General features: G+C 30.0%; 7 protein-coding genes across 9 annotated transcripts; 3 read left to right on the forward strand and 4 right to left on the reverse strand.

Moving 5' to 3' along the window:
• The first annotated feature begins 402 nt into the window (after positions 1-402).
• On the forward strand, positions 403-1,763 carry LOC132939867 (uncharacterized). Of its 2 annotated transcripts, XM_061007272.1 has the most exons (3): positions 403-727; positions 979-1,332; positions 1,396-1,763. In XM_061007272.1, the coding sequence occupies exons 1-3, from the start codon at positions 613-615 to the stop codon at positions 1,470-1,472; spliced, it is 546 nt and encodes a 181-aa protein (XP_060863255.1). In that variant the 5' UTR covers positions 403-612; the 3' UTR covers positions 1,473-1,763. The 2 variants fall into 2 exon arrangements, with proteins under 2 accessions (XP_060863255.1, XP_060863254.1); XM_061007271.1 differs by having other exon boundaries at positions 979-1,763.
• A 24,599-nt stretch (positions 1,764-26,362) lies between these two features.
• On the reverse strand, positions 26,363-27,409 carry LOC132939361 (cofilin/actin-depolymerizing factor homolog). The gene has a single exon (XM_061006472.1). It carries the CDS (start codon positions 27,171-27,173, stop codon positions 26,727-26,729), a length of 447 nt encoding a protein of 148 aa, XP_060862455.1. The 5' UTR covers positions 27,174-27,409; the 3' UTR covers positions 26,363-26,726.
• Positions 27,410-29,444: 2,035 nt separating this feature from the next.
• LOC132939552 (translocon-associated protein subunit gamma) lies at positions 29,445-33,145 on the forward strand. The gene is made up of 5 exons (XM_061006782.1): positions 29,445-29,737; positions 29,836-29,963; positions 30,026-30,117; positions 32,140-32,271; positions 32,737-33,145. The coding sequence occupies exons 1-5, from the start codon at positions 29,599-29,601 to the stop codon at positions 32,801-32,803; spliced, it is 558 nt and encodes a 185-aa protein (XP_060862765.1). The 5' UTR covers positions 29,445-29,598; the 3' UTR covers positions 32,804-33,145.
• Positions 33,146-34,634: 1,489 nt separating this feature from the next.
• LOC132938281 (F-box/LRR-repeat protein 4) lies at positions 34,635-39,942 on the forward strand. Its single transcript, XM_061005028.1, has 12 exons — positions 34,635-35,179; positions 35,543-35,636; positions 35,704-35,917; positions 35,990-36,209; positions 36,272-36,382; positions 36,468-36,593; positions 36,659-36,783; positions 36,862-36,971; positions 37,033-37,194; positions 37,308-37,473; positions 37,556-37,907; positions 39,802-39,942. Exons 1-11 carry the CDS (start codon positions 34,901-34,903, stop codon positions 37,896-37,898), a joined length of 1,950 nt encoding a protein of 649 aa, XP_060861011.1. The 5' UTR covers positions 34,635-34,900; the 3' UTR covers positions 37,899-37,907; positions 39,802-39,942.
• LOC132938280 (protein white) lies at positions 38,728-65,065 on the reverse strand. Its single transcript, XM_061005027.1, has 13 exons — positions 64,707-65,065; positions 49,481-49,658; positions 48,790-49,028; positions 47,188-47,259; positions 46,994-47,092; positions 46,252-46,490; positions 43,785-43,968; positions 43,212-43,370; positions 43,011-43,142; positions 41,593-41,821; positions 40,177-40,282; positions 39,796-39,967; positions 38,728-39,618 (listed from the first exon to the last, which is right to left on the reverse strand). Exons 1-13 carry the CDS (start codon positions 64,797-64,799, stop codon positions 39,520-39,522), a joined length of 2,001 nt encoding a protein of 666 aa, XP_060861010.1. The 5' UTR covers positions 64,800-65,065; the 3' UTR covers positions 38,728-39,519.
• Positions 65,066-73,431: 8,366 nt separating this feature from the next.
• LOC132938642 (probable chitinase 10) lies at positions 73,432-89,863 on the reverse strand. Of its 2 annotated transcripts, none has more exons than XM_061005587.1 (37): positions 89,784-89,863; positions 85,876-86,038; positions 85,460-85,551; positions 85,229-85,393; positions 84,969-85,157; positions 84,635-84,912; positions 84,258-84,563; positions 84,075-84,201; positions 83,951-84,004; positions 83,705-83,887; positions 83,510-83,639; positions 83,312-83,453; positions 83,023-83,250; positions 82,758-82,956; positions 82,242-82,354; positions 81,930-82,152; positions 80,915-81,376; positions 80,660-80,850; positions 80,377-80,581; positions 80,156-80,292; positions 79,702-80,095; positions 79,460-79,639; positions 79,185-79,396; positions 78,966-79,101; positions 78,761-78,903; positions 78,499-78,684; positions 78,309-78,434; positions 78,107-78,242; positions 76,908-77,211; positions 76,706-76,839; positions 76,397-76,608; positions 76,125-76,260; positions 75,894-76,036; positions 75,339-75,524; positions 75,057-75,250; positions 74,187-74,469; positions 73,432-74,131 (listed from the first exon to the last, which is right to left on the reverse strand). In XM_061005587.1, exons 1-37 carry the CDS (start codon positions 89,839-89,841, stop codon positions 74,039-74,041), a joined length of 6,843 nt encoding a protein of 2,280 aa, XP_060861570.1. In that variant the 5' UTR covers positions 89,842-89,863; the 3' UTR covers positions 73,432-74,038. The 2 variants fall into 2 exon arrangements, with proteins under 2 accessions (XP_060861570.1, XP_060861571.1); XM_061005588.1 differs by lacking the exon at positions 89,784-89,863 and adding an exon at positions 88,908-89,306.
• A 31,710-nt stretch (positions 89,864-121,573) lies between these two features.
• Positions 121,574-122,853, reverse strand: LOC132939500 (acyl-CoA-binding protein). The gene is made up of 3 exons (XM_061006692.1): positions 122,663-122,853; positions 122,132-122,246; positions 121,574-122,063 (listed from the first exon to the last, which is right to left on the reverse strand). The coding sequence occupies exons 1-3, from the start codon at positions 122,663-122,665 to the stop codon at positions 121,921-121,923; spliced, it is 261 nt and encodes an 86-aa protein (XP_060862675.1). The 5' UTR covers positions 122,666-122,853; the 3' UTR covers positions 121,574-121,920.
• Positions 122,854-124,202: the final 1,349 nt, after the last annotated feature.

Here is a 124,202-nt window from a genome sequence, read left to right on the forward strand (position 1 = left end):
CATACGTGGCATATATATATATACAGTGTATGTATATTATAGGTTTTGATAAGTGAAACAAATTATTGTAATAAATGAGGACACGACAAAAAGGTATTGTCCGAGTTGCGGTCGCAATAGACGAATTGCGGTCTTAATAATATTGAAGGTAAAATTAACGTCTTAATTGCGGTCAGTATCCGGTTATCGATTATCCGATGAACTCTTATCCAATTTTCGATAATATGGAATGTTGCCAAAATTTTGTAATTTATTATTTTCACATATTATTACACCAATTATTATGATACGAGACGCGAGCTTTATCGACAATGTTATCGTACGTCAACGTAAGTCAACGTTATATCATTTAGTCTATTGCAAGACGTTTTTGTATCAACACGTCAAAATGTCACAACTATCTGTAATGTATAGTGAAAAAGGGAAAATTTTGCTTGTATTAAATAATTTTAAATTTAGAGAGTACCGTCTGCTTAAGACAGGAGAAATGTCTTGGAGTTGCACTAATAAAAATTGCAATGCAAAACTCTACACTATCGGGGAAAAACACTTATTTTCAAGAACGCAAAATGACCATAAAAAGACAGACAGAAGATAAACAACTCGGTAAAAATGAAGGCTGATGAATTATCATTTTCGGAAAGGCCAAGGAAAATAATTCGTCAAGAGGTGGAGAAAGATGTCAATATTTTGAATACATTCACAGACAGAGACATGATTCGCATAGGTAAATAAATTAAATTAATAATATAGGTGAAATACCTAAAATTTTAAAATGTAATACAAAATTTCTCATAAATTATAATAGTTATTTTTAATTAATCTTTATTGTTCTTAATATTTAAATTTTAAATCATAATTATAATTTTTATAAAAATTAGAAAATTCAAAATTTCTGATTTCAAATTAACAACGTTTTTTTGTTTATTTTCGTTTTCATTTTTCTACCTATTTAAATTCCAAACTATTGATTTTTAGGGAAAAATATTAATCGTGCAAAATTACAACGATTACCAAAGTTACCAAAATGTATGGACGATGTACATGACTATTTGGATATGGACGAAGTGATATGTACGAAAAGAGAAAATTTAGTAATATTCAACGATAAATCATGCAATATAATAATATTTTCATGCGAAAGTAATTTGAAATTCATGTGCAGTGTTGAAACTATTTTAGTGGATGCCACTTTTAACTATTGTACAAAATTATTTCAGCAGATGTTTACAGTTATTGGTTTCAAAAATAACAAATATGTTCCTGTTGCACTAAGTTTATTAAAAGATAAAAAAGATTTATCGTACACAACTGTTATGTCTACGCTGAAAAGTAAATGTTTGGAAATTAATTTAATATTTAAACCACAACATATAGTTTCTGATTTTGAAAAAGGAATTCTTCAAGCTCCAAGAAAAGAATTCCCGGACACCACTTTGATTGGATGCAGATTTCATCTCAGTCAAGCCTGATGGAGAAAAATAATGGGATTAGGACTGACTTTAGAGTACAAGAATAAGAACTCGGAAATTGGAAAATGGTTACACTACTTTTTTGGATTGACTTTTCTCCCTCCAGATGAAGTGGGAAATGTGTTTTTAGTTTTGGAAACTAATAAAAAAAGCGAGAGCATAAATCAGAAATGTATTAAAAATAAAATACAACAGTATTTGAAAAAACAAATTGACTCGCTGACATTTGTGAAATGTGTATCATACAAATATGAACCGGTTTAATATTATAAATGTATTAATTTTATTCGTTGAATGTGTGTTTTGTATTTTAAAATGTGACTTTATTATAATTTAATAAACTAAATAAACTAACTATAAATTTGTATTTTGACGTAACGTATTTTGACCGTTTCATTTTTGTATTTAGCATAATAATATGCAACTATGTCAATATTAAAAACATAATAATTATTAATCATATTTTTTTACCACAACTAGGATTTTTACCTATTTTGATATTTAACCTGTTTTGATCCCGACCGCAACTCGGATTTTTTTTTTACCTGTTATAATCTCGACCGCAACTCGGTATCAACCGACAAAAATGACCCAAACAGATATTTTTGTTCAATAATAATTCGGTACAACGTCGAAACAATACATGTATAGTTTAGGCTTTTCGTTTCAAAACGAATTTTCATGCTAAATGATATTTTGCCCTCGGCCATTTAAAAACCATATTATACGACAAAAATTAAAATAAATTTATGTTTTGGTTGGATTAATTAAAATAAAGTCGTTAGTAGAGAAAAAATTGGTAAAATTATTAATCAAGTTAAAATATGTCTTCAAAATTTAAGAAATATGCACTAAAAACGAAAAAAACTCGAAATATGCATTTACCTATATTCAAAATGAAATTTCTAAACTAGCTTTGTGAAAGCATAAAAAAGATTTGTTTCGCACTGTGCTATTCTTGTGACTATGCAAAACAAATATGCAAATGCCACAAGTCCTCTGCCCTACGAGTAATAAAAATAAAAAAAAACAAATATTGAATGGTGGGTCATCATTGGCCAGCTGTGTCAATTTACGGAAAGGATTATTTTTAAATGACGTGTAGGACATTAGGACTATCTAATAGGATTAATAGGCATTTAAATGGAATAGCAACTGCAAAAGTTCCAAAGAGGCCAAAAGGACAGGTAAATTCACTCCAAACATTCACACCTGCACTTATTATGATATGTCGACATTACATCCTTCTTTATATTTATTGTCCCTAGCTACGTATGTAGAGTGTAGATGGCTTAAGTAAAAGTAGTAAAAATAATGGAAACACATAACCATAATATATCACGATTCATGTTTTATCATAGTCTAGAATTATTCTTGAGATGACGTCTCACCTACATGTGTTGTCTCCGTCTTACACGTACGGCATAGACAAAACGCGTCTACGCAGTCTGAGTGAAACTCGCTCAATTTTGGATCTAGAGTAAAAATACCTATTATGTGACAATATTTCTCAGGGCAAATCGTTGCGTTTTTTCCATTATACCCAATATTATAACGTTCATTATATCGTTTAGAAATAGCAAAAATGTCAACATTTTAAAAATAAATTAAGGTATACCTACCTTTAACTTTTCAATTTTTAAAATTTTTAAAAAAACTCTACGTCTTGCCCTCCAAAATATTGTCATAGTTTAGTTTTGTAATAGGTGCTTTTAAGTTTTATTCTAACACCATAATTGAGCGAGTTTTACTCAGACTCAAAACGCGTTTTGTCTATGTCGTACGTGTGTAAGACGGAGACAACACATGCGGGTGTGACGTCCTCTTAAACATACAAATTTTAAATGTACTAATTACAATTCCTTCGTGTGGAAGTTTTTCGACATCCAGAATATAAATTTGTTCACGTCTCGATTTAAGAAATTCTATTGACTTATTATTATAATTTCTTAACAATTATTATGTCACAAGGATCTTTTATAAAATCCCGAACAAAGCCACAATACGAGTATGTTGGCAGCTGAAGTAACTACATAGGTATAGACTACGCCCTATTGTCAAGTTTCACTAAATAAAAACGTTGTAGGTATTCAATTAACCAAGTGACTATGTAAATAATTATAATATTCAATGTACCTATACAGTATTTCATAAAGATTAAGCTTTTAATTTATTTGTAATTTGTATAATAATGTGGTATGAAATTTTATAGAAAATAATGATTAAAATTCATTGATATTTACATTTTTTTAAAACTATTTTAAAATCATACACAATCTATACATTGGCTGGACAATAACCATGAGTGCTAAACGAATAATAAAAGGACTTGTACATTTGTTGAATAAACCATCCAGTGACAGCACTTCGGCAGGTGTTTGTATTATTTATATTTTATATTTAGCACATTTCCTATGTTAACTGAGAAAATGTCTTAGTCACTGGCACTTGAGTCTTCTTATTGGGTTTCCAGGAAGTGAGTGACATGATAGATTTTATATAAATGGGTTGGAAACTTGGAGTGGTTGTGTGTGACTTTTTACACAACTTACTTAACATGAATATAAGGAATTTAATATATTATTAATATATATTATATAGTAAGAGTCTCGTGTATATTAAACATATTATTAATTCCGGTCATCGCATCGTAGTATATTGTGTGGCAAGGGCGGAAATTGCCTTCCCGCACAATCCACACATACCATTTTTTGTCACGCCTCTGCATTCATCGATCACGGCAAAGGTAATGCAGGAATCTATACAACAACAATATTTCATGAAAGAAACGATTTGGTTATATTTATTTTAAGCGTCACGCATGGAGGTTATAATATGATTATAAGATGTAACCAAAAGTTTATGTTTTGTAAGGACCGACGACCGTGGTATAGATTTTAGTGTCTATTTGTGCAGGGTATACGCGCGTGAAATGTGCGCGCAGAATTTTTGGGGATTCCCCAAAAGGACGCTTTCCAATAACGCTTCAACCGCTATCGAAAACCAAACTTTCGGTGCAGGCGTTACAAAAAAATATTTTCATAATTGTTCATGAATTGCCATTTATACAAATATATACATATATTTATGTTTTTTTTTTGTTTACAAATAAGCACTTGACTCTGCAGTTTAATTATATAGTAGGTATTCAATAAGCAAAGTTAATAGCAAAATATTTACAATAGTCATTATAACCATCTATTGCCTATTATCTATTGTTATGCAAACATATTACAAATAATTACTATTATATCTGTTAACTCATTTGGGAATGAGAATTACTTTAATTATGAACCGTCAAGCTAACTGTAAAAATGTACAATATGTTCATACAATAACCATTAGGTACGCAAATATTAAAGTAAATATAAGATTCAAAAATCTCTATTTTGGTTTTTATCAATTTATTATTACTCGTATAAATGTATAATAATTAGTAAGTAATTTTTAGATTCTGAGCGGAGCGAGGAATGTTATGGTTTTACAATGATGTTTATTTCTTTTTTATTCTGTAAACACTTTTTCTCCCTCTAAACTTGCTCAAAAGTATCAAATATAGAATCTTTTATTTTTTGTTGTATTTAGGAATTAGGATTTTGTTCCTTACGGTTTAAAGTTCGGAAAATTTTTGAGCTATTTATAGAGATTTTAATTTTGGGAGTTTTTTGTTGTTTTTTGGTTTAAAACATTCGTAAAAACTTGAAATTTGAGTTGTTTACTTATATTAGCCTTACCTAGACATGGTAAAATTTTCAAAACATTTGAGCAACTTATGAGCTTTTTCTTTTATTTTATATTTTTTTTCATTTTTATGATATTTCCTAATTATAAATTATAGTTATAATTATATAAATTACCTATTTATATAAATCGTTCTTAAGCTGTTCTTATAACGCTTTGTTTATCACCATAGAAACGAATAAAATTAAATAAAAAAGATTCCCTCGTCCGCTCAGAATCGTTTTTTTATCGAATGCAATCATTGCATTCAAATCGAATACAGTGAAATTACACTATCCTGTCCGAGGCCCGAAGGAGACGATGGACAAACATCCACCACTGAATTGCGCTGACCTACTTTTTTTTAGTGTGATACTATACCAGGCATCAGCTAACTTTTTATTTGCTTTGTTCTTATTAATATATAATATATATTACGTATATATTATTATTATTTATAACATCATAATTATTTATAGCAAATCTCCAATATCTAATTACTATTTATAACTTACTACAAATTATCTTACCCAATTTCACCAAAGAGTAAAATAATTAGATGACTTAACTTAATTAATTAAACATAAACCACTAACCAGAGGTATTATGAAAAGAAGGTTTTGGCAGTTCAAAGTTCAAACAATCCCCAAAGAGATTATATCTTAAAAAGAGATTTTTAGAAAAAAAAATTAATTTTATGAAAGTATAAAATTTGAATATCATTTATAATATTAAATTTTTTACTGAGTTTTAGGTAGACAAATTATTTTAAGCGGATCTAACATCGTAAATCTAATAATTTGAGTCTTACCTAAAACCGGTGCTGTCGTATGGATAATTCTAAATATAGGAGATCGGCAAGCAAATACATTTCTATGTAACTATTCATCATCTATAGCGACAAAGACACAATTTGCTATCATATATTTAGCAAACCGACATGTCATGGTATGACAATATTTAGAAAGTCTTTTCCGCTGTAAAAACTAAAATCGAAACAAATTCAAGTAAAAAAACAGGCGAATGCAAGTATACTATAGTCTATGTATAATAATATGGACTTCGGGGCAGTTGAGGCATACAAAATAATTAATTATTGAATAAGACACTCCGGAGTTAAGCCCGCCGTAGTCGTCGGACTATAGGCAAACAATCGTGCATGGGTGCAAAACCCACCGAAGAATAATCGAAGTAGGGCACGCGAAATGTAGTATGAAATGTGACAAGAGTTGTTGTCTTTAAGTACCTAGTCAATTTTATTATTGTCGATGTCAAGAAATAAACCGAGAACAATCGCTACGTTAATATTGTACAGGATTAAACGTGAAACGGCAATGATGTATCGGTCCGGATGATTCGTCGTCCGGAACCATTATCGTCATTAAATATTATTATTTGTATTAAGTTTATATATATATAGTTAGTATAAAACCACGGTCTGAATTCCCCCCACTTGAAATTACTCAAATATTAAAATCTACGGCCCGCAGAGCTTAACGGTCGAGATACGATATCATTATACCTACACTATTTTTTACTCGTCTTTTAGATTTGAATGTCCTGTTACATTTTACGCCGCTATAACTTATAAGATCATATACGACAACGTTATGGGCTGAAATGTCGATTCTACGGCGGTGCGTTCGATTTTCAGTGGCCGTGAAAACTATAATGGTTGACTTATAGGTATGGGAAATATGGAATCATCCCTCACAACCTGTTTTGGTCAAAATATTTGTTTTGAACTGAGTATACTGAAGTCCAGCCTCGTTGACTGAAAAAAAACCCAAATGTAGATTCAAAAGTCTACAATGTTGGTAGGATTAATTTAGTAGGATATATTTTTATCCTGGGCCTTTCTGTATTCAGCGAGGCTCAGTAATATTTTTGATATACTAAATAAATAAAAATATATGAAATATTATAACATTTAAAAATCGTATGGGCTAAAGCCTGCAATTTGGAAATATAATCGCACTTCGCAAATATAGTGGATTAAAGAGTATACAGACCTACAGTAATTTAGTAAGAAATGTGATTTAGTGTAGTGTGAATTTTATTAAGCGTGTACTGTGTATAATGTTTTTAATATATAATAGTTCGATTGAATTATGGTCAATGGTCACGAATAAAATAAAAAAAGACATAGTTATGATAAACCTAAAGACATAGTTGCATATCTTGATTCATGATTTAGTTTGATAAAAAAAAATACCAATTCAAAATTTTATTTTTAATATTTAATTTACAAGCAGTATACGATACTATGGCCACAGAATAGATTAAATTAAATCTATTCTGTGCTACATCATTACTATAATTGAACCCAAGATATAAGAATGGTTCCATAGCTTCCTCCCTAATTCTGATTAAGGTCGATAATCGATATACAGTAAATATAATAAATGAATAATAATTGGCTTTTAATTAAAAATTATTCAAATATGTTAACGATTACCATTGAAAGTGGATCATATAGACTGAGATTTCGACAATCTATATAGTTCAGGGGTTCCCAAACTTTTTGGTTTGCGGTGCTCTATTTGAAGCAAGGTTTTCTTAGGACACCCTTTCCCAAGTCATCTCATGACTAATCATAAAAAATAGAAAAATTAAATAAAAATCAGTAAAGATTGTGATGGGTAATATGACAATATTTATATCATTTAATTTATACATTTTTATTTACATAATCGTAATTATTTTCATCACCGCCATGGTTGGGTTTTCAAATTTATTTTTGGATCATATAAAATTCTACGGCAGAGCTGCGCCCCTGTAAAGACATAGTGGCGCTCACTTTGGGAACCGCTAATATAGTCAATAATTAACTCTTAGCTATTATTCTATTAAAGTGATAAAACGGTTTGGAAAACAAGTGTTATTTTATATTTTTTAAAATTAAGTATATTACTTCTGCAATAAATTCGATATTATTGTATGATTAAGCGTTGTACAACAATTTATTGTAAAACCGTTTAAGACTGCATATTTTGGTAATAAGGACAGAGCTCTTCCCAAGTTAAGTTTGGGTATTTTCAAAGTATAATATTATGGTGATTCGTGTGTGGTACGACATGTTTGTGCTGTATTATAATTTAACCTTTTAGGTACTGTATGCCGTACGGGTCCTAGCCTTTGAGTGCCTCGTTAGCACCGTAAAAATGCCGTTTTTTCGTCGCCAGGCGCGCACCGCACGAGGAGAGGACGGCGCGGCGGCGACTCTATCGCGTCCCATGGACGTCCGGTCCAGCCGCCCGACGTCCGTTTACGCGCGTGCGAAACCCAAGGCCGTCCGACGACAGAAATAATGCACACGACTACACAGCCCGACGCATATTGGACGCGAGAACGCGTGACAAGGACGCGATTTATTTCCAATTACTTACAATGCAACGACGTTTCCGTTCGAATAAGGAGAAGAAGAAATATCGACTATATATAGTTACGTACGTCGACTCTTTCGGCCGCCGCCGTTCACTTTGTGTGTCGACCAAATACCTGGGATAACGATGTCATACTATAATATGACACTCGAAAGAAAATTGATGATCGATATAATCGGAATCGGAGCGAGTCTGACTTATTTAGCTCATGTATTACGGATATGACATTACCGGCTTAACATAGTAACATATTGATATTACGTATCGCGTGACGTGTAATATATGGTATAGGAAGTTAAATCAGAGGCGTATTTAGGGGGAGGTCGGGGCCTCGGGGGGGTGAAATTACCCTGGGCTCCAAATTCTAAGTCCCGTAAAGTGGCACCGTGCCTGGGCTTCAAAGTATATCATACCAATGAAAAATTATTATTTTTACTATATAGGTGCGTTACAATTAGCGTAATAAGAAATTGGTAGCCACCCAATATTTTGAGGAGCTTAAGTTTTATAAACGAATTTATGATAAAACTCGTTTTGGGGCGTAAAGATTTGACAAGCTATTGGAGAGTTATTTATAGACTTATAGTATTGTAGGAGACTATGTCACTTATCGAGCACTTTATAAGTTATAAGTCTATGCTATTTTACTATGGTAATGTAAATGAATCGATACTTTATTGTGTACCTAGGGTGCCCTATTATGGTGTATAATATGTGCATTGTTTATACACCATATTGTGGTCACAAACGTTGAACTGTAGGCCAAGTAGGTAAAGGGGTCTACTTAGGTAGGTATCATAATATCCACTACGAAAAGAAAAATCGGAAACTTCCATTTTGGCACCCACCTCATCATCACTCGTGCAAAGTATATTATAATTTATATGTTAATATTGTAAAACCGAGCCAAGTACAGTAAAGTACTCAATAGTTAGTACCTATATATGCTAGCCAACGACACAAAAGGAACAAATTGGATTAAGACACTTAAATTACGTGTGATAATAAACAAACGTCGATTTATATTCTAATCGGTCGATTAAAAATACAATAAATATTAATGAATATCACGATTAATATTAGTATTTGAATATTTATTTGATAATATCTCATAATTAATATTCTTAATCGAGACTCGCGTTGTTATAATAATATCGTAGTGTATAATAAAATAAATAATATTATGACAAATTAATTCGGTTCCACGAAATGTAATAATAAATAACACTCGTACAGTGTGCGTCACGCAAAATGTAAGAAATAACGTTCGAATATATGTAACGCATATATGCGTGATTTACTCGATATTCCGTATAACGCGTCCAAATATGAAAAAAGTCTCAGTAGGGGTTCAGTCACCTAATTTTTTTAAAAAGTTTAGCCCTGTAAGAGAAAGACAATAATACTGTATTAAGTATGGTATATCGCTCGTATATTGTTAGTGGGGGCTTGTTTGATTTTGGAAGGATTAGTCCACCAAAGCCCCCTTTATTTGTGTCATAAAACGTAACATCCAATTATTTAAATTGAACGTACGTGTGTATACACGCGGGACGTATGACGCATGATTTGTGATATTAATTTGACTTTAGTCTGCAGACTATGAAGATAATTATTAGAGTCTTAATGTCGACGATCAAGACGATGTAGCACGTAGTTGTTACCTAAATATACTCAAACTGCGCTTAAAATAGACGGTAATATAGACAATTTACATGAATTACGCTCGAAATAATTTTCAATTAAAAATTAGGAGTTGTAAGTTTTAATAAAAGTAAAAAGGTAGAATATAGTTGCCCTGAAACAGTGGAACAATTTAACAAAACCAACATTACTTTAAAAATTAAGAATGTTTATATTTATTATCATTCACTGCAGTGCCAGTTAGTTTTTATTAACATATCACTTTTTCAGAGCGAAAATAAATTGATTACCTTTTAAAAAGTCTAACAATTTATAAATCAATAGATATTTAAAGTGTATACACTATACACACTATACAGAAATTTATTATATTTTATACGTTATAGTACGGAGCGAATACGTTGACAGATTGTATTTTCAAAACATTTTAATTATTCAACTTTTTAATTTAATTATAATCATAGTATTCACTTAGGTATTTGTTTTCGTGGATCGTAGTGTTCGTATTTGACTACAACTTCTTATTAAAATGGTAGTTTCTGTTTGGATGTATCCATAAAACCTTGTTCAATATGTTATATTATAAAATTATTTTTCTGAATTTATGTAATCCGATCAAAAATTGAACGATATTAGTTTACATATTTAAATATGGCCTTTTACGACATTCTTTCTTTTTTTTTGGGGGGGGGGGGGGGGGGTAGGCTCAACCCCAGCAGTGTGCTCCTTATTAATAATATTAATAATTGTTAGCTTATATTAATGCGTCTACAAACGCCGTGTCGTCGAGTCGTGGAAAGAGCGCTTTTGACCGGTCGCGGACAAAACGAACGAAATACAAACACCGTCCACCGAATCCGGATATAAATAAACGCGGACTCAAGGAGGACTCGAGGGTTCTTTTTTCGCACGAACACCGCGCCGCCGTCGTAGAATCACATTTTATTTATTATTTTTAGTCAACACTCGACGCGAACCGCGGCATTATAAACGTCGAATTATTCACGTTTGTTTGTCGAACACGTCATTATTATTACGTTATAATAATATATATATGTACCTATAGTAGGTATTATCATGTTTGCGCGAATAATGCGAATAATCATCGCGGACGCACCACTCGACGGCGGCGGCGGCGGCGGCGGTTTCACGACTTTTTCCGTGACTCAGCACAGGCTGACGTACGCGTATAGTTTATATACTATTATACTATAACGGTGTTCAAAAATAAACCGATACGTCCGTCGTTTTTACACACAATTCCATCTCAGTACAACATTATATTGTATTATGTCATATAATATTAGGTATATGCGTGCAGTGACTGACGACTGAAAACAGTGAAAACCATCAGAGCATATCGTTATTAATATTGTTATAACTTATAATAAACACCTACAACGCGTATCGTATAATATGCGCATATTATTATTATATAATAATAATATTATGTAGCAGATCCGATGCTCGAGGTGCACGTGGACTTGGGTTATAATAATTTTATGTACCCAGTGAAATGCCACCGTCTGTCTTATCTCCGGCCTCGCAAACAATAATTATTCGCGGTCACCGGAAAAGTATTTTTACTGCGTTTTGACATACATTATAATATATTATATTTGATAATATGGGACACTATACTATTTTTTGGCGGCGAACTGTTCTCGTTCACTCGTTGCCCTCCTGACCAGCGGCGTATTTAGGAATTGCTAAAGGGAGGGGATGAGGCGGCACTGAATGACATATGTAATAGTGGGGGGGCTTTTCCCCCCACACCCCCTTTGAGGTTTCCTATACTTACTCACTACATACTGTACAATTTACACAACATTTAATACCAATAATTATTAATCATTAATTTTAGTGAATAACAATAACATATTGATTATTTTTCATTAGATTTGAAATAAATTTCAATCTTTAATTTACACTCAAAAAATATTCTTAGAGAATTAACTCTTTAACAATTACCAGATACAATTATCTAAGACAAATTATAACATAATATACCTACAATATACATATTCATAAAACATTAATATACTATGGTGGCATGGTATTATATTATATTCTATAATGCATTCATTTATATTAGTTCTTAATTCTTAATATCTGCGGTTGTGGGGTTGTCACTGATTTGTTTTCAAGTGTTTTTTCCACTGGTACCTAATTGATTGTTCAAATTTCAAAAATATATAATATAATAATAGATACGTTTTAATAACGAGATAATTTATAATTATAATTAATTAATTATTATTGAATTTCTTTTACTTACATCTTCGATTTCCACATAAATATTCGATTTCTTTACTTGTGGCTTAAAAAAGTAGTCCAGCGTAGTTCTCTTAATTTTAAATTTTAACACCGAAGGGCGAAGACCGAAATGGTGAAATTACAACACAATTTTACACACAACAAAATTTAGTGTAAATGATTATAAAATAAACACAACATTTGACAAAATGATTATGGTTAAGATAGTACTATAGTAGGTAGATTTTAATGTTCTACGTTTAAATGTAAATAATATGTTACATTAATATGTTATACAAATAAAATTACTATCAGCACATTCAAATAATTTTTCGTCTAAAAATACCAATGTCGTTTTTCCACACAAATAATATAAGAATGCCGATTTCCGATACTCAATAAAGTGATTATTTTTTTTTTATAGTGATTACATGTAATATACTATTATAAGACAATACCATAATTTAATATATTGATTTTGGTATTTTAGTTTTAATATATCTTGTTTTAATTTTACAAATTTACAACTGTACAGTACTAGTGTACTACAGCCGTGTCTAGCTGGTACGTCGAGTGCAACCCGCATATTATACAGAAAACGCCTCATTTATGACATTGCGGAGTTTCAGTGTCGTAAATCGTAATAATAACAGTCTATTAATAACCTTATAATTGATTTTTTTCTTGCTGTATGTACAAAAATTAAAAATTAAAAATACATAGTAAATACTAAAACGGTTGACGATTCAGTGTCTATATATGTATACTTGAATCCTTTAATAATAGGAAAAAAAAATACCAAGGGGGGGATTGATCCCCCAAATCCCCCCCGTAAATACGCCACTGCTCCTGACCAAAATATTGCGGGTGCGACACTCTGTTCAATATTATTATTTTTGATACTATTTTTTTTTATTTATATAATATTATATATGACATTATGACGTATAATATGTATCTTAATTTTAAACGTGTCCAATATACACAATAAGGGCTACAACAAAGCGTTTGACATACATTGATCGTTTGATCATTAACTGGACAGACTCAGTACATGTACGGAATGATTCACCAATCAGGGTCTCCTACATTTTTTCTTAAACAATCAAATGTTGACTTTTAGACATTTTTATTATATTTAAGTACCATATTTTCAATTATTTAGATTTTTAATACCATTTAAGGAGGGTCCTGTGGTGACACAAACTTATTTTTTTCTAATGTAAGCCGACATTTTTTCTGTAAACTATCAAGCAGATTATATCTTTTTTAATGAAAATGTACCAGGTACCTATTGAAATTAATATTCAAATGAGTAGATTCTAAGTTATTAAAATGTAGGTACATACTATGTACAAAGGATAATAATCCTTAAAAAAGATTTTACAAACATATAAAATAGATTATAGATGTAAATACTATTTATTGTACTCGGACAATTTGAACAAATTATAATATCGTTAGATCAATATTGATTACTAAAATTTTCAAATCATAGCCGCCTTATCTTTCAAATCCATTATCGCGTGAACTTATTATTCTTGGTACCCAGTACCTACTCAAAGTTAAATAACTCAATAACTACTGGTTCAAATTTCGAATTAAATACACAATAATTTTCAAAAATGTCATCCAATTACCTAATAATTTAAATAAAAAGAGGGTGCGAGGTGATTTTTATTAGAAAAAAATAATTATTAGTAAAGCCACAGGAAAATTCTTAAATGTTATAAGTCAATTTAAGTATTTGCATTTATGGCTGTGACTCTATAAGTATATTTCAAATTTCCAAAAATCAAAATTTAAATTAATTCATTATTAAAGGAAGACATGAGCTGAGCATGCTCGGTGAATTGTCCACATATGATATTTTTTTTTTTTTTTTTATAATTTTTATTTACAATCTGTTACAATAAAATGAACAATAAGTAAAATAGATAATAGAATAAGTGGCTTGAGGAAAGGACGGATTTAAGAAGCCTTCCAGTGAAGACACTTTGTCAGCTGTTTATGTACATTTCAATAAGTTAACAATAAAGTTATGAATAGAAATAAAGATTAGGTAGTTAACTAAATAACTAAATTAATAGGTCCCGACACCACCGCCTTTTTAGTCTTTTCCTAGGGTTGTCGGGTATGTTTGCCGACGCAAGTCCTTTGATTAGGGGATTATCATGATTTTTAACAGATAAGTTAAATCGTCTATAAAAAGTTCTAGCTACATCACAGACGGGTGAGATGGCGAGATCGTCACATATGATATAAATTGATAATATTATGCCTACTATGTACTTCGTGCGTGTTTAAAGCGCACGATTATTAATTTTTTTACTTATTTTATTATTATTATAAAGGGTATGACGCGGCTGTAGGTACCGTTGACTTATTGATATTATTTTTACACAGATACTTTTACAATAAATGAAAATTATTTACAGTATAACACACAGGCATAAGGACATGAGGCATGGGGCACCCAGAACATTTCGAAATGTTTCGATCATTGACTATTTAGTTATGGTTTTGATATTTTGAACATTATAACAGACATACATAAATGATTTAAGCTAAATGCATAGAACACCGGCTTACCGAAATAACAGAACTATAAGGAAAGTCGTTACTATATTATATTAGACGAATCATAATTTTATTGTATAATATATTAATATTATGATTGTCTTGCAATATCAAACAATTTCAGATGGACGTCACTCAATGAAGAAGTATTTTGAGCTTGTGTCGCACGAATACACGATTTACGAGACAAAAACTGGGATTCCGTCCAAAATTATATTATCGGTCAGTCGAAAGATCGAGCGTTTTACAGCGACCGCAAAGAGAAAACGCCGGAAAAGAAACGTATTGTATATAGGTATTGTATATATTGTAAAAAATAATATAATACATCACGGGTACCAGTGCCTATTGTAATTTATTGTTCGCAACAGTAAGCAAAAAAAAGTAACCTGAATTGTCTTTCGTTTAAATTCATCTGTAGAAAAACGGTAAGTACCTATAATATTATGTACATAAGCATAATCTGTTTTTTTCGGGATTATTATTTAATATTAACGTTACAATGTTTATTGTTTAAAAACACCGTATCGTTAATTAACTTAATGATTATTTAATTATTTAGGTTAATAAATATAATATATATATATATATGATATACCATATTTGATATTTCCGTAATAATTATCCATAGAAAATAATCGCGTTTATAATTTATAAAAGTGCAGTCTATGACCTTCGACTTAATGACATAACTGATAGTATAGCATAATAAATGTATTTCCCGTTGGCCGTTAGTTACATTACCTACGAATTGTATGTATAAGGTAATATTATATCGCAAATCGCAATACAAAATTAAAATATAAGAGCGTTGTTTCGATTATTTTGTTGAATTATTATTCATGTTTTAAGCTTAAATTTCTTATCAAGCTTGATTTATTTTTTCACCAATAGTATTTAATTAAATAAGATGATGAGCATAATTATAGGCGAAGCATTTATAAGAATGTATGATATTATGATAATTTTGTCAATTGTAAATATATACCTACCTATAATATTGACATATTGTTTGACAACTCCAAATCTTAATTTTTTTGAATAAATCAATTAAATATTTACAGTTATTAACCACATCCGCGTGTAAACAGGATATCGCTGAATACGTTCATGCCTATAATATATAATATAATATAATAATATAATATATAATATACCTACATATCAATATTATAAACGTAGGTATATAATAAAAAATAATACTATAAAAATATAATTTGATTACTGTTTAATTTTGTATAGTAGGTATATATGTGGATATGTAGGTAATATTAATATACTATACCTAAAAATTGATGACTGTACAGGTCTGTGAGAATGGTACAATCTTATGTAACAGAATTTTACACTACTATAATAAACATCTATCCAACTTTGATTTTTTCTTTGATGATAGTTGTAAGTTAAAAAAATTGTTGATTGTTCATTATACTATTCATTACTATATACTGCTATCCCAATAACCTATGTTGTATATACCTATCATCTGTACTCTTTGACCTAGCGGGGCTTACTAAAAAATAAAATAAATAACATATAAGTATATTATATATACTATATATTATAGTTATTGATACAATTTAGTATATTAACAATGGTTGGGCCGTATAAACAGAGATTTAATTGTTACCTGCCAAAGAAAAATTTTTAAAATTGTAAATATGATTCAAAGTAAATAAATCGAACTTTAAAAAATGTTGATAAAATTGAAGATCCTATAATGACGTTTTTTTTTTATTGCTGTTTATCGCATATTTCAAGGTTTAGTAACAAATATTTACTATACATAAACATATATTATATATATTTTCAGTCTTTCCGATTAATCATCGATCGCTCTTTGTTTAATCTCAAACAATTTCTTTGTAAATTCGAAGCGATTATTATAGGAGATGAACGATTTAACGATGATGATACAACGTACAACGAGCAGTGAGCACCGTATATGAGAAAATTTAAAAATATTTATTTCAAGTATCTTTATTGTGTGTCTCACATTTATAATAATATTGATACAGAATAAAAACTAAATATTTTCTAGTTTAACGTAGGTATATTATAATATAGGTACACAGCCCCGGATCCCCATAGACCTTATACTATAAGGTATATGTGACTATGCGGATCCCACACAGGTTATCGGACATTGGTTAAAGTAAATAGTTGTAAACTTGTAATAAGTAATAGTGTAATACACACAGACGATACAATTATACTTACATGAAGATGGTTTGGACGCTCATCGTATTACCCATAAATTAGTTTTACAACACAATAATTCTATTAATCATCTTGGAAATTAGCAAATAAAGCACGTACGTTTAAGCAATTTATAAATGTAGGTAGGTACCTATATATACGAAAAAAGCGAGAAAAAAATATTGGTATTCGCGCATTCCTTGTAATCTATTGCGGCAAGTCTACCATATTCTGGTGATCTCTTTTTATTCATACATTTAAATGTATTTAATAACTTTGGTTTGTTACTTAAAATATAGACCGTAATCACAATATAATAATATGATTCCACAACTACAGAATTCTTAAGTTAATATTTATTTTTTGATTCTTAAAATGCATTTACCTGTGGGTGCCGCGTAGACCTCTTCTGATTTTTTTAAGCTTCCAGAAGTAAATGCATTTTAAGAAAAATAAAAAAAATTTAACTTTAAAATTGTGCAGTTATAAGTTATAACCATGGTTACAAACATAAATAACAATTTTAGTGTTGATAACTTATATAACCATGGTTACAAACGTTATAACTATGGTTAATGGGTATGATTTATAACCATGGTTACAAACGTTGATAACTATGCATAACTAAATAATGTAGGTAGTAAGTACTACAAATATTTTTCATCGCCTAAAGAGTTAATATTATTAATTCTAATATGCATATTTGATCATTTTTCACTAATAGTCATAAATGCTTATCTGGCTAGTTTTAAATTATTATGAGTGTATTGTGTTTATGTAAAAATTTTACAAAATATGTCAAACACTTTTACTATAAACAAAAGTTATAAACATTTATTCGTCAATAAAACCATAGTCTAATAATAATAATCATATTTTTGTTTTTTAAATAATTTAAAAAAATTATTAATACCTACTATAAAATAGTATCCTCGATACATTTGGATGAAAAATCTATAGATATAGTATGTCAATGAACAAATGCTTAACAATCTATCATTATTCATAAGTATATAGTTACTAATTACTATGTTAATTTAAATAAATGTGTAGGTACATTAACAAAATACTTATTTAAAAACATATTATATTTATAGATTAACACAGTCGAGACAAAACGTATTTCCTATCAGGTCTATAGGTACAACTAGGGTTAAAATTCTGGGGGGGGGGGGCTTCAGCCCACCTAACAAAACTATTAATTGAAATAATTCATATAGACGACTATATCTAAATTAATAAGGAATATTTTTTGGGGGGCTAAATCTTAGTCAGGATGGCTAAGCCTCCCCCTAGTTGCGCCACTGATAAGGTCTAGGGTTACTATAAAAATAAAATATAAATAACAATTTTAATGCATTTTAATGGAATTTATTTAGGGCAATAGGGCATTTAGTGCGTTTTTTAGGGTACAAAGTCGCTAGATATTTATCAATTAATATTGTCTGTATACAGATATAACTTATAACAAAATGCAATTAATATTAAATAACAACCAATATCACTATTTTGCGAAAAGGATCACGCTATATCCAAATGAGTGCTCCCCTGTAAACCCATTTCAAGTTTTCGTATAATTGTTTGTACGCTTTTTTTTATGGATGGGTATTTTTCTTTTAAATTCTCGTTTGTCTAATCACGGCTTTCTTTATACAGTTATACATAGATGGGCTCAACATGATATATAATTTTTAATTATCATGTGTTACAAAATTATTATATCTTAATAGGTACACAATTTAAGCAAAATAAGTATATCTATTTTAAAAACAAAAACATCGCAGTAAATTTAAAAGTAACAGCTGTCGAGTGTGTCGACCTAACTATATAATCATCATAACATATAGGTTATAATAATAAATAATAAAACGTTGGACGGGTCGAATAGCATTTACTCGGAAAGTCAGAATGCGTTTTCTTTATTCTTATTTTACATAGTTACATCTTACATCATGTCAATATTTACGCCCATCTCGGTGTTGTGTATAATCTGAAATGTGCGTTTTTGCACAACTATACGTCTATACCTATACTTTAATCTGCATTCTGCAGCCTGCAGGTGCATATAAAATTATAAATATTTAATACCTAAAAAGAAACACTGCGGTCTGCGATATGCATTTTCAAGTCTAAAGTATACGAATCATACGTTCCTTTGTATTCGGATGACTCTGCTGTAATCGAAATATTAAGCGTTACATTTATAACAATAATCAATAAACAATTACGGTTGGTAAATTAAACGGTAGTATTTAGTACTTGAACGTAACATATCGATACAAGGATGCGATTTCGCGGGTGACTTACAGCTTTTGACAATGAGTAATATCGTTTAAAATAAACAACGACGCAAGAGACATTTTGACCGCACGCACCGCCACACAGCGGTTGTATATTTATCATTTCGATACGGTAGAAAAGGCTATATGACAGCCGCTCTTTGAATTAATCACGTTATTTTAAGACGTTCACAACTGAATACCTATACCCGTATACTTATTATGCTGCTGTTACAGTGAAGTGATTAGTACCACAGACTGTCCACTGCAAAAGTGTGTATTTAAATATTAAATTGGACCCAGTATATTATATAGAGTACCGAAAACAAAAAACTTGTTTACTTGTAGGTATATAATATTTAATATTGTCATTTATTTTTATATTAGTGTTATAGTATTTTAATAGTTTCTGAATTGGAAAAGTTTCTCAAGAAGAGGTGAATGGCGATCACACAAAGATTTTGAGATTTACGGACTTACGGTGGAAATTTTACTTATAGAAGGTTGCCGTTTCCCCATCATTAACATCTTAGACATCTTACATAGGTAGGTATTATAATATAGTAAAAGTAGAAATTAATATTTTTTTCCATATAAATAATTACCACTAGTTAGGTATCATATTAAAATATAAATGTTATTATGATTGAATATAATAATTTTGATATTTGTCACTATATTTTTTACCCGCAGTGGTTTATATGAAGTTGGTGGACTCAAAAACCAATGGACTGTTTTCAAGAGTGATATCAATATATTTTATTTATTTTATTTGTGGATTTACTATTTTTGTTCATGATCGTGTTCGGCGACAATGACGATAATAATATTATTCTTTATTATTATTATTATTTTACGGTTTTCAGTGGCCGTACGCCGAGTGTAGTCGTAGATAACAGGATCGTGATGTTTCATAAAACAATCCTGGTAGCCATGATAAGTGATAACGGAGGTAGTCTTGGGTGGTAGTCGCGATAATAGCCGTATAACAGGAAAGTACCTACCCGATTTTCTTAAATTGTTGTAAACATTTAAACCAAAAACGAATAACCGTAGATATTTGAATTTCTCATTAAATGTTTATTTAATTATTTTCTAACATAAGAAAATGTTCAAAATATTTCGACTCGTTTCAAGCTATTTATTGACATTTTCAATTGGTTGGGTCAAAAAGCATGAAAATGTAATAGGTAGAAGGTTCCTCATGAATTATTTCAATAGCAGTTGAAAATTATTAGAGATATATAGGCAAGATTATTTTTATGAGCATTTAAAGTTAAAATTGTATAATATGTTAAATTTGTATAGCTATAATGATTGAAAATGTATGACAAGGTTTCTCATAAGTAGTTTATAGGTTATACTGTAACCAAAATATTTAAAAAGTATATAAATACAAGTTTATTAAAATATATATTTTACTTATAAGTTATGACAAATTTTGATATTTTAAATTTTAAATGAAGAATAACGATTTTAGTTATTTTGTCAAAATTAAAAAAGAATTATTCGTGAGCACTTGAAACTTTAAATTATAGAATATTATCATATTTTATACACAATAACCTTTTCAAATGAAATTTTATCGAAAAAAATTAATTTTACCTACTGTATTATTATTTTTTTATAGTATTACAGTTTTTATTTATAAGCATTTAAAGTTCAAATATTGACAAAATACGAAAAAATCATGAAAATTAGCATATTATTTTGAGTTGAGAATTCATAAAAATTTTTCTTTTTCAATCAAAGATTTGAAAATGTAGTACAAGATTATCCATAAGTTAATCTACCTTTATCACAAAAAAAATATCTACAAGAAAGACAAATTAAATTTTTATGAGCGTTTGAAATTCATATTTTTACAACATTTCATATTCACTCGATTTCTCATCTAACGATTTTCTTATTTTGTCGTAATTAAAAAACGTAAGACTGTAGAGTTAGGACTTGACTAACGTAAGACTTGAAATTTTAAATTTTAAATGAAGAATAATGATTCTTAGATACATTTCACTGAATGTTTATATTAGCATTTTCTATACACGATAAATTTTGAAAATAATTTGACTGTTTTTGAGCTGTTCACAGACATTGTCAGTTCTCAATTTTTTTATTTTTTTTTTCTATAAATATCAGTACAATTTTATTTGTTGGGTAGAAAAGCGTGAAAATCTTATGCAAAGCTCCTGATATATTGTTACAATAGCAATTGAAAAATATTGAAAATACATAGGCACAATTTTTTTTATAAGCTTATAAAGTTCAAATTTTGACAACATTTATTAAATTTAAAATGTAATAATTATTTTGTAGTTGAAAATTTATAAAATGTTCAACTTTTGTAGCTAAGGATTGAAAATTTAAAACAAGGTTCCACGTAAATAAGTAAATATATAAATTACTTTATTCACAATAATATCATCAAATATACTTAGTAATATCATAGGCAGCTGACTGACCGTTTTCGCTCAGAATCGTTTTTCTTATACAATGATATTGTATCATTGAATTTAAATTTAACACCAACCATTACAGTGACCCACTTGTCACCTACTGTACAGCAGAGCGACATCAACTTACCCACATTTTTGATTATGTGATTACTGATATGAAATTATTTAATTATAAGCTCATGTTTTTGGGTATAAATAGTGTCAAGTGTCAACCGATTATAAAATTAAATAATCACTGTGGTTATATTATATTCTCGATTTAGATAAACGTGGACGTAGTCTATTAAATTTTGATAAGGTAGTGGGCCAGATAATTATTTATCTAAAATACTCAGTCTCTCAGTTGTATGTGAATAATGTAATTCTGATTGTTGGTTAAAAATTGACAGTTCTTAATTTGGAAGAGTACACTTTTAAATTTATTTAGGTTACATTGGAGTTATTGAATAACACTAGAGGAATATATTCTAAGATGCCTAAAAATAAGTGATTATTTCGATTTTTTTTTATAAATTATAACAACTTCTGAAAATAAAGATTTGAAATCGGAGACCATGGAACCAAGTTACCATTTATCAAATTGCCTTTTTTCTATTGCTTTAGTCTTTAATAAATGTTTATTTTATAATTTTAAAAATTTTTAGTAGATACCTACTATCTATTTTTTTGGGAACAATAATAGGAATCTAAAGCGACACTTGAGAACCAATTAAACGACCATACCCGATGACCACTCGACATCTTACCTCAAATCATAATATGTATTATTGCACCATTGAGTGTTTACATGATAGGATATAAATGAAATATTTGAGTATTTATTATTATTATTATCTTAATTTATATTGTCCAGCACAGTAAATAACAAAATTATTATTAATTTATAATAGAATTATTAACCAAACAATAGTTATAAACCTACTTCCCTTTTTATATACTAGTTATCTAAACTCTAAACGATCGCACTTTGCAATAATTTATAAAAAGGTGGGTAAGTGGATGTCGCTCTGCTGTACAGTAGGTTACAAGTGGGTCACTGTAATGGATGGTGTTAAATTTGAATTCAATGATATAATATCATTGTATAAGAAAAACGATTCTGAGCGAAAACGGTCAGTCAGCCTATGATATTACCAAGTATATTTGATGATATTATTGTGAAAAGTAATTTATATATAACCTATTTACGTGGAGCCTTTTTTAAATTTTCAATCCTTAGCCATAAAAGTTAAACATTTTATACATTTTTAACTACAAAATAATTAATAAATTATAAATTTGATAAATGTTGTCAAAATTTGAACTATAAATGCTTATAAAAAAAAATTGTGCCTATCTATTTTTAATATTTTCAACTGCTATTAGAACGATGTATCAGGAGCCTTAAATTTAATTTAAGTTTCTTGTAGACATTTTTTTTTTTGATAAAGGTAGACAAACTTATGAGTAATCCTATATTACATTTTCGAATCTTAGATTTAAAAACAAAAATTTTTATGAATTCTCAACTCAAAATAATTTGCTAATTTTCGTGATTTTTCCGTATTTTGAACTTGCTTATAAATAAAAACTGTGACTAAGGATTTTTAATATTTTACAAATGTCATTGTAACAATATAGTAGGAGCCTTGTATTCAATTTTCAAGCTTTTCTACCCAACAAATAAAATTTTATTGATATTTATAGGAAAAAAAACTAAACAAATTGAGAACTGACAATGTCTATTTCAGATATTTTCAGATCTAAATGCTATTTAAGCTCAAAATATTTGGAAAATGTTATGGTGTATAGAAAATGCTAATATAAACATTCAGTTAAAATTTCATGTACCTACGGTCTTCGTTTTCGAGTCACACCAAAAACCAAAATCGATTTCCTCGAAAACAAATTTTGCGTAAAAATTCCCGTTTTTCCTTAATTTTTCTTTTGTTTTTCATGTCGCTTTTGAAAACTACTGTGAAATTTTTACTTTTGACCCCCCAAAACTACCAACTAGATTCACTTTCCTATCAGAAAAGTTACTGTTGAAGAAAATCCAAGCACTTTTACTGTCCTAAAAGGTGATGACAGACACAAAAATAAAAAAAAAACACACATCGCTCAGAATCTAAAATGTAGGTATTTATAAGGTAATACTTACCGACTGCCGTTGTAGTCCGCAGCTACACGCAAACAAAACACTGAAATAATAATATTGTCGTACACTTTGGCAATTGAAATTTCAAGCGGTGAACGTAGATCCTAGGAATTAAGAAACAAATACCACTGAATTCAGCTGTACGTACATGGTACATTACTTAACAGCTGGAACTATAACTTTTCAAACACTGTCTGTGGCACAACATTGGTATCATTGTGACAACGTCGAGAATGCTATAATTATAGCCCTCCTCATTGAAAAATATTTTTTATTTTGTAGTCTCTAATTTCTATTGTTTTATATTAAGGTACAGATCATGAGCCCTACGACAGTTTAGTTAACTTGAGAAAAGATTACCGTAAATACAATTTTAATTTTGTTGTAGATACGAGGACTTTCTTACTTAATAAACATAAATATAAATGTATTATGTCCATAAATTCCTTTTTAGTTGTATTGTTATTTGTACTTTAAAAATAGAATACGCAGAATTTTGGAAAATAATTTGTCTTATGACGTTTATACTGATTTTCTTTAAACATTTTTAAATTCTTTATTCACATTATTTTAAAGTCGCACATTTAATAAAAAGGATATGCTTGAATTTCGCTCTTGGAACATAATATTAGGTGTTCAAACTTTTTTTTCTCATCTTCAGCGTCAAAGACGCGGTTGCAGTACCACAACTCGTAGTAAAATTCCCTGGCTGCGACACCAATAAATGAATAATAGTTTGCACAAGGATACGATGTGCGTCACGAAAAAGTAGGAATAAGCGAAATAGGACGTGTTAAATCTGTGATCGGGGACTACAACAATAATAAAAAATGGACGAGACTATAATAGCAAGTACGAGTAAGTGACGAGGAGAGCGTAAAGAGGGAGAGAAGGACGCAACGCGCAGCAAACGGAAAAAAAATCAATACGATATTACACGGCGGTCCATCCAAGGCGACAACCGCCGCCGCAGTCGCTTTCACCGGGTTTTTTTTTATTATTATTATTGTTTTACATTTTTCTTTTTGTCATAACACTCATCGTCGGTGCCACGGTCGTCTCCCAAAATAATAAAAATATTGTTTCGATGAAAACAAAAACAATCGGCGCACCGGCAGAGAGCGAAAATTTACTACAACTCGGCCCGCCACCGCGTACAGTTTCGGAGCGACCATCATTTAATGTTCCGAGGATGATTCATTTGGCGTTCCCCTACTTCGTGCGCACGATATTTTTATTATTATCTCCCCCTTTACGAGCGTACGCGTTTTATCGGCCCTTTTGCGCGCGTGCATTTAATATTATTTATAAACGAGATTTTCTCCGCGTAGGCCCATCTGAATATATTGTATATTAATATCGTCGGTTCTCCTGCGGAAACAAAAACCAAACGTTTTCCAAGACACACGACGATTCCGTCGCGACACCGATCATTTAAATATTTAATATTATTAAATCAGTCTTCACCTATTTATCGTATTTTATACACCACTCCGCCGCTTTGTTGTTTTCACTCGTCCGAAACGCATTTCGTGCTGCGGTCGTTCGCAGCGTGTGTGGGAAGAGTGCTCTTATTTTAGAAACATTTAATTTGAGAATACGACGGCGGCGCGGGTGTCTCGTATTCTCGTCGTTCCATTTAAAGGCTCCGCCGGACCGGCACCGGAGTTGGTAACACTGCCGGAGCCGCCACCGTATCAGTCGTATAGCGTTATCTACGCGTCTGTTCCGCCGCCGCGTCCATCCTCCATCAATTCGCTACGACGCTACGGCGGTAGTTTTCTCTCGCTCAGGCTTAGACACTTTCTAATATATCTCTCTCGCTCTTCCACCCGCCGACCAACGAAAGGAGACGGCGGAGCGGACGAGAACGGTGAAAAAACCAAATAAAATTAGCCAACCGTATATATGTATATAGTATGTGTGTGTGTGTGAACGTGCATCGGTTGGATGAGTAAACGCCGATAATAGACCAAGAAATGGGAGAATGAAAAAATAAACTTAAGAAACCGAGCCGCCAGACTCCAAAGTTCAAATTCGACACACAAAAGGAAAGACACAACACAGCACAAGATTAATAAATAATATTTGTGTTGTGAATTTTTGATGAGATGTTTTTTTACTCTCGAATTGCACACCCATACACGCGCGTATCGAGGAAAATGATACGAAATAAATAATGGAACTATAAAATAATATTTAAGAAAAAACTAACAAAATAAAGTAGAGAGCATCAAGTTTGAAATACGTATAATTTGTCGATGAGAAATTAAACACGCATGCATTAAAATACTTAAAATAATATATAGGTATAAAATAAATGCTCCTACGGGAACATATCGCTTTATAACAATGTATAATATGATTATTAGATTTTTTATTGAAATGTTAGTATTAAATGTTTTTGAATTTATAAATATTTTTTTTTTTGTTTTGTAATAATAAAAGATTACGTTGTGGAAGTACTAATATTATATATATATTTTTTTTTATTTATTTTATTTAATACCAAAACGTAAAAGACGAAAACTTTGTTTTATAAATATACATAATATCATATGCGTATTGCTGTATATAAGTTTTTTGTTGAATTATTTTTACTGTCTGTCGGTGGACCTGAGCTTCTCCTCGATGACTTCTTGGGAAGCTTCCGAATGGTCAGTGGCCTGGAACGCCTTGTGTACGCCAACCAGTGACTTCTTGAGCGCGTCGTAGCTGGACGAGTAGACCATCTTCTTCTTGACTTTGGCAGTATCTGGGCACCAGCAAAGCAAGAAGAGCTTTTGCTTCTTTGAGCTCTCGGACGTGCCCTGGCACTGGTGAGTGTACTCAAAGTCAAACAGACCGTAACGGCATTCTTGCGGGCCGGCCTTTTGTAGGTCTTCTAGGAACAGGTCGTAAGTAGAGTTGCGCTCGCCGATCACCTCGATGTCGATCTGCTTCTCGTCCTTGATGTGAAACACCACATACCTGTGCTTCTTGTCCTTTTTGATCTCCTCGTAGACCTTTTTGCACGCATCCGCTACGGTTACTCCAGATGCCATTTCGGACCGATTAACGAATTCGATTAGATTGTGCGTGTGCGCAATAAACTTTTATCGCTTCGACGGGCGAAAAACGGAACGGAGCGCGGGTTTTTTTCGGTAAACTTCTCACACACACGATCGGAGTGAATTATATGAATAAAACGCCCGACGTCTGCCGCAGGAAAACACTCTGACAATTTGTTGTACTGAACGGCACAGTGTTGTACTACTACGGGCATTGGATTCTTACAATATGACTCAGCTCGACTCTGATTTAAGCACACCCCAAGGAGCATATATGTTCGGTTATCATGGAAGAGAAACCATACGCGACGCGTTACTGCACGGTACCGTACTTGTGTACGCACTGCCACCTGTGTGCCCAAGTCAGCTGGCCGTAAATCGTAATCAGACGCCGGTGAATGGTGGTGATACGATAGATACGAATCGTGCGTGCGCCCGGCTCCGTGCAGCTGGGCGCTGGCTGCAGCCTGCAGCTGCTTGCAAGTTGCAACTTTGCAAGTTTAATATTCTTGTCCATGACAGTAGGCTAACGACATCACGGTTAAACACGTCGTACTCTTCTCAAGGCACTTAGCTCTTTATTTCAATTTTCTACGCGCACCTTTTCAATACGTATTGATTCAAATATTTATTTAGATGATTCGATCTAGCTATATAGCAGATGCTGGTGCTTGTGGGTTGACTACGATTTTTATTTTTACAAAGTAGGATTTGGTCTAAATGCTCGAAAATGTAATACAAGATTTCTTATAATTTGTTATAACAGTAGTTGAGAAATATTAAAGATACATAGAATACCTGATATTTTTTTAAGTATTTAAGTTCGATTTTTGACAAAATTCATAAAAATCTCAAAAATTTGCAATTTATTTTGTAGTTTAGAAATATGTATATGAAACGTTTAAAACAAGGATTCATAACTAGTTCATATTGTAACCATTTAAAAAAATATATAAAAACAGTTGCCATAGGCATTTTAAGTTCAAATTTAAACGAAATAAGATATTTGAACGTAGAATAACGATTTTATTTCTTTTGTTAAAATTAAAAATATTTGCCAGAACTTAAAACTTTTGTCGAGATTTGAGATTTTATTTTTTATTTATTAATAATATTATATGCATTGGCACACTGGTACGCTTTTGTTTGTTATTTTATATAGTAGGTACCTAAGTCAAAGATTTTATAAAAATTAAATTTAGGTTTTTGTATACACTTTAAATTATATTTTAATAACAACACTGGGTAGCCGGGTAGTGACTAGGTACACATTTTTTAATTACAGTGCAATTTATTTAATGTTAATGATTAGTTAAGAGTCTAAACTTTATATGTGTGTAGAAACAGAAACTAGAAAGTATAAAGGAAATAGATACAAGTAGATTACCACTATGTTTAGTATACCTACCTACCGACATAATATTCTCATATTATATGGTTCACAAAATAGAAAATATTCTTTGACTATTGACAAATATTTTTTATAAATTATAATCATAGTTTTACAAAGAGGTATTATAACAGTACAAATACTAAGAAGTGTGAAATTAAAACAAATAATTATATTATTATAACAACTACTGAACTACCTAACATAATGTTTTGTCTACAATCTACATTATGGCGTAGATTAATTAATAAAATAGTTTTAATCTATAATTATTGTATCTAACATTTTTTTCGCTCTTTATTTGTTACTGAAAAGTATAATAAAGTAAAAAATAAATATAAGTAATGAATACTCATACCGAATATAGTATGAATCACGATGTAGATAATATGTAATATTCTCATAGGCCTTATACTAACTACCACGACTTTAGATCTAAAGCTGTGCTAACTACTAAGAGGAATAAGGTAGTATTAACGCAGTAAGGTCTACGATATTCTACATTGAAGCATAGGCGTAGAATGGAGGGGGGTCTAAGGGAGCTATAGCCCCCTGGAATTTTGTTTAGCCCCCATTTCGTAATTTTTTTTAGTTACATTTTTAGAATAATATATGTTGTGTAATAATATATGTACCAGAAATATAATAGGTTATAGCCCCCTATATAAATTCATCACGCTACGCCCATGCACCGAAGTACCTATTTAAGTATTTTTTTTTAAATACCTATATTAAATTATTACCTGTGTCGTCGACGAGAAGCGACGAGAGAAATTTCCGAAGGGAATATTTTGAAAATTCTTAGCGGTCACACTGCGCGGGAACGAACACGTTGTGCACGGTTGGTGACCTAAGCGCCAAGCGGTGATACGTAAACATAACTGTAACGCAAGAGACGTACACGTTTCACCTCTCATAATATACATTGTACAGCTCGTAGTTTGGACAGTGAACGTTTTTTTAAATTTTAGTACATACATATTATTTTATTCAACCCATCATCGTTTGAGTTGAACTTTTTTCTCAAAAATGGTGAAAAAGGAGAAATTTGAATCTTTGTTCACCAAAGAAGAAGAACAATTGTTGTCTGATTTTAGCAGAAATGTTTCCACCAAGTCTTCAGCACTTTTCTACGGCAGCGCTTTTATGGTGTCAGCATTGCCCATTTGTAAGTACTTTGAATGTTACATTACAACCTCTTGTATTACTATATAGCTTACTACTAAATCGATTTTGTCATATAACCCAAATTACTAATTTGCACAGGGCTCTACTGGAGAATACACATGATCGAAATGATGCCGGCACTTGTTTGGTTCATTCTTGTCACTTTGGGCAGCACATACCTCATCTCATTCGCCTACAAAAACACCAAGTTCATATTGAAACACAAGGTATGTGTGTTGGACTTTATGTTTTCGTGTATTATTGTGCATTATGCCTTCTTATTTTTTAGATCGCGATCAAAAGGGAAGAAGCAGTGACCAGGGAAATCACTAGAAAATATGCTGATGACAAAAAAATCAGCAAAAAAGAAAAGGACGAAAAGTACATAATATATATTTGACAACTTTATTATTTTATTTAAATGCTTTCAACTATTATTTTTTTTTAAAACAATTTAATACTCATAATTAAAGACCGGATTTATATGTTTTTACATATCGTTACTGGGTCTATGCAGTCTTATGAAAATAAAAAATGTGGATGATTTGTTCAATTCTGAATGCATAGAAAAAAGTTTTTTTTGCATATTTGAGAATATTTTATGGGTTAAAGAATATTTAACTCATTTAGCATATTTTGGAATATTTCGTAAATTGTGAGAAAAAATTTGTATTTATTTTTAATCTTAATATTACGGTACCCAGAAAAAATTTTTTTGAACATTTACAATTTTTTATTTTATCATTTCCAACTCTTACTAAAGTGCAATAATATTCCATTAGAATACGAAACTTTAAATACCTAATAATTAACTCACTATTAATATAAAATTGAAAAAAAAAAAAATTTTAAATGCATATTAAAGTAAATATAATGATGTTTATTGATTATTTTTGCATATTTTTGCTTTTTTTTGTATATTTTGCATATTTTAGCATATTTTTAAATTTTTTAAGAGAATATAATGAGAATATTTTAAGGTTTTTTCGAAAATATTAGCAACATATTTAAGGTATTTTAAGAAAATATAAATCCGGTCTTTACTCATAATGCAATAAATAGGTACCGTAAGAAATTATTTTGCTAAACAACTGATTCATAACAAATTATCGCTCAGTGAGTTTTGGAGATTTAACTAATAGATAATTAAAATGATTCATTGAGCATTATATGGAATTATGTATCTAAAAAGTATGCAATACCTGCATGTATGGTTTCCGACTAACAAACATACTGCATACCAAATTGTATGTTACCATACCTCTGTTTCCAAGTTTCCACCCTAGGAAATGGCTATTATATCAAGTCATTACGATTATATAAAAATAATATAGGTATACTGTATTTTCGATAACAACGGTAAATATTAATGCACAGTTTACCAGTATTCTAAAATACCGAAATTACTGCCTTTTTTATGCCTCTGAATATTAAAAGTAAAACTGACAGTTAACTTCCCAATTTTCTTATAATTTAAAAACTAATTTTTTATTTTTTTTTTATTGTATTGTTGTATATCTGATAACTAGTAACTATATAGAAGATATGTAAATTTAAATATTTCAATCAGAAAATTAATTTCACTGGATTTCTTTTTATACAACATGACACAAACTTGTTTAAAATGTACTAAATATTGTAACAAATTTCACATATTGACAACCATAAATTGAGAAGGAAGTAGTGTAATGTCTAAAAAATTTAACAGAAAATATTTCTGTTTTTTTTATTAACATTATTCTAATTCTGAATATTTAATTTAGTTGATTGGATAGAATAAGGTGAAGTTATGAAGGTGCTCACTAAAGCTCTCAGTAATTGCTTCTGAATATGGGATGATTAGGATCTACTACACCACACGCGGTGTCCCCCTCTTGGAGATCCCCTAGGGGACATTTAAAATGAAATGACTCGTGAGTCGTGTTCTGGTTAGTTTGAAATTATACATTCTTTCATCATTATTTATTATAATGTATAAATTACCAGAGTACGTAGCGATATATTATATAAATAATTTTTTTTAAATTAAAAATGATATTGAACTTATTCATTTAAAATACTTTGTTTTACATGTCTAATATGTATCTAAATTATTTATAGTACCTTTAAAAATTTAAACTAGATAATAGGTTGATGTATTTTAATATTAAATTGTTTAAAATGTTTTTAAATATAAATTTGATGCATTTCAAAATTATAAGTAAGATAAACAAATAATTGTTTTTTTTTCAACATTGTAATTGACTTCAGTTAAAAAGGATTTTAAGAAAATTAAATGTATACAAATGTGAGATTTTGTTACTGATTTTTAGGCTAATGGAAATTTATAGAACATACCTATATTTTATAAGTGTTAAGTAATTCCAATTTTTTTAATGATATTATTTTATTGTATGATTTTAGAGCTCTATTCCAAAAAAACGATGTAGCGGATTATGAAGCAACAGCATTTTCAATTTTCTACAACAACGCATTATTTTTGGTCATTGTAGTTTTGCTCAGTTTCTATCTTCTGAAAGGATTCTCAACAACAGCGTATCCTTTTATTATATGTTTCATATTTGAGAAACTCAAACTTTAATAATTAGAAAAAGCGATGACCATTAAAGAGTCTAATTTTTGGTATCATATTGAATATCAGGGATTATAATATTTTGCTTACATCTTTGAATTCTAACAAAACAAAATAGGAATATAAATCTATTTTGTTCTGTTTTTAAGTTATCTGATAAAATTTCATGATAAGAAAAAAATAATTTAAAATTTAACTGATGTATCCATTTTATGTTTTTGTCTTTATCTTTCAGAAAACAGTTTCTTGCTGAGAAAGTTTTCCCTCCTTTATTCAATACACTCTTACACCTTGTAATCAGTGAGAGAAAATAAATTATTTATATGTTAACCAAAACATAATAATATATAACTTATCTAAAGTGTTAAATAATAGTTATGGTTTTCAGTTTGCGTATTATTAGATTACCTTAACTCAAATATTCATAGGAATTACATATTTTCTGTTGGAATTGCAAGTGGATTAATTGCTTTGTTTTCAACTGGAACTCAGTAAAAACATTCTTCATGGACTGCCTCCTCAACATCGCAGAATCTGAAAGTTCTATGAACTTTTGAAGTTAAGGTATACAGAAAGATGTATATGGACTAAACAATATTGTGTACGCAATTTTGTAAAAATAATATATTAGATCCTAATGTAAAAAAAAAAAAATGTATTATTTTTTTTTTACTATTGTTTAAAAAGTTTTTACTTGAAATAGCTATCGCAAGAGTTGAATCACTCATTGCATGCTAACAATAATATAGTTTATCTTTGTTCATTTTTATTTTTAATAAGATCAATATGTATCAAAAAAAAAAAAAATATATATGATAAATTATCATATCTTTATTATATTTTAGTTATTCATTTGTATCCATCAATAGTTAGTTATATAAATAACCAATGCTAGAGTAATTTAAATTAATATAATGTAATACGTTGTTGCAAAGATTGTGTTGGCATTTTCCTCAGCGATATACATTGTTAGAAATTGATAAATATGTATAATTCAATGAAAAATAATATAGTCTTACGCACAAAACACTTTTAAATTTTAAATTTTTTTATTAATTTATGTTTTACTGATGTAAGTCATCTTAACTTATTGTTGCTGAATTACATAAAAATAGATAACAATTAGTAATAATATAATAAATAAATATTAATAATAAAGATACTATTGTCTACGTTTTAAAGTATTTACAATCAGAAGAAAATTAAATGAATAAGTAAATAATAGTTATAACAATAGGTTGTGTGGGCGTCCAAGCTTGAGTCGACATACAGAAGATGAGTCACTTAGTTTGTAAAATTTCGCACTGAGCAGAATTAATGTGGTCGAAGAAGTTGATTGATAATTTTTTATGTACTCAGTTATTATGGGACAAACCACTTAGTACAGTTTAAACAATCTAAAAGAAGTGCTTAAAAATTTAATTTGTAGTCTAAATCAATTGCTATAAAGTAAGACGGCAAGAGGTTTTAACTTCAATATGTTCAAAATGGTATTGAACTACGTACTAGTTTCAATAAGTCTGTTTGAAGTATCGTAACTTTTACAAAACTGTTATTAGTAATTACTAGGACTTGAATATCAATAAATTTATTTTGTAAAAATTTGATTAATATAAATTTCTTTTTTTGAAATAATTGATAGGTATGTCTTTTTTTTGTAGTTTTTAGCTCATACAATGCATTTACAATATTTTTAGGGAATTAAAACATTAGCCCTACTAATTATAAATTAGTTAAAAAATTGGTTTTTTTAAACATTAGCTTTGAAGTTTAAATGAATGGACACCCGTTGATTAAATGATAACATTTATTTAATATTAATATAATAACCTTGCACACATTTATTCCATGCTCATGCACTTGAATTTATTTTGATTTAATATTCTGATCAGACGTTGGTCTTTTGAAATTATATTTGACATCGGCTAATAACCAAGTTGTAACTGAATATAAATAGTATATAAATATATAACATACCATAAAGCAAAAAGTGTAATGTGCTTATGTCCAAACTGCCAAACTCTGTCTCTGTGTAATGATTAACTATACAATGATTGATCTTAATATAATGTCACAATCTGTTCTTTAATCTTTTTACATCATTATTCAATAATATTCATCAGCAACAATTAACAAATGTTTAATGTACTAATAATTAAAAATAATTATGAGTGCACGTAGTAGAACATAATATCCCGGGCTTTCGAGTGTTTAAAATGTGAAAATTGGTTGGCACAGAATCACCACTTACTATAATTTCGTCAGAGTTGGTAGTGTTCGTTGGCATTATCAAATCGATTTCGAACAATAAATATTAAATTGATCTCTGTGGTCAAAGGACGTGTGATACTGTGATAAAGTGTAAATACAATACGACAAAATAGTAAATAGGTACCAAAATTGAAAATAATTAACTATTATAGTTTATTGTCCTATAATTTATTTACCAGCCATTTCGAATCTCGACAACTTTGAATCTCATCCGTCAGACGCCCGAGTTCACAATGTACGGTAATCGGAATTAGTTTTTTCGATGGAATTCAAAGGTGCGCGTTTTATCGGGATTTGTGCCGACGAAATTGACAATTGGTCATGAACGACGAACAAGTTGGCTTTAACTTGGCCGATCTTAGAAAGCTTTGCAAGTCGTACATTGATTATACTCGCACATACATGGATCGCAAGGAAGTCAGGCGAATCAACAGGCAGCGATCTTCGTTGGACAATTTCGTGTTCCAATTTTCGTCGGAAGTGGTGGACTTTAGCTCTCAATATGGTAGCGATATTAGCATATCTTACACGGCCAGTAATGTCACCGGCAGGCCGAGCAAGTTTCCAAACTACGGAGACTTTCCCCAGTCTTATGTTATGGTGAGTTATCGGTGATCTAATATATTAGTACATGTGCGCTTGTTGTTCACTACACGCAGTGATTAATTCCTATGACCTACAAGTCTATGTTACAACACAAATGTTACCTTTTGATAACAAATTGAAATTACTATTAAATTTGAAGTCTACGATTTCGATCTTAGCTGAAATTGTTTTGTATGATCAATAATTAATAAATGTTTTATTTCTATAACTTATTTAAAGTTTTTGTAGTAATCATTTAATTTTTTGAAATTCAACTATTCGAGGGATTATTATTTTGCTTAATATCAATCGGTTTAAAATAAGTTTTAGGATTTTATTTTTATTAGGCAATAATATTCTTTTATTTTTTTTACTCAGCGGTCTTATGGACCATGGAGAGAATTAGCACCATCTCGAAAATGTCCAATTATGCCACAAAATTCCGGAAGAATAAGAAGCGAAGATTTTATAAGTAAGATCGAATAAAAATAAAATAAATAAAATATTTTTATTTTTATTATTAACCTGTTGTATTGCAGTATTATCATTTACAATACCAGTCATTCCTCTGGTCATATCTATATTTGAAACGTTTACTCCCGGGTCTGTAGTACGGATATCGGGCAAAGTTATTGATCTTCCTGATACGATGGCATGGAGATTACTTTGGGAAGGGCTGCCCCAGAACTGTAATGGCATGAGACATTCTCGTTTGTTTGCTCCAAAATTAAAACACATAAAGGAACTGGTCAGGTAAGACAAAAATATTAGTCTACTATACATACTGCTTTGATTGATATCAATGTTATTACATTTTTACCACAGAGAGATATGCATTGAGTTTAATCATTCCCAGTTGCAATACTATACCGAGTTAGATGCTGTATCTATGGGAGGTATTTTGAAGTATCCAGAAAACGGTGAGCTAGACGTCATGTCTGTACCTATGGTTACTCATACTTCCTCAGGATACGTTTATGATAATAATGAAGAACAAAACCAGGAGTTATTGTCAAATGTTAGAGTGCCATCAATGGCTTCAAATGTAAATGGTTTTCATTTTGTTTTGTTCTGAACATTTAATTATTGTAGTATGTCAATTTCTAGATACCAATGTCAACGAGTCTAGATCCATTTTTAAAACTGATCAGGAATATAGAAGAACTTGAAAACGAGTGGCGTAAGGTACCTGCCATTGATTACACGTTGCGATTGCCGGTACACTTTTTTTTTATCCTATTATATTTCATTATTATTATTAAATTCATAACCAAATCCTAAAATTGTAACTATGCAAATATAGAATGAATCATTGATGCAAATATTTTCATACTTGGATTTAAAATCATTGCGACTTTGTATGAGGGTGTGCAAGCGCTTCAATAACATTTGTACCGATGGATATTTCTACAGAGAATTAAATTTAAAAGTGAGTATAAGTGTTCAAAAATTACATATTTAAAGAAAAAAAGAATCATTACAGTATGTTTTTAGCCCTATTGGTGTTCATTTTCCTATTCAATGCTCATTTCATTAGAGCCGTACTGTGACCGGATGACAAAAATGGATTTATCCTGGTGTGGTATTACAAAAGGAATATTGACCACACCATTCAACTTGTATGTCATTTATGCTAAACAATACAACGATAATCATTTGTTTTAATTATTTATTATTATTATTTATTGATTATTTAGATTTCTAAAGAGATGTGGTAGAAATTTAACTAACATACGATTAGACTGTTGTGAATTTGTCAATGATACCACATTAATTGCAATCAACTTATTTTGTCCACATCTGAAAGGTAAAGATATTTTCCTCATTATATTTTCACTGAAATGTATATACAACTTATGGTTTTTCAGAATTGAGTTTAAGAAGTTGCACTTCGATTAATTTTGGGCTGATATGTCCACCGCAGAGTTTAACAGAAATGGAGCGTATAGATTTGTATAGAACAAATATCACCATAGATTATATAACTTTTTTTATAACGTCTATGCCCAAGTTGAAGCACATTAATCTTGGTAAATAGTTAACACTTATAATATATATTATATAGTTTTATTTCATTGGGTTAATTAACTGTGAATCTGTGATGGTGTTTATTCATTTTAATGATTATTTTACCAATGGTTAGGTTCATGTAAACGAATCGAAAGCATGGATAATGTTGCTTATGAATTGTCAACATGGAACAAGCAACTAGTGTCTGTAGATTTTTGGAAAAGTTATACACTGTCTCCTACTGGGCTGCGCTACTTAACTGTTCTCAAACAACTTGAAGAAATTGATCTCGGATGGTGGTTGGTATACCTACATATAAATAAATAAAACACCGTACTACCACAAATATTGACTTGGCTAACATAATTCCTATATTTTCAGTTTAGCTATGAGTATTCCTGGCGATAGTCTCTTGGACTTGGTCAAATCTTGTCCAAAATTAAAAAAAATCATTGTTGTGTCACTACGCGGTGTGTGCGACCGTGATCTACTAGCGTTTGCTGACTTCTGCCCACTGTTGGAACAAATCGATTTGGTTGGCCTCAGAGCAATTACAGTTGATGCTTGCTCCAAGTTCCTACAGAAATGTAAAAACCTAAAGTTAATGGATGTTAATTTTTGCGAAAACATCAAAGAAGATGTTGTAAACGATTGGCGATTAAAATATCCCAATGTATGCATTCAATTTACTACTTCTGATCATTCAAATGTATATCATTACTAGATCATCACAGTAAGTTTTATTTTTTCCATTTGTTTTTTAAGCCTTTGAATAATTGTATGTTTATGTAATCAAATGCTGTAAGTTCCCCAAAATACTATTTGGCGGAATACTTAAAAATACATTTAAATATTTAATAATTCATGTTATGAAATATGATAAACTAAAATTTGAAATGTCTGCTTTTAAAACCAAATGTTTGTGACATAATTAGAATTAAAAATAAATACATATTTAATATTTATTAATAGTGAGAATCAATATTCATGTAATCGTTTAATATTACTATGAAATAATATAATACCCATAGAATGAAGTTTAATCAATATTATGTTGAAATTTAAAGTAATATTATTATTTGTTAATGTTTTATTATTTTAAAAGACTTAAGTGAAATAAATATCATTAGTTAATATTATAAAAAAAGTTTTAATTTTTTCATAACTTTACTACTGCTTTCTTTGTTTTGAAATTTGTGGTTTTTATTAGTTATATAATTATAGACAGTTAAATTATAGTAACTTTTACCTAATATTATAATATAATCAGACTTCTGATAGTTGTTTTCTTTAATATTTATTATATCAACATTAAATGATTCACAATTTGAGCAAATTGAATTAGGCACTTTGTATATTATATGAATATCTACTGTTGTGTGTGGTTTTCCTACATTGTTTAATGTAATTCAAAACAATTTATATTATAATTCATAATATATTACGGTAAAGCAAAAATATAAATTACATATAAAATGTGCTCAACAATATTTAATAAATTTGACTAATACATGTTTGTTATGCATTTTGTATAATAATTCAACAATGTGCAATCAATAATATAATCATTTTTATATTATATACTGTAATAATAATAGTAGTAATAATAATAATAATAATAATAATAATAATAATAATAAAAAAATCATCTAACAAACATAAAATGTATACTCTTAAAATAATCAGGACCATTAAAAAAGTCGGATTGAACACCGTACAGGTACAACCAACTTTATTTTAGTACACCAGTACCGTATTTTGGGTTTTATTTCAATTGAGGGGGAACTTCAACATACAAAATTATAGTAAATGGATAATATATATTTAGGTATATCAGTGTGTTTGTGTGTATTTTATCTAATAAGAAAAACATGAGATTTTGAGTGTAATGGACAAGTCACAGGCATTCACTCTGGCTATGGCACTCAAGTACTGTGCAACTTAAATATAAATAATAAACTATTATACAAATTAAAATTTTAAAAGTACCAATTTATAAATTATAGAAATGATGTTTCAGTGATGTCTTTGACTAATGAATGCACGATGATGACATGGCATTTAACTATGATGTTATTCATTTAAAATAAATTTAAATTACATTACATTATTTTTCTATCTAAGATCTTATGTAAAATAATATAATATGTACAACCCTAAGCGATCTTATCCTGTATAAATATATATATTATATATTAATGTATATAGTTCTATTTTTTCCCTGGATTTATCTCTTAATTCCAAATAGTGTATCGCCTTTGGTGTTGGATTACAAACATGTATGTTGTAGGCAGTTGTATCAGTGATGAATTTTTAGAATCATTGAAAATATTATCACGTGTGTGTTACTTTCTTGTCGTTCTGGCCAGGAGTGCCAAGAACGCCATGAACCGAAAAGCGATGATTAATAGAAATAATGAAACTATGTCCATTGTGAGGTTTGACTGAAAAAAAAAAACAAGAATAGATTAGATACGTTCAAACTCTGTACATATTAAAATATTATGGTCGTAGTTAAAGATATCTCTGGTGACAATAATTATTCGCTGCCGGATGACCAACCGTTATGTTTAATTTTAATTCAAAACCAACAATAATCAACAATGTTGTTGTCTGTTTACCTCTAGAAAACTGTTCGATTCCAAGACTGCGTGACCAGAACGGGGACACGTTGTATTCACCCTGTTGCACTGGATGGTGTCGATGTCTGCCCACTGGTTGACTTGCAGCCCTTCATTGGCATACTTGAACCACGAGAAGACGCTCAGCCACCGGAAATAGTACGGAATCGATCTTGAAATCAAACAATTATAATATATTATTATACTTAACTATAACTATTATTATACTATCATAATATTATATTCGATACAAATGCGTTGTACAGAATAATTAATTATTTATACATATAATTTTGTCGTAATACACGATATTGCATTATATACGTGCGTGATAATATTTAATATGAAAATTCACAATGATTTGTGTACACCTCAACTTACCCGACGTTCAAAAAGTAACCGCCAAACAGCAGGAAAGGTATGACGATCGTGGGCCCCACAGAAAGTGCGACCGATATGGAACCACTGGCGCACGATACAAAGTAACCTGAGAAAACCAAACAAATGAGAACAGAACAGTGTTATTGTAAATTATAATTTAATTTTAAGGGGACGTCTGTTGACTCCGTCTTACAAGTGAGTAACATAGCAAATTTTACTCAGCATATCAGGTTTATCTCCATTAGTTTAAAAATTGGAGTGAATTGACCTTTTATAACATTTAAAGGTAAGATTATTATATAGGCAATGACATAGGATTTTCATTATATTTTAATTTTAAAAAGAGTTATGAGTATTTTAAAATTGTAAATTGTTTGTACATCTTAAAATACTCATAACTCGCTTTAAAATTAAAATTTAATAAAATGTCTGTGCCATTGCCTAGAACAGATAATAATCTTACCTTTAAGTTTCATAAGAGGTCAATCACTCTAATTTTTAATTAACGGAAGTAAACATGATCTGCTGAACATAAAATTGTCAATGTTACGCACTTGTAAGACGGAGACAACAAATGTCACTGTAGCGTCTACTTAAGGGCGTAGGAGAAAAAAAAATAGCTGGCTATTTATTAAGGGGTTAAGCTTAGGCAATTTTTATGGTTGCATAGCGCCGCGCCGCCCTTACGGAAAAAATCAGATCAACCATCAATCATAAACGATTAATTCAAGAACAATTGTCGATTGATAACCACTTTACAGGGAAAATTATCAGAGGATTATTATAGTAGAATCTTGCAGAATAGTTGGATTTTGAAATTTTGAAATTTTTTTATTCGTAAGGAGTAAACTTTATTCTGCTCGTTTTGGACTCTTAATTTTGAATTAACTTTAAATAATGCCAGAAAAATACTTATCAGTTGTGTGATTATTTAGATTTTTACTACAAATCCTGAGAATTGTATTGTTTTTAAAATCTAAGTCTAATCTTCAATTTCGACATGTAAAAAAAAACTATAAAAATGTTACTTATAATATTATGTCAATAGTCAGGCGGTTATTGAACAAATAGAGAACGATACATCGCAGATTAAGTTACATCATTTTTACATGTGGCAATAATTTCTTTATGAACTTGTAAATATTTAATGAATGTTGTTGGGTACTTGGTTTGCACCAGACGTAGGTAATTATTTCAGCACAACAACCATTTGTACAACTTGAATATCGTTAAAATTGCCCATTAAAAAAAACCCCTCAAAAAGCGGTCGTACGACGTCTTCGACTGACCGAAACCAATTAAACTGGATGGAAGTGCAGTAGACAATATGTAGTACCCCATACCTATACTACCTAGGTATTAGCCTATACCGTATAGATTTGTACATAGGTATATAATATTCGGCGATTCACTTACCGAACGACACAGCGACCAGACTGACGAGAGTTATGAACAGGGCAGCCATGAGGAAGTGTGTGAACTTTGGGTTCAGGCCCACGACGTAGTACATGATGGACGTGAACAGTATGGGCAGCACCAAGAATATCGGTACCTCGGCGAGGGTCTTACTCAGGAAGTACACGTCCGTCCGGTACATGCCGTTGTGGTGTTCGCGCATGAACACCGGAAGTTCGGAACAGAACACCTGTGGCGATAGAAATAATAATTGAATAATATAATATTATTACCGATATAATATTATGTGCAATAATGTTTGCTGTCGTCTAGTGAATTGTAATGCATTCGTCGATTCGCGTTTATGTGTTTTGCGTGTTATTCGTCCCATCCGCTTTGCAGTAGTTATTGTGCGAATGGAACTATACGCGTGAGGGGGGGAGGTAGGGTGGGAATTTATGCGTCCTTTGATAATTTATTTGAGTACATATCCTCCTAAGGCTTTTATCGTATGCATATTATATATTTGAACTTGACTTTACCGTTAACTCAAAGGCGCAAAGGCATTCATATATCTCATTTTGTCGTTATCGTTTGGTATAAGTACCTAGTAACAATAATACAATTACGTAGGTACTTATCTACATTTAATTATTGTGATTTGTAACTACAAAACCATTAGTAAATTTCAACCGGTATATTTATCAATGTTTAATTAGTGTGTAATATAATACTGAGTGATGAAAAAAATATTTATTTTTAAATAGGTATTAAGACTACGAAATTTTTTAGGGTTACAGCCTCAATAGTGCCACTATAATATAAAAATTGTGTTACTACCTACATGGTCCCGAAAGTTTAACGGTATCAAATTACTTTTAAAATTATTTAAAAAATAAAATATTTAAATATCATGCACTTACAAAATTTAAATAATTAACATAGGTAATATAATAAAATAAAATATAAAAAACCTGAGTAATTACCCAACACAAGTACCTATAACCAGATGACGAATGTCCGAAACTATAAAATAGTTACCGTTTTTATTTGTATACATATATTATGATATTATATTATCATAGGCAACACTCGACGCTGTTAACCCGAGCCTTTTGTTTTTTCTATTTACAAATGTACGTAAGAATTTAACCTTGATCTTATCCATTATTAAAAAATAAACTTATAATTATAAGCGTTGTAATTCAGCATACACTTGAATGCATTTTTACTGAATTGAAAAATATCTGTTACACGTTGTCACGTTGAACATTTTTTACTCAATATTTTTTAAGGTTCATATAAAGATACCATAGGGAGGTTATAATCTGTCCAAGCGCGCACCATTTGCGCCACTGTCCCTCCCCCGACCGGAGTCTCAACGTTTACCTTACGGAAATCACTCGGACTGAGTATAGGACCGGTATAGGTATACTCACGTTGATAACGGCTAATACGTTCTGGAACGTCATGTTAGATATGCACATGAACAGTGCTCCGTTGATGTTCATCACGCCGTCTTGGTCCAGGTGCTGGTTGTAGAATATGAAACTTATCAGAGCGGCTACCAACTGAAACGATGAGAAATGTTTACGGATTAGATCGGGTCGGTCACCGCCGTGGTTTTACCGCGGGTTTACCATGGTCTGGATGAGTCTAATTTTGGTGAGGGCTGGTTCTTTTTTGATACTGAGCCACGACCGCCAGAAGACCGCTGAAAACTGTTCCGTCCACGATGCTTTGTACGGCGACGAGACGTTCTCCAGACCGTTCGAACCCCAACTACAGTCCGCCGTGCTCTGGAAAAATCGGAAAACCAACGCGTTACTTAGTTTATTTGAGTAAGGGTCGGGAGTTTATCCATTAGCCGATGATCATAATATTATGTATTGCAGCAGACACTCACAGTCAAACGGTTGCCGTAAAATGAACAAAAGTTGAAAAATATACCTCACGGTGGAGGATGGCGCCAGCCGTTTATACGAATGTGATACATCATAATATAAAGTTTGCTTAGGTACAGTCGTACAGAGCTTTTAGAAACCCATATTTTTAGTGAAATTCCGTAAGTAGGTATATATATATGACAAATCGACGATAAATCATAAAATACTAAATTGGTTTTTGATTACAGTTTGGCACTGTCAGTTGGATCTATATAATAATATACTCCACAGGTACTTATTCAGCTGAGTTTCGTAGTACACACTTACTTTGCTGGCGGCACACAACTGTTTTTGGTGTTCCATCATGTCGCTCTTGTAGTTGGAGCTCTCGTAAGCCTCGCAAACCGTGTCGATGGTTTCGTATGAGCACTGCTCTTGGGACGGTACGATGGCCAACAGTTGAATGAAAAAGTCCGCTGGGTTGTGGTTCTTCGGGCAGCTGACGCCGAGCCTGTACGAAATTACGGACGGGATTTAATTTACTGAGTACAAAGGCCATCAAGCTAATGACAATTTATTAAAATAATTAGAACTTGAGTTAAGTCGACAAGAGAACGTAGTGCTAACGTTATAAGTTAAACGTCAACAAAAAATACATTCAACACTTACATAGTCACATAAAGCCAACACGGGGGAACAATATTATGTAGGTAGTGTTAACTAAACTCAATCATAATAAATGGGCAGTTTAGTTATAAAAATTTTTTTTTTCAATCACCGGATTTCGGTTGACGGTTATATTTTGATATCGATAGTAAATACTAATTAGTAAGTATACAGTGACGGTTATTATATTTTATCAACTGATTTCATTTACAAAATGTATACATCCATCTACCCACCGGTATATCAAACCAACTAGCATAATAGGTACTATAAAAAAAAGGGGTAGGTACAATTTGGTTACAATTTGGTAATTAATCTTACATTTATTCACCCACTTAACCACACAAATTTTTCTTGGTTCCATATACAAATGAACAGCCTTTAAATAGTTCGGTGACACACTAGGTGATATAGGTGTACATATATTTGAGTTTCTCAAAGGTCGAACCTTAAAAATTTGAACTTTTTATTTAGACCCATAAAATGTACTATTGAAAATAATTTTTGATACAAATACATATATATTATTATGTGAAATATAACTTTTTAAGAAAATAACTAAAAATAGAAGTACAAATAGGTATGTAATTCTGAATTCAGTATTTTAGTGTAAATATTTAAATGTTTATTTTGTTTGCGATGTTTTTTTGCCTGTATGGACTTGTTATTGAGAAGTATGAAATGTTTATTGAAACTTGAAAGTATATTATAATACTGTAACTTTTAGTAACAATAATGTGCAATGATAAAAATAGTTTAGGAACCAATGCTATACATAATTACGTTTTTAATTTATTATGTAACTATACTATTATTGTTTTATCAAGAAACGCTGATGAATGATTTGTTGGCTTAAATTAATTTAAACCCACGTCATATACAGGGCAATGTTATAAAGTGATTAAAAAGTATAAAATACATTTTCAAATTAAATGGAAAAAGCAATGTTATTAATGCACAATGATAAATTATATTTATTCTAATGCATTAAGTTTAAGTTGATTAGACAATTAACCAACTAGTAAAATTTAAATAAGGTATCCTTTTAATTATAGTTTAGTAGATTAAACTTGGTTTTTTTTAATACAATTTCGGTGTTAAATTTAAATGACGGAAACAATAATTTATACACCGAGTACCTATAAATTCCTGTAAGCTTATCGCTTATATATACGGTTCAATATATTATATCGAGATCAGCGAGTCCAAAATAACGATAGTGAATCCTACTATCAAACATAATAATATAATCCATACTGCTGGTGATTTACTTCGTTAGAAATTAAATATAATATAAAATCTATTTTATCTACTTCGTTATTGCACTTGATGTGTTAATTATTTTGTTTTGAATAGGTAATTTATATTTTTGGTTTAATCATTTTTTATTTATTTAATTTAGAACTGTTTATTGGTGTACATACATTAATTTGAACACTTGAAACTAAAATTCTTGAAAATATATTAATATTAAGATGCGATTAATTGTAGAACTGTTTTTTGTGCATGGAAATATGGAATTATACGCAAAATTCAATTATTTGTGGTTCTGCATAAACTATCATTGAAATTGTACCACATTGTGGGTAATAGGTACCTATAGTAGGTATTATTTTCAGAATACTGGAAAACGATAACAACATAAAACCAGAATGATGACTATAGCGGTCCTCAAATTATAATTTTGGACGAAAAATTATTTAGCGGAGATGAAGATCAAACCTTTTTTTATTTAAAGGAAACAAAAATGTAATTTTTGGCGGAAACGATGCACAACCAGTTTTACAGTTTTTGTATATAATAAGTACATTTATTAGGGGAAAAATGGCAATGGGGGACTAAACAGCTAAACAGCTAAACCACTGTGCACAGCCACTGGGGAAGAGGGTATTTGGCCCTAAGAGTCTATTTATTGTTTAGTATATTATCCTGAATTCCTGCAGGACCAGTCTTTCTTTTGATAATGTTCAACAATTCAACATTTCGTGTCAAGGAGAGTCGGAGAGGTGACTATACATTAGTACAAGCGACTATTTTTTTTATGATTATTCTGGACCACGGTTACCTGTGACCGTGTTCTGGACTTATAGACCCGTGTGTTGGACATTACAAAATATGTGGTTATTACGTTTTGAAAAACTCGATGGCATCGTTGGGAGTGCCCAGGAAAGCCGTCCGGCCGCTGGCCAGCAATAGTATCTTGTCGAACATGGAGTACACCTCGGAAGACGGCTGGTGAATGGTGCAAATGATTGTCTTGCCTTTAGACGCCATCGACTTGAGCACACTGATCACGTTTTGCGCCATGTATGAGTCCAGTCCCGAGGTCGGTTCGTCGCAGAACATCAGCGGAGGGTCTGTCAACACCTGTAAGACACAATCGAAAAACAAACTGTATAATATGTATAACTTATGTCAAAAAAAAAATGCATATTAACGATAGCTTTAATATATTATTTATTATTTACAAGTTGACGATGTTATAATCATTATGTTTACCGAATAGGTACACAAATCGTAGTAATCATATAATTTATATAATATTGCCACTCTAATAAATCTTTTTTTTTTTTCATAGAAGAAAATATACAATCTATATCTAAGACATAATGAGTATAATATGTGGGATAAGAGGGAAACAAATAACATGATTTACATAATTTGGGAAAAGAAGTCACCCACTGATGACACTTTCGACTTGGTTTAAATCTTGTGTGATTTAATTAAATGAGTAGTTTTTATATATATATATATATATATATTTAAAGTAATAAATTTGCACCATTTACGTTTGAGTCGGCTTGGTCTAATAAATCTGAAAAAATAAGTAGATCCTGCGTTATATTTTTAATAATTAATTGTTGCCTTACCTCGGAAGCAAACGATAAACGTTTCATTTCACCACCGGATAAACCTTTTATTCTGCCGGTCACACCGATGATAGTGTTTTGACATTTACTCAATGACAACTAAATCGGGAAAAAATATATATGCCATAAATATTATATGTGCAATCGAATCCGCTGCATATTATATATCAAATATCAATATTATTGAATCTCACCTCTTGTATGACATCTTCGACTCGAGCCATTCGTTTTTCGTACGGTATGTGTCTGTCCATTCGCACCATCGCCTGTCATAACAAATAAAATATAGCGTAAGGTTAAAACCCAGTTATAAGTCTATATAGGAACCAATCATCTGGTGGAAGTAAATAATTATAATTTATAAGTGGAATATTTATGCATTTTTTTTTAGATATTTCTTTATAACATTTTTCTATTTCTAAACGATATAATGAACGTTATATTGGGTAAAATGGAAAAAAACGCAACGACTTGCCCTCAGAAATATTGTCAAAATTCAATTTTATAAAATGTATTTTTACTCTAAAACCAAAATTGAGCGAGTCTTACTCAGACTGCGTAAACGTGTTTTGTCTATGTCGTACGTGTGTAAGACGGAGACAACACATGTCGCGACATGTGACATCCTCTTTAGATTTCTTAATATTTAAAATTACGGGTAACCCGGAATTAGTCTTAACAAATTTAAATTCTGGAATGTTGGCAGAAATGTGATTTCTAACGTAAGCCGCTGAACTGTAGAAATAGACGTTGGTTATCGTCGCGTTGGTTGCAGACCTCGAAAGTATCGAAGGTATGGTTAGAATGTACGGCGATAATTAATAAACCGGAACGGTAAGACCACGTGGACCAAGCGCCATCATAAATAACACCATAGGGCATAGACCGAACCTAACCCATTATACCGGTATACTGTGATTTGAGAGTCTACTATAGTTTAATAGTTACCATAATATATTGGTTATTGTGAGTTTGAGGGACTAGGGTACGGTTAAGTCGTGTTCATAACTACGTCGTCTGTCGTGTGGTGTTGCTTTTATCATATTATTCTAATTGTCATTATGATGGTATCATTCACTATATAAATATAAATACAATATAATCGCGATCTACCAAGACATTTTCAGAGTTGCAGGGCCGAGCTCAACTTTTGGACTCAATACGATAGCTGTGAACTCTGCTTAACGATAAAGAAAAACATTTTAACATTCCGCCATATCCGCCAAATTTTTAATTCAATAATTTTCGATACCTATTATTTCCTTTTTTATTATTATTATAACAATAATTGCAATAACATTTGTTAAAATATGATAATATGATAATTATTTTCATATTGTTTTAAATGTATTATTCTATATTATTATTATTTAATATTATCAGTGGTGATCCGCGAGATATTGGATGGTGGTTCGTGAGTCATTATGATAAAATATATAATAATATGGTGTACATTTTTTTATAGTAGTGATTTGCGTTAAATTGTTAATAGTTTTGAACTTTTACTCAAAATTGATCAGTTATAAACATTATTATAAGCTATGAGGAATTTCATTGGTTTTTGCGTATTCATAAACTCTAAATTCTAAAATGTATGAAATAAAACGAATCTTGTTTATAAGAAAAATAAGGTCTAAAATTGAGGTGGTCCGTGACGCATCGAAAGTTCTCCAAGTGGTCCATGATGTCAAAAAGATTGGGAATCACTGATCTAGAGGCGCTGCAGAGACGCTAGTCCTCCTCGAATTATACCTACGAATGTTGTGCTTAAAACGCACATTCTTGGTTATTCTTACCTGAAATATTAAGTGCTCCCGGACGGTGAGCGTTCCGATGAACAGGTCGTGTTGTTGGACGTACGCAGAAACGGCCGTCAACAATTTGCTGTTGACCGGTATACCGTTGATAGATCTAATTCCAGATTCTATCACGTTGTGGTCGCTCCTGAATGTCAGAGAGTTTAACAAGGTCGTTTTGCCGGCGCCACTGGATCCCATCAGGGCCAACAGTTCGCCCGGTCGCGCCGAACCGCTCACTGCAATGATCGTATATAAATATATTATAATGTTGTGTTATACACAATAAATAACACAAATAATAATGATTAATATAACAACATGATTAGGATTTGGTGGTTGTAGGATCTACTATAGGCGCGCGCGCGAGAGAGAAGGATGCTTTCCTGAACCAATTTTACACGCATAATATAATAATAATATTTCAACACTATAATAGCAGACCATAAAACCGGCATATTTTGATAGGTGTGATATTTACAGTGAAGAATATAATTTGTAATAATTATGGTTAGTATCGGCCGGCGGGTATTCTGTGGGCGATTTGCACGACGTAGGGTACCATAAAACAGTAATCGACCGCTGACGGTCATAAAAATAAACAGCAAAAGCGCGGGGAAAACAATTCATATCCGACGTGGATAATATTTTGGTAAAGGTTGTATAATATAACTTATAAGTGATAACTCACCGTTGTTTAATAATTGTTTTCTTTCAGTCTTGTTTTTCAGACCCCCCGAACAGCATGACGTGAGCGTATCGTAAAAGTTTTGGCTTTTTCCGTTTCTCGTGTACACGTTCATGTGAGTCCACGTGTACTCAATGCTGTGGTTAATTTGCTTGTTGGTACCCGTCCCGTTGGAATGTTCCTGAAAAATACAATTTTATTATAATTTATATTTTATCCGCGAGTAAAAATAATCTCCGCTTAAAATAATTCAAATATTGTGGTCGTTTCCTCTTATGGCTGCATACTAGTTGTGGACGAAATTCAACAGGTTATTATCTTTGACTTCTCAAACGGTTTCAGGACTCGTGTCGTGAATTGGTCACATAGGTAATTATAATTTCCGGACGTGGATATATCAATTTGCCTGAAGCCTTAAACGAAGTATAATATTCTAGTCGTAACTATAGTAGCTACCTACATAAAAGTGACTGCTAAGCTGCTGTACGAAATTCAAAACAAAAATCAATAACCAAATGTCGCATATTTTTGTGAGTGGTAAAATTATACTTGATAGATATGAATCTTTCCAGGCTGTTTCTCGGAAATGTTCAGAACAAAATGTTTTTATGTTTAAATTATCTTTCATTGGTTATTTCCATATTTACTAGATTTATAGTATTTATTTATTTATTATTTATACCGTATTCATTATTTATACTATATTATTAAATGATAGAACTGCTCATAGTAAAAATTATTATTAATAATACTTATATTTATTAATTAAGGCGTACTGGTTTTTTTTTTAATATTGTGGTCATATACCCAAAAAAGAGTAAAATTGCGGGAAAAGTTTGGGAAACACTGCTATAAAGGATTAGAATCGCGAAAAAAAAAGTCCCGATAAAAATGAATGAAAATTATCAAAATTGAAGTATAAATATGTTAAAATTGTATTGAAAAATACATTAAAGTTACATAGAAATTCATATAATATCATAAAAAATGTTGATTACTTACTTAAATCACATATTAAAATATAATAAAATTTAATTTAATACAAGTGTAAAGTAATAAAATGTAATACAATAGTCAATAATAAATACAATTATAGTAATTTAGTAGGTACCTATATAATTATAATATTAATGCTATAAAAATTTAATATTATAATTAGGTACACCTCTTTCTTATGTTATTACTTACGGCCGTTAAAAAGGCCTGTTTTGTAGGTATACATATAATCTATTATTAAACCAAACAATTTTTTGTTTTTATGTAATGCTCCTAATCAAAGTTCAAATTATAAGTATCTATAGTAATTTCATATATATTTATTAGTCTACTATATTTGAAAAACCATCTAGAATAAATTCCTATTACAACCTAAAATTTTTTAAAAATTACCTTTTACTAATTACCTTTCAATTTTTGATGAATAATTTATAATATGAAACTTTTTATATTTATCTATACAATTTGATATATACCATAGTATCATTACACTAAAACTAAATAGTAAATTACTAAATTATAGCAAAAGCCAAAAATATGATATTCATTAAGGTACTTGAAAATTAAATATATATATTATATACACCTTCTATATACCCTTCTATTTTTCATGATATTATATGATTTTTTTTTGTAACTTTAATGTATTTTTCAATTCAATTTTAACATAATATTTATACTTCAATTTTGATATATTTTCATTAATTTTTTTCCTAGTTTGGGTCTTTTTTCCGATTACCAAAGGATTACGACTGATTTTTCGCATGACGGTAATAATTGAAATCCACAATCAAAGCACTTATCAATTCAGTATAATAATTTTAATACTAAAATTGGTAGTTCATGCAATTTGCATATCACCGCGACTCACGTGGTTAAATGGTTGTATCTTGTCTGCAATTACTCGCCATATCCTATAATCCCTCCAAATGGTGTGGAATCGGATCGGATAAACCTGCGATATATCTCTCAGGACTTATTTCATAGTCCCGAAACACATAAACGTACACACATAGGGGTATTTAGTGCTTATATGACATATAGAGCTCGGATATTTATGACTTAGCATAGTTTTTTTCGCGCAGCCAGAATTACGCCGGAGTGAAATATAAATTTGATTCTTGAAGTCTATATTAGAAATAGGCAAACTTTTTTTTGCATATTTGTGCATATTTGACATTTTTGAGCATATAAATGCATATATTGTTAATTTCTAGATTTAGTGTCATTTAAAATATTTAAATATAATATAAACATAACACTTTTTACTACCTAATATGTATTTTAGTTTATATATTTATATTCATAGTATTTTATTTCTTTTATGTATTTTGCAATGATGTTATTTTAAAACCATTTAAAACAAAAGTTATTCTGAATCATTATTATCCCATTATTTGTAACTGTTTAAAATAGATATAATATTTAGTATACATTTAATAGTGTTCATAATTTATTTTGAATTAATATTAATACTTTTTTTGCGTATATTTTTTCATTTTTGCATATATTTGTTGAAAAATAGGTATATTTTTGATATATTTAAAGGCATATATTAACATATTTTGAAATTTTTAAATGCATATTTTAATGGCATTTTGGTCATTAACATCCGAGCTCTAATGATATACCTATTATAGGTACCAAATTTATCGCTGTGTAAGCCTAGAATAAATTGTGACTAATTTCATAGTCCCGAAGCACATATCCGTACACACATAATAGGTACCTATTTAGTATTTTTATGAGATACATGATAATATGATATACCTACCCAACTTTATCGTTACCTACGATTTCCCATTGGCCTATAAACACGAGCAGGCATTACTCCCTGAATAACTCTCGTACATAATAATATAATACATAATAATTATATATTATACACATTTAATATTCGACTGTCTTTCAATATGGCCAACATAAAGGTAATTAATATTTAACATTCAAGATTTCTAAGAAGAATAATTCGTTACGTATCGGTACTTATTGATACACTCCAATATCTTACTTGAAAATCTTGATTTTTTTATTATTTTGTGTCCGTTTTTTGTACGGGAAGTACCAAAAAATCATCTTTTGAAAAAAACAGAATTCGTTTAAAGATAGATTTACACTTAGAGCCTTTTACAAACGTACAATTTGGACTTTAGTCTATAATCATTTATATATTGTCCATAATCTATACAGTATTATATATTTATATCATTCGACGGCCATCGGGGATCAGACAATTGTTTGAACCATATTATTATTAAGGAAGTGAAATACGAAAAATAATTATAATATATTATATTAATTATGACTATAAACCGTGTTTTTAATATTTCATTAAATTGCTTTCAGGTTTTAATGGTTTGTAATGTGATTAAGACGCACATTGTGGTATGGTACATCCATACGTCATGCAGTGATGAAAACCATAGAGTATCAATAATTATAATTATACATAAACGCATACAAAATTACGTAACATGGGCTAACATCCACTGAAAATAATTACCATAACGAAACTGTTAAATGAACCCGGTGATTTGTCTTCGGAAGATATTTATAATCACATTTAGATTAATGTTTACAATTATGTCGGTGGTCACATATTATGATTACATTATATTGTAGTATTGTACATTGTATATTATATTTCAAAATGTTCATTTGTGGCGATTGGTATTGACTTTTTTTTATACATATTTTATATGATAAACCTATCCGAAATGTTTCCAGGAACTATATTCAAACAATTGGGTTAAATTTAAAAATATTTTCCCTAGTGATAAGCTTATATAAGTGGGTGATAAATTTGTATCGTTTAGGTACGTTTCATAAGTATAGGCATACAAATTAAATTTGCAATAGGTACCTACCTACCTATAGTAAATATATTATGATTGGTACCTAAATTAATAACATAACCAAGAGTGTCCTCGAGGTTTTCCCTGAAGTCTGAATCAAAAAAAATTGATATCAACTCAAAATTCTGTGAGAAGTTAATTTTTAAGGTAAAGCTGCTTTTTTAGTTAAAATATTTAAATTGGCTGCTCTCACTAACTAGCAAATCCTAAATATTTAGTAATATTATGTAATGGATTAATTCACCATGATAATAATAATTTAGAAAGGAACTACCTATATCTATAGGTATTAAATTCAGACCAAGGTTAAGTATTGATTTGTAAAATTATTATTTATTATTAAACGATATTATTGTTTCAAAAACGTTCTTGGCGTCGAAAAAACTTCGCTAATTATTTTATTCAGTAAATGGCAATATTTAAACGGTAATATTATATTCTTGTGATGTGAATATCCGCATCCGACATCGGCTAACGGCTTGTGGGTAGGTATTTATTTTAGAATGATATTACACATCTTGGTATCATGCAGTTTCTTGAGGTAAGTAATAAAACAACATATTGCATAAAAAATAAAGGCTGTGAAAAAATTCTTGCACAACGCATGTACATCTGAAACCGGTTTGAAGAAGAATTTATTTCCAGTTTCAACTATAGTAGGTACCTACTATCTACTATGTCCACAATATAATATTTATAATACTGTGGTACAACCTTCGAGTATACGATTTTCGTAGTTATACTGAAAGATGCTCACTCATTTGTATAATAAGTTTATGTTTATATAATAATATGTTCGTCAACTGCTAGTCACGCTCGTGTATAACTCTAAACACGAATAGATACTTGATATCTATTATTTACGTCCATTAGGAGTAATATATTATATTAGTTTATTATGTCTTAACTCACTTACGTTTAATTCTAATAACTATCAGTTGGTATAGTTATAATTTATTGATCTGTTCACATAATATTATAGACGAACATGTTGTTCCGTAAAAATGTACAGTTTTTTTTTTAAAAATTGTATTCTAGCAGCATATTTTGGAAATTATTATACTTTTTTCAAATATTAGTTTAAAATGTGAAATTGCGTTTTAAATACAATATAATATTATTATGTTTAGTTGTTTGACTTTTCATAGATATATTTACGATTGTACATTTGTACCTTAATATCATGTAGTACGTACGTAATATTTGAATAAACCCGATTTTAATACCGATTAAAAATAAAATAATAAGCTTCAAAGATAAGAAAATGTTAAATGTTTGATTACTAATATTATTAGTATACAGGGTGTCTCGCAAAGAATTACTAGTTTTAGTATACATTCAAATATATGTATATAGAATTTAGATACTTCTCATGTCTAGAAAATGCAAACATAAATAATTGGTGAATTTTAATTTCATCAAAATAACACGTCTCTGTATATTTAGTATAGTTTTCCTCCAACTATGTTTAACAAGGCCAATCGATAGAATAAACCAGATATAAGTTGTTTTTTTTGGTCCATTCAAATATGAATGTACGAATATTCTTGCAGCAGTTGGTTGCGTAATCAAACAGTCGGTATTTTCACACGTGGCTTTTCTACACATGTGCTGATGTGCCGGTAATGTAAAATATTGTAATCAATCAGTTATCACTATTATAGGATTAAGAGTTAAGAACTTTTAGCTGATTTATTAACTTTATTCGAACGTTACAGCTTTCTATATTCAGAAAACTCAATACCTAGTCGAATTTAATTTTATGTGTAAACAATGCAAAATATAGTTTATATGAATGCGACGTGTAAAAAAATGATAATAGTGTTGTGGATTTAAATGTGTTATAAATATTATAATGTAGCTAACATAGTAATATAGAATCAATTATTGTGCAGTTTAATATCTTCATAATATAATATATAAAAGGCAGGGGTTAAATGGGCATAAAATGGAATAAAATAGCAAGGTACTATATAGGTACTGTGAATCATATTTTATTTTGAGCGTTCTATGTATTGTTTTCTTATACAACAATTCATTAAATTGCTTAACCAAACATTTGTTTCTAGAAATACCAATTGCTTTTGTTAATAGGTAGCAAAAATATGAATATCCATATCATATAGAATCATAATGCAGCCTATATAATATTAAACTAGCTGATCCTGTACTTACACTTAGTTGCCCGTTAAATGTACCAACTCTATATGACTCAAACTTAGTTCAATTCGTTATTTAATATTCGGAGTATGGTGCTCAAAATTTATCTTAACTTTTCTGTTGCCTGGAATAAAAATTCTGATTCGCAGCAGTATATTATCAGGTAGGCAATCTACCTGCGGTAGATCGCGGGCCCAGTGCTGTTTGTACGTAAGTGTATGATTTAACTCTAAAGTATCAAAGTTATACCAAGTTTATTTTGATATAATACGGTGGATTAATATAATCAATTAATACATAATCCTAACCTAACCTAAAAAATACTTATCTAATCCGAACACTGGATATACGAGCAAAAATTACCAGATTATTGTTTGAAGAATTTTTTAAAGGGGGTGCCTTATAAGCACAATCAGAGGTAATGGAACTCAGTCCGCTTGCGCATTCCTACTTAACCACCTGATAAAAGGCATATGTTCTAGGTTATTGTTTATAAAATCACAAGCAATTCGACCGATTCTGACGAAAATTTCAGAGATTGAACTAATAGATCCACTATTCCAGGGAGATTTAAAGAGATCAATAGGATCCACGCCCGATAGGTGGTGCTGAACATATCATAATTTTGTTGATGACATGCCTTAAAAATTATATAAATTAATCATTTTTTCACGGACCAAGTCGGGTAATAAAGGTATAGTGTTAATATAATAATAATTAATAATACAATAATAATACGTAGCCAATATAATATTATAAAAGCAATAAGCGTGTATGATGCAGTCTATTGTTAAGAATACTTTTCAAATGTTTTTAGAATACGTATTTAAATACTTGGTAAATTTGTACTTAAAATGCGTATTCAAATACTTTATTTTAAAAGTATTTAAATATATGTACTTTTTAAAAGTATTCAAAATACTTGAATAAATACTTTTTGTTTAAGTTCGATAACATTAATACCAATATCTTATATTAAAACCATAAACTATACTATCATCCATTAAATGAGAAGAAGACTATTTAAAGATTCCAGATAAAAGCCAATCCAACCAGTGGGGTAGTGTCAGTGTCTCGTATGCCATGGTATATGAGAGTGAGGAGCCGACAGGGGTTTCAGTGTTCAGTAATTCTGTTATATATGATTGTATTTTGGTGAAACCTTATTTATAAATTCTCAGAAGTTAGAACCATTATAAAATAATATTTTAGTAACAAAATTTAAAATAGTACATTCCCAAATATTGGTAATTGGAATTTGGAGTACACTACTAGAATAAAAAAGTATTTAGTATTATAGAATAAAAATACAAATGAAAAATATTTTTGAAGTATTTAAAATACATGGTAAAAAATTATTTGAAAAGTATTTGAAATACAAAAAAAGTATTTAAATTCAAGTATTCAAGTATTTGAATACTTAACAAGACTGCACGTATGTGAAGTTTACAGTGACAGACGCCGGTTGAATAGAGTCCCTATAGATTGAAATTTCGATTAGAAAATATAATTTAGGTATTTATCATTAAAATGGCCTGAGGACAACCAGAGGAAACAATATGACCTAACGCAATATTACTTCATAAATTAACAATGCATTTATCTTGCGATAACGTTTTCCGGCATACAGTAACGTATTCGGATGTGTTCCGTGTTATCAAAGGTATCAACAATTTGCAATAGTTATCTTTTTAAAGAAACGCGTGCGTCGTGTGAAATAAGTATATAGATTTCGTAGAAACAGGTTCCGTTAATTACCACGGACTTGGTGATTTCACTAGGTTCACTAAAGAAAAAAAAAGCATTTCCAAATATTGATGAGGTGAAATAATCATCTCTGTAGATTATTAGGTACCTATGTCTAATTTAATTTAAGCAATAGGTACTCTGGAATGGCTAGAAAATCAAAATCACCGTTCGTATAATAGTTTACTAAACGAGTTCCTATCCAATGACCCAAGGAAGATCCAACAGGTTTATTTTATCGAGTTGAACGTTCAACGTATAACAATGTATAATTAACCGCAGTTGAGCAGCTATTATGATACAGCCGAATAATATTATAGTCTATCTGTTGAAAATATTGTAAAGAACAAAATTAGGGAATTTTGTATTATATACCTCAGAGGCAAAAATATAATTTTTTTCGTACTACGTCCTTTATATTAAACTTGGAATCATCGTGGGGGCTTAACCCCTTATGGTTCTTTTAAAAGAATAGGTACTCACATTCATAAACTATTATTTTTTAATTATTTGTGTTATTTGACGTATCGATCATTTGAAATATTTTATTTTTATTTTATAATCTTTTAAATACTGTATCTATAAGTACAATTTGTAAGCTTATAGTCAAATATTATTAGGAAACGTAATAATTTATTATGGGGATTTAATATTTACAGAATATAAAAAATATTATTGTAATAATTTATATTGATATGTTAATGTTTCAAAATTATAATATAAATATAGAAAATCCGTATCTATTTCCCTATGTAACATCAAATAATTTTTCAATTAATGAAGAAAGAACTGTAAAAAAAGTTACTAGTTATTACAGGCCATTTGACACTTTTTAATTTCGTATTCTACACTTAGAATTTCGTGCTACATACAATTTTACTTCCAGATATACCTAATAGTCAATACTATAATATTGACTGTACATATATATAATATAATTAGAGTAATATGTAAAATATTTTAAATCACTCTTGATTCGCGATTTTGATGAATTTTGTCATAATAACTTCAAAAGCTTATTTTAGATATTTTAAAATTAATATAAAAACCATTTACCGTTTACGAGACGCTTTATATTCATTTATATATTCATTTTTCGAATTTTTGATCTAGCATAAAATTATGAAATCAAAAATTCAAATGCCTATAAATAGCTTAAAATTGGTATGGATATTTTGAAAATGTATTTGTGTATGGAAATTAATTATTTGAATAATAATGAAATATTTAAATTTTTATAGTTAATATTTTGTGAATTTCGATTTCGGTGCAACAAAAGGAAATATCTTTATTTTACGTGTGAATATCCAATTTTTATATAATTATACCGCATACGCTCATAAACATGTTTGAGGTCTTACACTAAACTTTGTATTTTAATTTCAGTAAGAACACTTTTTAAGGTACGGTGAATAAAATTTTCAAGTGTTTTGGTCGAGCATGTAAATTTTAAACAATATTTATAGACAAAAATTCGATAATTTCAAAAAGAGCAAAAATATTTTGAAAATTAATTCATTAGGGATTGCAAATATAAATATTAATTGTTGTATATTTTATAAAGTATCTCGGGTTATTTGTTTTTGAATTACAACAAAATATCAAGATCGATTTTGTCAAAAGTTGGTAATGCGTAATTAAAATATATAGGTACGTATACGTATATTATTAAGAAAAGTATTGGCAAGTTTTTACTTTTAGCTCCCATTGACCATTGTGCCTATACATTCAATTTCCCACTAGAAACCTTTTTCTCGAGGATGAAGATCGAAAAATTTTTTCTACTGTAAAGTGTCAAATAAAAAAACAACAACACATAATTGTAAAACTAAAATACATCGATCCCTTCGTTTAGAATCTAAAATATTTAACTTCATTTTAATTCCGCGTTTAGTTAATATTTGTCTCCATATTAACTTTAAACTTTTATAATTTACCATATCGTTTGTTAATTTCCTATTAAATTATAACTCAAGTTGATTATTTTTATTAACTCGGCCATCTTGCGTATAGTTCTGTAACGACGACGTTAACGTTTTTGCGCAAACGCTGTCACTGTTTGAGAAACATTTATTACAAACTATCACTGTATTAATAGTCAATCGATAAATAAAAATGCGAAATTACGTGATCGTGGAAACCATATCAAAGAATTACGGGCCCTCCGCATGTAAACCAATACACGCTGTATCTCAATATTATAGAATGGTTTGCTCGAACGATCGCCACCACAAAGGGAAAATGTCCGTCAAGCTTTAGGCTAAAAGTATCAATTGACATCGGATCAGAAATGTCAAATGATGGGAACTCGCATAACTCACTCGCCTTCGTATTAGATTACTATGCACGCATTTGCCTCGAGCAATTTGCATAATATATCATTATCATAATAATAATATATGAGATTGAAGAGTGAAGACTTGAAAGAATACGATCGAATATAGATATTATTCAATTATTATCTGAATATGCAATTTAGAAATTATCATTCATCTGACGAATCTTCATCCACCTACAGCAATCATGCATAATTCAAGTGTTCTTGTCTTAATGGTGGTGCGTCTAATATAGGTATATCGATAATATTAGAAAACATAAAATAGTTTTCGAGAAAATTATAAAATAAATAACCTTTTGATTTAAGGAAATTAGAAATGTTGAAATTGTGAACACTGAGCTAAGTTTACATTTTGGTTTTAAAATTAAAACAACCGGAAACTCTGCTGTAGAATATGTGTCGACTATCGCGAGTGTAGGTACCTCGTCATTGAGTAGGCCACTGTAATGGATGTATTCAATTATAATTCAATGATAATCCATTTTATACAATGAAAAACGGTTCTGAACGGAAATTGTTCTAAGGAAATGTTATTATATATTTATGACATTAGTGATTTATTTCTCTATTGGTAGTACGGTATAGGTTGATCTAATTTTTCAAATAACTTTTATTAAATTATTAGAAAAGTCAATACCGACGTACCGTAAAACGGTGTGAAAAGGTTCGTGGTATAAATACTTAAAATTAATATAAATAATTTGTAAAATGTCATTGTGTATAGTAAATATTAACAAACGTAAAAAAGATAAATTTCACGCCCCTACAAGTAAAATAACGATTTTAGTTATTTTTTTGTCAAAAATATCAAATTTTGTAAAAACTTAACTTGAAATGTCCACAAAAAAATATAGTGTGTATTATGCGTTTTGAGATTTCCATAAGAATAACTCAGTAACTTATGATGAAACTTGTGTTAAATGTTCAAAGCAGAGTTATAAAAATTGAAAATTGTATTAATTTTCGACTAGAAAACAACTTTTGATTTTGATGAATTTTGAGATTCAAATGCTTATAAAAGTTGTTACAATGCGCTTTTGATATATATATAATATTATATATATATTTTAATTAAATATTGTAAAAACAATAACTTATTTGCTTATGAATAACGCGTTGTATTAGATTATCAAGCTTTAAAAATGTTGCTGTCTGGAAAAAGCAAACATAAATATTTGGTGAAAAAGTTTCTACATTTACTCTAAATACTTAGTATTTGTGAATTTCAACAAAAAACAAAATCAATTTTTTCAAAAATTAGTTTTGCGAAACATTCAAGCGTTTTCGTATTTTATTTTTTGTTTTTACTGATTATTTTAAAAAGTAATGGACATTTTTACATTTGACTCCCCTTCCCTCCCCGTTAATTTGTAAACTAGATCCGATTCACTATCGGAAACCTTCTTTAGAGTTGATGATCGGAGCATGTTTTCTACAATGAAAAGAGTGACAAAAACACAAAAAAACGTATAACGCATCGCTCCGATTAGAATCTACTACATAATGTACAACTTTAATAAATTTTACGAAATCCATCGAGTATACTGCAGGAAATAGGAATCGACAATTGGGCAGAATTATTTACATGGTTTGAGTTAAAATTATATTGCATATTCGCATTTTGTAATACTTTCATTTGTTTATGTTTACATTACGATAAATCATGCATTTAATTATAACCATATAGGCCATTGCCTTATTGAGTGAGTTATCTGTTTAGTTGTGAAAACTGAAAAGTGTGTTAATTATAACATATTATATTATATATATTAATAAACGTACTCACGCGCAAAAAACGTCGACAACAAATGCATCATACGAAATTATCATATCCATTTATAGGTACATGGTACGTACCTAATATCATATAATCATAGTTTATAAGTATTATAATATTAGGTTTGCACTATTAATGTATATTATTTACTCGATTATTTATTAGTGATTGCTCGATAATAGTAAGTAGACTGTATATGAGAATATTTAAGTCGTAGCATATATTATTATGATCATTATTATTTTAATATATTATAATTACGCGTATAAAGGATAGACAGAACTGCATTGCTCAACACATATGTAAATTAGTCGTTACGAATTTTTTATTCAAGAATAAAATATGCACCGGCGTAAGGTCATGAAACAAATACAATATTATGAGATTTCCAAAGAAATGATTGATTTCGATTATTAACCTTTAGGCGAAACTAGTAACTACTGTAATAACATTATATAATAGTAATCATGATATATTTATAGAGATTCAAGAATCATTTTTCAACTATGAAATTGAATAAACTATATAGATAAATAAACAAAAACATAATTACTAAAGCTTAACAATGTTGTCCTGTTCAACACTATTATGGTTCCAAAGTTTGAAAGAGACTATATTAAAAAATTATCTATTGATTGCAAAAAAAGGTCGATGTTTAGAAAAAGTCATTTTTTGATTGCCTTAGCATTTTCCGTTAGCGTATGAAAAAACTATTTATCCGGCAATAGCTAATTTAATTTATTAATTTATGGGAAAATAAATTGAAAGAATCTCAGCTAGTGCAGACGTGCAGTGTTAACTGACATTCGCTAGAAAACAATATCGAATTTATAGCGATTTATCTTCACTTTCAAATGTATAATGATAATAATTGGTACAGTATTATCTTCCATCGAATTAAACAATACCCAAGTGGCAAGTATATATGTATCATGCTCATTCAAGTAGTGGTTCTCGCAGCTTAGTAGTCCATACACTGATTACTGATTATGGGTAATGGGTTCTCAATTTTGTCGACCAAAGTATATAATATTTTGATAAGATCAAATTTTGAATTATAGCTTTTTGATCAGCGAAATATTTTGATGTAATAATAACGTACAACTACGGTATACGGAGGTAAATGGTAATGTAATTTACGTGCGTGTTTATTTGAACAAAAACTGTTTAAATGATTTACTCGCTGATATAAAAATGGTAATATACTTTAATTAATCGTCAGTTATCAACCATGACGTTTTCCTATATTTGACCTTATAATTAGATGCTTCTGTAACATAGTTAATGGCTAAGATAACCCCTTCTCTTTTCCAAACTAAATGATGTTCTTAGGTAAATATTAAAACATTATATTGAATGGAACATGAATGTTATAACAATATGATTATAATTAGGTCATTTAAATTAGATTCAAAAGAATATTTACTATCTAAATTAAACAAAAGTAAACTTTCTATAGTTATTAAAATCTAAAATATAGAACATGTAACTCATGTAAGTACTTTTTTTTTTAAATTTTATAAATAAAATATCGTAAATCTGAGTATTTATTTAAGTCTTAATATGTAGTAAATATTATAATGAGATCTATTTCAATATTTCGATTTTTTTCCAACATTATTAACTGTATGAAAATAGTCATGTTAAAGAAAAAAAATTTACCTCCCCCTACCTAGGAACTTTTTTGTTATACCCAGATCATGTGCTTATACAGGATTAATAATTAACACAGTTACACTATACAAAATAAACGAATCATTTTAAAATTTCTATTTGAAATAAATTTTGAATAATTGAAAAATATTTATATTCGACTAGGATTTTTGTACCAAATAAAGGCCATATAATATATAATGTCGTAATTATAAAAAAAATAGACTATACATTTTATATATTAGCACATTATTTTCTAGACTGTAATTTTAGAACTGGATTTTACCGTGTCACGTGTATACCTACTGTGTAAACTATGTTTCGCATCCTTATTGGATAAAAGATTATAAAGGCTAACTTAACACAGTGGCGGTCAATCAGGGGGTTATGGGGGGGAGAGGGAATAGACTTCCCATGACCTTTTTCAATGTTTAAGATCTGATAACCATAAATCATATTTTTAATAATCAAATAGTGCACATTAAAAGAGCTGTCACCCCCCCCCCCCCCCCCATTTTGATAATATCATTTGACCGCCACTGACCTGTGTAAGCTGATGCTATCTATGTATAGACGCATAGATTTTCCTTATTTTCTCTTCAAGTTAAATTTTTATATTCCTTCCTGTTTCACACTATCCCAAATTTCTTTTATTCTACTAGTTAGTTCTACTAATATACTACTAATATCCATTCCATAAACATAATGATTCACCTGGGAAAATAGCTGTCTATTTTTCTAGTTACATTATTTTGTTTTCTAATTTATATTCCTACTTGCCAAGTTAAACTTATTTCTGTAATTTATTATTTATGTAACTATACCACTATGCACTTATTTATTCTTTTACATATTTGTAATATATATATTGGTACAATTGTACTACTTATACGGACACATACTGGGCTTTATGCTCGTTAAATAAATAATAACCACATAATATTTATTTTTTTTGGTGTAATACCCTCGTTCATTCGTTTACAAGTAAAAATTATATTCAACGTCTATTATTCATTTTTATTTCTAAATTCAAACAATAATTCAGATACGCCGTGCAGCAAGTTTTATAATGGCATAGGCATTGACGTGTAAGAAAAAGTCAACAGTAATAAATAATAATAGTTAGGCACCCCTGTATCCTGTAACCTATCAAACTATCCAAGTATAAAGTTTAAACATCCAGAAGGAAAACAACAGTAAAATTGTATTGAAAAAGTCCACCGCAAACTAGAAACACGTATTTGCCAGCACTGTATAAGCATTCGCCCACATATATTATAAGTACATTAAATTTTATGAACAGAACTGCTGCAGAGATACCTTACATTTATGATACACGTTTATAGCATAATGCCACAATGTGCATATTATTATGATTAATAGAAGTTGACGACATGAACGCAACCTTTCAGGATTCAGACCCCCCAAGTGTCGAGTACAAAATGTTTATGTCACCTATTTTTTATCAAAGTCTCCGAGACGGGTTTGTACGTAAAAGAAAATGACCGACATTTCTCGACGGGATTTGGTGCTCTATAACGGATAGAGTATTTGCTGTCCAGAATTATAAAACCGAATACACCTACCCTGCAGAATCTAGACAACATCGAACGTACGGCCGCTTCGTACTTTTGTATTTTTTCATAATCATTCGTCCAAGTCGAGAGAACCGTTAAAAACTGTGCAGTGTGCACAGGTACTCACCAGACTCCGGTAACGGGTGACATCTTTTTCTGGTCGGGAATTGTCGGCATTGCTGTTGGCCAACAACGGTTTCTTCTCACCTTTGCGGCCCATGGCGAACACGCACGGTCGGAAAACGCACGCCAAATTGGGAACAGGTCGTTTTTCCTGTTCTCCAACACGATCCGTCTATTCTACTTTATCGTATACAACGCGTACAGAGCAACTGCAGTGCTACTCGTCGACCGTTTTTCAGGTCTATCGTGCGCGCCACATTCCGCGTGGTATGAACGGATGTAATGATAATAATAATACCACAGTACAAGATACACGGTATGTCAGAGATCACCGACCGTTCATCGTAAACTGATCTCAAGCACGGAAACGGCAACGTCAGTCAGCCGGGCACCCACCGCCGACGCCATCGGTGTAGAAGGGGAAGACGACGAGTTGTTACGTAACACGTCGAGACGGTAAAAATGCATAAACACGTAAAAGGTACGACATCGATATAATGTTATACCCACAGACTGGGCCACAGGCAACCAGCTAACACTCATATTATCGTCGACTTGTACGTCTTGACTCCTATACATGGGTAAATTATCTTTGGAAAATTGCCATCACGATCTTCTCTGTTTCATACGATATACCTATATAGGCATGTGGCACGTCTATAGTATTGATCATAATAAACATGTTAATACTTGTATGCAATGTATAGGGTTGATATTACATACAATAATTCTAACATCTATAGGTATTGGGCATAGGTACTTATAATTTATTTTGATATTGAAATATTCACCTTGCAAGCATTAAGCAATTTATTTTTGTTTTTTCTTTCTAACTTAAGAGGGACGTCGTACACTCGTACGCGCGTATCGTCTCCGTCTCACTATCGCATAAGATAGCGCATTGTACGCAAAAAATCTTCCATTTTACTCTGTTATTTGGAGTATAAAAATTATCGTAACTTGATCTAAAGAAAAATATTAAAAAATCCTTTATATTCTTACCGTTAAATTTGATAATTCTGTCAATTTGCTCTTATATTAAAAATAACTGATTAAAACGGATTCTTTTCAACATAACATTTGTGATTATATACTGAAAATACTATGAAAATACAGATTTTTTAATTAGTTTAAAATTATACCTATTCTTACTGAGAGTGTAACTACTGTTACTGTAGTAATTAATTTAGAAATAAGATGTCGTAAATGGTACTGTAACGTTTACTATGCGGAATGAACGGTATGTATAATATCAATATATCATTGATTGATGTATGCGATTGTGCGGTTGACGCATACCTACGATCTACCTACACAATTATTAAGTTACTACTTACTTGTATAAAATAATAAATAAATAACTTAGATCACTGCACGGCTGTATGTACATATTGCCATATCGGATACATTATTTATCGTGTCTAATGGTAATATATCATGCTTCACGACGAATTATGTCTTAAGCCGGATTTCCACGACTGGTGTACTTGTCAAATACGCCAATAATTGTACATTTGACCAGTGCACGATTACCCTGTTCACAGTAGGCTAATACTTGAGCACTTGTACAAGTAGCCAAGTACACTGTTCCAGTGTTCCCACAGCTGGCTGTTATGGCAAATATTGGTGGTGGGTTATAAAAAAAATAATATCAATAATTTATCGGACCATGATAAGTAGTGCTCGGGTCGGGGTACGCAGGGGGGCGGAATACCTCAACTAATTTTTCAGAAATTATAGCGTACTCCTACTATTATTTTTAAGGGGAAAGCATGGGGACGCTTCATTATTCTGCGCAGAATTTGTCTTATGGAATATGGATTATTTCATGAGCATGCCTATGGAATACGGATCTATAAATTAGTTAATATTAACTAATTACTAGTAAACTCTAAACTATTAATTAATTTAGGTATATTATCCTTTAGAGTTTTTTATTATTTATAAATATAATATAATATATAGAGTAATATATTACCTATGTCTTATATTAACTTGTATTATTTTTTTAAATGATGATTTATAAATATTTTTAATATGATTTAAAAAGGGTATTAGGGGTGTGTGGGGGCATAGCCTCCGTGGCTCAATAACGTTAAACAAGTGATGGGGTCTCTTTTTTTTGAAAAGTAAACAGTCCTTGTACTTTAATTATGCCAAGTCGAGCACTCATGATAAGTGACAACGACGAAATACTAGTTTGTTCTTCGCATTTATTTTTATGTTTTGTAAATATTTAAAAAATGTCATAGTCCAAAGAAAAGAAGGTGGTGGATGACGACAATACATCAAATTCGTAACAAGTACCTAACTTCGTTATGTTTTATATCTATATAGCTACCTATTTATTTCTTACTAAAAAAAGTTGTACTATCTATATTATATTATATTTACATTTTTCATTCACCTATTTTACATAGATACTATTAATTAATTAACTTATACTTTGTACTTAACTATTTACGAAATATGTCCATTTAATACTTAAAAATTATAACAGAATTATAGCAACCATACAAATATAAACTATTTTACATAGATGATTTATTCTTATTCGTGGACGTGAGTACCACGATTTACGGATCCACAATAATATAGTGTACCTACAGTGTAGCTACTAGGTATTTAAGTTTAATAGGTACTTATATTATTAGTAATATGTAACTAAATCCAAATTTTAACTTAAAATATCTATAAAAAAAACTATTTATATATTTTTTAGATTTTTTGGTTACAGAATGAACTATATACGTGGACGTGGAGCCTATTGTTTTAAATTTCAATCCTGAAAGCTATAAAAAAAAAATTCAACATTTGACATTTAAATGCCTATAAAATTTTTTTATCAATTTTTAACTCACAATAATCAGTATATTTTCTTGATTTTTATTAATTCATACGAAATTTGAACTTCAGACGCTTATAAAAAATTATTGTGGGTATTTATGCTTTTTTAATTTCTTAACTCATGAGGAACGTTATATTTCATTTTTAAGTTTTTTGACAGTGCAAACATTTTTTTATTGACATTATTAAAAAAAACTAATAATAAACAATAATTGAATATGCATAGGCATAAAGAAATAGCTCAACTTGAGTCATTAATTTTGAAAGGTTTTCATGGAAAATGCTAATCATTCTGTGAAAATTTCATGGATCTACGGTTATTTTTTATAGAGTTACACCAAAAACCAAAATCGATTTAAACCGATTTTGCGTAAAAATTCTCGTTTCTTCTTGAAATTTTTTTCCCGGTGCTTTTGAAAACCAGATAGGTACTTAGAATTATAAACGTTGATCTCACGATTGCACCACCTAGATTCACTTTCACACTGGAGAAGATACTGAAGTTGAAAATAGAAGCATTATTTCGATTACCTTATCATGTACTCAGACACGAAATATATTTTTTTTAAAACACACACACGTCATTGTAAAATCATTGAATTCATCGCTCTGCTCAGAATCTAAAAATATATGGTCGTTTCAAAACCAGAAGTAATTGTGCTTTAAGAATATTGATTCTGTTGACTAACATTTTTGTTTTAAAAAATTATTTAAAAATATTCCGTCATAATATTTTTAAAACCTTAAATGTTTTAATTTTTTTAACTATTTTTATTTTAGTCTATACTTATAGGTTATATAGCCTATAGCCTATAGGAAACCCACTGAGATGAAAAATAAACATATCATTGTATATCTATTAAATAATAAATAAGACAAATTTTTTTCATATATTTCTTTAATTTTTAGTTTTTTTTTTATTTCATAATTCTTTCCCCCTACTATAATAACAGTTGTACATCTATGTTAGTTTTTTTTAATGAACATAATTATGTATAATACTTTAGAGTCTAAATAATTATTCTAAGTCTAATTAAATGTGTTTACAATTTACGCAAATTTTACTTTATTTTTTAAAAATATTGTTAAACGATATCATTTACGTATTATTATGTCAAATACTATTTTTATTTATTTTTTTGTGGTTTCATCACTACGTGGGAGCCGTACGGTTTCATATTCCTTGGCCCCCAGGTAGCATCGTTTATTTAAATAAGTAAGCATATAAATGTGTACAGCAGTTGGTTTCGGCTCGCATGGACCATAACATAGCTTCCGCAGCCATCGCTGGTATATATTATTCCTATGCGACGAGCTCCATGATGCCTTACATGTCTTTACAATGGCTAGTCCAAGATATGTCGAATACTTCAAACAAAAATTAAAACAATTTTGTAAATTTCTAAGATTCCTCAAAATTTGGAAGAGTGGAAATTTATGGAAAAAGATTTTTCCGTAAAATGGAACACAATTGATAGACATATGAGATAGGTACCTAGTACCGTAATATTTTCTTATTGGTACAAGTGTATAAAAATGTAATGGAACACGCAGCTTAGGTCTTATTATAGTCAAGGGCTTGAAAAAATACGTTTTTTAGTATTAAAGCTTAAAAACTTTTATGTTCATCGCTTTTTAGAATTCAAATTAATTTAACGGACGTTATACCCGTGGCATAATTGTTTTCTCTGTCTTAACATCGCAAATGTTATATGAAAAAAAAAACCCGTTTTACTCTGTTATTTTAGATTTTGAGCGGAGCAATGAATGTATTGATTTTACAATGATGTGGTTTTTTGTGTCTGTGTACACAATAAGTAGTTAAAATAATGCTTCAATTTTCAACTTCAGTATCTTGTTTGATGGGAAGGTGAATCTAGTTGGTGCATTCCGGAGGTTAAAATTTTCAGAAGTTTTTAAAAGCGCTGGGGGAAAAAAAAAGTAGGTAAGTGGATGTCGTTCTGCTGTACAGTAGGTCATAAGTGGGTCACTGTATAATGGATTGTATTAAATTTGAATTCAATGATATCATATCATTGTATACGAAAAACGATGACGGAGACGGTTTGTCAGTCTGGATATTTTATATTTTATTATAGTCTGTTAAGTTGAACTAATATTATAAATTACAACAAAATAACTAAAATCGTTATTTTTATTTTTATTTTTAATCGTTTCTATAGTGGTAAACAAAGCGTTAGAAATTAAAAAAATACCATTTTTAGTGGTTTTTTGTAATTTGTCTGTGGTTGAGGAAATCGAAAAATGACACTCTTAAGTACCATCTTGATCCAATTTTCCAAAAGATAAGATATTATATGTTGAAATCGAAGCACTCCTTCTGGTAGAAATTTTGTATAAAATATACAAATTTGTCGTCAAACGTTGTGTCGAAAACAACAACAAACAAATCTACACTAGACTCATTAAAAACCAGTGAACAAGTCAATCTCAATCCAAAAAAAGACATGCAGTAAGTACCTACATCACTACATCAGTATGTCGGTATAATACTATATAGACATATTACTATAGGTATGTCTATATTTGTATAAATTATAAACATAGATTAATTAATAAACCAATGTATTTTATTTTAATCTATGGTATAATTCTAATATGTATTACAACAATATCTAACACAATAGGTCTTAATAACATTGCCATAATAATATATTACTTACATGTTATACATGTGTCAGCCGTCAGGTAAATGAAATAAAAAAAAATTATAATATAACCAATTAAACTATAGTCTTCAATTAATATTATTATTTATATAAATGTATGATAATTTATAATACACAGATGTGTTACGCAACATAAGTTAAATTCCGAATTGTGTAACCTGCATGGCTGTATTTGTCTATTAAATTCCTATATATAAAATTGCATTGATTGAAAAATACGGAAGTAGGTAACGAAAATGTCATTGATCTATACACCAAACAAATCATTCAATATACATATATATACTAACCTAACCTATATAATATAAGCAATACAATATTACTACTAAGAGCAGTATTAAGTTATTATAAGAACTTTATATTATTATTATTTTTTTTTTTTAAGTATTTTTTTTTTATCATCAGATTCATAGAACAAACAACTTAAATAAATTGGATATACGTATGAGTATCCATTTAATACATTATACATACAAATTATACAATATTAAATTCATTTAATTATACTAATTTTAAATGAGTAAAATAATTAACTAAAAAAAATGAATTAATTCATATTATAAACTTATATTGAGTATATTTTATATTATGTATATCACTGTATGGGTTGTAAAAATTATTAAATTTCTATATTTCTTAAATGCTTAGTAAAAAAAAATAAATAAAAAATTTAATGCTAAATCTAATTTTGATTAAGTTGATTTATGTACATATTATTTGGAGTCTTCCCAATAATAATTCGAATTATTTCTTCAATATCTAGTTAAAAATACTCTTTATGCACATAGAATTTAAAATACTATTAAAAAATGTAAAATTACACAATCAAAAGTCAAGTAAAATTCCCAGACCCAAGAAACTACCCAAAATAAGGTAGAACAAAAGAATCCGGGCTTATTATAAATTAGAATGAATAAGACAAACGCTTCTGGTAATAATAATAATAAATTAATTATGATGATGAAAACAAAATGGGAACCACATGAGAGCCAACATTTTTCATACGGTTTGGTTGCCTTAGTTTGGTCCGTCGCTAGGAGGATTAATCTGGTTCAAAATGGATTTCTAAAATTTGCAGGAATCCCCCCTCTCCATGACTATGGACCTGTTGTGCAGGCTTTTTCACCTTAGAATAAACTATAAAGGAGCATAAAAGTATTAGAACTCGATTTATTTTGGGACTAAAAAGTTGAACAGATACTCCACATCTTCTAGAACGACTCGTTATTGGGGTACCTAATAACACCAGGTTACAGGACAATTTTTATTTGCTTTCAAGTCAGCTGACTAACTTGTCGAAAAATACACCCTTGACCTGGATGATGAGAGATTGGAATGCTTCTCTTTAGTTCTTCTTTCTGTTTTGTTTTCATTATGTCTCTACTCTCAGTTCCTATTTGTAATTGTTAATAATATAAACTCATATTCAATGCGGCGTTTATTGTGCAAAATAAAATAAAAGTATGAACCATAAAATAAGGAAAAATCTATAAAACCACGCATATCCTGATGGCTTAAACTGCGTGTATATGTGTCATTAATAATAATTTAAAGTAAACCCTACCTCATCTAAGTAGCAAAATGGGCATTGATACGTTTACTTGATCAGAACACAAATTTATATTGATATGTTATCTGAAAAGACTTTTGAATGTCACAATTATTTTGGAGAATCAACCCACTGGGTGGTATTAAGGTAAACTTCAGTAAATCCTGATTTAGTATTCATCCCAATAATTTGACGAGAGTGGTTACTGTAGCATTAGATTGGAAAATTACCCGTTGAACAAAATGTAGTTATTCAGATTAAATAATTATTTTTATACAGTTTAGTTTAATTTAAATTTAGATGGTACTCGGTTCAAAAATCACAAGACTAATTAATATATTATATAATAATCATTTTTGATTAGCTTAATGTTTTATTAGCAATATTAGGTACTTACCTCGGGCTACTTTACCTAATAGGTAATAATAATATAAGAGCTGTTATGATTGTGACAATCTTTAATAAAATTAATTAATTAAAAGCGATCACTCATTTAAAATTATTCATAAAAGAGTTTTGCATAAAACTGATCTTAAATAAAAATTCATTCATACCGATGTTATATTAAATTTAAACAACCAATTTCTTTGCTTATGGAGTTCATAATATCTTAATATAACTTTCAAAATTATTTTGATTACCGTAATAATCTATTGAAATTATTACTTAGTAAAAATGTTATCGTAGCATTTTCATTTATTTGATTATTATTTGTGAATTAATTAATTTTATATTAAAATTATCTATTTAAAACATAAGAAAAATTGATACTGCATTTAAATGAACGTTCTTGTACTTTAGTTTGCCTACATTCAACGTTGCGCAGGCATCAACATTATTAAATAATGATATTCAAACAAGGACAATTTTATTATATAGCAGCTAAACTGGATGCAAGCTAACGCATTGCAATATTTAAAAATATAACTAACCATACATGTATGATTATGTTTTATGTTTTTGCATTATGACTGTGTTATTTTTTATTGAAAATAATCTTTAATATTCACTTTTTATTTTATTATTAAGGTTGATAATTTTTAGTTACGTGGCGCGGCGGCCATACAATAGGCTGTACGGAAATATCAAATTAAACTAATTAAAAATTCTAAAATTACTTTATAAGAAAAAATATCACTCCTTACTTAGAAAAATTTTAAGATTTTGTTTATTTGTTTTTACCTGAAATAGGATAACTTTGTTTATGTCAGATTGGTCTCTGATTTTCAAACCAACTACTTATTTTAATATAATATGCCTGGAAAACGTATTTAAAAATAAATAACAATTTTTTGATTATTTAGATTTTAAATGTTTATAAAAACTACTGAAAATAGAGTTTTGAAAATCAGTGTTCAATGAGACACCTGTATAAAGTATTCTTTTCGTTATCATTTATTAATAAATATATATTCTGAGTAATTAACTAATTAGGTTTACATATTGTTCCGTAGTAAACATAAATCATAATATCAGTTATTACCATTTAAGTATAAGAATAGTAAAAAAGAAGAAATAATTATTAATTATTAGACATTATTAAAAACGCTAATGATAATGTTTTATAGGAAAAATAATATTATTGAAAGTATAAACTTGACCTAAATTGAATGTTAGGTATTGAGGTATAAATAACACACAAATCACAATGGTAGAACTATATTACATACAATAATAATTAATATCACTTTATAGAGGAATAAAATTATTATAAATTTTATTATAACAATACGTCAGGGCCCAGAAGGCAGAAGCGATATTATATCGTTACGAATCAGTCAGTGTTCAGACGAAACAGAAATATAATATTAATAATATTATAATAATAACACGAGTTTTAAATAATGTTGTGTAAATTTAAGATGTGTTTTTAGTTTTTACCTTTTAAATTTTTATAATATACCTAGGTACCTACATTTTATAATTTTGATTATCATTAATCGTGTAATTTTTCGTTTTACAATAATAAAAATAATATTACTCATATAACATAATTATTTACAATAATTTTGGTTTAAAATTAAAATTAAATACGAGCACGCGACTTGTCTCATTAATCCGTGTCGCAATGCGCCTTTATAGATTGTTTGGTATAACGAAACGGACAAAGAGAACACAGAGGGACAGTATGTAGAGTTTAATTGTATGGTGTACTGCAATTAGACTTAGGTATAATATGATAATCGTCGTATTTCAAAAGGTAGACCTAAATTAACCGATGTGTGCCAGTTCTACGAGGTTCGAGATTCATCAATGTAATAAACGCAGTTGTCTGTGCGAGGATGACAAACGTTTCTTTTGGGTGCAGTTGACGTTTTCGGGCCAATCACACAGCATGTTCATCTGAAAGCGATTCAACGATTTAACATAGCCTTTATTATAACCATTTTTTTCTTACCTTGTTAAAGTACAAATTGGACGGACAAGACTGTTCGAGCAACGACCCAAACTCGCAAATCACGTATTTGTTACAGTCCGTCCCGTGACCTTTCAACAGCGGTTCGGTGCACTGCCCTCTGCCCAGTTCCTCTTCGTACCCGACGTCACTGTTGTCGATGACGACTCCGTCCAAGTCATTTCGTTCTTGGTCCAAGTAGCAGTCTGGTCCCGGACCTGGTAACCTTCCCAGCACTCTGTTGATGGTCTTCAGCATTGGATACGTTTCGCAGCCACACACGTTTCTAAAATCAATCCGTCGGGCCATGTAATATTATACATCTACCTACTGGCTATTACATATACCGCGTGTCCCCGAAAAAAGTGTACACTGTTTAATTAAACCCGTATCCAGGGGTGGATCTTCGATATTTTGATAGGGGGCACATATAAATTTTATATTTTTAATTTTAATTAATAATACATACATATTGCATGCTATTATTTTTAAACTATAATGATTATAATAAATAATAATTAATAGTTGGTAGAATTATTCTTATTGAATTAATTTTTCATTTATGTAATACTGGTTGTTACATAAAAAAATCGTCGATAGAAAATTGACAGGGGGGCACGTGGCCCCTGTGCCCCTCCCCTGAATCTGCCACTGCCCATATCACTCAGTACCCTATGCATATTGTCGAACCCTGTTTGTGGAATACGAAATTGGACTAATAGATCAACAATCTCCCGTAAACAGAATTCGAAAATATGTATAGTGTGCTGAGTAATGTATAGGTAACTGAGTTATTATAGTGTACCCAGTTTTCGCGAACACGCACGGTAAATGCGTGCTATTTCCGGGCGGAAATGCGTATTTTTCACTCACTTGAAATCGTCCAAGTCCAACGCCCATATCATTGCGCCACCGAGGTCATTGCGAACGACGAATTCGGATTTGAATCTGATCATGTCCTGGTCGTCGAACGACACCCATTGGTTGCCACTGTAAGCGTACGGGCCCATCCTGCCCAGCGGGTCTTGGACCAGTTGCCAATCGCGCTTCAACACTTTGTGGCAGATCTGAAAACCCGGCGAACGTGTGAAAACTGAAGTCCTCCGTGCGGGTAATCCACAAATGTAATTATGTCTATTATAGCTGGGTACTTACTTCGTAGTAGGACAAAAATCCCCGGGACCTGGTCGCATCACCCGCTTCACCGCCACCGTAGGTGGGTGCGTTCAAACCGTTGTTCTTGCTGGATGCCAACGAGAACGACTGACCGTACGTGGGCATACCCATTATGAGTTTACGGGGATCCGCACCTTGGTTCACCCAATAGTACAGCGTGAAGTTCTGAAAAAAGTGCCATCGTTGTTTTATAATTTAGTACATATTACGGTATGGTCGGGGCATGTGAGTTTAATGCATTTGAACATTTGGTGAATGTTTTTTTCGTTCCTTTTTAATTTTTAAATTTTTTTATTTGTCTATAAAAGTTGTATTTTTATAATTCGTATAGGTAGGTAGATATTTAAAATTATTTACTTATTTTAAAAACATTCATTTAAATTTTAATCAATTTTTAATCACATGTTTTTGGCCGTTGTTATGTTTAGTGCATATTTCACCAATTTTATTTTCTTGCATAAGTATAATCTTATTCAACTGTTTTCTTTTTAACACAGAGCCCTAAATAAAAATTAATAACGATTGTATAATTACGGCGTTGTAAGTCATGTCAAAATCGTCGGGATGAGAGTACATGGGCGCCACGTGCCCGGTCTTCTTATCCCATTGTCCATGGTAGTCATACGCCATCACGGATATCCAGTCCAACGTCGCCGAGAGTAGTGGCACATCGTAACCTAATCATGAAACAAACGAACTCGAATAAAACACCATGACCAGTTGTGTGGGTATTGTACATTTTTAATATTGCCATTGTTCACGTACCCGCGTCTATTACAACTTTGTTGGGCGACACGGCCGCCGACAATAGGAAACCTTCTTTGTCGAACGCTTCTCGCAGTTCCAACAATAGTCTCGAGAACCCTTCTTTGTCGCTTTTCGGGCCCCGCTTGCAATCGACCTGTTCATATTATAATACGCCATTACGGTGCATATCAACGATAAGAGTTAATAATAATATAATTTATTATATTTTGATCCCTACGGACAAACCGTGACCGGCCGTATGTCTGTATTATAGATCGTCGATTTATTACCTGCCAGCACTTTGGATACTCCCAATCGAAATCTAGTCCGTCGAAATCGTTTTGCTTCAAATAGCCGACTACGTGTTCCACAAACTTGCTTCTCGCCAACGGGTTGTTTACCAGCTCGCTGTATTTGCTGCCGGCCGAATCATTCCAACCTCCGATCGCCAACAGCACCTTGACGCCGAATTTCTTGAGCGCCGTCACTTTGCGGTAAAAAACTGCAAACACGCGTGACAGAAAATTAGCAATCGCATCACGCACCCCATCATCCCCCTCTCAAAATTGCCGCAGCGTGTGGCACCAAAAAAAACGTACAGTTGTCGAAATCCGCCCAAGTGTCGTGCGCCCTGATGGTCAGTTCGTCGTTGTCCAGTACAGCGAACCCGTAAATGATGTGTGTGCAAAGCGACGGGTCGATATCGCTGGGTAAGTATTTTCCGCCACTATGTCTGAAAATCCCAACGAAATAAATCTCCGGACACGTCGACAGTCGTACGTTTCAATAATCATTACGAACCTGTACCAAGCCCAATTGGTGAAATAACAAACGACTTTAAAGTATTCCGCGGACGGAGGTTTCACGGTCGTCGTGGGTTTCGGTGTCGTGGTCGTCGTGGTAGAAGTCGTAGTCGTCGTCGTTGTCGTCGGCTTCGTCGTCGTCGTCGGCTTCGCATACGAGGGTTTTGTTGGTCTTGTCGGTGACAGTTGTGTAGTCGTAGACACTTCGGTCGTTGAAGTGTTGTAGTGCGGCGATGACGTCGTAGTCATGGATGTCGTCGGTTTACTTGTTACAGGTATCATCGGAGTAGTTTGTGGATTACCTGTATAAATAAAGAAAAAAAAAGTTTTCATAAGAAAAATCTTTATTTTTTAGATGTATTATTTTAAATGTTCCAAAACATATTATAATTCCCTGACAGCATTTTCTAATGATAATATCATAATATTATTGTAAAAACGTTATATACCTAAGTAGGTACTAACATTATAATCACGAATAATATTATTATAATGTTATAATTATATTTTTAGTCAAGCATTTCCTGTCTGGGATTATTATGACGTGTACCGTAGAAATCGACATCGGATTATATTGATTAAACTTAGAACAACTAAAAAATGTTGTTGATTTACATATTATACGTCATATTATCATACTTTTTTATTTAAAATTATTTAGTACAAACAAATATTTAAATTGTATTTTAAATTCTTATAGTTAATTGTATAGAATATTAAATGTTATTTTTAGGTTGTTCGTTTTTCTCTATTTCTTTAGTATCTATTAGTTTTGTGAATTGCAATTTCAACTTTCATTGAAAATCATATTATGATCGTGTTAAGTGTTATTTATTATGTCAAAATAACAAAATGTAACTCCATATAGTTAAACAAATACATATATTATATATTTTGTATGTACAGATGACTGATGAAAATTCTGAATAAATAATATTACACAGACTTGTTTAAAAGATGAACGTACCTACCTTATTATTACAATATATTTAATGTTATACTAACTGAAATTGAAATTTATATTGAAGTCATTCTTTACAACACTGTAGAGTAATATTAAATGTACACATTTATTACTAGGTATATGTAATAAATATAACTAAAAAAAATATGTAAAAAATCGATTTGTACAATACTGTTTTTAAGTGTAAGTACTACTAACACTATCAAAATATTAAAGAATTCATATAGTCTTACCGTGTTTTTGGCCTAGTGTCTTCATGATAGTGCTGAGTAGTGGATAATTTCCTTGGCCGCATACGTTTCGATAATCATCCAAATCTAAAGCCCAAATCATAGCGCCTCCCAAATTCATAGATTTCACGTACTCTGCCTAAAATAGATATAATATTATATATAAGACCTTATTGAAAATTTAAGCTTTTTGAATTAATCATACCTTTTGTGCTACTGTTTTTACATCATCGAATCCTACCCATTGGTTACCCTTATATGCATATGGGCCCATTCTATGTTGTGGGTCTTGAACAATAGTCCATTGCTCGGAGGCAAGTTTACGACAAATCTATATAGCAATATAATTGTATGAGAAATTAATTTATAACACTATAACCGTTTAAAGGGCATACCTCGTAGTAAGCAATGAATCCAGCAGATCGCGTGAATTGACCAGCTTCTCCTGCACCAGATGAAGGTGCGTTTAAACCGTGCACTTTAGGATTAGATAACGTGAATGATTGACCGTACAATGGAAACCCGAGAACAATTTTCTTACTGTTCGCGCCCTTCTTGATCCAATAATGGACAGTATAATTCTTTAAAAAAATTAATTTACATAAGATAATTTATTTTTATTACAACATTATAATACAATATTATTGTTTAACTTACCAAGTTGAAATACTCAATCTCGTCTTCTGGATGATTATAAATTGGTGCAACATGACCAGTTTTCTTATCCCATTGACCATGATAATCATAAGCCATTACGCCAATCCAATCTAAGTATTGGTTTAATATAGGCACATCGTAACCTAAAATAATTATATTTTTAATTTAATGATTTCAAAAATATTAAACAAATAAATGTATTTACCCGAATCTATTACTACTTTACTAGGAGAAACAGCAGCAGATAATAAGTATCCATGTGGTTTAAAAGCTTGTTTAAGCTCAATCAAAAAATTGGAGAATGCATTTTTGTCAGAATCTGGGCCTTGGTCACAATTAGTCTGTATTATGTTAGTTTTAGTTATTATTGATAGAAGAAAAATAATTTAAAAAATATAATTTAATAATTATATATATTTATTACCTGCCAACATTTCGGATATTCCCAATCAACATCAAGACCTTCAAAACCATACTTGTGCATAAAATCGAGTACATTGTTTATAAACTTTTTGCGACTGGAACGATTATTGACCAAACGACTGTATTTATCACCTGCTGAATCATTCCATCCACCTAAACCAATAGAAACTTTGACCCCACGTCGTTTGAGTGCTACTACTCGTTCATAGAAACCTAAAAAACGTAATTTCTTTTTAGCATATTTTTGTTTTGATCGAATCTTAACTTCACGCGTACCATTATCGATGTCTGCCCATGAATCGAATACTCTAATAACTAGTTCTGTGTAATCCAGAGTTGCAAAACCATACACTACATGAGTGCACAAATTTGGATCCGTGTCTTCTGGGAAAAATTTACCTGGCGAAGGTCGGTACCACGCCCAGTTGGTGAAATAGCATACAACTTTATACTGTCCTACAAGGTCAACGAAAATTGTATTATAAGTGTTATAATATTTAATTTTTGCCTCAAGTTACCCGTCAAATGATAGTTCGATTGGGTCGTGGGAAGAGTTGCGGCAGTTGTAGTGGTAGGTTTCCATGCCCACGGATCTTCCGTAGTAGGAACTCCAGTTGTTGGCTTCCATGGAATATAGTTTTCTTCTGTAGTTGATTCTGAAGTAGTAGTAGTAGAAGTAGGAGTCGTTGGCTTCAGTGTTGTTGGTTTCAAAGTCGTTGGCTTCAGTGTTGTTGGTTTCAAAGTCGTTGGCTTTATTATTATTGGTTTCGAAGTAGTCGGCTTCGTGGTTGGTTCAGTACTTGGCGGTTGACTAGGGAATGATGGAATGTCAGGCTCATCGGTCGGGTAAGTGTTAATTTCTTGAGACGGCATGCACCCAGAATTCATTGGCCAATCACAAAGTCTGAATTTCTGTATCAAAAATAAAATTACTACAAAGTAATCATAGTTATTATTTTATTTAAATCTCACATTATTCCAATAGAGACCAGCAGGACATGAGTTAACTTTAAACTTTCCCCATAAACATTGTAGATATTTGTTGCAATCCCCTGGATGAGATGCGAATTCACCATCTTGACATTCCACCGAAGATTTGACTAACATACCTAGAGTATTAACAAACAAAAAATGACTTAATCATTATTATGTAACGATAAAACGAATAAAATTATAATTGTTGGCATTCTTACTGGTGTGCGTAAATATACTATTTGAACGTTGGTAGTTGCAATACACGTTATATTTCCAGTCACACATTTTCTTTTTATCGTTCCAGGCCAATCCAGCGGAACAAAACTGTCTAACGAAATAACCGTATGAACATACAAAGTATGAAGTACAGTCACCAATGGCGGCTACATATTCACCTTCAACGCAATTTCTATATTTTTTTGTCTTTAATACACACATAAAAGAAAATCAGAATTTTTAAATTAAAATTTTAAATGTTACTCTATATTAAAATTGACTTACAGTTGTTGTTGGTCTCCATGTAGTCATCGGTCTGGCTGTTGTTGTCGTTGGCCGCCATGTAGTAATCGGTCTGCCTGTTGTTGTAGTTGGTCGCCACGTAGGGGTTGGTCTAACTGTTATAGGTCTTGATGTCGTGACAGGTTTTTGTGTCGTAGTTGTTGTTGTAGTCACTTCAGAAATTTGAGAATTGGCTGTGAATAATTTTAATATTAATTTTAACATATTTTAATAATTATTATTAAGCTAAAAACTCACTGGGTTCATTGCAGTTAACATTTCTTAGCGAATCGCATTTGTTAGCATTTCTATTCCACAGCAATCCTTCTTTACAAGCATATTTCCTATAACGTCCGTTTTTACATTGATAATAGTTCTGACAATCGTCTTTAGAAGATTGATACGTTCCTGGTTTGCATATTTCTTGTTGCTCTGGTCTTTGAGTGTGGTACTCGGACCACCAAGGACGATTTACAGATGGCTTGTGAGTTGTCTGTTGTTCAATTTCGATTACTTCATCAATATTTGGTTCAGTTGTGGTTGTAGTTGAGGTGGTTGGAGGGGTTGTACTTGTAGTAGTGGTTGTTGTTGAAGGTCGGGTTTGTGGTTTAGTTATATATTGTGTTGTTGGTCTAGTAGGTTGTTGTGTTGTCGATATTGTTGTCGGTCTAGTAGGTTGTGTTGTTGATACTGTTGATGGCGATTGTTCTTCCCAAGAACCTATAGATAATTAAAATATTATATCATTGTTAATAGGCATTCATTTTAGTGGTAATGAGAAGTTTTCATTCTTATATTAGCTGTAACCACTTATGAGTAATAAATTATAATACAATTATATAATATAATAAACTACTATTGATTACATATTATATATATATAATCAATAATACTTTTAAAAAAACAATAAACCAATATTACGATTTTTGCTATTTTATGAATTGAATATTTAGACAGAAATGTATCTATACATTAATTTAATAATTGTTTTAAATGTATTCATCTACAGAATACGTATTTACTTGATTAGTTTGCGTATAAATATATTTTTATTTGTAATTCATTATGTATGTTAAGATTTGAATATGTAGTACTATGGCAGAAGTTGCTGACTTTAAAATGGCTCCAGTAAAAATAGATATTTGTATTATTCGATGTATTCCATTACCTATAGTCAGTATTTTATTACCTATGGATACTTAATACTGATTATAGATTTTTGTCGGGACTTGAACATCTTATTTCGTTCTAATTGCAAGTATAAAACACAAACCTTGTCCTTCTTCGGTAGTCGTAGGAATCTGATAAGTCGGTGTAGTTGGATAATCTGGTTTATTACATATCAAATTTGATGATTTAATTGGAATCCTTTTAAACACTTCGTTAACTTTTGTCAGCAATGGATAAGAACCTTTACAACATATATTGTTAAAGTCATCTAAATCAATTGTCCAAACCATAGCTCCACCAAGTTCTTGATTCACTATATATTCGGACTGAAATCAAATTATTCATTATAAAACTATACAATATTATAAATCTAAAGGATAAATATTAATATTCTAATGTTTGTATTGTATTGTACCTTTAATTTAATAGATATCTCGTCGTCGTAACTGACCCATTGATTTCCATCATACGCATATGGATCAAATCCACTATTTTTATCCCTTGATACTTGCCATTTCTCATTAGAAACTAAAACATACATTTGGTATTTATAAATATATAATAATGTGATACGAACTACCAAAAAATCATTTTTTATCATAAATACAATTAATTTAAGGTAAAAAATAATAATTCATATTAATAAAGATTTTCGATTCACATTCACATTCATAATTCATTGGGTTGAATAAATAATTATATAAACATGCATTATAATAAAAAATAATATTTTGAATTAGCCAAGGAAAAATTTGTACATACCTACCTTTATTTATACATTTAATCAAAGTACCACGCATGATCAAAGTTATATGACGTATTAATGAAACTAATCATATTATTTTTTGTGATATACAAAATGGTATATGGATATAATTATATTATGTATGTTAAGGTACTGTAAAATTATTTTATATAGTTTTGACTGTACCTCTATTACAAATTTCGTAGTACGCCAACATTCCTGGTTGCTGTGTATATTCGCCAGGATATCCTGATCCTTTAGCTGGATCACCAAGCCCGTGTTCTGAATTCGATGACAATGTGTACGTCTGACCATAAAACGGAAGACCAACTACGATTTTTGACGGATCTGCGCCCAATTTTCTTATTAATTTAATGGTGGAATCCTAAATATATGAACAAAAATTTTATTTGAAACTACGAAAATCTTATATTGTTTTCTATTAACATACCATATTGTACTTAGGAAATTCGTCGCCATCTTTGTAATAAGCCGGACTCACGTGTCCAGTGACATTTTCCCAAGATCCATGATAATCATATGTCATTATAGACATGAAATCTAAGTATTCACTTAGACTTGGAAAGTCATAAGCTTCTTTAATAATTTCTTCATAACCAGAGATTGCAGCTGATAATTCAAACGGTGGGTCTTGTTTATTGAACTCCGATTTAAGCTCCTACAATATAAAAATCAATTAAATATTGACCTATTGTTTTTTATATAGACAATGACAGTACTTGTATTAGTTTAACAAAATTAGTTTTATCCGAAGATGGACCTTGAGTGCAATCGGCTTGCCAACACACAGGATAATTCCAGTCCAGATGAAGACCGTTAAAATTATATTTTCTCAAAAACGCAACAGCAGAATTTACAAAACTGTAATAAAATAAATTATTTTTAATCTATTTTACCACACCTCTCTAAAAATTTACCTTCTCCTCGAAGTTCCACTGCTAATTAATTTTGAATATTTGTCACCGGCCGAGTCTGTCCAACCACCCATTGAGATCATAACTTTGATATCTCCAGATTTTGAATTGGACACCAATCTTTCATAAAATTCTAAAAGTTAAAAATATTTATCACTTTATATTAATCATAATTTTGTACTATTAATCGATTATTACTGTTCTCGAAATCTTCCCATTCATTTCCCGATGTTATTGTTAAATCATTGGGGTCTAGAGAAGCAAATGCATAAACTACATGTGTACATAGACCTTTGTCGATATACTCAGGAGCAAATTTTCCTTCTCCGTAACGATACCATGACCAGCTGGCAAAGTAACATACCACTTTTTTGTTTAGATCTAAAATTAAATTAACTATTAGGTACCAAAATCAAAACATTTTAGCATACTAATGACAATTACCAAATTGTAATGGTGTTTCTCGTAGATCGTTTGACATTGAATTTTTTTTATTAACTTTAAAAATAGTAAAACAAATTTAATTTAATAGTATACAAATATTTTTACATTATCTATTTTAACTCACCATTACTAATATATGTTTTAACAGTGGTTACAAGTGGCCAAGGAGTGCCACAAAGCCCATTATAGTCATCTGAATCTAATGACCATAACATTACTCCTCCTAGTGATAATTTTTCCATATATTCAAGCTAAAATACAATAATTATATTATTAAATTCAACTTCCATCGTTTAATTCAATTTACTTTTCGTGTTAAACTGTGGTGGTTCTCGTAACTGATCCATTGATCTTTTCTAACAACAAACGGGGAACCAGATTTGTCCGAATACTGTCTCCAATCGTCCTTTTTCGTGCGATCACATACTTCGTAATACGATAGGAATCCAGACGTTTTTGTCCATCTACCAGCATATCCATCCCCGTTTGTTCGAGAGCCTGGTTGGAAATTTTTAGGGTCAGTCAATCTGAAACTTCTCCCAAATAAAGCTACACCAACTATTATTTGATTTGGATCTGCACCATTGTGTATCCAATGCTTTACCATATGATCCTTGAAAAGTCAAATTTATATTATATGTTGTATATATAAACCATAATTTGATAAATATTTAAAATATTTACCACATTGCGATACTTTGACGATGGATCTCTATCTACTGCACTGTACAGTGGAGCGTGATGACCAATAATTTTCTCTTCATCTTGTCGAAAATCAAAACTCTTGAGAATAATGAAATCTAAATTTAGAACAATTCTTTTAGTGTCGTAGTTTCTTGACGTTTGATCCAGTGGTGGTACAATTAATGATAATGACCATCCTCTTGGTTTTAGCACGCTGGCCAATTCTTCAATCAATAGCGGAAATTCTTCTTTAGTGTTTTCGTCTTCACCAAACTCGTCTAAAAAGTATTTAATAATAAAACTTAAACTTAACATTACTATAAAAATGTATTACTATAAGTTGATGGTGTAACATCAGATAAAACTAGTCCATCAAATCCACTAATTTTCAAAACTTCCGAGACTGAAATGATAAAATCTCTCTTTGAAAACGATACACTTTCGGGTAAAATGTCGTTAATCAATAATAATATTTTTGTAGAAGGGTTTTTTTTTTTTAAACGTGCGATGGAAGCGAACGTGCCTAAAAATTAGTAAAATATTAATGAACAACAAATGAGCATTATACACAGAATATTTATTCAATGTTTATACCATTTGATTGACTAGAATACCAATTGTTTGCAATGGTGTCAAAATTTGTGTCTGCAGAGCTGAACAATATGTGAGTACAAGACGACAAAATTATTTTTTCCAAATTTTGAGGAATTTGATTTTTGTGGTATTGTGTAGAGTCAAGATGACAAAAAACATTGGCACCTAGAAATTGAATTATGATAAAAATAAATATTATAAAACTATTTCAAGATTTAAAAAAAACATTACTTCCAGACGCTAGTCTATATTTTGAGGGCGATGGATCTTTTTTCGATGGCAGTTTTTCAACAGCGTCGCGAACAGGAACGTGTATTTTATATCTGAGGATATATGAAATATTTTATTGCATAATTTTCATGGTTATAATTTTGGTCGAAAATAGAACTATATTCTGCACTATAATTTGTACTCGTAAATGAATATGCAAATTATTGAGATGTTAAATAAATTCTTGTTTAGAATTAAATTAAAATATATACTTATATTATGTATTTCACACATGAGTAATCAATTGGAATTTTTATTATGTTGAACATAAGTGACTTTTATATTAACGTCACCGAAACAGTTTTTAGAGTAATAAAAATATATACATATATAATAAATAATAATGAACAAATGTTGATTGGTTCAATAAACATTACCTTTCGAACTGATGAGGTACTCGTTCAATAGCCGCCCTACTTGGTAAAATATTAAATTCCCTGTTGCGATTATCGGATGATTCATCTTCATCTATGTACGTCAAACCTCGTGATGGTACGAAAAAAAGGATAACGGTAAACAAAACACCGATGATCCTCATGGCTGAAAATATTTTAAATAACCGTCATTGCACGTACTTGCATGTATGTTTTATGAACAAAACGCATCACGTTGCATCATTTTTAGATTTTACCGTAATACAAACAAATTATAATAATATGTTCTATAGACCTTCATTTGAAAAGTTGATATTATTATAAAAAAAAAATAATGTTTGTATACCATAAAAAAATCACTATTTATCTATAAAAAAAACAGCAATAACACATTAGTGACGGTCTTATTGTTTAATATTCGTGCGGAGTATGTAAATACGTTGACCCAAAGAATTAAGGAATATTCGATTCTTCACTAGAAAAAGTGGTTTCACGACCCTCACGAACTCTTACGTTACAAATCGATTCCATTAGTTTAATACTTTTAATATGTTATGTAATTTTGGCGCGCTACCTGTCCAAAATTAAGCAATCAAATTTTTCACCCCAAATTAATGGCTTAAGTATGACACCATTAGTCTGATCTTTGTTAATAACAATTAGTTTTACCTATTTTTATTTCAACAAAAGTTAAAAATCACGTTATACGATTTTATTCTCGATCCGAATTCCAAATACATAACGTTTTAGTTGGGTTTTTTTTTTTTATTAGACTGCACATAGCGATTTCAAGGTCGTGACGATAAATAATGTTTATTTCATATACACAAATATATCATTTTATGTATATAATATATATATCATTGTATCTCTGGTCGATCAATTTTTTTTTACGAACGTTGCCGAAGCCGTTTTTTTAACCGCCGACGTCCGTTGGTAAATACCTTTTTGTCGTGTAATCTGTCAACACTTCCTACACTGCACATAATATTGTCTATAGACGTCCCATACCGATGTGTATCAAACGCGGAGACGCGTATTAATGCATATGGACAACAGGTTAGTTACTGCGAGAGGTCAAGTGCAATAAAGCCCGGGCAACAGTGTTCGGACGGTGACTACAATAATAAAATATATAATGTACACCTGTAGATACATAAAATACGCTGTGTTACTACCGTACGACCCGGGGGCGAATTCCGTAATTATCTCGTATTAGACGCGATCTGTTGGTTTAATTGGAGTGCCGACAAATCTACATAATCGCATCACAGAGACGCACCCGTGGTAGCATTACAACTGGACCATTACATTATGTACAGATGTGCCGCTGATATTCGCCCTCGGGGCGACATAATAACGCCCGATCGCTGAGTATGCGCCAATAATAATGGCTGGCGGGATACCGTCGTCACCAGATGAGTAACTGCTACTACGCGCAAAACAATCGAACCCAATCAGATTTTTTTACGTCGTGTAAGAACAATACCAAAAATGTGTTTATATTATATTATTATATTGTTGTATAAAGTAGGTAATAAAAGGGCACCACGCCTCAGTATATTATAATTTATAACGTCGAATGGTTCTTAGAATGATTTTAGTGTTTTGTTTATTCATTTTTTTTTTTTAACTCGATCATAATATTTTAAAGTTTTGACGATACCCGTATTTCGGTGACAAAAATTATTATTTTTAATTCCAACTCAAATAGTTTTATAAAGTGAGAAATCAATAAAAAAAAATATCAATAGGTACGTGCGTTTGAACTTCCGGTCTATTATCGTAGAATACGTAAGAACTAAAAAGCATTAACATTAAAATCACCGTACTTTATATGTGATGGGAAACAAAATTAAATTAAACACATTGAAGCATATATTTAATAATGAAATAAACAGAAATAAAATATTTTACATTTTAATTGGAAAATTGGTTTTCTGAAAATTATACATTTTAAATAATCTCAAAACGAGTTATAAATTATAAATATTAAATTTACCGACTTTGTATGGTTAAAAGTGTATAGTTTAATTATATTTTAATAGTTAATGATCATTCAAAATGTAAATATACTAAAGTATGCAATCTTTGGTTAATTGGTAAATTTACTGCTTTAAAAGTTAAAACCAAAACATTTCTAAGTGGTTAATATTAATATTCATCAAAAGTACGTCATCTCGCATCATTTTAATCTTCTATAATAGTTTTTGTTGTTATCAACTATCAAAATATAATAAGCTGATGTAAGTTGTTACACAAATAAACATAAATACAATTTTAAAAACAAAATTTTTATTTGGCACGAGACACTGTGATTCTAATATAATTTACGTTAGCAGAAGATAATATATTATAAACTATTAAGGTTATAATAACTAACCAGTGTTACGTACAAAATACAAATTGGTGAATTAATTTTTTTATGTATTTTTATGTATATTATTAATATGTATGAAATCTTCCGAAACAAAATAAGTATTAATAAATTAAACAATTTAAATATAATATATGTATGAATATTCAATACAGTGAGATGACAAATTATGAAAATGGCAAACAAAATTTAAATAAATCATATTTTATTTATAATAAACACAATTTGATTATTTATTAAACCTCGTTGAAAAAAATGAAAAAAACTGTCATATGATGTGTTAAAAAAACTTACTTATTTAGAAACAATAAGCATGTTAAAAATGCGAAGACACTAAGATGACAAATAACAAAAATTGCAAATATATGCGAGGATATATATTTTAAGATTGCATTTTATAGTTTATTGAGAGAGATAGGGGTTTAATAATATCATACGAGTTGATTTAAAGTGTTGATTACAATTTTATTTGTATTCAATAACGAAACGACACAGGTATATGTATGAAAAAACCGCTAAGACATTAAGACGACAAATGACAAAAAAAAACATGCAAATTAATTTCAAGATGGTAATTCTTTGTTCACTATATTATATTCAATAATATAATAATGACATGTATGCGATTTAAACCGATTGTAATAATTGTGTTACGTACCTCTATTCAAAATTGCATCGGACGACAGAAAAACTCGGTTAAGTGGCTCCGGTGGTCGTGTCGTATAAAAGGCTCAAGATTATAGTTATTAATATGTTGCAGGTCAGGTATCTACCTACACCGAAGTCGCTGACTCGTCAAACTCCCGAAATGGATTAAATCCCGAACGGATTAAAAATACAATATACATATATATATGTATATACTTAATATACACCGTGGATGAACCGCGGGCGATCTGGATGGGAGTAAACAAAACGATTTGAGCTGTGAGCCTTGAATGAGCGCGTCCGACACGCGGCTTCACAGAGCCTGAACGTGTTTATATAATATTTTGTAAACGGCAAACGAATGTATTAATATTATTGTACGATGGACGAACAAGTCGCAGGGCGTCGATTTTAAACGATATTTGTACAGGAAAAAAAAACTCCAGAAGTGGTGTAACGAATTGAAGACGATAACGTTAAATTATGATTTTTAATAATATTCTTACGATTTGTGATTATATTTTGAATTTCCGTGACGGCGACGACCGCATCCTGCGTGCACGGATCGCGCACTGGCGTCACCCGCGCGGGTTTTCCGATCGGCAAACGCATATTATGATATTTTTTCTCTAATATTGTATTAATAATATGATTTAGGATTCACGTCACGTGTCCGTATAGTCCGACGTCATGTCATCACTACTGATTATACTCTTCAACGGTACAATACTATTATATACATTTTTAACTACCTATCGATGCGATGACGATTATTGATAATAATATTTCGAAGACGATTTCATTATACTTATAATAATATTATTATACAATCGAAACTGTACGCTATACGAAACAGTATATAATAATATTCGAGCTTATAATGTACCTGAGGTGGTGCTGCCGATGAGGCGGTTTCTTGGGCGGTTGACGACACGACGAGGCATGATATGTCCGGTGGACGGCGCGTACCGCGGTAGAATGATGTCGGTAAGCCTCCGCGGTCACGGAGGCAGCGACGTCTCCACCCCGTGCCGGAGCGATCGTCCGGGGGGGAGTGTGACCACCGACCGGTTCAAGGTCGTCCGGAAAGGGTATATACACGTTCGGTCGGGTTGGTGGGCGCGCGACCGGAAACTCCGTGGCCGGTCGACGGCTTTGGAAAGGGATATCCAGTTCGCGATCAGCTTGCAGTCCGACGGGCGACTACCGACGATGCCCGACGTGACTTCTTCGACGGAACTTCGCAATGCGCTGTGATTTTTCCGAACAAATCGATTCGTTGAGTCCGTTTTTTGCGATTTTCTTCTTCTGCCAAATTCTCTCACACCGGGTGTCGCGGAAATTCGCGCGAAACTATTACAATAGGCAGGTCTTACACACAACATAATGATATAGTACGCTCGTCACTCGGATCGCATATAGGCCCTATCATACTCACGGTCTATAAATCGTAGGTACAATAATGAGTAGCCTAAACATAATTATATACAATCAATTTGCTTGTATATAATAATGAAATCAATAACCACTGCAATTATGTATTATGTTCCATAAATTAAAATCCAAGGATATTAATAACACATTTATCTGTTTTTGTGTTTAAAGAGAACGACGGTCATTTATATATTATGCATCAAAAAAAAAAAAAAATATATTAATACGTATATCTGTTTACTTGTTTTGAACTAAACATATTATATTTGACAACATGGCTATTATTATGTAGCTTTAAATATGATCATAATAATATAGTTCAAATATTATAATAAATAATTATGCGAACATGTTTTTTCTCCATTTCAAATGTTTTAAAAATGATGAAGTGTTTTATATCGCTACACACACCCTAAATTCATATTTTTCATCGCAAATACATATTTTAGCAACTATTTCGGTGTATTGTAATTGCTAAGCCTAAGACCCAAGGCTTTAAGTTTTGTCCGGTGACAACATTATGACGACAGTTATTAGGTATTACTTTAATATATGCAGTTCAGTTTATTCGGTAGGTGTTAAATTATAATATTTAACAATGAAAAATGTATTTGGATTTTGCGGATGTTAAGTCGTGAAAAAAATCTTGGCACTGTAATCGAATGTTTTGTTATTCAATAGAATAGATAGGTATGCCTATTAAAACCAGACGAATGGTATGTATCTAAGTTAATTTTGGCAGATATTAAAGTAATGCACCTATTTATACGATCATAGATGAAGAATTTCCACACTAACTTAAATACATTACATATATCGTTTTATTGTAATTTAGTTTGTACAATATTACCGTTTGTCACATTATTTTACTTTTCAAACCTAAAATATTACGTTTCTAACGATTCAATCTAAACACAAATATTTATCGAGTTTCCGTTATTTAATAGGCATTACACTACTACACAATACCTTCATGTCTATGCGTATAATGTTGAAAGGAATTATGCATCGAGTTGATGGCATTAGGTAGGTATACGTCTTATAAAAACCGTATTATACGTTTTAGATTTATACTTAAACGAGGCTTGTACAATATGATATAAACTGAATGAACTGACTATAATATTTTCATTCATTATTCTATGTGTATCAAATTGTATATGGCTCATAGGTTTAAATTGTATTAGGTACTTACTTGCAATCGAACACGTCGAAGCGGAGTTCTCAGGAAACTATTCACCCATTACTTTTTTTCAAAATTATTAGCGTGACCAAATCCTAGACCTTGAAAGAATTATGATCAAATGCGAGATGGATGTGAATGTTTAAAAAAGATCATGATACAAAGTAAGTCTGAAGTTATTTTAAATGCAGTGGAATAATTGTGTGCTTCTGTGGATAGGAACCTAATTATCAAGGCCAATTAAACCTTTAAACGTAACAGTGGTTAAATTTATAAAATAAATTAATATACATACATCACATATGAAAACATAAATTATAATACATTTATATCATACGGATGTTAAATTAAATACAATAGGTAAAAATCGTTCCGTCACGCATAAACTGTACTGGACGTATAGTGTTATAAAATATGTTATGCATATATTTTATACTTTTAAGATATTCATTGATCATTGATCAACCTATATTAATAGAGTTTAAACAAAAAATACTTCGTGATGTACTTTTTATACATACAAATATACAATTTGCAATTGTTTTTATTTTTTTAATTTCCAACTTATATTTTTATTTAATATTATTTTATCAGTTGCAAAACTGACTTATTAAACAGTAATGGCATTTGTAATCGATATAGAAAACTAAACAGTAATCAATATAAAATGTTATAAAACGTTTATAAACTCATCAATAAGTCGATCATAAATCATAATAGATCTGTAATTTAATTATAATATAGTGACTAAATATCATTAAGTTATATAAGTTAAAGTAAATATTGATCAAGTGTACTTTTAATAATATATTTAATATTATATAATCTTACGAGTAAGTTTTTTATATAGCTTACTATAGTATATTTGTACTTAAAATGCACCTATCTTAAGGTAATAATTATATCGCAGTATTACACGTGTTCTCTCGTGTAATTTTTAGACATTATCAATTATTTTAAAATTGTTGTTTGGAAATATATAGTTAAAAGGTACATGTGTATTAAAGGAGCTCTAATAATAATAATTATTATACGTACGTTTAAATTTATTATTTTTAAATATTATGTGTACTAAAATGTAATAATATGGACATATAATGTCACACACTCCCATAAGAAATAAAATATTGTTCATTAAGAGTTCGCAACACATCGTAATTTGACTATAACACGTTTTGCGTGGACCACCATCAACACTACCAAGCCACATTAATAGCAACGAAAATAACCAAATTTCAACACTACATTATAATATTATTATCGAGTAGAACATAATCTTTAATTTATTGTGTATATTTTTCCGGTTACAGTGTTCATTTTATAATGATATATTTACCGTGTACAATCACGTTACACTATAATAATAACTTTTAAGTAAATACATACAATTAATAACCAATAAATAATATTCAATGTGCATCAGTGTCCGCTAAAAAAAAAAAAAATAGTGAAGATTCCATTCTTAGTTACAGAACAGCTATATTTACAATTCGTAATACAAAATTAATTACGAGAAAAGTACGTTAATCACTATAATAGCTCTGAACAAAATAAAACAAACATAAATAGGCTCGGAAAAATTCTACAATGTTATAACTGCATTAGTGCATTACGCATAAATACATCCCGAGGATGTTTAGATGTGCCTATATATACTTTATAGACTGCATTTGTAATGACATTATATATTATGATTCCCGGAGAATGATCCTGTGCGCATTAAATAACGTGATCTAAATTCTTTAACTTCTTTATTTCTTTATTTGGTTACTCTTTTCAAAAACGATTCACATTAAAAGTAAAAAAAAAACGTCAGTAGAAAAAAGTAAGGTTGAAAAAATAATGAAAAACTTACATTTATAACTTACCGCATTTTTAAATACACCTATCAAAGAGTACATAATATACCCATATATAGAAATAACAACTAGATAAATAAGGTAAATATTTTATAGATATATATATATATATTATGTATAAAGACTTTATACATAAAAGTAAACAACTTATATAACAGTCAAAAAAAAAAAAAAAATGTTTTTATTGAACAATGGAAAAGTACTCGCTTATACTTTACTAAAATATGATTGTAATATATTATACACCTATATTATGTATTTCACCTCTTCAAGTACCTTTTATTGTTGTTGAATTAAAAAAATGTATTGAATATATAAAATTATTGATAAGATTTTTTAAAAATTTAACTTGTTATACATTTATATCTTTTCACCATTGATTTCTCTCAGTTACAGTTCATCAGAATAATATAATAAATATTATAATACCAACATATTATTACAAATAAAAAAAGGAATCAATATATTATGACTCAACTTAGAATATCACCATGATTAGTGATCCTTCTAAGATTTTAAATTTATTTTATTGAAAATAAAACTAAATTTATACACATTCGTTATTGTATACATAATATCATCGTGTAACACCTTTTAATACACATAATGTGCTCATATACATAATCTACGTATTTTGCGAATATATTTAAAAGGTAATAATTTACTCATATGGACGTAATATTAATGTCGGTGTAATGGATTTTAAGCCGTGGTGGTTTAAATTATGGTGAAGTAATCGATGCGAAACTAACGTTTAAGAATATCGTTTAAATTACTCTGAAAGAGACTCAATCGATCTGACTAGTCTTTTTGGAACGTCTGTGAAGTTGGTCCCCCGACTTTACCTGATCCACTCCAAACCTATGCCAATAATTTGCAACGATGTGGTGTTTCGCTTTAGATCGTATTTATTCCGTAAGTGTAAATATATAAAAGGTCTAATCTTCACAGTTGCGAGTTTGTTGAAATGTTCTAGCCGATTGCTGGTCGAGGGAGGGAAATTGGTTTTCGATCAACTGGCATTTAGAAGAAACCGGTCGTTGACGCCTATAATATGTAGTGCGCACCATTACACCACTTACATATTATATACTGAGCACAAATGACGTCGATAAGCATGCGCGTTATTATACGGATCGGTGGAGTATTTTTTTGCTAAATAATAACGATTTATCCATCGGAATAAGAACAAATCGGTTTGTCGAACCGGTGTGTTCAATTCCTGGTAGGTAATTGTATGTGGTATAGGTGTCCCTTTTTGCAGTCTGTAAAATAAAATATCAAAAGCAATAAAAACAAAAAAACACGCCAAACCAAAATATAGTCTATTGAGAATTTAAAATGTAAAGTTCATAATTTAAAACTGTATATTTTATGCGATATCCAAACTTGTTTAGTAAATAATAATAAAATATAAAATACTGTGCAATTTTTATCAAGATTAAAATACATTCAATTTTTCAACCGAAAAGCAGTTACACATAATATAATATTATATTAAAAACGGAACTAGCTCTTACGCAGCAGTTGCTGTTGGAAACCATTGCAGTCGAGATGGCTGTCAGACGTCGGTGTATAGGTACACCAAATGAGAAGTTATGGATTTTTTCCATACGAGTTCTCTAGGCACGATTAAAAATAATATTCACTAAACTGTAATTAATCTAATTATAATCACACACTTATGAAGTAATATAGACATATAACTCATATATTATACATTTATAATGATATATAACGTCAATGTGTATAGGTGTTTAAACTGTTCGGTGTTTAAAATTCAAATAATAAACACGGATATTTATTGGCAAATTTAATTTCGTCCGTCGATCGCCGGAAGGCGAGAATTCCGGAAAAAAAAATATAATGTGTATTCGGCAATATAATAATAATATAGGAATTAATAATAATAATAAAACTCGAGTCCCGGGAGATAGATCGTGACCAGAGATCTATATTACGTGTCAGAGCAGCGTCCCGAAGACGGCGAGAAATCGCCACCATACCGCGTAGACCACCTGACCACCGCGGGCACGACGACGACAACGACGGTCGCACAAGGCCTAGCGACGGTTGTAGGTCGTGTTTGTGTGTGTGTGTGTGTGTGTGTGTGTGTGTTTGTGTGTGTGTGTGTGTGTGTGTTTGTTTGTGTGTGTGTGTGTGTGTGTGTGTGTGTGTGTGTGTGTGTGTGTGTGTGTATAGCATAACATACGATATTATAATATTGTATCGTACGGACGCTGACCGTCATAAATTTAAACGCCGACGGTATGCTCTCTTATAATGTTATATATTGTGTATAATATTATTCTATGTACATAACCCCGACAGACGTATCAATATTTCGCTTAAACACGTGTATGCGTATGTGTCTCTATATAAATATATATAAATAATAATGTCCAGTCTCGCAGCATAATATGTATATACACATTTATATATAACATGTAGGCACCCGTGACATATATATAGTATATACCTTTATCTGTATATATATATATATACGTTCCGTGTTATTATTACTATTATTATTATTATTATGCGTTGGCATACGCGACGACGAGACGCGTTTTTATCGGGTCCAGATGACAATGGAATGGGCCCCAAACGGCGAAACACAATAGCGGCGGCGACCTTTGCACACGAATATCCACATAAATCGCGGTTGCTGCGGGTAAGGATTGATGACCACTGCTACGGTGTCCGCCGCTTCCATCTCAGAATCCCGTGACGTGGCGGCGACGGCGATTCGGTTCTCACGCGACTGCGACACACGACTTGAGCTTTATTACGTCGGCAACAATATAATATTATAATGCAATGCGTATACGGAAAAACGTCTCCTCCGCGGACTGTCGCAGAGGTCAGTTTTGGATGTAGCCATATAGGTTATATACACTTTGTCCACCGTCGTCTTGTCTTCGGTTTCGGGAGGGCACGCATATATAGGTATTCATATCGTTACCCGGCGTATACGGTGGCGCCACACCATGCATGGAGGCTGAACGGTTATAATAATGTTATCGTTCCGCAGCGATCTCGACGACGGATTAATCTAGAAACATCGGAAACGATCGGATAATATAATTACATTATTATAATAATATGATAAGCTGTTGTGTGCATGAGGATATTTTAATCGAACGTTTCTGTATAAGCACGTCTTCGAAGTGAGCTATTTTTCTCCGATACATTTATGTATTCATCTGACTTAAAATATTAATTCTGTGATCCACGTGACTACAGCTGCTGCACCACCTCGAAACTGAAAATAATAACTACTAAAGTGTATAATCACACGTTTCATACTACCTATTTGTGTTGTAGATTTAGTACTTATATTATTATTTTCTACGTAATAAAACTGTCGGATATACTGATCGATGGTTGGATAATACCAATGATGACATCGTTTTTTTGTTTTAGATTGCTCATGTGTCATATGGAAAAATAAACGTTACGTTACATTTTTTATTCGAAGTGTGAATCATTAAAAAAATGGTTCAAACACAAAATGTAAGTAAAAATGTAATATTTTAAACATGTAATCTTTCGTACACGATATTTGTTATGAGTCCATAAATACATTGCTAAAATCTATGATTGTTGATCTAAACTCTCAAGATTTTTTCGCAATTAACAATAAACTATAAACTACAATAAAAACATAATATACATAAGAAATTAAAATATAATTCTATTTGTCCGAACAAGACTGAAATAGTGGACAGTTAAGAAAAAAAAACCAACGAGGGTTTAATATATTATTAATTAATACTATCACTAGGCACTAATCAATTTCTGATGCAAGCCGGGAGGAATATGTTTAACAATAATTGTTTAGTCTAAAGATGTTATAAAAGTTATATAACACAGGCAACGAAAACAATTTGATTTGATTTTTAGAGCGAAACTCGGTGACCATGAAATGGATATACACTCGTGGACGTATTGCGTCCATTTAATGATAAATGTACCCACCTACTAATGTATAACAGCAACAATACTGTACCAAATTAAGGTGACAATGTATTTACGTGACATGTATTGAAAATCAAACTTTAATTCAACCTAAATATTAATGTTTGTGAACTCAGTTATTATGTATTATGGCCTACAGGCACCTTATAGGTGTCTTTTATTATTGCTTAATTGTAGTGCGTGTATGCTTATTTCAAAGCTATAGTTTAACTGTGAGCACTATGATTTTTATTTCGTATAAAGTGAACCCTATAATAATTAAACTATCAAATACGTGTACCTACTACTACTATAATCGTCATCGTATACGTACTGTGTGAGTGGTTTATCATGTTTGGTTTACAACATTTGAATTGTTTTGTTTTATTTTTATAATACCTATCATTATAAATCTGTATTTAAATTAATGAACTTACTGGTGGATCAAACAGGAATACGTAATAAATTAATGTGTATGTAATATGTACACTGTACATATTAATATAATATATATAATATATATGGCCATATATAAGTACTCTCCTGATGAAATAAAATAGATTATAAAAATTAATGAGTTTGAAATCAAACAATGGTAAATGAAAATGTATGCATATCTTATTATATAGGCACATATAACAAAAGAAACCATTTTCACAACAAAACTAAAACTTAAAAGTATATTAATGTAGTAGGAATCCAAAAAGCACACTTTATTTGAAAACCAATTAACATTAACAATATTTTCAATCAAACTTAATTGCTTTAATATAAATAATTTATTATTCGGACTGTTTGCTTCAGTTCATCTGTGTGTATAAATCGAAAAAAAAAATAATATTTATATATTATATGAAAAACTGGTAATATTCGTGTATTAAGTTATTTTATCATTACATACGTTCAACATTACTATATTTACTAAGCCACACACAACTCATAAGTCATGAGTCAAGAATTAAAGATATAAACTTAAGTTATTATCAGTGTATAAAGAAAAGTAGCCATTCTGCATCGTAGATATATCATGATATCGAATGGGATACTTGAATGTGTTACTATAAATTACAATACTATTAAAATGGGACCTATGTGTAATATCCTCTAAGTATAATGTCTAAGATTAATGTCAAACATAAAAATGCAATAAAAATACATGCATTTTTATATAATAATATTTCTTAAGGTTTTACTCTTTTATACAATTTCAAGCAATTAGTGATTAACTAATGCATTATTTCGATTTCATATATATATATATATTACAATTCAATTAAAACATCACATTTTTAATCGAATATAATTCTAAACCTGACAGATTATTAATTATTCCTTTCTTCAGATTTCGGATACCTATGTTAATATTCTATAGTTGATTTTTATGTAGATTTGTAATCGCTAATTTCCTTTCTATCGTCTGCAAGTATATAATACGTTATTATTATGTAAAGTCGTCGTGTTAATTAAACAACACATTTTCTTTTGTAAAATCCTAGACAAAAGGGTTTCGATGTAAAAGAAATTTTTAATTCAAAGGCGTGTAACTTATATTATAGGTATTCGTTTTTTTATTCAAGCTTTGCTAGAGGTAATCTTATATTTTAAATTATCATTTTTTATGCTTGTGCACATTTTTTCTCGTTCAATTTTTAATAGAAATATTACATTTTTGACACATTCATGGCAGCGATTTTTTCTCACAATAACTTTTGGAAATCTCGTTATTTCCCTCCCATCCCATTATAGCAGGTCGTTGTATCGTCGTTCTATTATTAAACACGCGTAATAATATGTTAAAAAGATCATTGGTTTCATCTTGTCCGGACGAATATTTGTATTAAAAATAAATGGTATGCATAAGCGACGGATAATTCAATTGTCATGGTCTTGGCCAGTGAACCTGGGCCGTGTTATTATGTATTCGAAAACTCATCCAACGATATTTAAACAGATCCTACGCGACACGGCATAATATTACACGTTTATAATTTCCGACGGTTGGTCAGTGTCCAACAACGACCACTTAACTGCTATAGATCACAGCATTACAATAATATAATTCAGTAATTGTTGTTTATACCACGTTACCTAGTGTTTACAATGAGCCTCGCCCTTCTCATCAAATATATCATAAGTCACTCGTGTAGTCGTGTGTGATCGGAACGATAGAAAAATATTTGAAATCGGTCAATATGAAAAAAATATGTCAGTTACAAACATGTGTGCAAGATTGAATTTGCATAATATATTATGTACCTATATGTGTGTGTGTTTGTTCATTTTTTAAATAAGAAAAATTGCATTTGAAAATAGTTTACCGCGGTGACTATAAAATATCGTTTATTTATGGGTTCAGGTCGTTCAAGTCTTCAAGACAACAATTCTGATATACATCTGGTAAGAAGTATTAAAGAAAATCAACTACGGAGACAATTGTATTTACATAAGTATAAGTACACATTACATTATGTTATACGTCTGAGAAACGTGTTCGACATATTATCGTTGGACGGGATTGCGAGGAATTAAAAAAAAATGAATACGACTTAGTACATAAAAATAGTATTTAACCTTCCTGAGAAAAAAAAATAAAACATATTAATACAACAATCTGTAACTTGTAAATTATTAGGTATAAATAGGTATATTATAACATTCTAATAAAGTTTGAATTAATAAATAATGAAAATAAAAATAAAAATAATATTAAACTTGATTAAAAATAAAAATTGATATGGATAAGACACCGATTATTACCTATATCATGTTTAAAAACGAACATTAATCTGTACACTTTGTATAGGTAACTATATGCTTTTAAGTGTATAAGTAATGTAAAACGGTGCCGTTTACAACCTTTTTTCATAATTATAACTGTTATATCTGTTCATAAATTCAAAGAACTTCATATATTTATACAATTTGTATATTTACAACATACTCGTGATTTTTGATTCTTTTATTCATCATTTAGGTATTAACCATTTGTATAGTTTGTGATTATAGTATGATATATTATATTATTATTTACGCGAACTACCAATTACAATGAATCTCAAAATATTTCGCATCTTATTATTCTTGATGACATTCTTAATGGAATTTATAATTTATATTATATAGGTACTGTATACACGATATTAGATGCCAATAACATTTACCGTGTTTTGTTTTTACCAAAGCCTCAATTCAATTTAAAATCAACTCAATGATTATTCAGTTTTTTCTAATACCACATTAGGTTTTTGAATAATATTTACTTGGTTTTAGATCAATGAAAAAAAAATTTTACTTAAGACCCAAGTTCAAACTCCGAATCATCTTATATATTATATTAATATATACATTCAAGGGAATCCGTTAGATTTATCGTTTATGCGTCCATTAGCACAATATTGCACAATCTAAATAATGTAGAAACTTGAATTTGGCACTGGTAGAAGTCACGCATATAGTTTCCATTAAGTACGGTTTTCTTCCATACCATAATAATCGTAAAGAATAAATACCTATTAAAGGTGACATTTGACGGTTAATAATATAATATAATTATTTTAATTTTCGTTTTTTCTCTCTCTTATCTTACAATACAAACAACAAAAGCCCGTAGCATATACATTTATTTTTATATCTATCTTTGTTTTAGGAACTTTTATAGCTATTTATTAACATTAATTAACTCGTAATTATAAATAAAATTTTAAAAATTATTTAAATCCCAAAGGCCATGTTGCTACAAATTATAATGTAATATTGAATATAAATATATATTATTATTATTATTAAATATTCAACTTGAATCTTTTAACTGGTTATTACTATACCTATCATAAATTGAATAATACCTACTTACTGCAATAAATTCTGTTCGGACTCTGAATCGAATAATAAAATATCACGTAAACGACAGAATTTTAATTTATGCTCGTTTGTCATTATATTGGTTACGCGTCGAATATTGTTGAAGTGCAGTTGTATACGTTCAGTGTTTGATAAACAATATTCCACCAAGGTAATAAATGGCGCTTCATGTATGCAAACATTATAATGATATGTACCTAGTAAAATCGGTCTGGCGCGTCGTAGACGATTGTCTAGGTCGTGACACTGTGGAAGAAGAACACAATAATATAATAAATAGAATAATGCATACGGTCAAACCGAATAATTGTATAAAAAACATTGGCACGGGCGTCCAAAGACCTTGATACCGCGTGTGCCGTACTTAACTCACTGATTAGGAATGCCCGTCAACAATAACAATAAAATATGCCTTTGGTCTGGACGACTGGTTTGGAATTGCTTGCGGTTTTTTGATTCCATTAATTTATTACTAATACCACTAAAGCCATTAAAGTTGCGAATACAAACGAATGCGTATACACTGTACACACTCCTCAGGTCTGCTGTAAAATTTATAGTAAGTACCTACCTACCCATAATATTATATAGACAGATTTTGACACCGTCGTTATCGCAGATATAAATAATTGCCCCTGGCACGCGGGTGAGCGTACGGGGTATAATATTATTATTTGTACATCTAAAACGCTTTTTATTTTTTATTTTCACCTCTCAATCACTAAAGTGCTATGAGTACCTCCTATTATTATTTCGGATACTATCTTATTTATGACACGCATATTTCATTGACTGTACCATCGACTATTTCGCGAACAGTTTAAAATCTCCATGTGTGTTCTTTGTATTTCGTTTTCGCTACAAAGTATATAGGTACAAGTGGGAGTTGAACATAATTATAAAAATATTAAATTATACCGACGACATATTATTCGCATGATAAGTTTCTTAGGTTTTGAAAAAAAATTATGGTATGCGACATTCCTTGTTGTTAATAATTTTTGCATAGCGTTTAACCACAATACGACCACTCTCTAGGTATGCCATAAAGCCACAAATTAAATATATCAGTATTACAGAGTACTGAAATTATATAAACTATACTTCCGAAACCAATTTTTTTAACAAAACATTTAAACAGTAATAAAAATAAATAAGTGGGCAAGTGGGTACCCCTCTACTGTATACTACTTAGGTGTTGGATGGGTCACTGGTAATGGATGCATAGGCGCGAATTTGGGAGAGGGGGCTTGGGGAGCTAAGTCCCCCCCACAAACTTAGCCGTAGTCCCCCCAAAAACCTAAGACATACAATTTTAAAATGCTATATTGCAATAGTCTGCTTGCTTTTAATATATTCAGCCCCCCCCCCCCCCCCATCAGTCAAAAGTTGGAATTGCGCCTATGAATGGATGTATACAATTTGATTTAAATGATATTGTATACACTATATACGAAAAACGATTTTGAGCGGAGACGGCAGTCAGCCTATATCAAGTATATACCATGATATATTTTTTCATATTGCTATTAAAGTAATTTATTTTACTAGTACCTACCTATTATATTACGTTGGTTGTTTTTAATTTTTTTTTAATTTTAATTTTTTCAGAAAACATGGCATTTATCAAACCCAGTTGATCACTGGGGGACACATTGCCACTTTTTTTGAATCTAGACTAGGTTATTGGTTATATCAACAGTATTATTGGTTTTATAGAATTGGTCATCTAAAAACTTACCTACAATCAAAAATGAGAGAAGATTGCTTAAATGGACTGGCTTCATTGAATTTACCTACATCGTGATATATATACATTACACGTGGATATCAACTAATAGCATTGAATGAATTTTTTTTAACTCCTCGTCGTATAAATTTATTAAAACAATAATTTGTGTATTTCTGTATTTATTATCCATATATATATATATAAATGAATCTTTGTGTGTGTGTGTGTGTGTGTGTGTGTGTGTGTGTGTATCCTTTATGCATTCCTAAACCGTTCATTCGATTGCGATGACATTTGGTGTGAGATCAAAAGAAAAAAATTCTCAGTAGTTTTCAAACGCGACGTGAAAAACAAAAGAAAAATTAAGTAAAAACGGGAATTTTTACGCAAAATCGATTTTTGAGAAAATCGATTTTGGTTTTTGGTGTAACTCATTAGCATTTTCTATACACCATAAAATTTTGAAAATATTTTGACTCTTTTTGAGCTGTTTACGGACATTGTCAGTTTTCAATTTTTTTAGTTTTTTTTTCTATAAATATCAATAAAATTTTATTTGTTGGGTAAAAAAGCGTGAAAATGTAATATAAGGCTCCTGATATATCGTTCTAATAGCAGTTGAAAAATATTAAAAATACATAGGCACAATTTTTTTTTTATAAGTATTTAAAGTTCAAATTTTGACAACATTTATCAAATTTATAATTTATTAATTATTTTGTAGTTAAAAATGTATAAAATGTTTAACTTTTATGACTAAGGATTTAAAATTTAAAACAAGGCTCTTAGACTCCACGTAAATAGGTTATATATATAAATTACTTTATTCACAATTATATGATCAAATATACTTGGTAATATCATAGGCTGACTGACCGTTTTCGTTCAGAATCGTTTTTTTTATACAATGATATTATATCATTGAATTCATATTTAATACCATCCATTACAGTGACCTACTTGTAACCTACTGTACAGCAAAGTGACATCCACTTATCCACCTTTTTTGTATTAATTGATTGAATTAATCCACTGTAGGTTGAATTAAGTAAAAACAACAAACTTGGTATGACTTTGATACTTTCGAGTTAAATTATACACTTACGTACAAACCACCAGGGGTCCGCGATCTACCGCAGTTAGATTGCCTAACTGATAATAAACTGCTCGCATAATCTCACGGACAACGCCGGTCGGGATGGCTATACATTAAAATATAATATCATTTACATTTAAAACGACATTACTTCCACAGCGTGTTACACCCAAATGGCCGTATCACAATTTTTTTCCGGGCAACGCCGGGTAATATTCAGCTACATCTAATATATGAAATTATCGTGTCACGGTATTTGTGGTCGCACTCTTCCGAAGCTTGACCGATTTTAGTACAATTTTAGATTCTGAGCAGCGAAGAGATGACTGTTTTGATTTTACAACGATGTGTGTTTTTTTTTTTTTTTTGTGTCTGTCATCACCTTTTAGGACAGTAAAAAAGCTAGGATTTTCTTCAACACTAACTTTATGTAACGATTTTCTTATTTTGTTGTATTTAAAAAACGTATGACTGTAGATACTTGAAAATTTAACTGAATGTTTATATTAACATTTTCTATACATGATAAAATTTTGAAAATAATTTGACTCTTTTTGAGCTGTTTACGGACATTTTTAGTTTTTTTTAGTTTTTTTTTCTATAAATATCAATAAAATTTTATTTGTTGGGTAAAAAAGCGTGTAATTTTAATATAAAGCTTCTGATATATCGTTCTAATAGCAGTTGAAAAATATTAAAAATACAAAGGCACAATTTTTTTTTTATAAGCATTTAAAGTTCAAATTTTGACAAAATTTATAAAATTTATAATTTAATAATTATTTTGTAGTTAAAAATTTTTAAAATGTTCAACTTTTATAGCTAAGGATTGAAAATTGAAAACAAGGCTCTTATGCTCCACGTAAATAGGTTATATATATAAATTACTTTTTTCACAATAATATCATCAAATATACTTGGTAATATCATAGGCTAACCGTTTTCGCTCAGAATCGTTTTTCTTATACAATGATATTATATCATTGAATTCAAATTTAACACCATCCATTACAGTGACCCACTTGTCACCTACTGTATAGCAGAGCGACATCCACTTACCCACCTTTTTTTTTGTTTATTTGGTAGGTATGAGAATAGGTCGTAAAGTATTTTTCGCCCTCCTAGGTGTTCGAACGGTGATTTTGAGATTTACGGTGGAAAATGTTTGTTTATAAATGGCTGCTATTGGTTATAGGAGAAATAATAAGTAGAAATTAGTATTTATTATTTGGTTGCCATTGGTTAATGGGGTAGATCATATGCAATTATAAATCAAATTTTCGCACATTGCCTACTTGATATGCTTTTGCACATTGTCCACGATCCGACGTAGTCAGATTGTCTACCAGGGAGTCTGAGTTGCACCCAGAAGGATTTGAACAATCACAATTTTTTTTAAAGTTGTAATATTTTACGGGCAATTAAGTGCGTAGGATCGGCTAGTTCATAATTAAACACCTGTTGATATAAACACATATCATATTATACTAAACAATTTGTATATATATCATACTATTTACTAATAATTTGATGTACCTATATTTTAAACATTTTTTTTTTCGTTAAGAAGAAATCTTGCTCACGGGCCTGCTTTACCTACCATAGAAAATTGTGAATACGTGTATGGTATATAATAATATACGTAATCTCTTAAAATGAATCGAAATATTTTTAAACGGCTTTGTGATAGTACCTAGATAGTAGGTACCAACTGTATTCACTTTTCAACCAGAAACAATGCCGAAGTTGAAACCGGTGCATTTTTTACTATTATAAAAAGGGTTTACAGACACGAAAAAACACACACATACACGAACCTGTTCAGGGGGGCTCATTATGATTTCAAAGAAATAACAATACATAATTGTAAAATCAATACATCCATTGCTCTGCTCAGAATCTAAAATATAGAAAATTTGTAGTTTTAATATGAAAGTTCTAAGTGGGGTCTATTACAGTTGTACTAAATTGACCAATTGTAAAATAATTATTACAATAAATCAATATAATATACGATCTATATTAATTTTTTTATTGGACTTAAACATCTGAAGTGATCAGCCTGTATGATATATATTTATTTATATATATTTTTATAGAATTATGGAACAACGTATTTATTTTAGCTAGCTAATAAAAGTTTTTACTTTTTATTAAATTGTACCTACTTTTTTATGAATAATCTTTTCTCATAACTTTTCTTCAAAAAATGAATTATGATTATTACAAAATAATTCGTAAGATTATACTTAGTTATTTAAAAATAGCCTTACTAAATTATGCATAAGTAAGAACTAAGAATTACGTTTACATAAAATAAAAATATAAATGTATTATTTTAATTTTAATTGACCTACCTAATTGATAAAGTTATTGTTTGATAAACTTCTTATAATAATAACAGTATTGTATTATACTATTGTGCATATTTAAATAATTATATCATTTCATTTTAAATTTCCTTTGTTACATCATCAGTAAGTAAAAAAAACATAGGAAGAAAAAAACAATTTAAAATAGTTAGCAATATTATTTCATTTTATGTATTTATGTCCATCATAACTTAAAATGTAAATGTATCTATGACAATCTAATATACATATATATATATATATTGAATTCAAATATAAAATAATCTTATTTAAAAACAAGTATAGTTAAATTAATTTAGTTTGTTATATAAAGCAATTAATATAATATATGTTAATATTGTTTTTAATATAGTATTATTTTTATTTAAAAATAAAACAAAACCGGTTTGATATTTCGATTTATGTAGATACAAGTAGTCTCAAAGCATCTTTGTATAAACGCATTTGTCAAAAGGATTATAAAAACTTTAGGTTGGTTGCCAAACAGACAAAAATATATTTTCATTTTAGATTAAAGTTACTTAGCTCATCGATTCAAAAACAATTTGACTCGAAATGATTATTTAACTATTTTATACATGCACATGATGCACATACCAATTCAAATATTGGTATTCATTTACCTTTACTTCTAACTTATCTAAGGTCTAAAAGAAAACTTGCTTTCTCTGCCAAGTTTAACGTTCCAATATAATTCGATGATATTATACGTTTATGCTTCTAAAATTTCAGGTCGATTATTCGTTAGTAAAATCAATTTTGGTCTCCACTATAATTACAAGAAAATTACTATTATGTTTGATGTAGATGTAATACTGTAATAGTAAATAAATATAAGAACAATTTAAAAATTGCAATACACCAGATTCAAGACGTCATGTTTTAAAATCTATATATTCCATAGGTTTTAATAAACAATTGACGGAACAGATTTAAAATTATAAAATTATTCAAATTAAATGTTAGTGTGATTTAATTATATCAAACACAACTCATTGAATTGATAATATATACTCTATATACTATATAGTAAGAAAATTGGTAAGCAAAATAATTAATTACGATTTAATTATTTAGTGTAGTCAAGTGTTTCATATAATTATTTAGATTAATAAAAACTTCTTTTCGGTACCTACCTATATAATTATTTCAAATTTATGTTTTTGTTTTAGTGAAAAAAAACTACAGTATGATTTATTAGTATAATAAAATATAAATATATGTTAAAATACATATTACATTTTAAATTCAGTGTGGACCGTTGAACGTTTTAATTCCACCAATGATGTGTGTGTGTGTATTTTTAAATACAATTTTTTTTTGTTCTTGTGTCTGTTTACTGTCATCACGTTTTTAAGCAGAAAAACTACAACATTTTATTTTGAGGATGGTCTTAAGTAGAGACGTTGAAAGAGTTTTGGTTAAAAGCAATAAATTCCTAATAAGTACTTTTCAATACTTTTACAATAACGCGTTTTTCATCTTTATATAGTTTGTGTCTGAGGACACTTTTTCTAGTAGAAAAAATGCTCCAATCATTAACTTTGTGAGAGGTTTCTGGTAGTAAATTGGATATAGTTTGTACTTTGGTAGGTTAATTGTTCTATACTTTTTAAAATAATCGCGAAAAAACGAAAAAAAAGGAAAGAGGATACTCTCATATTAATAACTCTCATAGAGATCGCTCTTCTGTACCGTTGGTCATAATTAGTGTAACTCTCCGTAGTGTAAATCACTGTAATGTATGTATTAAATTATTAATCATTGCTTACAGAAAACGATTCTAAACAATGACGGTCAGTCAGCTTAATATTTCATGATAAATGATTTTTGAAATTACAATTAAAGTCATTTATTTTACTATTATAGTAATACTATAGAATGATTTATTTTATTATTAATGTTTTATTATTATAATAGTACCTATAATATAATATAATTATCATTTTTTATTGTTATTAACTTTTGAGTCAATACCGACTGCATGACCATAGAACGGTGTGAATGGGTTCATAGTATTAATAGGCTATAGCTTAAAATTAATCTAAATATTTTTAAAATGTCATTGTGTATAAGAAATATAATTATATAGGTATGTAAAAGTCCCCACAAATAATATTTTTGAACTGCAACACAATAATTAAAATGCTTAGTTTTTGTTTAATTATCTAATTTAGTCCAAATTTGAACTTCAAAAAATTATAAAAAAAAAATGCATGCCAATGTATCTTTAATATTTTTAAATAGCTTTAATAACGACTTATTACGATATTTGTATTACATTTTTAAAAACTTGTTGACTAAGCGAAAATTATTTTATCAAAATACATAGAAAAAAAACACTTAAAAATTATCAAATGTTAATAAAAAGTTTTAAAAGAGTTTAAATATTTTGAAAATTATACCATGTGTAGAAAATGATAGTATAAATATTTGATAAAAATGCAATTATTTATAATTATGTTTACAACAAAATAAATAAATCGATTTTGTTGAGAACAGGTTCTGTGTAAAAATTCCCGGTATTCTCTAATTGCTTTCCTTATTAGTTATTATTATTATGAATAGTACTGGAAATGTTTTAATTTTAAGTTTTTACCACCCAAAGTAGGTAGGTACAACTAGATTTACTTTCCAATCAGAAAAAATATTGAAGTTAAGCATTTTTTCTACAATGAAAAGTGTCTTTAAAATATTTGCCAATACAATTTACAATATATTTTATTATTTTATATTGGTAGGTACCCACCTCACAATGTAATTTTTAAATAACATTGATACTAATTTTAAGCAATTTACCTGTGGTAAGTTTTTATTAACTAATAAGTTTATTTACATTGAAATATTGTTTTTGGTAAAAATTAGTTTTACCCACCTACTGTATTCCCAGAAACAAAAACTAATTGTAATATCCTTAGTAATAGAGACTGACAGTGATACACAGTATCCGCTAAGAGTTGTTTTTTGAATGCATTGATTTAATACTGAAATCAAATTTAATCATATCCATTACCTACTTATAATTACGAAATATACTCAAAATCTACTATACAGCAGAGAGAATTCCGTGTTTTTTTCAATCAATATTAGAGAAATAATTAAATTGCAATATAAATATTATAAAGTAGTACTGAATATTATGCATAGTTTTGAGAGTTTAGACTTTATATTCGAATTGTTAATTAAATTTCAATCGTAATCATTATAGATACTGCAAGGAATAAGATTTTTTTAATACATTCATATAATGTCCAATGTTTCTGTATAATATTGCATTTCATTTTTACTGTTTGGTTCTTTTTATGAGTTAATATAGTTATGCTATTCTTCACTTAACTACTAATCGTCGGCTGTTCCTAAATAGGTACCTGGCTATAATTAATACTATACTAATTTGTTTAATTTGTATAGGTTCACAGAGGGTCATGGATGATTCTCTTTCATAATCAAATTTGTAAGTAGATTAAAATTTAAACTTCACTGAAACCTAAATAAATTGGTGAAATACAATACATAGTGAATGAACACAGAAGTACAGGTACAGATCATTTACGTTTTTGACATTGTATTCAACTGCATGAATAATATGATTCAATGTTTTTTTTTTAAATCAAAACAATTAAGACCCTGATAACTGCATACGCTATTTGAGTCTTGAATTACTATAAGATATTTATTATAAACACGTATCTAATAAATCACCGCATGCGAATTCGTATACACAAACAAACTTAGTGAATTATTTAATTTAGGTTAAGGTTGCATGAGCATCCGCTGAAACGAAGCTACATCAGAAATCAATAATCCAAAAACGTCCAATTGTTCACTCGATTGATAGATATTATATCATTATTATTCGAACCATAAACATTCAACAGCGTATAATCATCCTTGGTCGTGTCCTTTATTATAATCCTTATTTTATGAAAACGTGAAATGTAGTCATTTAATGAAACTATAATATTAATATGATTGGTTGCGTGGCCGTAGTCCATTATCTGCCCTTATTATTAATACCATCAAGAATTCATTGAAATCTCTAGCAGCAATCTAATAAGTAGCTATGAAAAATATTTATTTCCGAAATTAATGTTAATCACGTAATTCTTATACACACTCACATATTAGGCGTATTTTTAAATACTGCCAGAAAACTTTTATCAGCAGGTTATGTTTACAAATAACATGCATAAACTGGTCCATTCCGCATTCGTTATAGACTCAAGCAATTTATGATTTTCAATTTTATTATACATAATATTTTTGTACCATATTTATCATTCCTTTCATAATATAAGTATTATAATTTATAATTCATGTGCATAATTTGATTCTTAACTACGTCGGTTAAAATAACTGGAAGCAATAATTTGATAATATATGATGCTAAATTTTAATTTGATAAGTAGGTATGAGTCAAATGTATAGATTGTAACCGGTAAATACTAATAATTTATATTATATGTTTATAAATTCAATAATATTATAATACACTATATACATTATACAGAGTATATAAAGTGTAGGATAGCCATTAGCCGTACGTATTACATAATATATTTAAAATTAATATCATTGTAAAAACAAATTGTCTGTAAATACAACTTCATAAGTTCATTAGTTTTTAGCAATTTATCGGATATTGTAAGTTATAGTAGTTTGATAAATTGTGTGAATTGTATTATGTCTTTATTGAAATAATTAACGGTATTTGCTTCATCCGGATAGTCTACAGGTCCAAAAATCAACAATAAATTGAATTTATTAGGTACTTATTATGGCATTTGTATATTTAAAATGTTTGGTAAATGATAATAAGTTTTCTAAATTAAGTTTAAATGTGTTATTGGATAGGTGCTGTAAAAAGTATAAACATTTTGAATTAAAAAATATAAATAGCAAATAATACCTAAAAAACTAATATTAATTGTTATTATATTTTAATACAATTAAAATGTATGTATGCGAGTTGTGACTCAAATAAAAGAAATTCAAAGAAATATTTGCTATCTTTTGACAATGCAGACAATTTAAAATGTATTTAGATTGCGTCACAATTCATCAAAATAAGGAACAACTTCTGATGTAGAGAGTTTGACAGGGGAGAATAATAATAAGGTAACTGAGGCGATGGATCGTCGAGAATACTGGTTTTATTGCACGGCTAATGACCGGACCAACCTATGGCACGACCTTGCCAAAAGGAGAATAATATAATATACAATATCTAAGCGCTATGTTCTGCTCAATATAGATAGGGACGAGATCGTAATGTTTGAGAATTTGAAACAAATTCGAAGAGATACGATACATATTTTATTTGTAAAATTAATTATATTAATATTTTGACTGTGTTGAAAGTTGAACTATAACAAAATGAATAAATAATAATATATAATACACGAATGTAGTAGGTATATTATTTTACTCAATACTATTATATGTATTCAAAAGCTTCTGGTACATGACAAATTGATTCGGTTAATGGACGATATTATAATGATATAGATATTTATACAAAATCCAACCAAATGAATCATTAAGCTGTGGTAATCGTATCGAAAGAACCAGAAATGGAAAAAAATTTGTTAACATAATTTTATAAATAGGTACACCAGCTCAATAAGTGGTTCTGACGACCAAAATGCATAGTGATGTTGTCGCTTATAGTCTAAAACGATAACTCTTGGAAAACAGGAATTTCGATGACGTCCGATTTACCTACAGAAGTCATCCTAAGTAACATTCATTTGAATTATTGACTATTGAGCTGTAATCCCGTGTTAGTCCATTAAAAATTAAAAATCAATTTAAAATTTTTACTTTATTTCACGACGAATGTTTGCACTGAATTTTATTTTGTAAACATGTATAAAAAGAAATTAACATACGAATTAAAATCTGCATGTTCAAACAACAATAATATTTTTTCCGTTATAAAAAAATTTGACAAATTTGACAAAATTAACAAAATTTTTATCTCATCAAAATTCGCCAGTTCGTGTATGATTTACTACGTGTACAGTACACACTAATAATATTACCTATATTGAATTCCTTAAAAGTGAACGATATTCGTTGTTGGATTATACATTTAGTTAGATAATAAGTCTTACTATATTATGTATGAATGTATAATAAGCGGTGTACATTTTTTAAATACATTTTCGCTGTAGGAAAAATAGGTAAATAATACGTACTTACTTGTGTATTTTGAGGAATTTGAGTGGTTTCTCTGCTCATTAGGGGTGCATTTTCCGGCAGGTACCTTCTATGAAAAATAACTAGGTGCCAGATGGTAATGCATTGAAGGTTCCTATAGGGCTATAGGCGAATGTCAAAACATCGATCACATAATATAAAAGCATTTTAATAGTAAGTTATTAGTTGTATTTTCAATCCATGTTTAGTATCAACTAAAAACTCAATTGGAACTCAATTTGAAATTCTGTTATAGTACCTAATATAATACCATAATATGACGATTAATAACGTAAAATAATAAGTGTATAGGTATTTAATATTATAGAACTATAAAAATGGTATTTTCCGTGCGTTTAACTTAATGTACCTATTGATTTTTATATATTTTATGAAGTACGTGATTGACCTTCTTTCATTTATTAATTTTGATTTATGAATACATTACTAGACGGCTTACATTTAAAAGATTTTAATTATCATAGAATAATAGATACTCGTTTTTACCGAGTGGTAAGCGGCTTTATCAAAAAGTTATCGTGAGCCTGGGAACTAGATTATTCTTTAGCATCAGCATAAAATAAAGTCGCACACATCCTACGTAATACCATTATAAGTGCGTGCCGATATCTTAATTGTCGTTGTTAATGGTTTTATTTGATGTGATCGATTTCTACAAACGACAGTCTGGCCGTTGTTTATTATTCTGTACAATTTTAGTTTATTATAAGGGTGTGTGAGCATATCATTACACCTTAAGGTTGTCGGTGCCGTTGATATTTTATTTTAGCAATTTGAACTAACTTACTTCAGTATTCTTAATGTGTTAAGAGAACGCTACCCATGCACTTGTCTCCGTCTTAACTATGTCTTATCTACGTCACACATAAGACATGGCAAATTTTCGTTCACTGGATTCAATAGTATGCTGTTAGTTTCGATAGTATTGATATTAAAGTGAAATTTTAGGTAAGAATTTTATCTGTATAATTAAGCATCGGATATTTTAGTTTTCAAGCAAGATATAGGTATGTGAAATATCACAAATTTAAAATTCTCATATCTCCCTTGAAAATTAAATTATCGAATAAAAGCCAACGATTGGATAACGTTCTTATCTAAATGTTTGATAGTACAGTTCACTTTAATATCAAAACTATTAACTAACAGCACACCATTGAATCTAGCGAATAGAAATGTACTGTGTGGTACGTTTAGACGTAAGATGGAGACAACAAACGCATGGGTAGCGTCGTCTTAATACAAATTAAAACTAAACTTAGCCTACATTATGTTGCTTAAAAACGATTAGGTATATAAGTATATTTAATGTTATTTTATTTTACTGAGAAGAATTATCTAAGTGCATGCCTAAGTATATTTATTAAATTTGAGTAAAATCATTAGTTTAAATTTAAAAAACATAATACGATGACACATTTTTTTTCAGCTGTGGGCTACACTTATAATTCCGTAAATAATAACTTCACTATGAGTCATAAATGATGACATATGGACCAATGGGCCCTCCTCGTTAATACGTCTCTACTGTGATATTGAACGTATTTTTCACTTTGAAAAGCACAATAACTTAAATAAAAACACATATGAGCAAAAAAAAAGAACCTGTCATTTATTATACATTCAAAGGTTATAAAAATTTTATCTCGACCTACATATCAGCTTATCGTTTTTTATACGATTCATGAAAATAATTGTTAAAAATCACTTTCACAGTCGAACAATTTTACAATTACAATTTTAATTACTACACGATATTTTTTTATTATATTATAAATTATAACAGATAACGATATTATAAATCTTAATACATACTTGAAGAAGAAGGATTAATTATACAATATTATTGTGATTTTTACAACAAGCATTCGACCAAAGCACGCGACGTTTAAAAATAACAAACGTGAAAGTGTATAACACGCCTAACATTAAATGAAATGCTCTTTAGTCGAGATAAGCGAAATTTAAATACAAAATCTGCTAAATTATAAAGAACGGGCTTATAAAATTAACACTTTTTACAGGAATTAACTACGAAGATTTATGAAACATTTAATTTGTTTACTTTATGTCATCATCTATGGCCCACCTTTGATGATAGTTCCCAAGTTTCCCCATGTGCGTCGTCACGCAGAAAAAAACTCATCGTTGATCAGACATTACTATAAAGTAAGTGGTAAATTTTACTTACCATTGAATGCTGTCTGCGTTAACTAAAATTTAAAACTCTCGGTCGACAGTCTCCAAGCTCACTCTCTATAATCGTGGTCACAAATCACGAGGTAATTTAATTTTAATCAAATTATACTTACCTAAACTTAAAATAATTAATTTATTAATTATAATAATCAATGCCCGTATTTTAAAATGCTGAATTATGGATATGTATTAAAGATTTACGATTGAATGTAGAAATGTAAGTATTTTAAAATATTATGAGTTATGACCACACAATCAGTTTTGTTACAAAAACTACGATTAGTTATTAACTGATGATTAATGTTTATAAGGTTTGCTTTATCTATACCTAATTTAAAATTCATTAATTTCAATCAATATTTAATACACATTCATTGATTTTTTTAATACTTATGTGGGAACAGGTTGATAATATAATATTAGTTATAATTAATATAATAATAATACTTAGTCAAAAATATATTTTATAATTAGATAGGTAATACAATTAAACCTAAATAAAAAAATAATCATGGACTATGATTGAATATTTAGTATTGATTATGATACTATATACTATACATATTGTAAATATGTATGTATGATATAGTATTTTCGCTAGCTACCAACCGGCAAATTACCAAGTTAATATAACAATTTTAAATGACTTAACATCAATAATGTACATAGCATTACATATTATTATTATCTTAGTTTTTAATTCTTTTTGGTATTTAGTACTGATTTTTATATTATTTCATATTGTCTAGAAGTTATTGTTGCTATAGCATAAAAAATTATTTCTATTTGTTAATTTTACTCAAAATAACTGCTAATTTTATCAGTCATTTATCTTCTGTCCTTTGTATGCATAGGTTCTTAGAAAGGGAGTTTACAAATTGCGCTTAAAATTACATTTCCATATACCAATAATTGCGCTCTAAACATTTTAAGGACCCGACTATCAGTCAAAAAAGTCATGCTATTCTTCTTCAGGAGCATCGAAATGGAGAAATACATTTAAAAATAAGTTATAACTTATAAGTCCTAAAGTCTCTTCTACATAGGCGTAACTAGACCAATATTTTTAGGGGTGCACAAATTATAAAGATATCCTGTATGATTTTCCCTTAACACTGTATATATACTAACAATAATTTCAAATATAATATATTTATGTACTACCTTAGATTTTTAATATTTTTGTGAAACAGTAACAGTAAATAGTGAACTGTGACTATCTACTACATCATTTTTCGGCCAGTAAATTGTATTTATTTAAATTATAGCTAGTTCAGACTTCTGGATGACATGGTCCACCTCTCCTATCTCAATTATACTCTAATCAATAATATGCTACCTATTACGATTATTTTCAATCAGTTGTGTAGGTACTTCTTAACTCTGACTGATTTGAACTTGAATTAGAAAAGCTTTAAACAGGAAGACTTAGATCGTCAATTTCTTGTTAAGTAGTTGTTTTTTTTTAATACTACAATATGTAATACATATAAATAGGTTTCTGCCGTGCCCCGGGTGGGGGGGATGGTGGCACTTGTTCTCCGGACACCGTGACTTGCCCGAAGAAAAATGCCGCCCGCGGCCGAAGTATCGAACTCGGGTCGGCCACTCCGTCCCCTATTCGTATTTATTATTATAATAAATAATAGATAATATGTTGGTTCAATAGTATGCTGCCTAGTTATTCATTTTCTTATTGATGTTATTACCGTTTTAATTTTGTTAAAAATATATTTTAATTGCATTTGTATAATATAATACATCAGTTTTTACTTTTTACTTTCGTTAATAATATTTAAATTTTTCCGATAACTATTATAATATTCTTTATAACTGTTTTAAGTTTATTTTCGTTCGTAACGTATAAGTTCTTTTTATTTTCAACATAAAACAATTTCACTTTTTAGATTGATAGGCGCACGCACATCAATAATGAATGCAATGTGATGATAAGGAATTATTTTGATATTAGTCTTGGTCGGCGCATAAGTAAGCTAAACTATAGTCTATAGATGCCTAAATCAAGTAAGATGATTTTATGTATTAAGTATTTTGTAAAATGTATTTATTTAATATTGTCGTCCCCTCACCATTTCATCTCCACACAAAATACATCACCCACTAACGCCGGCCGGCGTCACACACACAAAATAAACACTTTGTTCCAGAACCGTAAAAAAAAAAATGAACGAGTTTCACGACATTTAAAACAGGTTGAATAAAGAGGTTAGGTGAGTATATAGGAATAGTGAGTGCGGTAGGATACTTAGAAATAGGACTTTGATAATTTCTAAATAATAAAAATATGATAAATATAATAAAAATAGTAATAATAATATAGTTATAATATTAGGACAGTGTTGAATTTTAAATAAGGCTCGGGGGGATATCAACCTAATAATTTAAGACAGCTGTATTTTTACTCCTCTTGGACATATAATGCGATGTGACAAAAAATATAAATCCCACGGCACCAGCAGCTCGCCCTTCCAGAGGCTAAAACACACTAAAATTCAACGCTATAGTAAGCCGAAAAAGTGCGAATGCCGTGTTGCGAAAAAATTAAAAATTTGAAATCGAAACCTATTCAACTTTAAATTTGATAATTATTTATTTATATTAAAATACGTTTTATCGATGTGTAAATAAGGAAAAGTGTTATACTAGAGTAATGCAGTTTTCGCTGTACCGACCTATGTAAATTACAATATTATTGCAGTCGACCAGCATTCGCGTGTTCTCGCTTGCGATGTGGATTAGGCCTACAGGGGACATCACGATAAAAAAAACGCACCTCGTGTAATACCCTTGCTTTTAAACAACATGGGCGATGTGATAAATGTCGTTTAACAAGCACAGGTGGTGTGGAAACTTACGCGACGCTGCAGTCATCATATAGGTTGGTACATCGAGTACATTGAAGTACCTACCTAAAATAGATAACACTGCAAATACTAATAAGATAAAAAACCTGTATAACATGAATTCGTGGTAGAGATTGAAGAAATAAATTTTTGGAGTTATACAGATCACACAGGTGGTCGCAAATTTATGAAACATCGGGGGCTGGGGAAATGTTCAGACGCTTCCCTTCATGACAAAATCACATTAAAAAAAATCATTTTTTTCTAAACATCAGTACGGCGCCATTTGTAAGACGCGTAAGTAGGTATGTAAAAATTGAAAATTCAAACAATTTGTGATGAATGATTCCTATTTTAATAGCATATTCAATAATCAATTGACACCTCAATTACAAAGTATAAACAAGGAGACAATGTCAATGCGTTCATATTCATAGGCAGTCTTTCATCCTGCCAAAGATGAAGATAGAATGTCGTTATCCTACGTTCAAAGTTATTTCGTCAACCGATTATATAGTAATATTATGACTATTGTTACACAAATAAGTAAAAACTACGTATCGGCGTATCTGTGACCTGTTCTGTACAATACATTAAATAAGCTAACGATTATTTCATAATGACTATTTTGAGGACTATCCTCAGACCCTAAATAGTGTAATGTTTGGTGGTAACTAGAAAAATGAAAACCACGTTAATTATCGCGGAAAGTTAGAAAATTATAAATTATAAATAAAAAATAAAAATAAATCATACACGGCAGTGCCATCTAGCGCCAGGAATCAGGATTGACAAAACGTGATTAGTAATAAATCATAAAATCTAGTTGGATTAATATCAATCCAGTTATCCTCTTTCGTCTTTCATACTACAAAGTGGCATAGTCTTCATTAGTCCACATCATGAACTAGGCACTAGTGTACTGCATTGTAATAAGTACTTAAATAAGTTCATGGTACATATTATTATATAATAAACTTTTACACGATAGTCCAGATAGATAAGACATATAAGATTACAATAAAATAAATGTATTGGTGTATTTACAATAAATTATTTTCTCATATTGACTCAAGCATATCAGAAGTGACCAGTTTGTTTTTATTGTATTGCTAGGTTTATAATTTAAAACTGGTAAGGTACAGTGGCGTCATTTCAGTTTTCAATAGAGAGGGGCAAAGGTTTAGACCGGCCCGAATGGGTAAAAAAAAACCGCAAAAATATTAGTAGTTTATTAAGATATTTTCTTTTTTTTATTTTTGAAAATCTATTAACAGCATTATCTATAAATCAATTTTACCTGATTCATTATAAGTATATAAGTATATATTATATAATATATATATATCTTATATAAGTATATGATATATTTACAAATTAATATTATCTTAAATTATAATATATTTTTTTTTTATTGCTTGCTTACCGGCTCAAGTTTTGTCTGTTTATTAACATGCTAGAAATTATTTTCGATACTTTTCGAGCAGTTTGCGGTAATTTTATATTTTTAGTCGCACCACTTAACCACCCATCTATTTTTTTTAGATCATATTTTTCCCAAATTAAAAGATTAATGTAAACATGCGTCACGAAAAAAATTAATTTTAATTTAGGTACTCAACTAAATTAACACAATACGCAGAATAGTTGAATCATACACGACTGTCGCAAGTTATGAAGTCCGTGATCAATGATAAATAATAAGAGCGTCAATCGGTTGTTGTTTTTAGAATTTGTAATCATTTTAGATTTTAGAAATTAAACTGTACGAGATTATGATACTAACTGTTCATTTTCCTTCACAAAACACACTCACACAAACAAACATACATAAATACATACATACAATGTGTACGTCCCCGCATACGTCTAAATATATTCGAACTATCAATTAGTAAAAATGTATCATTGTGACAATAATTTCTTAGTACATACTATAATATTTTCTGAAAATATTATAAAATTCCCAGACAGCAAATGTTTGACTAAAAATATTATTATAACATTATTATAGGCACGTTTTTGCACTAATAAAATATAATAATGGTAAAACGGCAACAACTGGACACCGGCCCATAGGGCTGCTTTTAAAATCAGACAGGGGCAAATGCCCACCTTGCCCCCCCCCAAATGACGCCACTGGTAAGGTACCTACATAATATAATTACCTACCTACTTAAAAGTAAAAATTAATAATTATGAAATGAAATTTTAATATTTTAAATGATGTTGTAGTTATCTGTACAAATGTAAATAAATGTCCCTATATTATAAATATTTAGATCCTGGGGGAATAAAAACCATCAAAAAAAGTATAAAATGTGTAACCAATAACCATTGATTATAAATACATTAGAGTCCATAGTATAGAATAATAGTATCATATACCTAGTTGTTATTTAGTAAGTTAGGTAGGTACCAGTTAGTTAGGTATATAACATAATATTGGTAGTTAATTACTACAAAAGTCAAAAAGTATAAATTGATGAATGGTATCAGTTGTATAACTCCAATAGAACAATGATTGATATTATATTTACATTTTCAATAATATTAATACGTATCTATTTAAAGTATTATGTTTTAAAAGTCCTTACATACAACTTTCAGTTGTAAGTCCAGAAATCCTAAAATATATGTTTATTGTTCAACATTTAAAAGTTTCTGACCACTTAGAACTAGTCAATAATTTGTTGGTGTCCATTTCATGACACTCAGTAATAATACATAGAATAATATAATAATAGCCAATAGGCTTAATCCTTAATTTCCAGCCAGATGATTATATATCATATAATATACTATTATATATTATATATAAGTAGGGTCTGGATTTATAAGAAATTAAATATTTTTATTGATATTTTTTGATAGAAAAGAGAAGTATATGGGCAATCTGTGTAGAAGAGAATGCATAGAAAGTTAACTTAGCATGTAAATGCATATTTTGGTTGATTTTTATTTTTATTTTCACTGTAGATTTATCAAACAACAACAACCAGTTGTTAATTTAAGAAAGAAAAGAGTGACAATGTCACGTGTATTTGTTTTATTATTAACTATAAGTAATTTGGCTTGTTTGATGATTATGTTTATTGATGATAGTATTAGTATAGTGATTTATAAATATTTTTTGAATTTTGTACTTTAATTAAAATATTTAGAAATTATGTTTTAAAAATATTATAGTTTTTAAATGTCATATGCAAGGTTGTTAAGTTGATTTATCTACAATCAATAAAATAAGTTTATTTTATTGAACTTTAATGTTTAATTTTTATAATTGGCAGTTGGCAATTGAACAGTATGAACTAATAATTTATTTATTCTTATTTGTTTATACAGTTATTTGTCTTGTCATATTTTTTAGCTATAATATTAATACATATCACAAATAATTAAAAAAAATTATTTCATGACTTTAAGTTAATTATTTTTAAAAACATATTTATTTTAACTTGAAAGTAAGAAATACAAATACTATATTAAGAAAATGTTGGATACCATATTAATTTCAATAAGCTTATTTAAAAATAAATTAAGAATGTAAGAAACGCATATAAGCATCAGTCTGCAAAAATGCATATTATTTTAAGTTTTTTAAGTGCCTTCAAATCCAGACCCTAGTTATAAGACTAAGGGCCGTTCTTACAATGTCCGGTAAAGTGTCGGTTAATGCTAACCAACTAATAACAGATTTTATGACCGGCAGAATTCGGCCGGTTAAGTTTCGGTTAACTTTAACCGGACATTGTAAGATCGGCCTTTAATATAATATAACATGTAAAAAGACGCATCACTTAATTCATAAAATCGAATATTTTAATTTAAGGCACTTTAAAAAGAAATATTTAATGTGTATAGTTATAAACTAATGACAAAAATAAAATAATATCATTGAAAATGTTTATAATTTTTTAATTATTCATCTACTATAATGTGTAAATAAATATATAAATATTGAAAATAAATGTATGTATTTATGTTGATAAGCTAACAATAATTTTACTGTGATGTAAATTAACAAAGTTGATCATAAAAGTAAATAATAGTCTTTCTGTGTGACTTAGAAGCACACTTTAAAATGCAACCAAACAAGCTTGGTCATCTTAATATACATTATACATGAATATAATATAAGTATGATTTGGAATCATTATTAAATTCAATAGATTAAGTAGACTTTTTAAGTAAATATTTGTGTGTAGCATGTGTGTGAGCATTAAGGTGAGCCTTTCCGTTTAATCTTTGAGGCCGATTTCTTCAACAAGCTTATCAACAATTTCAATATATTTTGTTTTAGCCTCGTCGTTGCTTGTGCTCTTCTTTGAATTCCATGCTTCCCATTTAGCCTTTCCTTTAAAGTCCAAAAACCCAGGTTTGGCTAAGTAGAACATAAAAAATTGTTACATCAGTACACATATAATATATCACAGTATATTGCCTTATTACCTGTATTTACATCACCGACAGTTGCTTGCTTGTAGTATGCATAGAGCTCCAACAAATTGGCGTCGCTGGGAGTTTGTTTCAAGTTCTTTACTTTATCGACTGCTTCTTCGAAAGACTGCAAACATAATATAATATTATACAAGTGCACGATCATATCAGTGAGATATAAGGATTTTTAGATTTTAGTGTTGTGTCACACTTGTTGATATTTGTCGTTTCACAGTGGTTCTCACACACAAAAACAGTGACATGATTATTCCCATTACATTGCATATTATGTAGTTATGTAAATAATGATAAATCTATGGTAAAATCTCGAGATTAGGCAATAGCCGAAAATCAACAGGTAAAAAATTATGGTTGTTTGCCCTACGGACCTACCTTACAAAACCATACGAACGCGTTGTTTTTCAACTAGGTATACACATTCGATATTGAATATTATAATATAATACATGTATCATAGTATGATTGTTGTAGCAAAACAAATTTAATATCGTGGTCTAAATGCGGTCCATCGTGAGTACTTACCATGGTGCGTGTTTCTGAGAACGGATTGGTGGTGTGCACGTCAGCAAAACAACGAAGCGCGAATCTGCGGAGACTGCGAGTGAACTAGCTAACAGTTTAAAAGTCGGCCGACGAGTGATGAGTGGCGACGCGGAGTGGTCGGTGATAACTGTTGATAACGGTTGCAGTACCTACCTACGTAGTGCATACACGATCGGCGGCGGCGGCGGTGTCGAGCGGTCGTTCGTACGGACTACAGAGTGCGTGAATATCATTATATGGCGTGTACGGGTTATTAAGTGTGTGGAGTGGTGGACGGTGTTTTACTGTGGCGTTCTGACATTGGAACGAGAAAAGGTCACACGCGGTAACTCATAGGTATAATAATATTTAGGTGGTTAACCGGTAAGGCGGGTATCATTTGAATAACACGCTGCACAGTACACTCAACACGGTGTGCGCGCCGATTTAATAATATTTCAATATTATTAAATTCATTAAGTTTTTGCCTTTCGTCCATTTTCATAATCTACACCGAAAGATTTAATAAACATTATATCACTATAATCCTATATTGTAGACTCTGCACTGACTGTACTCTATAGTGGTATAGATATATAGGATTTGACATAATCATCAATATTGTTCAAATGTTATATTATACCTATTCATAATATACACATTACACATTTACACAGATACACTTTGGACGTGGCACATTTTCAAAAAACATATTATTATTTGTTCTGGGTCAAAATAAGTGAAATCGGACATTATCTGAACAATAATTGGTTGAATTAAATTAAAAACAGAATAGAGTTAGATATAATATAATAATGTAAATAATTATGTGTCGATTAACAAACACGATAAGTAGGTACCTATACCTAATAGGAAATCCGGTGTAAAAATAAATATATTCCATTTTTTTTGTTTAGATTGTGGCTATTATTATAGTAAAAACTTGTTATTTGAGCCTAAATAGAATATGTTGTATACAAATATTTAATTATGAAAAAAAATGATATGATAATATTTTGAATTTGAACGACAAGCCAGTGGCATATACCGACTATACTGTATACATACGTTTTGTATAAGGGATGTCATCAGTGGAGAAAAGTAGAAAACCCTAACTTTTATGGACAAAAATGCTTATAATGCTCTAAAAAATCAAGGTCATTAGTGTATGCAAATTAATTTTAGGTGAGACTCAAGCAGTCTAGTTATACAACTATAATCTATATGTCATGCATTTTTTGATAGCTGTCTAATGACATTGTAACAGCCAGTGGTGTAATTGTGAAGGGCAATGCCACAAAGGGAACTTGCGCTCTAAAATGTTTGCTAGGAGGCAAAGGTATAATTTTCATCCATATATTATGAAAATAATAAAAATCTTATAATTTTCTAAAATAAAGAAAAAATGCAATATATTTAACACACATTTATAAAATAAAAATATTTTTTTACTTGAATTATTGCATATTATAATATTAATACGAGTACCTATATTATGTGTATTTATTTCACGTTCATCCTGTTGTTTAATATGTTGACA

This window comes from Metopolophium dirhodum, chromosome 2 (genome assembly GCF_019925205.1).
Source record: "Metopolophium dirhodum isolate CAU chromosome 2, ASM1992520v1, whole genome shotgun sequence".
Classification (NCBI taxonomy): domain Eukaryota; kingdom Metazoa; phylum Arthropoda; class Insecta; order Hemiptera; family Aphididae; genus Metopolophium; species Metopolophium dirhodum.

Bases quoted from the DNA above. Each gene is read 5' to 3' on its own strand.
- LOC132939361 (XM_061006472.1), bottom strand. From the start codon at position 27,173: ATGGCATCTGGAGTAACCGTAGCGGATGCGTGCAAAAAGGTCTACGAG.
- LOC132939552 (XM_061006782.1), top strand. From the start codon at position 29,599: ATGGTGAAAAAGGAGAAATTTGAATCTTTGTTCACCAAAGAAGAAGAA. The intron at 29,964-30,025 runs GTATGTGTGTTG...CTTATTTTTTAG, and splicing joins AGTTCATATTGAAACACAAG to ATCGCGATCAAAAGGGAAGA. The intron at 30,118-32,139 runs GTACATAATATA...GTATGATTTTAG, and splicing joins AAAAAAGAAAAGGACGAAAA to AGCTCTATTCCAAAAAAACG.
- LOC132938280 (XM_061005027.1), bottom strand. From the start codon at position 64,799: ATGGGCCGCAAAGGTGAGAAGAAACCGTTGTTGGCCAACAGCAATGCC. The intron at 40,283-41,592 runs GTAAGTGAATCG...TGGTTTTCTCAG, and splicing joins TCTGGTCGCTGTGTCGTTCG to GTTACTTTGTATCGTGCGCC. The intron at 39,968-40,176 runs GTAAGTTGAGGT...TTTGATTTCAAG, and splicing joins GGTTACTTTTTGAACGTCGG to ATCGATTCCGTACTATTTCC.
- LOC132938281 (XM_061005028.1), top strand. From the start codon at position 34,901: ATGAACGACGAACAAGTTGGCTTTAACTTGGCCGATCTTAGAAAGCTT. The intron at 35,180-35,542 runs GTGAGTTATCGG...TTTTTTACTCAG, and splicing joins TTCCCCAGTCTTATGTTATG to CGGTCTTATGGACCATGGAG. The intron at 35,637-35,703 runs GTAAGATCGAAT...GTTGTATTGCAG, and splicing joins AAGAAGCGAAGATTTTATAA to TATTATCATTTACAATACCA.
- LOC132939867 (XM_061007271.1), top strand. From the start codon at position 613: ATGAAGGCTGATGAATTATCATTTTCGGAAAGGCCAAGGAAAATAATT. The intron at 728-978 runs GTAAATAAATTA...ATTGATTTTTAG, and splicing joins CAGAGACATGATTCGCATAG to GGAAAAATATTAATCGTGCA.
- LOC132938642 (XM_061005587.1), bottom strand. From the start codon at position 89,841: ATGCCTCGTCGTGTCGTCAACCGCCCAAGAAACCGCCTCATCGGCAGC. The intron at 81,377-81,929 runs GTTTGTGTTTTA...AATTATCTATAG, and splicing joins GACTACCGAAGAAGGACAAG to GTTCTTGGGAAGAACAATCG. The intron at 74,132-74,186 runs GTAAGAAAAAAA...AATCGCTTTCAG, and splicing joins CCAATTTGTACTTTAACAAG to ATGAACATGCTGTGTGATTG.
- LOC132939500 (XM_061006692.1), bottom strand. The intron at 122,064-122,131 runs GTAATAAGGCAA...TGTTCTACTTAG, and splicing joins TGTCGGTGATGTAAATACAG to CCAAACCTGGGTTTTTGGAC.